The sequence below is a fragment of the Electrophorus electricus genome, chromosome 17 (assembly GCF_041902795.1).
Source record: "Electrophorus electricus isolate QZ-2024a chromosome 17, ASM4190279v1, whole genome shotgun sequence".
Classification (NCBI taxonomy): domain Eukaryota; kingdom Metazoa; phylum Chordata; class Actinopteri; order Gymnotiformes; family Gymnotidae; genus Electrophorus; species Electrophorus electricus.
In genome coordinates, this window is record NC_137513.1 from 2,788,142 (window position 1) to 2,928,512 (window position 140,371).

At 45.0% G+C, this 140,371-nt stretch overlaps 8 protein-coding genes across 32 annotated transcripts in view; 5 read left to right on the forward strand and 3 right to left on the reverse strand.

The window, feature by feature from the left end:
- Positions 1–6,982: 6,982 nt before the first annotated feature.
- Positions 6,983–22,177, reverse strand: drd2a (dopamine receptor D2a). 2 transcript variants are annotated; one of them, XM_035534241.2, is made up of 8 exons: positions 21,922–22,177; positions 17,944–18,254; positions 14,717–14,826; positions 12,880–13,016; positions 12,479–12,678; positions 11,477–11,560; positions 8,702–9,044; positions 6,983–8,303 (listed from the first exon to the last, which is right to left on the reverse strand). In XM_035534241.2, exons 2-8 carry the CDS (start codon positions 18,220–18,222, stop codon positions 8,116–8,118), a joined length of 1,341 nt encoding a protein of 446 aa, XP_035390134.2. In that variant the 5' UTR covers positions 18,223–18,254; positions 21,922–22,177; the 3' UTR covers positions 6,983–8,115. The 2 variants fall into 2 exon arrangements, with proteins under 2 accessions (XP_035390134.2, XP_081556563.1); XM_081700437.1 differs by having other exon boundaries at positions 17,944–22,177.
- A 15,055-nt stretch (positions 22,178–37,232) lies between these two features.
- On the reverse strand, positions 37,233–50,574 carry scn3b (sodium channel, voltage-gated, type III, beta). Of its 3 annotated transcripts, none has more exons than XM_027013657.3 (7): positions 50,193–50,574; positions 45,395–45,487; positions 43,850–44,013; positions 42,805–43,030; positions 40,320–40,458; positions 39,018–39,108; positions 37,233–38,336 (listed from the first exon to the last, which is right to left on the reverse strand). In XM_027013657.3, exons 2-6 carry the CDS (start codon positions 45,447–45,449, stop codon positions 39,045–39,047), a joined length of 648 nt encoding a protein of 215 aa, XP_026869458.1. In that variant the 5' UTR covers positions 45,450–45,487; positions 50,193–50,574; the 3' UTR covers positions 37,233–38,336; positions 39,018–39,044. The 3 variants fall into 3 exon arrangements, with proteins under 3 accessions (XP_026869458.1, XP_026869456.1, XP_035390268.1); XM_027013655.3 differs by lacking the exon at positions 50,193–50,574 and adding an exon at positions 45,880–46,996; XM_035534375.2 differs by lacking the exons at positions 39,018–39,108; positions 50,193–50,574 and adding an exon at positions 45,880–46,996.
- Positions 50,575–51,011: 437 nt separating this feature from the next.
- On the reverse strand, positions 51,012–85,724 carry LOC113579608 (uncharacterized). Of its 15 annotated transcripts, XM_081700523.1 has the most exons (100): positions 85,663–85,724; positions 85,421–85,526; positions 84,834–85,094; positions 84,648–84,749; positions 84,291–84,482; positions 83,199–83,309; positions 82,905–83,097; positions 82,664–82,800; positions 82,353–82,577; positions 82,107–82,248; positions 81,910–82,033; positions 81,515–81,706; positions 81,293–81,430; positions 80,976–81,158; positions 80,688–80,882; positions 80,432–80,580; positions 80,120–80,288; positions 79,877–80,011; positions 79,621–79,773; positions 79,327–79,528; positions 79,105–79,245; positions 78,482–78,667; positions 78,317–78,388; positions 78,043–78,169; positions 77,826–77,959; positions 77,271–77,474; positions 76,992–77,141; positions 76,703–76,882; positions 76,005–76,121; positions 75,774–75,923; positions 75,281–75,433; positions 74,960–75,175; positions 74,640–74,798; positions 74,233–74,377; positions 73,941–74,152; positions 73,527–73,745; positions 73,207–73,313; positions 72,847–73,000; positions 72,638–72,737; positions 72,346–72,512; positions 71,996–72,229; positions 71,629–71,816; positions 71,426–71,546; positions 71,189–71,339; positions 70,949–71,088; positions 70,705–70,854; positions 70,498–70,623; positions 70,003–70,158; positions 68,593–68,709; positions 68,351–68,512; positions 68,047–68,265; positions 67,786–67,953; positions 67,633–67,698; positions 67,126–67,341; positions 66,631–66,809; positions 66,445–66,547; positions 66,205–66,363; positions 65,939–66,101; positions 65,745–65,848; positions 65,472–65,651; positions 65,101–65,307; positions 64,794–64,973; positions 64,468–64,659; positions 64,222–64,371; positions 64,038–64,141; positions 63,388–63,590; positions 62,877–63,097; positions 62,497–62,643; positions 62,194–62,358; positions 61,948–62,099; positions 61,695–61,863; positions 61,500–61,608; positions 61,254–61,393; positions 60,965–61,090; positions 60,621–60,800; positions 60,112–60,336; positions 59,897–60,023; positions 59,568–59,767; positions 59,194–59,406; positions 58,929–59,074; positions 58,691–58,818; positions 58,449–58,605; positions 58,181–58,313; positions 55,914–56,069; positions 55,703–55,829; positions 55,380–55,585; positions 55,074–55,236; positions 54,906–54,973; positions 54,564–54,724; positions 54,386–54,476; positions 54,052–54,188; positions 53,865–53,931; positions 53,620–53,763; positions 53,034–53,357; positions 52,824–52,927; positions 52,637–52,743; positions 52,471–52,550; positions 52,324–52,358; positions 52,118–52,237; positions 51,012–51,866 (listed from the first exon to the last, which is right to left on the reverse strand). In XM_081700523.1, the coding sequence occupies exons 3-100, from the start codon at positions 85,069–85,071 to the stop codon at positions 51,654–51,656; spliced, it is 15,252 nt and encodes a 5,083-aa protein (XP_081556649.1). In that variant the 5' UTR covers positions 85,072–85,094; positions 85,421–85,526; positions 85,663–85,724; the 3' UTR covers positions 51,012–51,653. The 15 variants fall into 15 exon arrangements, 12 of the variants coding, with proteins under 12 accessions (XP_081556649.1, XP_081556641.1, XP_081556646.1 ...); XM_081700515.1 differs by having other exon boundaries at positions 73,207–73,310; positions 85,421–85,714; XM_081700520.1 differs by having other exon boundaries at positions 70,498–70,596; positions 85,421–85,714.
- LOC113579606 (uncharacterized) lies at positions 85,253–89,776 on the forward strand. Of its 4 annotated transcripts, XM_081700530.1 has the most exons (8): positions 87,373–87,662; positions 87,767–88,087; positions 88,190–88,231; positions 88,500–88,796; positions 88,877–89,012; positions 89,184–89,230; positions 89,427–89,539; positions 89,627–89,776. In XM_081700530.1, exons 1-8 carry the CDS (start codon positions 87,614–87,616, stop codon positions 89,774–89,776), a joined length of 1,155 nt encoding a protein of 384 aa, XP_081556656.1. In that variant the 5' UTR covers positions 87,373–87,613. The 4 variants fall into 4 exon arrangements, with proteins under 4 accessions (XP_081556658.1, XP_081556657.1, XP_081556655.1 ...); XM_081700532.1 differs by lacking the exon at positions 87,373–87,662 and adding an exon at positions 85,253–85,327 and having other exon boundaries at positions 89,427–89,776; XM_081700531.1 differs by lacking the exon at positions 87,373–87,662 and adding an exon at positions 86,074–86,213 and having other exon boundaries at positions 89,427–89,776.
- nrgnb (neurogranin (protein kinase C substrate, RC3) b) lies at positions 89,689–100,417 on the forward strand. Of its 5 annotated transcripts, XM_027013666.3 has the most exons (7): positions 90,057–90,158; positions 90,608–90,774; positions 91,454–91,524; positions 91,634–91,692; positions 92,153–93,704; positions 97,315–97,516; positions 99,534–100,417. In XM_027013666.3, exons 2-7 carry the CDS (start codon positions 90,621–90,623, stop codon positions 99,581–99,583), a joined length of 2,088 nt encoding a protein of 695 aa, XP_026869467.3. In that variant the 5' UTR covers positions 90,057–90,158; positions 90,608–90,620; the 3' UTR covers positions 99,584–100,417. The 5 variants fall into 5 exon arrangements, with proteins under 5 accessions (XP_081556652.1, XP_026869467.3, XP_035390267.2 ...); XM_081700526.1 differs by lacking the exons at positions 90,057–90,158; positions 97,315–97,516; positions 99,534–100,417 and adding exons at positions 89,689–89,820; positions 94,419–95,980; XM_035534374.2 differs by lacking the exon at positions 90,057–90,158 and having other exon boundaries at positions 97,315–97,467.
- A 3,319-nt stretch (positions 100,418–103,736) lies between these two features.
- hepacama (hepatic and glial cell adhesion molecule a) lies at positions 103,737–108,676 on the forward strand. The gene is made up of 7 exons (XM_035533919.2): positions 103,737–104,051; positions 105,334–105,672; positions 105,923–106,204; positions 106,819–106,912; positions 107,185–107,249; positions 107,410–107,486; positions 107,596–108,676. Exons 1-7 carry the CDS (start codon positions 103,964–103,966, stop codon positions 107,905–107,907), a joined length of 1,257 nt encoding a protein of 418 aa, XP_035389812.1. The 5' UTR covers positions 103,737–103,963; the 3' UTR covers positions 107,908–108,676.
- A 3,572-nt stretch (positions 108,677–112,248) lies between these two features.
- Positions 112,249–121,339, forward strand: pde9ac (phosphodiesterase 9ac). The gene is made up of 19 exons (XM_081700065.1): positions 112,249–112,493; positions 113,576–113,646; positions 113,751–113,828; positions 113,943–113,986; positions 114,123–114,177; positions 114,287–114,357; positions 114,468–114,556; positions 114,700–114,798; positions 114,895–114,969; positions 115,083–115,169; positions 116,268–116,372; positions 117,389–117,471; positions 117,556–117,712; positions 117,879–117,992; positions 118,137–118,241; positions 118,336–118,464; positions 118,724–118,819; positions 119,120–119,191; positions 120,575–121,339. The coding sequence occupies exons 1-18, from the start codon at positions 112,281–112,283 to the stop codon at positions 119,162–119,164; spliced, it is 1,716 nt and encodes a 571-aa protein (XP_081556191.1). The 5' UTR covers positions 112,249–112,280; the 3' UTR covers positions 119,165–119,191; positions 120,575–121,339.
- Positions 121,340–134,489: 13,150 nt separating this feature from the next.
- Positions 134,490–140,371, forward strand: part of oafa (OAF homolog a (Drosophila)) — a 12,509-nt gene continuing 6,627 nt past the window's right edge. The window contains exon 1 of the mRNA XM_035533923.2: positions 134,490–135,240. Within this exon, the coding sequence (XP_035389816.1) occupies positions 135,010–135,240 (231 nt within the window). The 5' untranslated portion in view covers positions 134,490–135,009. The remainder of the gene's footprint in view (positions 135,241–140,371) is intronic.

The following is a 140,371-nucleotide window of genomic DNA, read 5'->3' on the forward strand; positions in this document are numbered from 1 at the left end:
TTCCCCCATTCTTCCAAAGTTTGGGGCAGTGGGATGGTTGAAATGAAATTGATTCTCTTGCCTCCACTCCCTTTCTCCTAGATGAGATGCGTCCCTTGTTTTGATCACAGTTCTGTTGGGGTACATAATTGAGCTATAAACATCCTCGGTGTAATAAAAAGGAGTCAGCATCCTGGTATGCACTTGAAGAAACCTTGTGGTCTTCTGTCTGTCAACAGGAAAATGGCTCAGTAGCAGATTAGAACACCAGTTGTAACACACCTGGGATGCGAACGCAGTGTACCACACCTCAATCCAAGACGGGAAATAGGGACTTGTGGTAACTAAAGTCAGCTTCACCTGGCCTAGACTAGCAGGGCTAGGTCCAAGAGGAAAAGCCCCAAAGTGCCCAACTCTGGATGTGAACCTGGGTTAGGAGGGTTGGAAGACTAGTGTGCAGCTAAATGACCTTTCAGCCCATCACAAGGAAAAGGCTGGGTCTGGCACTTGTGAGAAGGCACAGAAAAACTACGGAGATAAATAAACTTGTGGGGGTTTTTTTGTTGTTTTTTTTCAAAAACATGCATACATTGACTTCTTTGTCATTTCTTTATCACACTTATGCTAAACACCGTAGAGAACTGAGAACAGGGGGCAACTTAGCATAAAGCTTGAGAAAAGATGATCAAAGGCTTTAAATAGGCCCCAGTCACAGGTGGGGCAAGCAAGTTTTGGTGCATGTAAGATACCCCAGAAGCTCTTTCTTTACACCTCATCACATTTGTTTAGTCCCCCATTCTTGGCAGGTACATCACCTTTAGAAAAAACACAGGAGCTGGTGAGGTCTTCCCATCCAGCCCTTAATGGATGTCAAGCCCCAAAAACTCATGGGGTCTGATCAGCCCCACTTCATTACACGCAGAGACCTTGTAAGACTTGATTTGCTGGGTTGGCTGGGTTCTAAAACAACAACTGTTTACAGAGCCTGCAAAAGCCAGAAGAAGCCAAATGACGGGTGGATACACTTTGAGGGAGCTTCTGGCCTCAAATGAATTTGAGCTGCACCTATGAGCCTGTAATGTCCCAAGTGTCCTAAGCCACTTACCCCAGGTGGCACAATCTGAAAATCTGAAGCCATTGTCTATGATACTCTAACCCTGGGGAATATGTGAATGATTCTCTAGGGTTCTTCTTGCCCTATACCTCTTGAGCTAAGATTCTCATTAGACACTTTTGGCGCAGTGTGCTTGGGATGACCCAAACCTCCCCTCAGACCGTCTGTAGTTGTGGCACAGTTGGGAGGCAGAGGTCTTATTTCATTGCTGAGAGCTTACCTGTCATCTGATATCGATCAGAATAAGTCTCAGAATAAGGCTATGGGGTCATGGTATACACTGAATGAGGACGTTTGATAAGGGCAGGTCTTCTTGTCCTTCATCTTGGCACAGGTAACTTCCTCCTATACTATTCCTCACCTGGAGCTCTGTGGGGTTTTAGTGGCAGCTCGATTAGCCAGAGTACTCTACATTTACATTTACAACATTTAGTAGATGCTCTTATCAAGAGGGACTTACAAAGTGTTGTGCCATCTGCTCATAGAATGTATCCTGGCCAGTACAGTAGGTTAGAGTCAAATTGAATTATTGTCATAGGATATGGCTAGATTCCATAGTCAATGCTGATATCTAGAATGAAATTCAAAATGAGAACAAGTATGATACCGAACTCAAAGCTCTGGCATCATGACGTGTAATGAAGTCAGTCTGAGAGATCATGCAGGGTGGTTGATGAATCATCTGGTGTTGGAACTCAGAGTTCTCACTCTGTTATGGAAAGCGCTTATAGATAAACTTAGAGATGGTATGTTTAGGACCAGGGTAAGTTTGTTCTGACATTAAAAGCAGTTTGTAGGTTGAATGTGCTAAAGTAAGGTATGTGTTCTCCCTTAGATACTGCAGGAGCCAAACATGCTGCTCAGCTCTGGGGTCTGGTGGCTGGTGTGTAGGAGGTGTTAATCAACCAGGTTCCAGAGCATAAATAGTATGCATTAACCAGGTGCCTGAGCATAAATAGAGTTAATTGACCAGGTGTGAGCATATATAGTGTTAATTGACCAGGTGTGAACATAAACAGTGTTAATTGACCAGGTGTGAGCATATACAGTGAAGGTAGCAGATGGATGAGGAAAATCTGACAGCAGACTATCTGCACTAATAGCAAACATGTGAACATTTTCCCACTATCAAAGCTATTTATGATGGTGAAAGCATGTGGATAATAGATAAAACTTTTTGTGCAGAATGATTGACTTCAATTGATACCAGCTCTTTGTACAGAGTGGCACAATGTCATTCGAGGCTAGTTACATCTGTAGTTACAGAGGCTAACTTTTTAGTCTGCAATACTTCACACCATCTTGGAAAAACTCCCATTGTATAATATTAGATGCAATATGTAAAATTGCATTTCGAAAGCTTTACAGACAGATTTATGATACATTATAAAATAGAAGCTTCACTGATGTGTGGACAAATGAATTGGTGGTGCTCTAACGATATTTGGAAGGTTTAAGGGAGAGAGATGGTGGAACAACTTAAAAAGAAAATTGCATTTCACAGTTTTCATTGATCTCTCACAAGAAGATATTGCTCTCACAAATCATCCCTTCTTAGACGAAGGACACAGCCAAGTCTGTATGAAGTCTAGTGTTTATAGACTTTCTAGTGTGTAGAAACCTGAGCCTGTATAATGTGAAACATCTGAGCCACACCACAATTAAGCAATAAGTGCCTCTATTAAACACTTAAGTTCCTCTTCTTATTGAGCCTTCTTTTTTAATCCAGTGTTGTGTGGAAATCTTCTTTTCACTTGGTAATAACAAGACAGCCTATAAATCGGTGGTTATTCTTGCTTTGTAGGGCACAAAGGTAGAGAGATGCTGTAAATCACTGCTATTTCCTTGAACGATTCACCAGCAGGCTAGACGACGTGCTTCTATTTGTAATGCATGACAGTAGTAGGTTTGCTAAATGAATAAATCCCTTGCAGTTGGGTAGGGCGGGCCATGGGGCACAGTCTGAAGGGGGGAGGAGTGGCCTTATTAACACATTAGGGAAACAAACACAACATCTGTCACAAGCTCAGCTGGTGCAGCCTAATTGCTTATATAGTTGGCCTTGAAGGGGGTTGAGCCTCAACAAACAACATGACTGCAGCCATCGCACTGTGGGAGCTCCTCCCGCTTCCTGCCTGTCACTCTACATTTCACTTCAAGCTGAGGCCCACCCCAGGGGCTCTGCCCCCTAATGTAAGAAGTCATACTGTTCTCTGCGGGGAACCAAACAGCCAAACCAATCTCCAATGCCCTCCCTCTCAAAGGCATGCTTAGCCTCACCTTGGTGCTTAGCCTCACCTTGGTGCTTAGCCTCACCTTGTAGCCTACCTACATGCACAAGCAAAATAATAACAATTTGGCAGCACGGTGGTGTCTCAGCACTAGGGTCTTGGGTTTGAGTCCCTACCTGGGAGTTTCCATGTTCTCCCTGAGTCTGTGTGGGTTTCCTCCCATAGTCCAAAAACATGGAAGTTAGTTTGATTGCATACTCTAAATTGTCCTGTATTAATGAATAATAATAATAATTGTTAGGAAGCGAGTGCCGTCTTCATGTAAAAAATGTCTTGAACGGCTAAGACAAACTGTATTTTTGTTTTCGATAACAGATTCCAGGACTGTCGCAGAGAAAATGTATTGTCTCAGAGTGACTATTTCAGTGATTCCTATCAGGATATGAGGACAGTTTAGCAAAAGTGTTCTCATGATAAATCAGCTACAGCAGCTCAGTGACAGGTTTTCTTTCAACTTTGAGGAGGACATCACTCACACCACCCAACCTCACACATTATATGAGTAGTGTGAGGGGGCATGACTCACACCACCCAACCTCACACATTATATGAGTAGTGTGAGGGGGCATCACTCACACCACCCAACCTCACACATTATATGAGTAGTGTGAGGGGGCATGACTCACACCACCCAACCTCACACATTATATGAGTAGTGTGAGGGGACATCACTCACACCACCCAACCTCACACATTATATGAGTAGTGTGAGGGGGCATCACTCACACCACCCAACCTCACACATTATATGAGTAGTGTGAGGGGGCATGACTCACACCACCCAACCTCACACATTATATGAGTAGTGTGAGGGGACATCACTCACACCACCCAACCTCACACATTATATGATTAGTGTGAGGGGACATCACTCACACCACCCAACCTCACACATTATATGAGTAGTGTGAGGGGACATCACTCACACCACCCAACCTCACACATTATATGAGTAGTGTGAGGGGGCATGACTCACACCACCCAACCTCACACATTATATGAGTAGTGTGAGGGGGCATCACTCACACCACCCAACCTCACACATTATATGAGTAGTGTGAGGGGGCATGACTCACACCACCCAACCTCACACATTATATGAGTAGTGTGAGGGGACATCACTCACACCACCCAACCTCACACATTATATGAGTAGTGTGAGGGGACATCACTCACACCACCCAACCTCACACATTATATGAGTAGTGTGAGGGGGCATGACTCACACCACCCAACCTCACACATTATATGAGTAGTGTGAGGGGACATCACTCACACCACCCAACCTCACACATTATATGATTAGTGTGAGGGGACATCACTCACACCACCCAACCTCACACATTATATGAGTAGTGTGAGGGGACATCACTCACACCACCCAACCTCACACATTATATGAGTAGTGTGAGGGGGCATCACTCACACCACCCAACCTCACACATTATATGAGTAGTGTGAGGGGGCATCACTCACACCACCCAACCTCACACATTATATGAGTAGTGTGAGGGGACATCACTCACACCACCCAACCTCACACATTATATGAGTAGTGTGAGGGGACATGACTCACACCACCCAACCTCACACATTATATGAGTAGTGTGAGGGGACATCACTCACACCACCCAACCGCACACATTATATGAGTAGTGTGAGGGGGCATGACTCACACCACCCAACCTCACACATTATATGAGTAGTGTGAGGGGACATCACTCACACCACCCAACCGCACACATTATATGAGTAGTGTGAGCGGACATCACTCACACCACCCAACCTCACACATTATATGAGTAGTGTGAGGGGGCATGACTCACACCACCCAACCTCACACATTATATGAGTAGTGTGAGGGGGCATCACTCGCACCACCCAACCTCACACATTATATGAGTAGTGTGAGGGGGCATCACTCGCACCACCCAACCTCACACATTATATGAGTAGTGTGAGGGGACATCACTCGCACCACCCAACCTCACACATTATATGAGTAGTGTGAGGGGACATCACACACCACCCAACCTCACACATTATATGAGTAGTGTGAGGGGACATGACTCACACCACCCAACCTCACACATTATATGAGTAGTGTGAGGGGACATCACTCACACCACCCAACCTCACACATTATATGAGTAGCGTGAGCAGGAATTAATAGGGAGGAACCATGTTACCCGTCTCCCCCCAGAACAACGGCTATGCAGAAATTTTGTCTCTGTCTCCTCATGTTCTCGACCTTTTGCTCCGACTGCTGCTGACGGAGATTGCTGGACATTGATGTTGCTGTGCACCTGTACTTGTCCATGACTCCAGTAGATTACAACTGTAGCTCCTCTTACTGCAGTTTTCTGCTTGACTGACTTCTTACAGTTGCTTTTAAACAGGAACTTTTAGAATTTGGAGTGCCGTAAATTAAATAGTGTCTCTTCATCTGGCGTTCATTTTTTTTTTTTTTTTTGCTGTCGAGTGTTTCAGTTGTGCAGGCAAAGCCACAATTTAGTCAGCAATATTTAAGACATCAGTTTATCAGTCTGACATGTCTCACTGTCAGGTAAGGGCAGTGTGTGGTGTTCTCCCCTTCACGCTAGACTGGCTGGACTCTGGTGAGGATATTTCGGTGGACCATGGCCTTGCACTACATACTCATTTATCTACATGCTAATTAGCTACATGCTAATTTATTATAATGAGCTGCTTCTCAGAATTAAAAAATTCTACTCAAACACAGCCCATGATGCGCCATGAATGTTGTAGTAGTAAAATAACATATTTCAGTTCATGAGAATCTTTCATCGTACCTTTCAGTCATTCAATGATAATGAAGTATGTAACAATGCCTCCCTTTTCAGAATCAAGTCTCCGTGTTGCAGTGCAGAGGTAAAATGCCTTTTGCACAAAACTTTCCTTCCTTCATGTGGAAGAACTGAATATTCCACCTACACATTGGACTAAAATCCAGATATTAACCAACCTGCCCAGGAGAAATCCTTCCTTTCACATGTCTATAGTAGTTGCCAAAAACCAGACCTGTTATGTGTAGAAACACACACATCTGAGCCTGAAACCCATACTTACTATGAGCTGGAAGAAAGATTCGGAGCATAACGCAACTGCAATTTTTATGACTGCAATAATACTGGCAATAACTCCTCAGAAAAGGAGAGAGCGTTGTAATAGTTTTTCAATGTGTGATGTGTGAGACATTATGGAACCTCGCTGCTGGCGATGTGTGTGTGTCAGGTGTTTATGGTGAAGCTGGCAGACCACGTCCCCTACCTGTGGCATCCTCCTATGAAGCCAGAGGGCCGCAGGGACACCAAGCCACTGTAAGCAGAGCCGCCTGTCTCTCCACGGAAGGTTGCCATGAGGGTTAATGATACTGGCCCATCCAAAGCACCAGATGCACATCAAGCTACTTCATGTAGCATCCGCCTTCGAACGCCAAACTGCCTCCCTCTGCTTCTTTATCTTCGCTATGCAGGTCTCAGCAAACCACAATGCTCCCAACAAACCTATATGGCTGGGTGCGACGGAATAGCTCATCCAAATGAACACTTGTTGTGAAAACTTTTAATTTCACCATTTTACCTTTTATTTCATCATTACATTTTGTTTTTATTTTCACTTTTTTTTAAAAGCTTCTGGCATAGTGCAACATGGAATGAACATATCATGCACTACACTGTAAAATAGGCTTATCACATTCAAAAGATATCACCAAAAGCATGGGCACATCGTGCAAATCATTACAAAACATGAACAGTTCATATGAGCAGTACTGGATGAATATTCACAGTCATTTGTCACAGTCATTTGACATGCTTTTGCTGCACTGAGTCATCAGTACCCACTAGGTCATCAGTACCCACTAGGTCATCAGTACCCACTGGGTCATCAGTACCCACTAGGTCATCAGTACCCACTGGGTCATCAGTACCCACTAGGTCATCAGTACCTACTGGGTCATCAGTACCCACTAGGTCATCAGTACCTACTGGGTCATCAGTACCCACTAGGTCATCAGTACCAACTCTTGCTGTGTTGGATGTGACTTTTGCAATGAATTATAAGGTCTCGAAAGTCTCAAATCTGTTTGGCTTCTTTGAGCTTACAGCAGCAGAACGTGTCTCTGTAGCGATGGTTGAACAGGAATGGTCAGTGCTACCATGTATACGAGGACCATGATATCCCTGCATTATTTCACTTTTTTAAAATACATGTTTAACTCTTGTGCATAATGCTTTTTTTATAGACCCATGTCATACTGTAGGTTTATGAAAAAAAGTTTTAAACTTGAGTAAATTTGCTTTTAAGGCAAAAATGTCTATCTTTACACAAGGCTGTACAAGATGTTTTTGTAACTTTTTTAAAACTTGCTACACTTATGACACTTATCACCAAGATGAAAACGGCTATATTATAATTTAAATGGATTTTATTTTTGCCTGATTGCTTAATTAAGAAGGAAAAGTAATACTGCTGAGCTTTTATTGAGAGACTAAAAGCAATCATTCAGTAATCAATTTGTTGTGCGATAAGACTGGAAAAATAGCCTGATGTTATAATACATACATCACTTTATGTACATTCATATAGTTCAGTGATCTTCTGCAGAAATCGACCAGAGCTGCAGTTCTGTTGTTTTTCTTCTGAGAGCTAGAAACACGCCTCTGGAACAGATGAGTTGCACTTCTTTCCTAATGTGAGTCTGCTCTTTCAGCAACGCAGGATCTTAATAAAAGCCTTGCGAAACTCGATGTTGAAGGTGGTATATATGATGGGGTTCACCGCACTGTTGACGTAGCCGAGCCAGGTGAAGGCCGTGTACAGCTCAACTGGGACGTGGCAGTAAGTGTTGACTATGTGGGTGATGAAGAACGGCAGCCAACATATGATAAATACACCTGAATGTGAGGAAAGAGAACACACCTGATGATGACGCTTTTGAACATAGTAATACTGGACAGACTGCGTCATTTGGCACTACAACAATTGTGTGTTTTCAGAGTCACTGATTCCATGTTGTTGTTTTTTTTAAATAATGTGACCTAATGGAAACACGTACAAAGAAAAGAAAATCAAACCCATTATAGAACCTTGTAGAACACCATAAATAATATTTATTGGAATGATGCTCAGCTAGACCAATAAAGTACTTTCTACCTTTAAGAAAGTGTCCAATCACTGTTCATAAGAGCATCATGATGTACTGTATCAAACACTGCCCTTAAATCTAAAAGTAATCGGTCCAATGATGGTTATGGAGATGTTATGGAGTTATGGAGATGGCAGTTTTGCTTACCGAGCACGATTGCCAGCATCTGCGTAGCTTTCTTCTCCTTCTGCTGAGAGATCTTGCGTTTATTGAGTGATTTCACAGACAACTGTGCTTTGCCACTTGGGGAGACCTGGGTTTCGAATGCTTTAGCCACCTTGGATGTGTGGAAAGTGCTGCCATTCCTGGCTAGTCTGAGCGAGGCCTCAGGACCAGGGAGCGGCACGTCCGGCTCGTGGTTCGAGTCGAGGGGCAGGCCGTGCTGGCTGCAGTCCGTCTGCTCCAGTGTGCTCTGGTTTGGTGGAGCCGGGTTCATAACTTCGTCTGCTTGGTCGACATCTCCATTGTTTGTCACCTCCTTTATGAAAGTCTGCAAACAAAAGCGGAAATCAGACTTCTGTTATTTGGCAAATACTCTAATGATGTACTAAAACATGCTTTTGATGGCAGCATAAAATTTAACAGTATATTTTCAATGACCTTAAATGATACAGTGATATTAGTTACATTTACATTTACATTTTTGGAATTTGGCAGATGTGCTTATCCAGACTGACTTACAAAAGTGCTTTGTCATTTACTCATAGAATACATCCTAGTACAGTACAGTAGGTTAGAGTCCAGATACCGTTGAACTAGAATACTGTTGAAACACAAGGCTCAATGCTGATGCCTAGAAGTACAAACCTGTATCAGCTTTATCTCAGACAATGATAAGTGCAATTATGAAAGGTTATCTACTGCTACAGGTTATCTGCAGCTACAGGTTATCTACTGCTACAGATTTTCTACATTATGAAAGGTTATATACAGCTGAAGCAACATTAATTCCTCTATCTAGCAGTATCCCAGTTCAGTGGTACCTGAACTCTAAAACATTGTACTGGCTAGGATATGAGTACATGACAAAACTCTTTTGTCAGTCTCTCTGCTAAACGCTCTCAGTGTAATGTAAATGTAAGCCACCACAACATCTGCAATGAATTCCATCAGTTACAACAAACTAATACGCTGCTTTACATACATTATCCAAAAGTTAACAGAAGCTCAGTCATATTGTTCCACTGAATAAGTAGCTGAACTGAGATCTGCTTGACTTTAATCACGTGTGTTATTTGCACAGGTTACTGTGTACTTGCTAAGCCTCAAACGGTGAGCTTCCATTTGGCATTTAGGTGTGCAGAAGCTGGGTAGTGAAAGATAAAGCAATGGTGCTGTTACCAGCTATCATCCTGAACTAATTAGCCACTTCTTATGTTTTCAGATAGTTAAACCAACAGCCCTTTACTGTGGCATAGTTGCAGACTTTAATAACAGAACAATGCTGCAGTTTGTGTCGGTTTGACTCTGTACTTCAGCACACTGGGTTTGAAACAAAACAGTGATTATGAAGATAAAGTGCAGGATGTCATACTTTATTCTTATGGTTTATTATTATTATTATTATTATTAGTAGTAGTAGTAGTAGTAGTAGTAGTATTTAATATTTGCATGTATAGTAGGTGAACCTTTTATCATGCATATTTCTGGGGAGCATAAACAAACAATTTGAACAATTTTGTTCCAGTTGTGTGTTGTTTTTAATCATTAGTTCATGAAAGTCATAAAAAAGGTTTTGAGTTGTTTTTTTGATGTGCATTTGCGTCTGGGGACTTCGGCTGTTGTCTGCTGTCATCAGAAACCACGGAAGACCACGTCATCAGAAACCATCAATACGATGGAAGCAGGCCATTATTAAACTGAAAAATCTGAATGCATCGATCAGAGTTGCAATCAAATACGTGTCAAATCCAACCGTTAAGAAGGGAGATGTTTAGCAATAGCAACCCAAACACTTAAGAAGACCACAGAGATGAATGTCTGAAGCAAACTCTCATTCATGTTGTTTAATAGATGAATAAATGTTTCAAAGACCTTAAAGAGAAGAATACGTCATGCTCAAGAACAGCAAAATCTTGTTAGTTTTCTCAGAAGTAGGTCCAGGCTGGTAGAGCTCTGGGACCATGTCTCATAGACAGATGAGACAAAGATTAAACCTTACATTACCCGAGTGATGGAATGAGCTTAACCATACCACGTCATCTGAGAAACACGGAGACAGAGGAATGCATGAGTGCCAGCAGATATATGCCTCGTTCGTCCTCACTGATGAGGTGAGCGGGGACAGCTACAGATCTGAAGTGTACGGACGCATCTCAATAGCCCATATTCAACTGAATGTCGCTAAACGTAAGCAGCACAATGACCTGAAACAAACTTCAAAAATGATTATTACACTTTTTAAGGTCAACAGACAGGGAATGTTCCTGACTACCCACGTCATTCTAAGGGGTTCCAGAAGCTGATTAGGTTAATCTGTTGAGTTACTGGACATTAATATACAAGGGCTGTGATTCATATAGCGTTCACCTAGTATAGAAGCAAATAGCATCAAATTAAAAGGTGATGTTTAGTTAAAATCCCATGGATTGAAGCACAAGGTAAAAAAAAAAGAAGTCAAAAGTAAATGTAGATATTGTTAGAGGCTTTTGTACGATTTCAATGCAGGATTTCACTGAAGGAACTCACCGTAGGATTTCACTGTATAATCAGAGATTAGCTTCTACCACACTGACCTACTGAAACAGTACACAGCTTCATTTAAATTAATGCCACTCTATGCAAGACATCTTTCTACAATGTTTCATAAGTCAACGACATAACTCCAGGCAGTAGAGAGTTTGACCTTATAGGTTCGTAAGGTAAGAAAGATCTCCTGGGAAGAGTTAAACATTTTTTTGAAGGGGGAGAAAAGGGACAGACCACATTTTTGTTATTAACCGGGTAGCTCCCACTGGACTGGACAATGAGAGTGCACAGCTTGACCTCATCAGGATGAGCGCCTTTCTGAAACAAGAAAGAGAAGCGTGCAGTCACTAGCTGTAGTGATGGTTTCAAAGAGAGCCTAATGTCAGTTCTACTCTTTCACACCTGCCCTCCCGCTGGAAACCCCTACAGCATCCCCTTTACAGTTCCGTTACCCTTTTATGTTTATTTAAAAATAATCGCTGACTGAAAGCAGTTAGCTCTAAGGGTGAAGCAACATTTCAAAGTGGGTACAGAGCGTTGATAGGCCAACAGCCTACTCCAAATATGCTATATTCTCATTTCAAATCTTTGTTAAAGACTATAGCATAAACAAAGATCTTAGTCTGAGCAAGCCTGACTGAATTAGCAAGGCATTTGGTTATTCAGTTCTTAAAGTCTTCTTGTAAAACACACATGGTCTTGAATCTCTGTACATGTACCCAGAGTATATACTTTCTCCTCAAGTGTAGCAGGCCCATCCTAATGCACAGGCATAATTCAGGCTGAAGGACTAACAAAGCAATAAAGTCTGGGGGGAAAAAGTCTGTTGAATTTTTTCCCAGGGACACATACATTCCTTAGAATGTGTCTGTGATTCTGCTTCCGATTCCAGTGATGTACAGATTAGGCACGTGTCAGGATCATGGAGTAGCCTATAAGATTCTTTCATTTCCTGTGAAGCATATATTGATGCCTCCAGGATCAATAAACAAAATGGCCATGTAGAAATGTAGTTTCAGCCAGACTCTTAGAGGTCACAAAAAGGTGCTATTTATGTCCTACGCAGAGAACAAATGCGTGCTGACCTTTAGACAGCAATTCCGATGAATAATTATGAAATGTGTCCCCTTTTAAAATAGAGGTCATTACTGCACTGGCATTTTGTCCAAGGTGCAAGGCAGCAGAAACAGGGTTTACCTGGGCAGGAGCTTTAGTGTACACCTAAAGGGGCGGTACCTTCAAGGTCGTGCCTGCCTCGGCTGAGGAACCCAGGCATGTGCGTTTGGTGCTGACGCGTTTCCGCCTCTTGCGCAGCACGACGTAGATCTGCACGTACACGAGCAGGGTGATGATGAAGGGCACGTAGAAGGACACGATGGAGGAGTAGACGACGAAGGCTGGGTTCGCAATCACGCACATGGTGTCGTCGCGGCTCTCTACGGGTCCCCGAACAGCACGGACATACGCGTCAGCGCTACACACCACTGGCTGTGACCACAGCCGCACATATCAGCATGGCATAGTTCTCCTCCACACGTGGTCAAGATTTCACCATCTTTTGCAATCTTCACACCTTACTCTGAGCAATGAGTAGTAGAACCAACACAAATCTTGGGGCTTTTTTTTGTTTGAATTACCTGTATTATTGAGACCAAACAGCAGGGGGCATGAAATGGCGAAAGACAGGATCCACACCACTGAGATCATGAGTGTGACTCGTCTCTTGGAGCTGTAGCGTGTATTGTACAGCATTGGCATGGCAACCGCTGTGTACCTAGAGGGGGATAGAGTGGATGATATCAACAGAGTGGGGTCTGATCCCCCTCGTCTAATGTGTGCTGCTGGAAACATAAGGAGGGTCCCCAGAAGACAAACAACAAATCCAGCATTGGTAACCCATCTGGCATTCTGAAAGTTTTCTTTACTTACAAGTGTCATCCTCCCATATCCCCCAAACTCCCTTTTGGTAAGACTTGTTTAGAAACAGGTATTTTAAAAAGATCATTCTAGTATATTTGGATACTGCAGGTAGAAAAGAATAGTTAATTTTGTAGCTATTAAAAAAAATGAACCCAATCAGATGGAACAGTATGCACACACGCACACACACACACACACAGAAAGAGACACACATATATATATATATATATATATATATATATATATATATATATATATATATATATATATATATATATATATATATGTATATATATATATATATATGTGTATATGTATATATATATATATATATATGTATATATATATATATATATATATATATGTATATATATATATATATATATATATATATATATATATATAGATAGATATAGAGAGAGAGAGAGAGAGAGAGAGAGAGAGAGAGAGAGAGAGAGAGAGAGAGAGAAAACTGCAGTAACTGGGATGTAGCTAGCTAGCTAATTATATGGATTTAATATAATTAGACAAGATATTCATGCAAATATGAATCTGTTTACTGCTAAAATGAAGGCCAAACCCAGTTGGGTTTGTGCCCACTCATTTGTGATAAAATATACAGCATATTAAATTTGTCACTGGTTATGAGCCTGCTGTGAGATGTAGTTCCATGGCAGCGAGTAAATCGGGGCAAAATGATCTGCACCACACCAAAGTGCACTACATCGAAGTGCACTACACCTCGGGTGTTGCCTCTGGTAGCTATGTTATGCAATTGTCTATGCATGTTTTAGTATATTTTATTTTATTCTTATTGATTGTTGTGACTTTAATTATCTCTGTTATTGATTTTATAGTCATTTATGTGTGTTCATTCTCTATGCTCCAAGCTCATGTCACACTATTCTCAGCAGGAGGGTTAAGTGGATTCTGATTTCTTTACATTTATGTTGACTACAATTTTGGAGACCATCCAATAAAATTTTGAAGTCAATCTTAAATATGTGCCATAGAGAAAAACATTATAAGCTGCAATGTATTCTGTGACATTTCATGCTATATTTTACGTTCCACAGAAAATCCAGTGGATTTCTCTTGAAATGTATTTAATAAATCCATTCAAAGTCACCTGGACAAGATGCTTGTCAGGCTACATTTAATACTGAATTGATAATGATGATGAGAGCAATTATCACAGAATTAGTAACCTCTCAATCATCATATAATTAATTACCTATGAACTATCACAATTACTAACCCATCAACTATCACACATTAACCCATCAATTATCACAATTACTAACCTATAAATTATCACAAAATTACTAACCCATCAATTATCACAATTACTAACCCATCAGATATCACAATAACTAAAATATCAATTATCACAATTATAAATCCATCCATTATTACAATTAATAACCTAACAATTATCACTGAATTACTAACCTATCAATTATTATAGAATTACTTATTTATTAATGATCACAATTACTAACCTATCAATTATTACATAATTACTTACCTATCAGTTATCACAGGATTACTCACCTGTCAATACTAATGGCACACAGATTAAGGATGCTTGCTGTGCACATCATCACATCAAGGGTGACAAAGATGTCACAGTGAATTGTGCTAAACCTCCATTCACCCACCACCTGGAGGGAACAAATGAGCACCGTAAGCTCTCTCTGAGCCGCAGGAGTGAGAATAATGTCCACATCCAAAGATTTCATTAAAAGTGCACATACATAATACACTTTTGTCAATTCATGTGCAGCCATTGGTATAAGTATGTGTGTGCGTGTATGTGTGTGTCTGTGTCTATCTGTGTCTGTGTCTATCTGTGTGTGTGTGTGTCTGTGTCTATCTGTGTCTGTGTCTATCTGTGTCTATGTGTGTGTCTGTGTCTATCTGTGTCTGTGTCTATCTGTGTCTGTGTGTGTGTCTATCTGTGTCTGTGTCTATCTGTGTCTATGTGTGTGTCTGTGTCTATCTGTGTCTGTGTGTGTGTGTCTGTGTCTATCTGTGTCTGTGTCTATCTGTGTCTGTGTGTGTCTGTGTCTATCTGTGTCTGTGTGTGTGTCTGTGTCTGTCTGTGTGTGTGTCTGTGTCTATCTGTGTCTGTGTGTGTGTCTGTGTCTATCTGTGTCTGTGTCTATCTGTGTCTGTGTGTGTGTCTGTGTCTATCTGTGTCTGTGTCTATCTGTGTCTGTGTGTGTCTGTGTCTATCTGTGTCTGTGTCTATCTGTGTCTATTTGTGTGTCTGTGCCTATCTGTGTCTGTGTCTATCTGTGTCTATGTGTGTGTCTGTGCCTATCTGTGTCTGTGTGTGTGTGTCTGTGCCTATCTGTGTCTGTGTCTATCTGTGTCTGTGTGTGTCTGTGTCTATCTGTGTCTGTGTGTGTGTCTGTGTCTGTCTGTGTGTGTGTCTGTGTCTATCTGTGTCTGTGTGTGTGTCTGTGTCTATCTGTGTCTGTGTCTATCTGTGTCTGTGTCTATCTGTGTCTGTGTGTGTGTCTGTGTCTATCTGTGTCTGTGTCTATCTGTGTCTGTGTGTGTGTCTGTGTCTGTCTGTGTGTGTGTCTGTGTCTATCTGTGTCTGTGTGTGTGTCTGTGTCTATCTGTGTCTGTGTCTATCTGTGTCTGTGTGTGTGTCTATCTGTGTCTGTGTCTATCTGTGTCTGTGTGTGTGTCTGTGTCTATCTGTGTCTGTGTCTATCTGTGTCTGTGTGTGTGTCTGTGTCTATCTGTGTCTGTGTGTGTGTCTGTGTCTATCTGTGTCTGTGTCTATCTGTGTCTGTGTCTGTGTGGGGATCTTTTGCTTCTGCTTTTGAGAATTGACTCTTTGCACTTGTTGCCCTATTGTCTGAAAACCCTGACAAACACTAAAGCCTGTATATTAAATTCTCTGCACGTATGTTTTCTATAACATGCAAATTCCTTTTTCGCATTATCACGTTTGAAAGCTGTCACTGATTCCCACCACAGCAAAAACGAAATTGAACAGGAACGAGGCGAGCAACTGGACGTGAGTGACCTCTGTGAATCCTCACTGAGCATGTGCAAGCCCCGCCTCCTCTGCTGCTGTTCGCCGTAAACCCGGCAGAGTTTAATCTAGCGCGGGTCAATCTAATCCCTGGTTTCCCTCTCCTGAGCAGTGTGGTTGTGCTCTCCCTGCAGCTGCTGATTAATAGGGGCCCCGCCCAGCTAGACGGGCCCCTACTCACACCCTCTGCAGTCTAGATCCCATTGATTAAAGGAATGTCTGACCCCCCTAATGAACTCGGATGTTGGTTGTTCGAGACCAGTTTATTAACAGCTTTTGTTTTTATTCCACCATAATGAGACCCATTGCTGGACTCACATGTTCATTCTCTGTTCATCATTAAAAAAAAGATTGAAACGCTAAAACAAATCAATCATCTTGCAGCCAGCGATTAAGAAGAAAAAGGCCTTTCTTGTAATTTTAATGAGCGAGGTGGGACTTTGGTACAGCACCAATCTCTGAGGCAGTGGAGATTTACTGGAGAGGCGCTATGATGAATTTGGCCCAATTCAATAATCACTCTCCAGTGTAATTTGGTCATTTTCATGCCATAATTGCGGAAATGCGTTTACATAAGACTAGATGAAGACGTCATGGTCTGACAGCACACATCTGCATCCTTGCCGAAAAGCATTTGAAACCATTTCAGCGTTGTCAAGCAGGATGTGCCCGGGACTTGGATTATGTTTTTGGTACTATTTAATTTTTTTTATGGCAGACTCTCAGTCCACCTTGCACCTAGAGAGAAGCGCAGCACTAATCCTCAGAGTTCCCGTCACAGAAACACACTTTTTGAAGATCAGTTTCCTCCCCTTGCACTGTCTGTCATGCAACGGCCAATAATACAGACCGTGCCATGCAATATACTGCCAAAACCAAACCATTTCCTTTCACTGCACAGTGCAAAGCAGATGCACTTATATCACAGGCCATACACGGGCCGTTGTACCGCTGTAAGGCGCCTTCACTATAAGCAGCTTTATTGCTCATTGTGGAATGCCGCTGTTTAATTTGAGTCATTTTTCAGCCCCTTTTCACAACGCCTCTCGTGCCATTCGTGGCTCTCGTGAGCAGAATGAACCATAAAATCTCATTTCTATTATGGCTTGGACTACTTACTGAAAACATAGTCACTCAATCTCTTCGATAAAACCACTTACAGCAGCGACAGCACACAGAAGTCATTAGGAATCTGCTGCCTTAAATGCCACGCAAAATGCAATTTTTCTACACCACTGTCAGGAAGGCGCTTTGATTCATTCACCCAGTTGAGGGATTTCAGTCACAGCAGACTTCAAGTTTAATTTAATTGATGGTTTTGGTGGTCTTGATGATATATGAGGGGATGCTTCAACTCGTGCTCAAGTTTACTGCCTGATGAAAACTGACATTTCTAAAGTTCAAATAAAATTCTGTGACTTATTCTATATATTAGTAAAAGTCAGAATTTAGCGCTGTACATTGATAATAAATCTCCTTACACAATATTTACTGAGGCTTTCCTCTTGACAGTGTTGTCATTTACAAAGTAACACCAACTTAAGGATTATGTAATACCATATATATATATATATATATATATATATATATATATATATATATATATAAAATCTATATTTTAACTATCTATATTAAAACGCTTCTTTTCTCACCAATGACAGATAATCAGTTAATTTGATATATAAGATAAAAACATATGTAGGGTAATGTGTGTGCTTCAGCCTACCTCTAGATACACCACCCACGGCATGACCAGTGAGGCTACCAGCAGGTCAGCTAGCGCCAGGCTGACGATCAGGTAGTTGGTGGTGGTCTGCAGAGCCTTCTCCCGGGACACAGCCATGCACACGAGCACGTTGCCAAAGACGATGACGAAGATGAGAAGCGTGAGCAGCATGGCGTAGTAATTATACTGGTGCCTCCCGGCCCCACGTGTACCGTTGGGGCTGAAGAAGCCAGTGTCGAGGAGGCTCTCGTTGTAAGCATGCTCTCTGAAGACTTCCATCAGCTACCAGGGGCCTCAGCCCAGATAAGGGCCTAGAGGAACAGGAGTAAGAAGCGCTTCCTGTGAGGGTACCAGTGAAGGTTCATGTGTGTACTCACACATGGCACTGTTGAGACTGCATCAACCACACACCTCTAGCCCCTTCTCCACCAAAGCAGGTATCTGGTAGCTATTACCTTCAGTTCCACTACAGACTACACGAATCCTTTCGCTTAGAACAATTTACGTATGTACTTGGTCCCCATCTTGTTCTCTGTAGTATCTAAGGCCTTCAGCTTTAGACTTAAGACCATTCCTTTAGCCTGTAGATACCTTTGGCTGTCTGGATGTCCTTCTTTACCTGTAGGAGATGCCTCTCCCATACTGTTCACATTGATCTCTTAAAGCCTGTTTAGACTGCGCCTGTGCTTTGGCAAACTGGAACAGAATCCTTCTCCCTGCCTACAGTGAACCATCTCATAGGACGGAAACAAAAACAAGACTCCCCCATACAGGCTATCAGCTCAGTAATGGGATGGTGCAGGGAGCAATCATGTGCAGGGAGAGACTGTGTGCAGGGAGAAACTGTGTGCAGGGAGAGACTGTGTGCAGGGAGAAACTGTGTGCAGGGAGAGACTGTGTGCAGGGAGAAACTGTGTGCAGGGAGAGACTGTGTGCAGGGAGAAACTGTGTGCAGGGAGAGACTGTGTGCAGGGAGAGACTGTGTGCAGGGAGCGATCGTGCGTAAGGAGAGATCCATGGAGCATCTCAGTATATTGCACGTTGCGTCTGTACACAGTTATTAAAGAATGAGCTGCAATTGTTATTCAGCACACACTTAAGGATACTGCACTCCAGCATGGAATGTCACATTTGGGAGCTCAGCATACATTAACCTCAAAATTAAAAATAGAGAAAGAATGAAATATTATCAGAGGCCATACAGTGTTATAAACTGCCACTGATTAAAGATGTTTAAAATGCTACAGTGCTGCTCTGTTTTGAACTGAGACTGTTAAACATTACAGAGGCACGTCAGCCTTTAATGTACATGTTATAAAAGCCACATCATGACACACTTTGCAAGCTTTTCCTGATTGCTTCAAATGCCAAACACATTGTCCAGTTCTTGCATGAAATTGCTTAGATTACCTTTATCATGCCCTAGGATATAATACCACAACAACTCCTTTGGTTATGCAAAATGAAACCTCCAAGTGAAATCATTCAAGTGGTAATTCTGTGTGGCAACCGACTCATGTGATTCACTCCTGACATTGAACTCAAAGTGATGTGTGAAAACCCAAATTAGAGTTGAGTCTTTTGAACCAGACTAAATAGAGTCAAAATCTCCGCTTATAGCCATAAGCGTCTCTCTGTCTCCTGTGAAAGACACATTTTAGTTGATGAACAGACTGTGTGCATTCATTTTTATAATACACTGATATTTCAGTGGACCCTTTCAGTGTATTCGTTGGGTTGACCCCTTCACCAGCACTGCAACCTGGGTAGTACCTGTACCGTAAGGGTTACCGCAAAAAATGAATCTCAGTGCTTTTGTTGAGATAAATTTTAAATCTAACATAATACCACAGGACTCTAGGCAATGTAACCTATCTGCCGTGAATTCATTAATTCAAACAACAAACTTGGATAGCTTTTTTTTATGATTACTCTCACTTAACTTTGCCAGCTAACATCTAACACTATCTTGATGAGCACCTCAAAAAAATGTATTCAAGATCTTCAAAGAGGTTTTTTCCTAACCCTAGACCTCTAAGACATTTCTACTGCCCCAGGAATGCATGATGTTGTCTTCAAGATAAACTATTGAACATTCCCATCATCTAGTGTATTCTTGGATCTTTCTGGCCCATTCACAAATGCTGCTACACTGTCATATAGGTCCATTAATGAGCAGATCTTTAAAAAAAACAACAACAGATATCCTTACAGAATTAAACCCCAGTGCTTATATCTGGTCTAACATTAGTTTCCACTGCTTCCAATTAGTGAACAGCAAATGCAGACACTCTTCTCAGAAGACAGCGATACCAACAAGGCCGCATCAGTGATAACACTGTCAGCATCGTTTGGCATCCTTTCCCTCAGTGGTCATGGTGATCTTGACAGTGTGGCACAGATGTGCCAGTGGTGTGCCTTAGCTTTTATAGCGAAGAAGGAAACAGCTGGGACGAGACATGAGCTCCTGTGCCTGCTCCAGAAAGGCACTCACTGGTCAAACCAGCTTGACCACTGGATGAACTTGAGATTTAAAAGGGCAAGACTGCTTTACTGATGTAAACTCCTATGAATTAATGATGGAAACCCCATCCAATGAAGCCCAAGATAATTGTAAGGCTAGGCTTTATAGGCTATTATACATTATTTATATTTAGAATAAGTATTTATTTATTTATTATAAAGATGAGCAATGCATGTTAAAATGCTAACTGTATAATTCTTAATATACTTGTCCTTTCATATTGGTAACACCAAATTCATATATGAACTTTATTTATGACCAGATATTAGCTTGGATCCTATTATAGATGAACGATGTGAAAACTGACAAGTAAATGATTAGAATTGCATGAGCTATCCGTAAGCTATCGGACTGTGCTGTGGTCACCTTTTATTCATGCAGTGGCCTTCAGAGAGCAAAATACAATTCAGAAATTAACATTTACATGCAGTTACAACATAATATGTCCACTGTCATGACTATATTTATCAAGCACTATTTTATCAATGTTTTTGCAGCACTTCATATGTTCCACCCTTGTGCACCATGTAACTCTCAGCAGAAACCTACACCAGTGTAGGAAAAGTATGTACATACATTGCCAGTTTAACCCTTTCAGGATCAGCCTTAGAGAATTAACATTAATAGCAGATTGAAAGAATGTTTTAGTATTATGCCACATACTGATGATTTTTAAATAATTAAAAACATTCACTCATCATATTTCAGTGAATTGCACAACTTTACGGGTTGTATATGCTACGTGTCCCGGTGGATAAGTCTGCTCAGTGGATCATACATACACAGAAATTATTTTTGGTTTTTATTAACTATGAACAGCATCTTCGAGGTTGTGTGATGAGCACAAGCGTGTTTACAACACAGAGGCTTCCCAATCCTTTAACAGAACTGTTTGTACACAGAAACATACAACTTGTTTAGTTAATACGTTAAAATAGTAAACACATGATCGTCGAAAATAGTCAGTGTTTAGATAAGAAGTACCGAAGAACTGGAAAGAAGAACTGAAAAATATAAATATGACACAACCTTCATAATTGCCCTACTCCACCTCTCTATACCTCTCCTTCAAACGCTCTTCTCGCTCTCGCTCTCTCTCTCTCTCTCTCTCTCACACACACACACACACACACACACACACACACACACACACACACACACACACACACACACACACTTCGTGCGCAGGAAAGTAACCGTCTGCATTTTGGTAACTTTGTTCGGTCATTGGCTCAGAGTGGAATCCTACAGCCAGTAACCGCGCTTAGATCCTACTCAGTAAACCAAAGGAGTTCAAAAGGACTCATATTCAGTAAATATCATTAAAATGGCAACAAAATATTTTATTTTAAAGTGATGATCGTGCCGGTGGTTCAGTAGCAGTACGACGTAACCCAGCATTAAACCAAGGTGCGCATTCACGCGTGGTACAGAGAGAGCGCAACTTCTCCTACCTTCACGGACTACGCGTCATTAACGGAGAAGACGTATCCAGTTACTTGTCTTTTACATCCAAGTTTTTCAAGCCAATGCGCCCGTCCATGAGGAAGACCTGAAATCCAGCGGGACCCTGCTCCACCAGCCAAAAAAACCCCAATACTTCTTCCAAACGAAAAAAACTCATCCAACGTGTCAACGTGTCGTTTCAGCGGCGTTCATGATCGTTCCAGCCGAAGCCCAATTCTGTGCACCACGCGCTAATTCCCGTGCCTCGCGCCTCGGCTGCTGAAAGCGCGTTTACGCACGCGGTCACCAGGCTGACGCTGCGCAAGGAGACGCAAGGCGGGGCTTCTGAAGGCACGCACTGGAAAATAGAAGCGTTACACGCTTCAAAGAAAGCAAGGGGTCTGGGAGTTCTAGCGTCCCGGGCTGGGATGCTCACACCGTGTTCGTTTTATTGCAGATCTCAAAATTGCATTGTTTCAGCTTCAGTGTCAAATTTCATACGAATATCCATTAGAAACCACAGTGGCAATAACTCGAACGTGTCCGCATTGAAGTACCAAAATTCCGGGTTTTTAATAAAGTTATTAATTACACGTCACGGACTTTCTACGGTAATGCCGGTAACGACAGCAGTGCGAGTGGGTTAACTTTGATGCGCATCTTTGAGAGGACTGGATCTGTAGGACTAGTGTCGGGGAAATACGAGCTCTGTGCTCGCTGCTGACAAGGCGCTCAGGTGGAGCAGGAAGCCGCAGTAGAGGAAGAACTGTGTCTCAGAGATCAAATCTTGGAACAAATCCTGCCAGTATCCGCGTGAACGCCATTGCTCTTCAACAAAACGGAAACCTTAAAAAGCTTCAAATCAAACTGCACAGATAAAAACAACTTTAATCCGCTTAGAATCAAACTGTACAGTTACAAACACAGAATGCTTTAGCAAAGTTTAAAAAATGCACCACTCATATTCTGTCAATGAAAAATGTTGGAGTTATCATTCTTTTGTCAAGGGCCAAATATAACATTTTCCGCTAATTTGTAGTAGAACCGCATATGACTGGAAATAAATAAGTATGCAAAAGACATACGTCTATATCATGGCATCGTACCAACAATGAACATTGTACAGACAATGAACAGTGTTTGCAATTTATTGCAAACGTGTCCCCAGTTCTGAAGCCACGCGGCACGCAGGCGGTTTGCTTCAGGTAGCGCAGCCTCCCTGAAAACCTTGAAGAGAAATTACAAACGACACTAATTTATTACTCCAGAGATGTCAGGATATTAAGATGATAAATAACATGTATAATACAAAACGATGAAAAATTTTACCAACTCACTTGGCCTCATGCAAAAACAATACATTCTTTGCAAAATCATGAACAATCAAACAAGTTGCCCAGGTGCGTTTTAAAGGCGTCATAAAGGCTATAATTAGTCTGCTGTTCTCCCAAGGGAACAAATTTTGCTTTTTGACAAAACATTGCATCATTTAATTTTTCTGAAAAATGTAGTTTTTATATATCAAATAAGCTTAAATGTAACCATGATCATATCACAGTGTTTGACTTTTTCTTTTTTTTTTCTTTCCTTTTTTAAATTTTTTTTTTACTATACTATTCAAATTGTAATACAAGAAGCTGATTTCCGGCAATACAGTCCATGACAACAGTAGCCAGGCGTCTGTCTCTGGTGTCTTACAGCATCATGCTGCACTGGGATGTCTGGAAGAGTGGGGCAAACCGTGAGGTTGCACAAGACCACATCGCTCAGTCTGCCAGCTGATCGTGATAAAGTAACCATGAATTATTGCATTGTTGCAGTAGTTTTTTGCGATGTTTATACTGCTAGTTACTGAATACTGCTAGTTACTGCTAGCCTCCGTTGCAATGCCTAATAGTGCTGCCATTCTCTTATCCTTCTCCATAAGGGAAGTCTTCCCCTTGACCCTTGACCCTCCCAACCCCCTCCCCATAGATTGTTTTCCTATCAGACCATATCTTTTGTTATAGCTGTGATAAAACAGACTTTAAATTATGGCATCAACAGCACAAGCCTTTTCCCAGTTCATTGGTTTCAGTAGGTTTAAATTTCTTAATTCCACTCTTAAAATTTGTTTTTGAAAACAGAACATCAATCTGTTTGCTTCTTTTTTTCATGGATGGCATTTCTGTGAACATCAGAGGGACGTATTTTTTGGCATAAGATAGGCTCATTCACAATTCTCATGGACATATGCTTTCCTAAACACACAAGAGGCCTTTGTCCATCATACGTGGTGCATGATTTACAACATAGACTGCTGACGGGGGCACACACACTATACAAATTAATCCTAACAATCAAAGCATGACAAAGATTGGAAAATATAAATGTCCTTGCAAAAGAGTTATTTCCCTCAAAATGCCAAAATAAGCAACCTTTTTAACAACTCTAAGAAGTATAACTTCCATTAATGTCACAAACACTTCTTTCTAACGACACAATTATAAGTCCCCTATCTATAACTCTGCTGCTAGGCTTTGGCATATGTCATATGAAAACGCCATTGGCACACTGCTACAACAAAGCTCTGGCACAGTGGCCTCTATTAACTCCCACTGATGAGAAAACTCACATTGCACAAACAAATCGCAGTCAGTTGCGAACACTGACCTTAATAACTGCCAGTATCCCTCTCCCTTTGAACGCTTATGAGCAGCTTATGAATGCTACCAAAGGTCTTCATTAATGGACACGCTGGGCTCACATAGCAAACTTGGCGGAAGAACAGATGAAAAAGTTTCCAGAAGGCAGAGGAGTGCAGGGTGTAAGGACCAGTAGAACAACAGAGCACAGTGACAGGCCAGGAGACACGACAAGGCAGAACTCTCAAAAAGATCTGATGAGCTCTGTTAGAACAAGAAGACTCAACCAACTGAGATCCTTCAGTGACACAGTATCAACTCAAATCTTATGGGACACAAAGATCAACCAAACAAGCATGCACAGATTTGTACTGACTGCAATAAACAGTTAATTGCATTTAGTCTCCACTTTGACCCTTTAACGTATCAAAGCTTTTCTTTTTTTTTTTTTTTTTTTTTTGTAATTCATTGATTATTACACTGTGACGGTATAAAATGATTCATTTGAACAAGTTTGGCTTTTTATCTTCACATCAAATAGGTGTGTTTTATTTCCAAAAAAGCATCTCCGTGTGTAGTGTAATAGAGGGAGATTAGGATGCAAGTTGGGAGTGAACACACGCTGTGAGTGTGAGATGTGAGAGTGTGAGAGTGTGAGTGTGAGACAAAACAGTGTGCTAAAGGTTGAAGGCTGACAACAGAGAGTAGAAAAACAGCACGTCTCACCTTTATAAAGGCACTTCATGAAGTTTCAGGTTGTCTGCACAAGGGCAGTTACTGCTGGCTTTGCCATGGTGACCGCCAGTTTGAATCGCAGTCAGCTGTTTAGATCAATTCCCAATTTTTCCAATATGGAAGTATTTAATTCAAAAGTCAATAACTGCCACCTGGCATTGGGGACATAATCAACAATGTAGAATTTATATGTGGATCTATGCAACATCCATCATTTAAAGAGAAAGATTGAGGAATAAACTCCAACTATCCTTAATTCATCTATTTATAATAGCAACAACAATGTACTACATGCAGTGTCATCCAATAATAATGACTGATATCATTTTGATATCATGGTTTCTATCTGTTTCATGGGCTCCATGGTCATATTGCATTGAACAAGGTCAGCTTTGATTTAGTAGAATCATATATACATGCTGGGAATTGGATATTTCATCAATTAATCATATAGACATTAACAGGGTCGAACTGCATTAATCAAAAGAGGTGATGGGGAGAAAGCAAATGCAAATTTTGATTTATACTTTGATAAATTACTTTTTTTTTGGTATTTTCCTAGTAATGGAACTGTAGGTTTTATATCTGTGATTGAACTAAAAGTGTACAATTTGGCAATGATCCAGGTCTGAGCAATGACCTCCATGTTAATATGGTGCACTATACCTGCACTTTGAACAGAAGCAGAAATTTATCTGAAACGTCACATTTTAATCCCCTGTGGCAGATATCTGAACTTTAAGAAGTGCGCAAATGGCCCATTGTTCCTAATGCAGCCTTCTCCTGTGCACTGCAGACTGAGACAGAGCCTCTGTACAGGCTCCATAGGTGATGCTCCATCACACAAAGGGGCTTCTTCCCGAATGCTGAGGTGAAGTGTGACATCTAGGGCTCCCTGCTCAGGCTGGTTAAGCCAAGCTGTGTGGGCTTGGCAGAAAGCTGCTCCTGCAGACCGACAGCAGTGTGCTGGTGGGAGATGTGATCACGGGACTTTGGCTTCTTTTTCTGACGTTGAGCTGCTCCAGCCAAATCTCACGAGGACCCCTCTCCGGATGTGGAATCAAGCGCAAGTAAATGAAGCTTGTGTAAACAGCGCTTGATCAGAATTCCTCCAGAGGAGAATTCTAACTTCCTGTGGAATAGTTCTTCCTCAAATTTCCTGCAGAGAAGAACGGTAACTTTTTCTGGACTAGTGTTTCCTGGGAATAATACTTCAGCTCTGTTGAATAGGGGTGTCCAGCTAGAGTACATGCTGCTTCAACACCAGCAGAGAAAGAATATTTTTCTCTAGCGAAAAACAGGTAAGGGAGATCTCTGTAGTGGGGGTATAGATGATCTCTGTAGTGGGGGTACAGGAGATCTCTGTAGTGGGGGTACGGGAGATCTCTGTAGAGGGGGTACGGGAGATCTCTAGAGATCTCTGCAGTGGGGGTACAGGAGATCTCTGTAGTGGGGGTATAGGAGATCTCTGTAGTGGGGTTACGGGAGATCTCTAGAGATCTCTGTAGTGGGGGTATAGGTGATCTCTGTAGTGGGGGTACGGGAGATCTGTGTAGTGGGGGTACGGGAGATCTGTGTAGTGGGGGTAAGGGAGATCTCTGTAGTGGGGGTATAGGAGATCTCTGTGGTGGGGATATGGGAGATCTCTATAGATCTCTGCAGTGGGGGTACGGGAGATCTCTGTAGTGGGGGTATGGGAGATCTCTGTAGTGGGGGTACGGGAGATCTCTGTAGTGGGGGTACAGGAGATCTCTGTAGTGGGGGTATAGGAGATCTCTGTGGTGGGGGTACGGGAGATCTGTGTAGTCGGGGTATGGAAGATCTGTGTAGTGGGGGTAAGGGAGATCTCTGTAGTGGGGGTATAGGAGATCTCTGTGGTAGGGGTATGGGAGATCTCTATAGATCTCTGCAGTGGGAGTACGGGAGATCTCTGTAGTGGGGGTATGGGAGATCTTTGTTAGTGGGGGTACGGGAGATCTCTGTAGTGGGGATATAGGAGATCTCTGTGGTGAGGGTATAGGAGATCTCTAGAGATCTCTGTAGTGGGGGTACGGGAGATCTTTGTAGTGGGGGTAAGGGAGATCTGTGTAGTGGGAGTAACGGACATTTCTGGATTACTTGTCATTGCCTGGGTGGTCAGAACATATAGGGAACACTCTAGAAGAACGCTCACTGATGCTTTCTTGCAAAATCATACAGCTGCCAAGGTGAGCTGAGGGTGAGTGATGAGAATGAACACCCAGCCTCATGTAAGTATTGAATATTCCCGCAACACCCCTCACTCTAACAACCCTGTGTCAGCAGGCACCAGAGCATTAAATGGTTTGGGTGTCCGTAGGGAACAACTGCAATATGTCAAGTCTTAAGTTTAAGTTAGAGTACAGCAAACCTTTTGAAAAAATTCCTCTTAGAAAAGAGCACAGTTAATGAATGGGAACTAATCTATTGATGGTAATTTAGAAGAATATCTCTGGCCTTCGGCAAATTGAAATTATGCAGAAACCAAAGTGTTTTGGTGAGAAGAGGTAGAGATGCAGGTGTATTAGACATACAGCATAGATCACCGAAGGAACAGCAGATGGAGATAAAGGACACCATTGTCCCCAGTACAGCGGTCATATCACACTAACCCCATTAACTGGGCATCTGCTGAAGTCTTCCATACTGGGAAGAGGTGTCGATGAATTGGCCATGAAGGTGATTCTCGATGTGCAGTGAACACAGCAATGAATGAAAAGCAAGAGAAACAGGTCAAAGGGTGTGTCAGGAAGAACTGAAGCAGTGAAGAGCCCCGTGCAGGACTGAGGGGTCAGAGGCAGAAACCAGAGCACTGCTCACCAGGCCTGGGCACAGGTACAGGAGCTCCAGTGGAATAGTTTAGTGGATCAGACACAAAAAAAGAGGAAGAAAGAAAAAAACAATCTATGGCTTAATAAAAGAGTGAAAGGCTCAGGTACAAATTCAGGTCTGTAGCCTAACAAAATGCCTTTTAAGTGTTATGATAAATGAAATTAAAATATTCACTCATAAAATTTAAGCATGTTTTACTTTTGTGAATAGATTAAATTTTATGGTCGCTGTTTTAAATAAACACAGATGAAACTTCAGGCTAAATATCTGCATATAATATTTGCATATATCTGCAGCAAAAGACTCTCAGGCCTGGTGAAAAGAAATATTTAAATCGGTTGCTGGGGTCAAAGGTGAACTGTCCGTCTGCCTTTCTGCTTGACCTCTGCACAACCCCACTTGACCTCTGCACAACCCTGCATGTGATGTACATGGAATTTTGTGCAAACCTGGAAATTCTAAGAACATTTGGTTCACCCTGCCACAGACCACATCAAATAGGTGCAGTGACAGACAGCATAAAACAAAGCAATATAGTAAATGAGAATTCAAAATGTCAAAATATTATGATGTCTGCCACTGGACTGTGGGTGGGTGACCAGTGGGAGAGCAGATTTTAATTACTTAAATTTGACATTTTAATATTGTTGTTGAATGGTGCATATGTCTTGGTTTAGGTGAATTGTTTTCTTAGTGGTTTAAGTAGTGTGTTAGAGATACATTCATGTGTGTCTGGTGTTCACCTCTGCTCCCCTACGTTTCTCATTAGACCAGTGCCATTCTGGGTCTGACTCTTGCCCAGTGGCCTTGCCATGGTGCTAAAGAGCTTGTTACTCCAGCAAAAATGTCTTTTGACTCTTCTTCAGAGTAAACACTGCAATATACCGTACAAAACCTAACAAGGAAATGTGCAGTACTACACAGTCTATAGTTTGTAATGTAGGTCTGTAAGGACCTACCTATAGGCCATGTAGGATATTTATATAGTACACCATCCCTGGTCTATACACTCATCACTCACATCATTAAAAACACTTTCCGGCCCCTATATTAAGTACGCATATCATTTATAAGTGCACATACTGAAGAATGCCGTGTGTTCTCCTCTGGTCAGTTTCCTACTGCAGTAGTGCTGTTGGACCTCCCTCAACAAAGCCGCAACACCCTCATCACAGAGGCACGGTTGTAGATGTTCAAGATGAGGATGTGTAACTAATAAGTGTGCATCCCTACAGTGTCAGTGTCACTGGGGTGAAAGAGGTCAGTCACATCAAAACATCAAAACGGCAGCGGTCCTGTCATCAGAAGCTGATCATTAATGAAGAGCTGTCTGACTGTGCATGGCAAGATATCGATTCTAACTGTACATCTCTGATAAGGAGAGGGGGGGGTCACACTGTCTTCGCCATGTCCACACTTTACTAATGAAGTGTAGATAGGGTGTGATTAAGGTCAGTTGGTTATGGTTTGGAAGGCTGTAGGGAGAGAAGCAGACTTGAGACCTAGGTCAGTGAATCCTATACCCCTGACAGACACCGCTGCTTACTGTCCGCCGTTTCGACCACTGACACTTCTTAAATACCAAAGTTAATGATTCAAATCTTGTCTGGGGGGTGCAAGTTTTATAGCATAATTCCCAGCCAAGTTAATTCTACAAGGTGTTTGCTATAATTAGGGGTTTTTGATCACAAGGGGATAGATTTAATATCGAAAGGAAGGAAAGGTCACATCTTCTTGCAGAATCCAGTTTTACAATACTGCAGTTACAGGAGGTCCATTCTATTAGAGGCATAACCCTTTCAGCAGAGTACAGCTGTGGTGAAATCTGGAAACCAAAGGCGCATTTATAACTTTGTGACTCTGATTTATGCAGGATTGCTCAGATAGCAGGAGTAGGGCAGGACTGCTCTGCACTGTAGCATACATAAAAGGATTTTAATGAATAAGGAGAATTCGTTTTTCACCATTTTTCAGCAGCTAAAGAGGTTTACTTTTGTCTGATTGTGTAACAAATTCCCTTTGGAACAAGCGTGAGGCAGAATGCATGTGCAGGGCCGGTTTATTAACAAGGGAAACACAATCACAAAGGGCAAAATGAACAGGGGTGAGGGGAAGATGACGAGGTAGAACAACGCATGAGCTAGACGAACGAAAAGCACGGGTAACGACAATGCAGCGAGCGGAACTGAAACAGACCAGACCAGACCAGACCAGACTAGACTAGACTAGACTAGACCAGACCAGACTAGACTTACCAAATAACCGACAAAGTAGAAGACAAATTACAGGGCTTAAATAACCAAGACAATCAGGTACAGAACAGACTCAGGTGAACATGGGAACAGGGAGAACCAAAACACGGACTGGAATGAAGGAACAGATGAGGGGTGGCGAAACACGAAACTAAGGAGCGAAGCCAGGAAGTGCAGGAAAACAGATGACAGGGAAACCATGACAACAGGAACACCAGGATGGCAGCCACTCCTGACAGATTGAGACAAATGGCACCTGCTGAGCCATTAGTTTTCAGAATTCAAAAATGACTAGTGAAGGAAAACAGAAGAAATTAATTTACTTAAAATAGGAAAACCAGCCAAAAGATGATGAACACTTTGCTGTGTCACATTATGTGCTTGAGATCCATGCAGACAATTTCCAGAGTTGGGTTTATTATGTTAATCTGCTTTGTTATGACCATTTATTCAAGTTTTGCATCCTTCAGCAGGTCACTAATTGCCTATTTGTGTTGAGTGGGGGATCCCGGAGTTGTTTGTTGCAAACGTGTGCAGTGACCTTCAATATTGAAGTGACCTTCAATAAACATGGCCTGTTTTATTGCAGTCTTCGTTAAAGCTGGCATAACCGTTGACAAAGATTAAGGAAATAAAGCAAAGTAAATGCCATTATTAAGCAAATAACACAACTAGCCCAAGGATGCCAACAACTGCAAGGTCAAACACTGCATGCTCCCAGTCAGCTGTGACCTCTGACCCTTCCTCCTCCTATGTAAGGACCTTTAACCTGCAGTGAGCACACACTCACAAAACAAAAACACCAAAGGAAACAAAAACAAATCAGTGATCAAATAAATGCCTCTTACATGCTTAGTTTACTTTGCTGTTTTTTTGGTGCTGAATCCCAATTTATTCTGATCCCAACTTTTAAACAGTGGCGTAAGCAGCTTTGCTAAAACCCTTCAGCTGAAACACTCCATTATAAAAGAGGCACAACATTAAACTTAGTGGAGCAAGTGAGATGAGGAAGCTTAGACCGGGGGAGACTTGCATTCTGTGTTACTACGGTGACTGATGGAACACACACAATAATAATAATCACACTGACAAGGTCAAGTGTTGAAACAGAAAATATGCAAGTATAATTAGGCCACGAATTTCACAAAATGTGTTTAAAAATGCATAAATTATCTCTTTGTCAGAAAAAAAAAAAAAAAAAAAAAAGGTTCCACATTTGGCAACACATTTTCCAAATAGCTATTACTGTGCTTGGGTCTGTAAATTAGACCAAGGTTTCTAAAATAATTTTATGCTGGACTCCCAAGAACAGCCAGCACTAACCAGGAGTTAGTTTGGTCATAATGAATAAATTGTTTTCATGCTCTGAAATCTGGAACCAAGAGACCAGATGAGCAAATCGACTTATACTGGGCCATAGCTCAGTGTCTGATAACAGGAACCCAAGACAGCACGGGCATGCGAGCACTGTCAATGTAGATAGAAACTTCCCATCTGTTGTGCCAGAATCATCTTTATCCCCATACAAAGCTAGAACACATCTACAGGTCCAAACATATATCAGAACTACTCAGTTCCTGCCACTCTCTGAACCCTCCCCGGTCCTCGAAAGGTGACGGTGAAGTGACTTGGTGACCGTGTTCGGATGAGGGATACAGCAAACCTGACCGGGGGTTGGTGGGGGTGGGGGGTGATCTGTGATGTATGAGTCTGGGCTGGAGTCCACATGCACCACTAAATTTGGGCCTGTTGCTTCCAGTTTCTGCAGTGTGAGGTAAGCTGCATGGTGCACCCAGGGAGGGGTTGGGGATGGGAGTGGATCCAAGGAGCCTGCACAGCCCTGCAGAGAGCAGACATGCCCTGCTGGTTTTGCTGGGAGGGATCGCAGTTGGACTTCCTGGAACAAATACTTTCTTCATGAAACGTCTGTCTTAAAGCGTAAGAAAGCCAGCGGTAATAACCCCGACTCCGGGTTCGAGAGGTTTGTTTTTTCTTCTTTCGCCCCCAGTATCATTCAGCCATCACACATGATGGATGACCGCTTGGATGACTATAAGTGTGGGGAGCCACAACCAAAGGCAGTGGTTACACATGCCAGTCACGTTCTGAGCGGCTGGACGGAATTCACACGTTTCACGCGGTTTATATGTTGTTTGACAGATGCGCTACTTAGATACTAATAGAGAAATATTAGCCTCACTAGTGAGACCAGTGTGTCTTCACAAAGCTCCAGGCTTGTCTCAGACCTGTCTCAGTGCAGTGGAATGTTTTGAAGCTTGTGTGCTGGTGTGCCACATTTTAACATCCCTGGTTTATGGACTGCAGCAAAACGCAACGGCTGCTAGAGGTGCATGGTCAATATGCCATGTGCCAAGCAGCAATGTTACTGTTAATGTCACAACAGGCACGAAGAAAGCCTGCGCACACGCTACCATTTTATTACAGCGGGTACACAAGCCCCCCATTCCCATTCGCGCTCATGTGCTCATATCTATAATCTCATTCATCTGTATTTAAAGTCTAGGCTTAAACAAAAAGCGCATTACCTCGCCGCGCCTGCAGCAGCCCGGTAATGAGCGCCGCGCGGGGGGAGCCTGCCATTGTGAGTGTAATGAACACCTGGTCATCCGCGCGGTGACACGGCGGTGCCTGCGCGGGCTCTTACGCGTTATTGGAGGAATAATGAAGCTTAAGTGATCGCAGACCAAAAACCATCGCGTCATTAAGGCTACTTTACGTCCCAGCACCGACAAACCGCTTCTTTCATAGTACAAAAAACGCCGTTTTTCTCCGAGATGCACTGGAGGAAACGTGTGAAAAACTTTTAAAATCTTTAGCGCTATAATGGCACTATTTCATTAGCCGACATAATTAAAAAATAAAAGTAAAGATACCAAGACACGTGTTTGCGCAACGCAATTAAATCCCATAGCTCAGTTTGGGCCATTTGCCAGCCAGTCTTGAACTCCCAGCAAAAAGAGGTTCACTGCAGGAGTGATCACAATTACGATCTCAAGATAAATACACCTCAGCATAGCACTTGGTGGCGTAGATTAGACAGAATTATTTCTAGCGGACCAATTAATACCAAGAATAAAAGAGATTAAAACTCCAGGCAGTCTGTCCTTTGTGCTTAGACAAATTGCACAGCTCCACTATCCACACGATGATGTTTTTTTCCCTATGCATGGCCTTGACTTCACCTTTGCCCAATGTCAGTATAAGTCCTTTGTGCTAAAACATTATTTTATTTTCTTCTTCATTTAAGTGAAAATAGTCTTACGTCTCAATAGTTAACAAACCTTGCTCACTCTGACTTCTCATGTTAATAAAGGTTTTGCTACAGAAGAACCACAAGATCATAACCATCAGATTTAAAACCCTGATGCTCGCCTGCAAAGCCAAAAGCGGACCAGCCGCTCCGTATATGATGACGGTGGTCAAAGCCCGATCGTACGTCGTGTACCCCGAAACTCTTCTGTCATGGCCCCTAGATGGGGTAACGGACTTCCACTGGCTGTCCGGACAGCAAAATCTCCTGTAGTCTTCAATCGCAGACTAAAGACTTATGTATGTGTGGAATATTTAAAATGACCATTGATCGTGCACCCATGAAAGCCATATTAGTGTTGGGTAACTGAAACTCATGTATAGTTTGATATTGCTTGTTATTGCACTTATCATTCTCTGAGATAGAGCTTATACAGTGATCCCTGTATTTCTACAGTATTCTAGATCATTGGTATATTGAACTCTAACCTGCTGTACTGTACTAGGATGTGTTCTATGAGGAAATGACGAAGTACTTTTGTAAGTCGCTCTGGATAAGCGCGTCTGCTAAATGCCGTAAATGTGAATGTTTAAATTAGAGTTCCTCGTAAGTGTTGTTCAAACTCTGTACCAGTAGTTCCTCTTTTTCTAATAGCGTACCCCCCCAGCCCAGCCAGAAACGAGCTGTTTAAAACCACCAGCTAGAAAAACCTGAATCAAACCTTAACTCAAGTTTCCAGCTAACACAGCCTCGTAGAGCTCTGGCTCTAAGCACAGGGGACACACAGCAATCCTCGGTGACTGCCACGCCGGTGCAGTTACGTGCCTTTCTGAGTGTAGTTGGACTACTGTTAATGTCAGATAAGGGAAGATTCTCAGTCAGCACAGCACGCTAAAGAGGGAAGCTGATTTTATATTTAATAACTCCTATCGGCCCGAACCACTACACACCGTTTGAGCTGCGCTGTTTTTCACAAGATGGAGCTGATAGTGCGTTGAACACCTGGCTTCTGGGAAATACGCGTTCTCTCTCTCTCTCTCTCTCTCTCGCATGGACAATCTAATGCCTTCTTTAGGGCAAAACTTAAGAGTTGCGACAAATTAAATTACGGATGCTTGAAGTTTTTATTAAGATGCTTTGTTAAAGGTTTAGTCGTACAGGGGTATTAAAGTGTAATTCTGCTGTGGGCCCAGCCGAGCTTCATTTAGTCTCTCGCGCATGAGCGCGCGACTGTGTGCCTGCGCGTGGACTGTCGGCAGATATCAGCACCGCAGATAAAATAATGGAGCTGTTCATTTATCTCGCCCTCATTGTTTAGCCAACGATATGCGAGCACGCTGAGTTGGTGTACGCGTTATATCAGCCTTGCAGGGAATGAACGCATGCACCATGAAGGATGTGCAGAAGCTGCCCTCAATCAGACAGCGCATCTCTGATCATGCACACTGGCCAGCGTGTACTGCAGGACAAAGGCGCTAACGCTGTAACTAATTAAGTGAAAAGCACTACATAAGTCGAATTTCTTCTTCTTCTTCTTCTTCTTCTTCTTCTTCTTCTTAAACACTGTAAATGCAATCACGGGAGGCTCAAAACAGGACAAAGACCACTCCCCGAGGTTAAATCATGTGCTCCCCACAGCCGCTGTGTATTAGAAATCACTGGCCTAACCGTGAGCTGGTTGACTGATCACACATCTCATGGGCCTTATAGCTGGGCACAGAACTGCTGCTAAATTATCGAAGTATGCAAAGGTGGAATGGAATTATATTCATTCTGTCTCTGTATAAGAGGATTTCATGAAAAAAAAAAGTGATGAGAACGTATGCACATGTCGATAGTGCCTCTGTTTGCAAGACAATACTGCCATCCAGTGGTCAATGGGGGAACAGTTTCATAGTACAGGACAATGTTGGTACAAGGGTCTCTGGCATGACTGCTTTCTACAGGAAACTAGATACCATAAGTAATTGCAAGCTGACCGATTTTGCCCATATTTAGGGTCCAAGCTATTTAGTGCTTTTAGTGCTTGGAATCCTTTTCTTTAAGTTTATCTTCTTGTTATTGTTTTTCTCCCTTAAAATGAATCGTGCAGGCCAAACCTATAGACAAACTTGGCCAATAGGTAGTAGTCCCTCCTGCTACTCAGGTGGCGCTACAGCGCATTCAAACGCCTTCCAATCCATAGCCCTACACCGTATGTTATGCAGATGAAATTCTATTTTTCCCCCGTCATTACGGGGAAAGACACAGCGTTTTCACAAAACATTCACAAATGTGAGTGTAACCAGACACAGCTGTAACTTTTACTGGAAGTTAATTCCATACATTAACATTAGTTCTATGGCATCCAAAACGTGCGGTGTGGTGCAATTTTAGACCATCATGAAAAACTCAGTCACCAGCTTTTCACATGATATGTAAACTGTTTTGTCTACATTTTAAAACCTTTAATGACTGGATGGAAGGAATGGAATATACAAGTCTCTACGTGTGTATGTCTATGTCTATACATTTTTAACTTAGCAAGCTCCTCAATCAAATTTCCAGTTCATAAAAACACTTTATTTCATTGTCACCTGACCTCAACCACCCTTTTCACAGGATGTTAATGAAATAGTGGACAAAGTCACAATGTCATGTGTGCATGGTGGGTGCTAGACAGTGCAAGACCATTCTAGCCTGAACAGAGATCACAGGATAATAAAGCACTCCGCTTTGGGCAGATCAGTTCTGTTTAAAGAAACTAGGATTAAATGATTATAACCAAACTCCTATTCCAAGTTGTGGTATATTGAGTGAGCTCATCAGTCAGGCTGCTCACTAACCCCTAAGAAGAATTTTAATGAACTTATTCTCTTGAACTTATTAGACTGTACTACCTTCTGACATGCTATGAGGGCGTCACTTAGCATGCTACATAATTTACCATCTTTGAGAGATTTGGACTAGCTAAATGGCAGATTTTTTTCTAGACCTGTGCAATGAAGTTTTAATGATGTGGAATCTCTTTGGTCTTAAAAATCAAGACTTAATCCCATCTGTTCACCATCTTAATCTCATGTGTTTCAGAAAACAGGAAGTGGAATCAGGTGAAACCAGACACAGTAAGTGTCAGAGCAGACAGACAGGAAGCCCAAGGACTTTTAGAATGCATTTAATTTCCTTAATAGTAGATGACAAGCTTAACAAACAAACAAACACACAGACACACTCACACACACACACACACACACACACACACACAATATATATATATATATATATATATATATATATATATATATATATATATATATATATATGGCTATTTTTGGCAGTTACATTTGTCCCAATATATTGGCAGCATCTTATAAAACAATGCAAAAGGCAACTGTTCCAAAGAGGAAAAAAGTACAAATAATAGCAGAGTTATTTTACACTGTCACAAACTGTAAAAGTAGATACCGACTGTAGGTAAACTAATGGCAGCAGTGCATTCAACAGTCATCTGACTTGATCAACCCCAGCACACAATGGTGTTGCCACTGACGACAGTGAAAACCTTACGCAGATTAAGTTATAGCATGTGAGTCTTGTAAAAAAAAAAAAAAAAAAAAAAAAAAAAAAAAAAAAAAAAAAAGTCTATCTGAGACCAAATCCACATGTAAAAAGAACTGGATATAGGTGTAGAACTTGTAGATGTAGGCATAGCATAGTGCACAACTTATCCAACAGTCTGTAAGGTTAGCACTGAGTACAGAGGAGAGTATTCCATAGTCATCACAGAGTATTACTGAGCAGTCATTAATAACAGTGCATCATCACGGAGCATTATTGAGCAGTTATCAGTAACGATGCGTCATCACAGAGCATTATTGATCTATCAATCACAATAAGTGATATCAATATGATTACAGTGCATGTTAGAACTCCTGTTACATAAGATTGAATGGAACTACAACTACATATCCTTGGGGTGGCTTCTCTTAATATTTAGCCCACATACCTTCAAATGTTCAGGTTAAAATGGCTGAGCGACACGTCAGTTAAAAAAGCATATTAACATGACTGACATATAAGGTAACCATGGGTCTTTCACACACGAAACCACAGAGACCACAAACACACTACAGCAGATTACTCAACTCACTCTCAGAGACTCCGTCTGGTTAAGGTAGCCGGGCTGGATATGGACTCTCAACGCTGGGATGTACCAGCATTCCTTTATTTCATATATAAAATAGTGGATGAAAAGATGCCAGATTGTGTTTTTAAAAAATGATTTTTTTTTTTTATCAAAATAGTAAGAACATAGTGTACCAAAGGCCCAGAGGTCTGTCAAAGGGCACGATGGGCGTCAAACTTAGGCAAAGCAGTCTGCCTTCCTGGAAACAGGCAGTGTGGTAGCTTTTCCTTTCTGATTGCTGTTCTGAATGTTGTATTTCTTCTAAGGCAATAATTGAAAAAACACAAACATGACCTCGTCTTCATTTTAGGGTTAAAGGTGTGTAAAGCTTCTCTGAGAGAAAGAGAAATATAGAAAGAGAAGGGGTGGTTTATTAATCAGGAGGGAGTTTGCCTTCACACCACGTGACCGAGATGACAGGACTTTGTTTTGGCAGGTTTCCTGTTATCTCAGTGCATCTGTCAGGCTGGGCAGGATCAGGTCTCGCCTGCTTTTCAAGCCAATCACCAGAAGGAGTCATCAGTACCTGAAATAGAAAACACCGTCATTCAAAATCCCCTGCTCACACACAGTTAACTGGCTGCATCTCAGATATGCCACCACTAACTGGACTGAAGAAAAGACAGCCCTGCCTGCTATAACATCGTCTTCCCCTCCCCTACCGAGTTTACTGCATTTTCCATAAATCAACAGGGCAATTTGGAAATGGTCCATTCTGAGCATGTTTCTAGAATGTCGTAACCAGCTACAGATCGGTTTAACGGAGCACAGACCACAACACGCTCAGAAATGGCATTAAAGCAGAGCTCCAGACCTCTGAGCACCACAAACGGTCTTTCAGTAGGAATCTCTGTCAAACGTCCTACTGGCTGTTCCCACCCAGCACACAATTACCACACCACCGTGGCCTCTGGAACAACAACAGACCAGAGTTTCTGCAATGAACTAATATTCTGCTAGACTTCCCCTCTGCATCTGACTGCCCTCGGGGATAGCTTGTGTTAGTAAAAAGGCAGCGTTCACTGTTAGAACACGTGGTTGGAATGAGCAGGCATGAGGGGGATAGGAACAGATTTCAGGTCGTCAGCTCATGAGAACAAAGGTGCAGAGGAGAGGAACAGAGATAGGGAGGTGTGGTGGTTAGCCAAACACGATGAGAGGCCAGGGGTTAGGAGACATGACCGAGCGGTAGGTAAATTGAAAATACCGTATCGTGTGTGAGAGACAACCACTTTTATTCCATTACTGCAGGAGCCGGAGTCTCTTTATTCTCCGACGGAATGGCTAGGTAGTCTGTCCTGTAGACACATGGGTACAGAGAAAAAGGGAGACTAAGACTAGGTGGGGTCCTTATACAGGGCTCCGGTCAGGGCAAAATAACGACCCCCCAGCACTGCGTCATGGTGGATGATAATGAGCCCCACAGGCGCCTCATACCATGAGCGCTAGTGTCAAGCAAAATAAAGCAATCAAAGAAAACGATCATAGAAACACAGGGCTGAACAAAAACATCAAACAATGGCTGCGACCTGTCGAAAAGGTTACAGTTAAAAAAAAAAAAAAAGGTACACAATGTTCTGATATTGTGTCAAGGTTGAGAGAGGATGAATTTCACTACAGAATTTGATTAGCACACATCAGCCTGGAGGGGCTGGGGTGTAGGGTTTCATGTCTGATCTAAGTGACTGATATGATTAAGGTTCACTAATACAGCTGGAGCGCTATGGACAGATGCATTATTGTTGGACATCTGTGTGTGTGTGTGTATGTGTGTGTGTGTGTGTGTGTGTGTGTGCGCGCACGCGCTCACGTACATGCATTTGTGCATGTCTACATGAATTGGTAGTGTAGTGCTCTGTCGTGCAACAGCTCACTGACTTATTCAGATTTTTGAACTAACCCAGACTCATTCATTCATTCAGACTCACTGACTGATTAACAATTCATCAATACTGGTTGAACGTTCCAAAGATCTGACACCATCTATGTTTGTTTAGATTGCCAACTAGACTTTCATTAATCGTGCAACCAAACTTATGTTCTGGATGCTGTGTGTGCTAATTATGAGTTTTAACAATATGACTGCCTCAACATGGTAACTGAGTCAGTGTATACTGACTCTAAAGTCCTTTCTAATACTGTTGGCTGCTTTAAAAAAAAAAAGGACTACAAAGAGATGTTTATTGCATGTACTTGAAACTTCTCTTCCTATGGGCAAGATGTAGTGTGAACTTTTGATAACACAAACAGTGTAAAATTTATCACCCATGTCTCTGCAGTATTATCCTGCCATTTCACTCTGATTATAATTTTGTAACCTACCTGAACTCATGTACCCCTATTCTAATTACTGAGCTTAGATGCATTTTGTTATATGGGAGAGGAGTTCCTGACCTCATGTGTGAGGTGGACACTCACTCACTGTCCTGGGTTTGCCCGTCTGATCTATGTGAGATGGACACTCACTCACTGTCCTGGGTTTGCTCGTCTGATCTGTGTGGACACTCACGCACTGTCCTGGGTTTGCTCGTCTGATTTGGAGATCTTCCTATAGCAGTAGATCATTTCCACCAGCAGCCAGAAGGTGAGGAACACCAACAGCACGTACATCATGATCTCCGAGTACCATGCTGTGGAGTCAGTACTCGCTGACATACACACACACACATCACACACGACATGCGATACATTAGACTTTAGATATAGGTAAAAACACACTGTCACATATAGTGCTAAATATGTTCTATGGCTCTGAAATGCATTATGTTTTAAAGCTACAGGCAACAGATATGTCAGGTACACTGTGATTTTAAAGCTACAGGCAACAGATACGTCAGGTACACTGTGATTTTAAAGCTACAGGCAACAGATACGTCAGGTACACTGTGATTTTAAAGCTACAGGCAACAGATACGTCAGGTACACTGTGATTTTAAAGCTACAGGCAACAGATACGTCAGGTACACTGTGATTTTAAAGCTACAGGCAACAGATACGTCAGGTACACTGTGATTTTAAAGCTACAGGCAACAGATACGTCAGGTACACTGTGATTTTAAAGCTACAGGCAACAGATATGTCAGGTACACTGTGATTTTTTTCTGGGCATTTGCTAACAGAAAATCAGTGTGCTGTTCTGTGTTACTAGAAGGCCACCAGCACCTACATGTGCAGTATGTAACACTACATCCTATACACACGGCCTTGTCCTGCACTACATTACTGTTTCAGTGGCTCTAGGCGTTCTGTTATCTGAACACAAACCAGCAGGAACAGGTCCGTTAATCAAACAGGTCAAACTACCAGACCCCTGTAAAATGTTGAATTTTAGATGTAAAATTAAAACAAAATTTTAGATGGCTTGAAAAACCCAATGCCTTGAGTCATCTGATCAGAGTTTAATTTATATATGTAACTAATTATTTTAAGATATAAAATAATTATATCTTCAGTCATACAAATGACTGAAAGCAACTGGTTCAATCACAAACTGGTTTAATCACAAACTGATCTTCTCAAAGTGGCAATTTTTTTTTGGTGAGCTAAGACAACAATTAAATAAAGTATATGTTTTAAGATAATTAAATAAAGTATGTTTTAATATCATTGAATACAACAGTACCCATGTGACATTGTGAAACTAGACTGCTTGCCAATTTGAATTTTGACATTTAGATATTACATGACCAAAAAAAATCAGAGCAGAATGTTTTAATGAATTAACATGCATGATGGACAGCCTAACAGACCCTGAGAAATATATCACTGTAAACTGTTCACTGTCAACTGACATTTTTATTAAAAGTAATGAAATAATAACCAATATTTACAGGGCAGTAAGCAGTGCTAAGATGCTTGCAAGCATGAAATCTTTTTCAACAGTATGTTTGAATGTTTTGAAACAGTCTTGTATGTTTGAAAGTTTTTTGTGTGACACACACAAACACACACGCACGCACGCACAAAGATACACACATATAGTATTGAGATGAAACAAATCATCACAGTATGAGCAAACAGTGCGTAGGTGAGTGGTGAGCAGAACACAGCACAGAGCTTATAAGCCTTCACATTCATCAGTGCTACAGCCGTTCTGTCTACGTATGTTTTATGTGTGCAGTTATACCTCTCATGCTGGAAGATGGAGAGAAGCTGAGAATTGCTGTTTTAATGGCAAATCACAAGTAGTACAGTGCATGTGAAAAAGTTTTAAAAGGGTCTATATAATTGAGTTCATACTGGTTGCAGAAATACTGGTCAATTGATACTACCTTTTCATTTTAATATATTTGCCTTTTTTCAGGTTTAGGTATTATGGCCATACCAGCTATTGCACTGCACTCAACAGCATTACAAGCAAATGGCATGAAATGGAAAAGCCGTGTTCTACTCTTTGTGGCTGCTAATTAAATTATAGTTCCCAAACACCTAAATCCACAACTTAAATACCACTCAGTCTATTTCTATCTGTGCATCAAATAGGCCGTGGTAGAGACACAGATAGAGATAATCCATTGCGGTAGCATGAGTAAGTACAAACAAATATACATTCAGTAAAGTATATTCGATATTTGTGCATTCAGCAATTCCAATGCAGGCATCCATAGAATAGCATACAAGCCAGAATCTGTACTTTACCCCTTAAAACAGACACAGTAGTAACAGGATGGCTAGATAAAATTCATCGTACGCAGAAGGCATAGATAGTGATAAAAACAGAACAAAGCACACTATTACTCGAGCAACACAGACAATTTAAAGAGACAGAAGGGGCCGAGAGAAGCGTATTTACGGAAACGTCTAAGAGTGTGGTGACACGTAGACTTATCTAAGGTTAGAGATTAGGTCATCGAACACATCCATTAAAGATGAGACCAAAGCAGAGCAGTACACAACCAGAGAGTCTATGGGAACAGTGGGGGCGGGGTCAAATTTGGTCCGGGGCGGTCAGTGAGGGCGGGGTCAAATACAATCAGGGGGTGTGTCCTCCTTACCTTTCTCCTTCACCACCAGCTTGATCTCGACACGCTTCTCCATGGACGGTGTGTAGAGGTTAAAGGAGAACTGGCGGTGGACCACGCACTCGTACCGGCCGCTATCATTGAGCCTGATTTTGATGATGCTGATGGAGACGTCCTGCAGGTCCTTGCTGCCGTTCCACTGTAGCCGCCCCTTCCAGGGACCCTCGAGGTCCCGCGGTCTGCCATCGTACAGGAATATCTAATGCGCAGAGAGGAGGCATGCAGGTCAGGAGTGCACACCGATGGGTTCCATTACCCTCATGAACTCCAGGCTCAGTATTCAATTTTATCCATTAATCTTAAGGCATATTAATTCAATAACTAATATGAATTATTTAAGAGCTACGTCACAGAAACTAATTTGAAAGATATGTAGCTCTGAGGGAGACAAATATAGATAAGTATAGAACAACCAGTTTGTTACACAACTGCTACACAAACCTATAGCACATAGTAGTAAGGCACCGAATGTAGCTTTTGCTAGCAGGCTAGAAACAATGAAGCAAGAAAGGATCCTGATTTAAGACCATCAAATAAATTGGACCAACTGTTACTTAAAAAAACAAAAATCAAAACACAAGTCCATCTGGATGACAAGTCAGCCAGTGCAGCGATAAGCTGCTCCTGTTCCACACAGCAAAGACTACTAGGTGTTGATGTTTCAGTGTTACCTGTTCAGGAGATTTGCAGGCAAAACTGCAAAAATCAAGAGTCAAGCAATCAACAGTCAAATGATTCCAATGACAGTCCAGGATAGACATCAAATGTTTCAAGGTAATTTCTTACTTTTCGTACTCCACAATGACAATGAGTGACTATATTGAAGAGTGTGAGCTCCTACTAAAAACATTTAGTTTTGTCAAATATCGATTTATACCTTATTGTTTAGGGAACTGTAATGAAGTTTTCTATTTCAAATACTTATGGAAACACATTTTAAATAATACAATTGTTTCCAGCATGCAAAACACACAGTGTGTTAAAGGCGACAGCTTGCGGAGGTGCGTAGCGAGCTTACAGACTGCCGGTCATCGTCCGGGCCTGTGTAGTACCAGTTCACCCTGGTCTCAGCGCTGATTTCCTCCCGCTTCATACAGGAGACACAGGTCAGTTTCATCGGTCTTCCCAGCACCGCCTCTGTGTCTGAGACGGCGTCCACACACACTGGCCTGCATTCTCGCACTGCGCACAACGCAGAGGGGAACCACACACACACACATGCACACAGAGCGAGAGAGAGCGAGAGAGAGAGAAATGTACATGTTTACTGTTGGAACACATGTGTGGCACAAAGGCTAACCTTGTACCTTTACTTTAGAATGTTTATGCAAAAATTCCTAAATAATTTAATGAGAATGGTTCATTAAATCCCTCTCAGACAAACGGATTAACTAGTGCTACTGATAGCCACATCCTTTAAGAACACAGCATGTAATGTATGTAGCCTTAAGAATATTAAATGCTATTGGACATTTGCTTTTTTACTGTTAGCAGACTGGGAACCCTGTGACGGCTGATGCGCTGTCAGTCATCTGGTCCGTTGGCTGAGATCGCACCATGCGCCTAAGTGCCCAAGAGGCAGAGCTGGCACACATTCGCATCTTCCCTCTGCCAACACTTAGCCTCAATCCACTCATCCGCTAAGGAGGTCAATTAAATGGGAGGCAGGCTTCTGCCAAGGGAGATGAGGAGCATGACGGACATGATTTGCCGTCATGAGTGGGGATTCCAGAAAGAGTCAAACGTATTTGTGCTCATCAGCCTGCTCTCACACAGCCTGACTTAAGTCCAGATGGATAAGCACTTCACATAACACCGGGCACCGTAGCCTCTGTACTCCAATGAAAAAGGCCTAATTGTGTAATGCAGTGATGCTGTATTAACAAACATGGTGTGCGAGCCACAGCCATGACTGTAAAAGCAGCTTCAGCCATTGTTTGAAATGGAGGCTGTCTTACGTAATCCGCAGCCCCGAGCCGACACCATCAACATTCATCACACCTGCTTGTTTTTAACAGGCAGACAGGCAAGTGGGAGAACTGAACCTAACTGGCACACAGAACCACTCGACAAATTTGATTTTGACACATCATTTTGCCATCAGCAGGCCAGTTTCTGTGTGAACACAGAGGTAAAATGGCTTGTCCAGTCTAGGGTTACTTATTAATGTGCTGTCCTACTGCATGGACACTGTGGCATGCTGTACATACTAGCTGAGCCTTTCATGTGCACCAAATATGGTTTATCACTAGACATGTCTCATATGTTTAATTAAAGTGTTTTGTTCACTGGTAATGTAGAAACCTAAGCTACCTAATACTGTAAATCAAATCATTACCGTTCACACCTGCGTTTAAATAAGATACTTTTTAGAATACTTGTCCACAATTAAAATATTCCACAGTAGACTATTTTATTTTATTTTATTTTATTTTATTTTATTTTATTTTATTTATTTTAGAATTCAGTTAAAAGCATTTTTGCAAAGTACTAATTGTTTTATATTGTATCGTGTTTAAAGTGCTAATTTGTAGCCTACTTCACAAAGACTCAGACGACTTACCAGCAAATATCAGTAGTGAAAGGAAATGCAACAGAACCCTCGTTTGAGTTATCATGCTTCGAACAAGAGGGCGGCGTCTTGGGTTGCGTCTCCCTGTTTACAACGAAAGAAACACAGTTCGTGGTAAAAGTGTCATGCGAAACCTGTAATATAAAGCAACCAGCGGGTTGTGGCCCTGAGCGCTGAAGTTCTCCCGGTTTTAAGTGAAGTCATCAGTCACATTTCGCCCGCAGCCCTACGCGACTTCAGAACCATGGACAGCAACTAGCCAGCCTTAAAAATCGACTATTCATTCCGGAAAAAAACAAAAAAAAACGTTTTCATACAGCAACAAGACACGTAAATCATCAGGTTACACTGAAACATTCAACATGTTTTCGTCAGTGAGATGTAGAAAAGTTAAAGCGCAGGTCTTACTAAGATAGTAAAAAAAAACAGTTCAGGAAATGCAAGTTTTTAAGAGGAAGTTTGAGATTTGATCCTACCGTGACAGACAGACTACATCTAGAAAAACGAGAATGAGCGCTGTATTTCCCTGGAAGGTTTCTTCATGGTAGCGATACTTGTTAATCGGAGCAACGCGGGTTTTCCGCCAACAAAACGACCTGTGGATTCCAACAAAGAAAAAAATTCTACAAGGAAATTTCCCTCAGAAACATAGATATATAATGCATCCACACTGAGATGGTTTACATATAATCACTGACAGCCAATGAATGACATTGCTTTCCCGTCGGTGCGAATAGTAAGGATGCCCTGGAAGCACCGTCTTTCTTTCTGGCTTTTCACTCGCTGTCCAGTTACCCTGCTCATGAATTTCCTCTCAAATGCGCATGCGCCAACGAACTAACCCAATTCTGCACGTAGACAAAGGTGATAGCGCACAATAAATGAAAATGCAGAGTCTCGGTGAGAGGGAGGTTTTAACAACGCATCTGTATCTAGGAACTGATATGAATCCTGACATAAACAATGAGATTTCTGGATTTTGGCTCTTGTTCAATTTTTCCAAATATTTTTGGATGACCGTCTTTTCTTGGAAGGAGATTTCTCTTTGCCATTTATTGATCGTTCGCGATGACGGACCATGCTAGATGTGTTAGACCATAAACGTCAAACGTTACACGTCTGACCACAGACTAGGGATGAAAATATGAACATGTATTCCTCGTCTCTCATCTTACGTCTTCAGTAGCATCCCCCATGCGCCGATGGACAATGCGAAGTCGCTCCTGATTAATAACGGAACGCTTTCAAACGTCTGTCAGCTCTAAAAGCAGGAACTGATTGTTCCAGCGTTCAAACCCACACAGTCCACCCTCTTAACCTGCGAGTGCGAGGAGAAGCAGCTCTACTGCAATTACAGTAATTATTATGAGTCACACCGAACAGAGTCTTGAATCGGAACCCAGACACAGTGAGTTTGGAGGATATGGACAATCGACAAATTGGGGCATATGCTCCAAATCTTTCAATAAAATGTCTTATTTTCTGTGTCTCAGGATGTCACACATGACCATTTCGCATACATACTAACACCCATGAAAATATTTACACAGTAACAGGGCTCCTAGAAATGTATAGTAGTCTTCATGTTCAGTTCTTTATAGATTAAACAGATTTGTCTTTATTTGCAAAGGCAGCTGACCTGACATTTACATTTACATTTACATTTACGGCATTTAGCAGACACTCTTATCCAGAGCGACTTACAAAAGTGCTTTGTCATTTATTCATAGAATACATCCTAGTACAGTACAGTAGGTTAGAATTAAACATACCAATGAAATAGAATACTGTAGAATACAGTGCAGAATACATAAGGTCTATCTTAAACAATGATAAGTGCTATAAACAATCAGTTCTAGAGTTTGTTAAGCAACATAAACAATGCCCTACAATAAGTATTAAATTAGTCAGTCAATATGGGAGCAGGGTCAGTTGTCTGATGAGGACACTAAAATAGCCACGAGATTTGTATTGTGAATGTCTAGTCCTTAATTGTCCTGAATCTCACCAAGATATTGATGCACAGGGAACCAAGAGGAGCCTTTTCCCTTTTATCCAAAGAACAACAGCAATCGTGTGCTTCTGAGAGAGCGGATCAATGGCAGTTGGCTGAAACTCAGACTAAAAATGGCAGGCCTGTTGGTTGCCATATCCACGAGATAGAGAAACCATGGCAACAGTGATGCAGAATGACAGGCTGCACTGAACAGCAGGATAGTGCCCTCGCCCAGGAGGGGATCAGGGAGCTGTACTCCTCTACTGGTGATCTCTACACATCTCTACACACAGCACACACAGCAGTCCACTGTCCATAGCAAACTAACCTTTTGCTCCTCACTGCAATTGGTCCCAACCCAAGGTTTAAAAAAAAAAACATAAAGCAAATATTTATTTTCTACAATGGTCAGGAAATATAAATGATTACCACTGCATATTAACAGCTCAGGTTACATTTATATTTATTATACCACCCCACTAAAATATAAAATAGATTATGGTGTACATTTGTAGATTGCATTTGTAGCTATTGTAAGACCAAAACAGTGCCATTTGTTCCTCACCATATAGTGAGTCAGGCATGTGGAGAGGATTTCCCTTAGGTGGGGTCGTGAACCCTTGGGAGAGCTTGGCTCGGCTGTGCGTTTCTGCCATCTGGGTGGGAGCAGAGAGTTCTCCCAAATAACCCAGGGCTACTCGTGTGCACGTAATGCATGTGATTTATTCATGCACTTCAGCGTCTTTGCTCCAAAATAGCCATACTTGCAGAAAGGTGTGCATAATTTGTATCCCAAAGAGTTGATATGTCTAAACCCTGAATGCAAGCTTCATGCTAAATTATCCACTTTGATTAACAATGCTCTTGTCTCTCCAGCACACAGGAGTCAGGTGATGGTAACCAACGCAGCACGCTGCTCCACCGCACCTCCCTGGATCAGTCACACTTTTGTCTTTGACTTATGAAAGGCTTGCTGGACTGGTACCTCAAGCAGACTACAAATGCTTATTACCATGCTGCACGGAGGTAAGTACTGCATATTTTAACTGTGGGTGTATTGTATTTTACAATAATGGTGAAGAACTTTTAATGTGCATATACAGTATTCTCCTGTAATCTACAGATGTGTAACACAATGGCCCTTTTAGACTGTATTCAAGTGAAGTGTGGCTGAAAGCATGAAGTTTTGATGTTTCTTCACCCTGTGTGTCCTCATAGACCTGCCATTTGTACCTCACGTTTGTGTAGGCATTTCAGATTTATGAGACTGACGTTTCCTTTCCTGCTGTTTAATGTCGGCAGCTGAGGCAGACCTGATGGATATGAATGGCATGCCACAGGTCAGGAGTGTCTGGTGATGCCCTCAGCCCAAGAGAAGAGTGCGTTCTCACCAGCGTCAGTCGTGAGGAAGTAGAAAAGCTTCCCAAGCACACATGACCAAGCGGTTTTGGGATGTTCTGGCCTTTGTGAATAAGGTAGATGAGGTTAACATTTTGTTTGGCTCTCTCTGCAAGGAGCAGTGATCAGGTCCGGCCAGTGTTGTTCTCCCTGCATAACGAATATGACCTGCACCAGCTGTTGAGCCTGGGTAGGACATGCCCGCTTTACAGACAAACAATACTGCTCCATTACGTAGCTGCCTGCCCTGACCACGATCTTCACCTGTAGCTTAAACTGTGAGGTGAAGAAAGCAAGAACAAACCATGACTCTGCCAAAGCCTGCAGCGGGTTGACCTCCTCACCTTCCATTTCAGGTATGAGCAGGGAGCTTCTCAGTTTAACGCTTAGAACTCCAGATGTTCCAGGACAATGTGCTACCGCCATTACTTTTAGCTAGCATTCTTATCCACTGTGATCGCAAACGCATGTTCCTCTGTTTCAGGCAAGCTAAAGACATCCAAACAAATACATTTCACAAGCACGTCAACTTCTAATATGCACTGAATAACAATAGATTTTATATCACAGCACTCTAGAACATAAAATTGATATAATTTCCATCATATTCTTTAATACGATTGTTGTTTATACAAATTGCAAACAAAAACAGCAAAAAACAGGACTGTGATGCTTTTTTCATCTATACTTCAAATAGGCATTTGGTTTAGGAGAGTGTAAACAACATGTGAAAAGAAAAAACTCAAATAAAAGAACAGATTTTAAGATGTCTATATGATCATTGATCATGAATTACTTACTGCAGCTGCCATGATTGTCTGTTTGCGTGGTAAATTAAAAAAAAAAGATTTTTATTGAACAGTAGTAGTATTTCAAATATCAGAACAGATGAAACTGCATAAATCCAACAGTTATCCAGTGGAACAGATTGCTTTGTCATGTATTCTGCAAGTTGTGTGGTATCTCCGTTATTCCGTACATACACAGAAGGATTATGATCCTGGGCTATTGCTCTTTTCCTCGTCCTCTGCAGCTTGGCAGCTGACCAGCACAAACTACCATCCAGTATTGAGTTACTCTCCAACATTATGTGTTTAATCAACAGACTCAAGGAAGAAACTCTGCTCCTAAAACAGGAAAGAATGAGCAGAACCCTACACGTATCTGGCAGTAACCCCCCTGGGATATACCCCACATACAACACATGTACTGAGACTGTTGTTCTGTGTATGTATTTGTACTGTTTATGAGATATGAGATGCACCTCCAAAGAAAGTTTGCTTGTATGTAGTACTACACTTACTGGGAGATCTTTCCAGACTTCCACTAGGTAAACCAATGCAGTTAAGTAAACATTCACTTTATGCAGTATGAATAATAAATTTAAACACTTACTAGAGTAGGGTTCCTTAATGGAAAGACTATTCCTTCTACAAAGGTCCCATAGCACCAACAAACCACTGACTGCTGCAGCAAACAGAAGTCGCCTGTGTGCTGCACCAGATCGAATTGTTTATGCAGTTTAAGCGTTGAACTCTCAGCTGTTCGTAAGGGAGAGAACCAGGACAGAAATAGCTATGACAACAGGGAGCACAGCCCCCTCAGCAGAAACACAGAATGCCAACCTGTAAACGCCTCAGTCTCCAAATGCCTCGTTAAACCGACAGCGAGGGCAAAAAGGCACAACGTCATGTGTGACATTCACGATAGCAGATGAAAGCTATGTTAAGTGGCTAGTTGGCCAGGCGCAGCACGCGCGATCGTTTTTACCGTTAATCTAATTGATAAGGGGCAAGATGGAAACCTAATCAGTCCACTGGCGACGCGGGTGGAGGGCGGGAGCTCCGGGGGGGAGGGGGGGGCGGTTACTCCAGCTAACAGTTCCCAATAGGCCGACTCTCTTTTGAGCGAATACTTTGGAAGTAGTCACCAATTAACAGGGCGCAATGCTGGGAAGGAGGCCACAGGTTTAGTGATGTGCGCGATCTGTTGAAGAGACATGTGGGTATAGATGGTAACCCTTAAAAGAAATAAATGGAGCATTGTGATAAAGGCTGGTTTTAGCATTTATCCCCCAAAGCCAGACAGAACTGGCGGGTCTTTTAAGACAGAGTTCATTAAAATAGTGGTTGATGATGTTGCTTGATTGGTTAACTGTCACCCTTAGGGAACCGGTTGAAAAATGAAGGCAATTTATATTGCAAAAACACAAAGTAAGCTTTTATCATCTTTATATCGGAGTGAACGGGCTTCCATTTCTATTAGGAAATAAAAAGAACCACCAATCATGAAAGACAAATTTAACTAAAGTATATGTATAATTAAAATAGAGAAACTTGTTAATTTCTTTGTAAGATTAATCAACAATATTTCAGCATAGTTGATACATGAACATAAGAGACACAAAATTGTAAATACAAAACTACATCGTTTACAAGTCCAGAAACTGTCAATAAATTAGGGGACATGGCCATAGTTTAGGAAACACTAAAGCAAAAGGTTTAATTGTCTTAAATTAAAAATGGTATTTACTTTATACTCAGATCATTATGATCAGTTGTTTTGATATTTCAGGATGGGTCAAAGGGTAAAAAGTAATATTTGTAAGCATTTTATTTTTTTCTTTAGGAGACCAGCTGAGGCCACCCTGTCTTTTCCCTCTGCACAGCTTGCAGGTGCTTACAGTGTTGTTTCCTCCTGGACCCTGGTCATCTGGGGGACTACTCAGTGCCTGGACCCTGGTCATCTGGGGGACTGCTCAGTGCCTGGACCCTGGACATCTGGGGGACTGCTCAGTGCCTGGACCCTGGACATCTCGGGGACTGCTCAGTGCCTGGACCCTGGACATCTGGGGGACTACTCAGTGCCTGGACCCTGGACATCTGCGCCACTGTTTAGCTGTGGGCTGGGAGACTGGCTGACTGGATGTGCTTGCTCTGTAGTTTGGGAGGGGCTGTCACCCTGACGCTCAGCTCTACGGACAGGGCTGAATTTAGACAGCCTCTCTCTCATCTCCTTCAGCTTCTGCTCGACTGTGTGCTGTTGAAGTTTCAACATCGACGCCTGCTCCTGGAGGGTAGAGAGACAGAGAGAGAGAGAACAAGACCAAGCATGAAATCAAGTGCCAAATGAGCAGACAGGGAGTAGCTCAAAAATCATGAAAGCCCCACAGATATCACAGCCCCAAAATAAACCCATGAGCAAAGATGCCCCGCCCCCCCAACTCCCCAAAAAAACAACTAAGAGAAGGAGCAGCCACACAGGTGCATAGCTTACACTGCACTCAAGGCTGAGGCCAAGCGAGACCAGGTGTCAGTTACCTGTAGGGCTTTGTTGAGATGTAATTGGCTCTCTTCCGTGTGCACTGTACCAGAAAGGCGTGAGCTGAGCTGTTGGTAAACTTCATTAAGGCGCTCTAGTTCCTGCTCCGCACAAAGTACCTGATAGAAACACATCAACCCATGCTCTCAGCCGTCTGGACACATCATTATAAAAGCAATCTGCATGTGCATGGCGTCCAACTCACCTGCACGGGCATTTTAAGACCCGTCTGTCCAGGACCTGAGATAAAGATAAAAGTAGTGTTTCCTAAACTTAAACCACCTTTTAGGGTTTTTTTTTATTTTAGCATTCATGATGAGATTATCCCTCCTGCTCTCTGCTGCTCTCTTACTGTGTGTGGATCTCTTGGGCGGAGGTGGTTTCAACTCCAACAGGAGCTGCTCCAGTTTGAAGTACTTGTAGTCCTGCAAGCTGTTATCAGTGGGAAGGATTAGGGTATGGCCACACTGAATACTCATGTAACTGTAGTGGATATGTAAGTAGGGGGGAGAACACACCGTTCTGCCAGCAGAGCCGGAGAAAACTGGGTTTCTGTAGGAACCTGAATGCTGAGGAAGTCCTCCACTAATGTTCCAAAGGCGACCTGGGAACTCTCCTCGTCCAACTGAAAAAACATGTGTGTCATAACATGTATTTCTGCAGGTATCTCAGGTGAGTTTACCTGGCGCACAGGTATGTTCTGACCTCGTCTTTCAATCGCTCCGGCGCGAAGGAGACATGGAATAGCTGTGTGCTGAGGGCAGATATAGCCAGATGGAGAGCCCTACTGACGTCTTTTGGAGCAGAGCCTGGAAGGGTTAAAAAAAAACCTAGGTATTGAGTGAACTGATCAAAACCTAATCAATCAGTTTATTCATGGAAATAAACTAGAGGTTGTTTAGGGAGGACTAATACCTGAACTAATGTAGGCCATGGAGTGTAAGAGTACAGAGACAAACTCCCCGGCATTTTGGAGCTTGCTCTCGAGGACATACAGGATCTGGTTGGGCGTGTCGTAGTAGACGTTACCATGGCAGCAGGCACATGGGAAGCATGCGCGTGTGAGCGGTAGAGCCCTGGCTGGCAGCAGCATGATGGTGGGGAAGGAGCACTCGCTGCTCAGAAGCCTCGCAACCTGGCAACCAAACAGGAAGACCGCAAAGCACCGTGGGGGGAGGTTGTCAAGGGCAACAGGGATCAGGTGCGCTGGCTGACCATCTGCTGCGTCATTGGGTATTACTGGTGAGGGAAGCAAGCAGACATGAATCACAAAGATTAACATTCACCATAGCATCTGAATCTGGAATTATTCATGTGATTTAATCTGGAATAAAAGATGGACGAATGCAAATTACTGGACTCTTTCCAAATGAACTCTGAATGCATTTATCTATCTATCACTCTACAATATATAAGTAGGCTGCCGTAATTATACGGATATCTGATGCTGCTTTTCCAACACCATTTGCTTCCTCTGAAGAGGCTAAACTGAATGCCATACTCAGCTCTTGCTCTGCTCTGGGCGTGTGGCCGAGTGCCTGTAGCCTCTGCTGGATGTCCTGGAGGGTCCTGGTGAGGGGGGTCAACGCCACCAACTTGCCCAGATCTTCCTCACTCACATAGGCTGCGGTGCTCGACTGGCCTGCTGACAGAATGTGATGTGCGAACGCATCTGTGATGAGCACGTGGGGATGTCCAATGAGGTGCGTGTGTGGACGGGATCTCTGGGCTATCATTTTCACCTACTTGGATCACTGGAAGTCACCTCTGTGTCAGGCCTGATTTTCATTTTGCTCATGTCAGCCGAGGAAATCTATAGAAGATCATAGACCCATGGCTTTATATAAACACTGTTTCAGAAACTGAAGAGTACAAGATGGTTTGGCATTGGACGCAGGTAACTGCGTGGTCCCAGGTGGGCCGGATGGATGACCTGGGTGTAGCTGGTGTGGCGCTCACTCTCTGCAGTGTCTCTGTGCCTGCTGGCTGCTGTGTTTTCTCTATTCAAACCGCACAACACTGCCTCTAAAGATCTGATGACAGCTTCTGTCAAGCCTAGCCATGGCTCCACTGTTCGTAAAGCCACACACACACACACACAGGCACATACGCACACGCACATACACACGCACGCACGCATGCACGCACGCACGCACGCACACACACACACACACACACACACACACACACACACACACACGTCAGTACCCAAAGTCCAACAGCAGCAGTCAGTCCAGTAGTTCACATATTTATCTCGACCACCGTACCACGGATCAATTCTTTCTTGGCTTGTGTATCATTCTCCATCATCTTCTTCCATTCGATAGCCTTTGAGGGTTCCATGTTCTCCAAGATGTCCTGAAGGAGCCCAAGTCCATTAAAAAGCAATCCCGCTAATACCACGACTAAGACCTCAGAGGTGCCCTGCCTAGTCCTGTCGCTCACCTGCAGGGCGTCAGTCTGCTGGCAGATGTTCCTGTAGAACTCCTGTGTGTCTTTGCGGTGCTTGGCAAGCTGTGATGCTATGTGCAGGTTCTGGTCCTCCAGTTTATCATACAGCGTTTTCACGTTGAACTCCTCCAGCTCCATTAGTGTCTTCTTACATCCTATTGGAGAGAACACGTTGCAAAGAACACATTTCATTTCATCAACGCATTGCGTTTCATTGTGTTGCGTTTCATCAATGCGCTCTCAACCTGCACACACAGCTTCCCTGGCATTTGGACAGAATCAGTTAGAGCACTGTTCCAATGCATATCAAGTGTTGGTGAAATGGTGGTTGGTCACCTGTGCATACAGCAGCTTCCTCTGCTTCTGCACCCTCACCTGCCCCCCGGAGTCCTGCCGGTCCACTGCTGTCCACATTGCAGTGCAAAAAAACCAAAAATAAAACCACAGACCGTTCAGAGTCATGTGACTTATTTTGACCCACCGTTGCCCCAGCTGTGTACTCACGGCTCTCCGCTGTAAATGTACTCGGCAGGAACACTAGGTTGTCCCAGGCTGCGCCATTTGGGCTTGGGTCTTCCATGAGCAATGAGACTTGTTCGGTTAGACCCCAGCAGTAGGGCAGACACGGTTGTCACGACTACAAGCACCAGCAACAGAATCAAGATCCCTGCAGATAACCACCCAGCCAAGTCAGGCCTGCAGTATATCCACTATTTTCAGTTAGCACATTCTGAAAACAGGTCCTCGGCTGCTGAGTCCACCATTGGAGTGTTGTGGTAGTGGAGTCAGCTGGCTGGAGCGAACATGTACCTGTGATAGTGACCCAGTCAGGCAGGAGGTTGAGGCGCTGCTTCCTGATGACCCCGTGGCGCACCAGCTGGGCCGGAGAGGCAGGCTGGAAGGTGGCACGGTCGCACTCCGTGCCTACGTCTCTCACCACCACGACCAGGCTCCAGTCTGGCACCGCGTTGTCCGTAAACACATACTGCCCGGGCTCAGAGAACACATGCGCGAACCTGGGCAGAAGGCAGAGACAGCGTAGACACATCTGCACCCAAATCGCTTCAGAGCAGCGTGTTAGCTCTTCTGCATAAGTCACGTTCGACAACTTTTGTAGATGTCGGCAAGCACACCTGGTGGAGTTGATGCGGGAATGTCTGATGAGGCGCGACAAACGTCGGAAAGAGCCAAAGTCCCAGGCCGGGTTACTGCTGAATAAATGATCCTTCTGATAGACTGGGAAGTGGCTGAGCAGGCGGTCTAGATCATGAGAAACATTAAACACAATACACATATTCTTGTCTGGGTATTTAAGAGAGACATCGCTGGTGCAAATATGCTTACCAGTGAAGTTGATAGTTATCTGGAAGATGAGCATGTCGGAGGGAGACAGGCAGGCTATGGGGTTGCGGATGCGAGATAGGGGCCTGGACATCAGGAACTCTTCCTCAATGGGGTGCCTTCTCTCTCTATGATTTCCATCCAGAATTTCAAATGGTTCTTAATAGAAAAATTAATGACTATTGAAACGCAACGATTTGTACTAAAGCATCCATTACAGGGTTTTTTGAGTACTAATACACATCTCTTGAAATGATGCTCCATTTCCCAAAACTATACACACATGTGCATAACACAGTAATCTTCACAAATTTCAAACTTCCATGTCAAAGCAAATCTCTCCAGTTAAAATGATGTAAGTGTATATCTAAACCAAACTTTGCCTTCAGACATCACACAAAAGCATCAAATACACGTACAAAATAATCATTACCCACCGGAGAGATTGATTCAGAACACTACCGCAAAAACCTGTTACTGCGACGAGTGATGGCACTTGTGCTTTTCCTCTATATATCATGAAAACAATATTAAGATTCAACAGATTTTCATTTTTTTAAAAATTCCTCAGTGTACTACACTCAAATAAGATGGAAACTGAGTGAAAAAGTAAATGTACTATAAAAATATGCAACTGTTAAAGGACATAGAATAAAGTAAAATAATATATTAAATATATGCTAATGACAAAAAAGAAACAGCTTATACATAAAGAATGAAAATCACATTTATTCTGCCAGGGCATGCCACCTCTGGGCCGGGTCAGGCCAGAGATTCTCATCATCATCATCTTCAACATCATCTTCATCCTCATCATCATCACAAGCAACCCCCCCCCCAATTGCCAGGAGTAGATGAGCATGGATGTAGGGGTCTCGTTTGCAGACCTTCCACCGTCATGATTCTGAATCAGTTCATGAACCAGTCTGCAACTAGAGCAACACCATGGAATCTACACTGCGAAAGAACTCAAATGCAGTACAGTAAATGAGCACTCGTTACTGTAGTACACAAAAGCAGACCATTGCATAGTGTACAGTACATATTGCCGTAATACATAAAGGTACTCAAATACTTGAGTTTTTACAGTATGAAAAACCATACTTACACATACTATATAGTATAGTATAATGTAGTATAGTATTTGTATAGTATAATATAGTATAGTATATTAGTATAGTATAATATAGTATAGTACTAGTATAGTACTGTTATTATATAGTATAGTCTTAGTATAGTATAATATAGTATAGTCTTAGTATAGTATAGTATAGTCTTAGTATAGTATAGTATAGTATAGTATAGTATAGTATAGTATAGTATAGTATAGTACTGTAGTACTGTTATAGTCCTCAATAACACTCCTTTCTATCTCATTCAAGCAAATGTACTGTTGGCTATGACCATACTGACAATTTTCCATCTCTCACTTTTCTGAAAATAGCTTTCTTCTGCCTCCATTAGGTCATCTCTCAGCTCTGTAAAAATAGAAGTCCTGATAGGATCACAGAAAACCATCCATTTTGCAAATTTGGAGCATACAGCAATTCCAAAGGAGAATAAGTAACTCTTTACTGTAACTGGAGCAATACAGCAGTGTAATAGAAGCCCACAGTAACTCCTCACTGTAACTGCGACATGCATTTCAGACAGCATACAGTACTACAGAGTGCCGTGTAAACGACCTACCCATTCCTCTATAGGTCGGCTTACAAAGGCTGCGCTCTGTGTCCCGCATTGTCTCATCAGAAAATATCTGTCCCCATGGTCTTTGTCTTCTTCTTCCTCTTTCAGCACGTTTGTGGATCCATTGTTCCAAAACTAGGGAACTGACCGATGGTGTTCTTATATATCTAACCTGAGGCTCTGATTGGTGTGTAGACAATCCGGACTCTGAGTGTTTCCACCTGGGGAGCTGTGCGTTGACTGGGTTCGAGCTGTGATGATCTGAGTTGATAACACTGAATGCCAGTGCTTTCTAAATGAACACATGGTACAGCCAGTGATATATGAAGGGAATTGTGTGCAGTTTTTCACGGAAAGATCAACAAATCTGAATCGTGTGAAAATACAGTGTTTCCAGTTTTGGGAAATGGGTCTGTCTTTCCATAGATGGCATCATAGTTTGGGATGTTTAGTTATTAAGAGTGTGTAAGTGACCAATTAAAAACTGTTAAATAGTTGCTAAATATTAGTATTTAGTACATGCTAGATACTAACACTAAACACTAAATACATGAACTAAACTATGAGAGATCTGCTGAAGGTACCTGACAAAAAGGTGTCAATCAGTGCAATGTCCTTTAAAATCCAACCAAACAGTCCTTCTGTGGAGAACTGGACAAAGTGGAGGTTTCCGATGTTGCTGACGTGAGCGTCAGGCCCCAGCACATGCAGCAGCTTCTGAAGAGATATGCAAGGTCACAAGACCAAGAATGATTTTAGCAATCAATACAAGATGCATCCATCCATCAAGTCTAGAAACCCCCCACCACACCCCACCCCACCCCACCCCACCCCACCCCACCCCACACACACAGTGCTCACTCTGCTCCAGGTCCTGCTTTCATCAATTTCTTTAATCCTAAGCAGCAGTTGTCCATCTGAAGACAGTCGGACAGACAGCAGCGGCAGTGTAGACATACACAAGGCATCGCACAGCTCCTCTGCTGACACATACACCTCACAGTGACAGCTGCAGAAAGGACGACATTCAGGTCTCCGTCCCGTTCACATGCACTGGAAACCATCACCTCATAATGCAATGGCAGTAAACTCACACGCCCAAGCCTACGTCCAAACTCCCACCCTGAGGTCCACAGGTAATGTTACAGGAGTATTGAGAGGGGGAAACACACTCTTGGGAGGAAGCCAGTCTCACTTGTCCAGCTCCACAGCGTTTATTCACCTTTAGGGAATTCACATCTTCATTGGACTTTACATTAGCATCGATACACATTTACTTTAGGAAGCAGAGGACTCGTATGTACAGAGTCCGAGTGAGCGCCTGTCTCTGACCTCGGGCTGGCAGTCCAGGTCGCTGTCAGCGCTGGAACTCTTGAAGTCCAGTTCGTCATAGAAGACATAGCCAGCTTTGCACAGACAGGAACCGTCAGACCGTTGAAATGCCCGGTGTTTGCCCATGCACGTGCACGAGGCTGCCCCTGGAGAGAGGACAGAGAAACCCCACATTATGGCATCAGTGCAGGCATTCAGCATAGCAAAGTTTAAGCTAAAAAGGTCCATGGTATGTGGTTGACACATGCTGTGGTTGCTCAGAGACCTCGGCCTGACGTGGAGGAGCTCCCACAAGGGAAGCAGGCTCTCTGGCCGTGCAGGTGGTTGAATGTGCCTGGAGGGCACTGGTGGCACTCCTCAAGGAGCTCTGCATTGGTGCGGTTCCCGTAGGTGCCTGGAGGGCATGGGACAGGGCTGGAAGACCCCAGTGGGCAAATGTGCCCCACTGGACATGACTGACCACTAAAGTGGTCTGCACCTGAGGAGCAGTTCATTTTAACCACAATTATTGTTGTACCCGTAGACCAAATAGGACCAAAAAATAATGTCACATAATACTGTGACAATCATGTTCCACAGCTGTCAACCATGGCTCATGTGTGTGGCTCCCACTACAGATGCCCATGTGAGGAGCCTAACCTGGAGGGCAGTGGTAGCCTGGTGGGCAGGTGAAGCAGTGCAAGTGAGGCGAGTGGCTTGGCCGATAGGTCCCTGCCTTACACAGGATGCAGGCAGTGTTGTGAGAAACCCTCGGGCCACTGGTGTTCAAGGGCATGAACCCACCATCACAGGAGAGCGTTGTAGAGCTGTTGGCTGGGCAGTAATGTGGGTATGTGCAACTGGCGAGAGAACCATCGCTACATCAACCATTAACAGTTTTGTTTTGTTTATTTTGTTTGCATTAATTTTTGTATTAGTCATTATTACTGAAAATGTAAATACATCAGGAGAGATTAAATTTGGCATACACTTGCTGGGGTGTATTGTAGGTGCGTGAGCCTTCAGGGCAGTAGTAGCCAGCAGGGCATGGTGTAGGTTCCCCAGTTTGTGGTCTGCAGAATGAACCTGCTCTGCACAAGGTCTCCACCGCTGATCCTGTTAAGTTCATTAGTACAAATGATCCCAGGTTTTCAGCCACACTCTGAAACCTGGTCAATAAGAAAGAAAGCAAGCGTGAACCTACCTGTGGGGCACTGGTACGATGCTCTGCATGGAATACCTGCAGTGTTAGGCTGGCCTGTAAGGCGAGGGTCAGGGCAGAAGGTACCAGCTGCACAGGGCTCACACTGGCTGGCAGAAGCTGCCCCTGGTAGTGCGCTCATGGTGCCTGCAGGGCAGGGGACTGGCAGGCCTGTCCCACTGCACCAGTAACCAGAGGGGCAGGGAAAACTGGAGAAATCAGTGAGACCTGGAAAAAATGTCTTTTATTACAAAAAGGACACAAAGGGACCTGACCCAAAAACTGACCTAGATCATTCTAATTTATAATTTATAATTATAATTTATAATTTCTAAGAATAACCTAGATCTTTTATTCATTTATAATGTTTCTAAGATCTAAGCACTGACCTCAAGGATCAATACATCAAAACGTCTTCTATCTGACTGAACATGATCTACTATACAGCCACTATTATTCTTGCACAGTTTAAAAATGTAATGCACCTAAATGCAGCTATGTGGGTGTCTGACCTGTAGCATTGCAGAAAGTTCCGGGGGGGCACGTGACACAGTGCCCTTTACTCCCGGCCCCAGCGGTGGGACGGTAGGTGAACTGGGGACACTCCTTTGGACCAGGCCTACCCTTAGACTCATAATCAATTATGCCATCACAGTAATGACCCTCCGGACACATGTAGAGCACAGGATCACCTACATGGAGGATTGAGGTACAGATTTCCTTACCACTGCATACTAGAGTGTGGAATCAACGCTGTGGAGTTTTAGAATCCGCTCATAAAGTGGTCTTCGTAGGTAGAATCTGAAAGATCGGTTTAGTAGACAACACATCATTTGCAGGACTGGGTTTGTCTTACCCTCTTTGCACCAGTGTCTTGATGGGCAGGGAAGGCAATCATTTATGCTCCTTCCTCCCACAGTTTCTTTTAAAGTATTAGCAGGGCAGGCTTGAGGTCGTTCTGAGCCCTCTGGACAATAGAACCCTGCCGACACAGAAAGTCACACCTTCGCGTTCTGTGACGCAAGAGCCTGTGAATCTCACCCTGTCTCAGAATGAACCTGTACTACTCTGTGTGGTCGTATCACTGTGTATTGGGTCATATCCAGCAAATAGTCTAATTTAGGACAGTGTCCTCAGTGACCTACCAGCAGGACAGGGCCCAGCACACTGTAGGCGCCACTCACACTGGCTTCTGTTGTGCAGGACGGTGCCCTGCGGGGACAACTCAGAACTTCCAGACACACACCAATAGCCAGCGGCGCACGGCCCTTGGATCCGACCGCCCCTATGACCCAAGGAGATGGCTCGTGTATTTTTTTTTTTTGAGTATTCTTCCACAAAACGGCAAATGACCCTGCAGGCAGAGAGCGCAGCTTTGTGGATGCAGTTACCTGCAGAACCTTCCTGAGGGGCAGGGCAGGCACTCTCTCTCATCCTGCAGACCTCCTATATTGGGAGGAGTATAAGTGCCATTGGGGCAGAGCCGTGGCACCATAGTAGCTGCATATACAAAATCAAAGAAGCGTGCACATATTTACAGCTGTGTGTATGGACAACATTGATATCAGTATTTGCTATGTAAATACCTGCTGGGCAGTAGGAGTGAGGGGGGCATGGTAAAGGGTCTCCCAATACTACTTCTTCACAGTAGAAGCCTGGGCGGCATGGTATGCAGCTGTCTGAGCCTGGATTGGGCTGATACTGTCCCATGGGACAGGGCAAGGCCAGGGCAGAGCCCGAGGGACAGTAGTGGCCCTGAGAGAGGACAGTCTGTCAGTCAACAGCCTGTTAGGCTCTGATTACCTTAAGAGAGGCAGGCTATGTGAAGATGGGGCTGACCTTAGGACAGAGGAAAGGGTGAGGTGTGGTGGAGGAGAAACCTGCAGGGCAGTAGAAGCCCGCAGCACAGGGACCACTGGGAGAATCTAGGCCCTCGCTGGCACAGTAATACCCAGAAGGACAGGGCAGGCAGCTCTCTATGGAAGACCCACCTGTGGAGTTCATGAGTGCATGGTTGCTATGGCTCGCACTATACTGTGATAGCCACAGTGCCTAGTTATGACTAGTTTACTAGTGCTTACTCACCAGTGAGATTACGAACGCTGCCTGCTGGGCAGGGCAGTGGTGAGAGGGTGCCTGAGGGGCAGAAGTGGCCCTGTGGGCAGGGGCCATTCCTCAGGACATTGGATGTGTTCAGTGGGGCTGGATGTGAAGAGCCACTCTGGCAAAAATATCCTTCCTGGCATGGACCTATAACACACGAATAAGTTAAATAAGTCAGATGACTTAAACAAATGAGACAAATGACCATTGATTATTTGGATCCATACAGAGCTAATAACAGAGAATATTGTGAGAAACACTATTACTCCTCTGGTGACATCAGACCTTGTGGCTGAGAGGCGCCAGGGAGGCCACAGTAGAGACCAGCTGGGCAGGCCACGCAGGCATCCTCAGACTGAGCCCTGCTGACCAGACCAAGAGTTCCCGCTGGGCATTGCAGGCCTGTGGCACTACCAGCAGGACAGAAATGACCTGATGCAAGCAACATGGAAATAAGTGTTACATCGAGTATCGAACGCACTATGTCACGCTTGTATAAAAATGTGATTATCACCAAATCAATCACCAGACACAGGATTGGATTGTAAAGGCTGGAATATTGATTATCTCTGTGAGGCTATAAAAGCATACAATGGCCATATTCCAGACAACAACTATACACATCACATCTTACATGATACAGGACTAAAGAGAGACCAACACACCTTTAGGGCATGGGGAAGGCTCCTGAGTGGCTGAAGAGGGACACATAGTGCCAGCTGGGCAAGGGAGACAGTGGGCTGCCCCGGGGGCACTGCTATAGGTGCCAGGCTGACAAGGCACTTCCGCAGAGGTACCAATGGAGCAACCATACCCACTAGGACAAAGGTATCCCTCTAGACCATCTACCGGACGAGCACTGCGACTGCCGCCCAGACACACATACCTAAGCAAGAGCACCAAATGCATCAGTCATGAAGATACAGGTCTTTCTCCCTTTTCTATACTGCTGCCTAGCCACCATTTTTATGCTGTCAACTACATACAGATAGGGTTTCAGTTTGCAGCCTGAGCAAAAGGGTTTTGTGCAAAAGATAAATGATGGTTGGGGGACAGAAGTGTATCCACTAAAGTCCATTAGTAGCCTACGAGTGCATACAGAACACCAAACTCAAATGGATGTGGGTGTGTTTAAGTCAGGCGTTCGCATATAGCTCCTGGAATAGACGGGATTACCCAGCATCACAGAGCACAGCGTCGGAGGGTCGGACCATCGCAGGCTGCTCACAGAAGTGGCCCGGTGGGCATGGCTGGCACTGCTCCACTCTGCTTAAGCCTGGGGTGCTGGAGAATGTGCCAGCAGGGCACGGGAAAGGGTAACCAGTGCCAACTGGGCAGTAGTGTCCAGGAGGGCACACGTTATTACTAACAGATTCCATCTGCAAAGCACAAAAGCATTGGGGCAAGTGAGATTAAAACCAAATTAAAGTTGCTCATCTGAGGTTTTGTCCATCAAGGGGCAGAAAAGGTGCTGCAGAGCTCCAAGAATGCCTGGGATTTAAGGACAGCAGAATCAGTGTGAGACTGCATATTAAAAGTGTGTTCCTTTGCACCTCTTTCAGAAAAGACTTTAGAATAGAATAATTGGTCTTCAGGCTGGAGTTTCTCCTGTTCTTACGCTACTAAATGTAGTGAGGGGTACTGAGGGGTTAAATCAGTTGTGTCTGAGCAAGGAAATCACCAACCTATGCTGGACAAGCAGTGCTTTTGTAGATACTCGTATAGTTTTAGCTACAGCTGCTTTCTAGCACCATCTCCTGGACAAAGCCTATATTAGACAACTATAAGGTCAATTTCAATGTGCATGCGACTGATGTTCAAAATACTGTTTGTCCTGTGGCATTGGGGCTAATGGCTCCAGGGGGGCAGTGGTATCCATCCTGGCAGTGCCCAGTAGGCTCGGAAAGCCCAGGAGAAGCACAGAACATGCCTACATATATAGAGAGCATCATTAGTTCACTTATCTATAACATCACTTTTATTAGATAATTGTGGTAGTAACAGTGTAACCTGAAGGGCATGGTAAGCAGTCCTCTTCACTAGAGGCTCCAGGCAGAGGACGCACTGTCCCTTGTGGGCATGGGAACTCTGTGCCAATCACTGTGCCTAAGGGGCAGTAAAACCCCTGGGGGCACGCAGCAGGTTCCACCACCCCTTCGCCTAAATTTTAAAGGTGCAGATTTAAAGCCGATATCTAAAGAAGGCTTTAATATAAAGGTGCCTCCAGGAGACAGCCCTATGGTAACAGTAACCCACCCTGACAATAGTAGCCTGCTGGGCATGGTTCACAGTTATCTCTGACACTGTTCCCCATCACTGAGCTGAATGTCCCTGCCCCACAGGCAATGGGTCTGTCTGTGCCTGTTGGGCAAAAGAATCCTGCTGGACAGAGTGTCTGGTCTGGGCTGCTAGATCCCCAATTACAGTAGTAGCCTGGAGAGCAGTCACCTGTAAACACACCAAATAAATAACTTTAAGCTTCAATCACTCCCTTTACTGCTTATTGCTAGTGAAACAGACAGCTATAGATTATTCATGCAAAACACAGTGAAGTGTGATGCTTTGGGATAACTTATTTGTACCAGTTTTGACTCCCAGCTGGCAGTATGCCCCCGGTGGACAAAGAGTGCCTGTGTCGTTGTCATTGGGGTTAGGAACTGTGGCACGCACAAAACAGAGGAATCCGGAGGCACAGCGCCCAGAAGGCTGGACCAGTCCGTGTGAAGCACAGAAATAGCCCAACGGACATACGAGGCACTCATCTAACCCCAAAGACCAAACAAAGACAATAAAGCCACTGTGTGAGTAATGAATATGGAATTCATAGCTATCAAATGTTAAACGTTTCATTCAGTTGATTTCTAGTACTATAAATACTACAAGTATCACCTGCTGTTGAAAGGCCTTGAGTATTACTATATGTGCCTTTGGGGCAAGGAACAGGCCTGCCTGACAGTGTGTCATTTGGACAATAATAACCCTCTGGACAGATTAGTGGAGCACTGCTCCCATCAGACCGTTGGGTGGAGGAGGGGCAGTGGAAGCCGGGAGGACAGGGTTTACACTCCTTTTGCCCTTTCTGATCCTGAAACAGTCCTGTAAAAGGAACACAAACACTCACAAAGCTGAAACTGTCCCCAAGACACCCTGTACTATGAAATGACTGCAGAATCAAGTGTGTGTGCGGCCTCCTATAATCCAAATTCAGACTTCAGATTGAGGGCAGAAGTCCAGAATGTAGAGTGGAAATGAAGCATTACCTTCAGGGCAAGGCATACAATCCCCTGTGCCCTTTCCACCTCTCTCAGGCCGATGAGTGCCTGCAGGGCAAGAGGTGGGCACAGTGCTGCCATTGCCACAGTAATGCCCTGGAGGGCACAGATCCCCAAACGCCGCAGACACAGGGGCTGCAGTGGGAGATCCCTCAGTGCAGTAATAGCCTGAAGAAGTAAACAAGATTTATTTACAGACCGCAGCATAAAAGAGATGGGAACAATGCAAACGTTTCGCATGTTTGGTTTCTGATTAGTGACCTGGCAGGCAGGGACCACTAAGTGTAGACAAGCCTGGTTCCGAACAAAAGAAGCCAGGGGAGCAGCTCTGGCACTGCCCTGCATCTTTCAATCCAGGCTGCACACTGCAGAGGGAATCAGACATTTCCCGTGACATTTTCAGTGCCTTTGGGGCAGGGCTTTGTAGTAAAGCTTTCATCATATTCACTCAGTACCTGAATGTGCCTTTGGGGCAGAGTGTTGGAGTAAGGCTCCCAGAGAGACAGTACGAGCCTGGTGGGCACTGCGAGCCTGTCACATTGTCTGTAGGGGATGGTAGTGAAGCCGCACCAAAGCACAGGAAGCCAGCAGTGCAGGGGCCAGTGGGGGAGGTACTTCCTGCATCCAAACATAAATGAGTCATGGCCACAGAGGGGGACCTAGGACTGGCTTTATGAGCCGGCTTGTGGAGGAGAGCCATTGTTCAGGCTCTATTCAGTACCTGCACCTGCACAGTATGTGCCTGGGTCACATGGGGTGCATTCAGATGCTTCAGTCATGCCAGACCTGTTTCCATAGGTCCCTGCAGGACATGGCTTCTGATTGGCTGTTCCCGCTGGACAATAGAATCCAGGTTCACATGGGGCTGGATGAGTCATACCTCGGGTGAACGAACATTCCCGCTCATGAACCGTGATCAAACAAATCAGCCAACTTCTTCTGTTAAAGTGTTGCTGCTTACCTTCCTCAGGGCAGGAGAAGCCAGCAAGGCATACCTCACATTCGTGCTGGCCCTCACAAGGCTGGTAGCTACCCACAGGACATGCTCGACCTCTCACACTTCCCTACAAAGTCATTTCCTGATGTTAATAAATGCAGTGGAAAAGGTGGCACGTCTGGATATGCCTGGCGTGGGAAATGTTCTTACCTCTTCACAGTAGTGACCTACTCTGCATTTATGCTCTAAAGGCTGAGAGGAATTCTGCCCTCCAGGACAATAATAGCCCTTCGAGCACAGACCACTGGGTTCTGTTAGGCCTCTCTGGTCACAGAAATATCCGGATGGGCATACAGAGCAGTGTTCTATGCTGCCTCCCCCAGCAGTACCTAAGAGCAGACCAGACTTATTTGGCAGTCCAGATCCTAAACGGGTCTGTCCTATTGCGCAAGACCACTGCTACCTCCGAGTCAGGTTTTTAACTGATCAATAAAAAGCATTCAATTAACTTCAATTAACTGTCAGGGAACATCGTTAAAAATTATGAGCTCTTAGCATCCTAAGAGCTCATAATTTTTAACGATGTTCCCTGACAGTTAATTGAGGTGAATTGAGTTCAAAGTTTATAAGAATTAATTCAGAATACCCATGAAACATTAATACCCATTAAAAAAACAGCATTATTTCTGATCAGTGTTTTCTTACTCTTCAGTGTGCCTAGTTGGCAGGGCAGGGGCAAAGTCGTCCCTCTGGGGCAATAGTGTCCAACAGGACAGAGTGTAGTAAAAGGACTCCAGGAACCTTTAGGGCAGTAAAAGCCAGCAGGACATAGGGCTGCAGGAGTTTGGAGGCCAGTCTGATTGCAGTGAGAGCCTGCATCACATAGCTGGGGCAGCGATGACCCCACGGGGCAGTAGAACCCTGCACAGGGTCACCACATTTCACACTCTGTACTTTACAATATTTGATCAAAAATAAAACCATAACAAAATTTCATTAGTAAGATTAAAGGGAAGAATGTCGGCTTTGATATGAGAGTATTTAAATTCTTACTGAATTAACCACATGTGAATCAAAGTTATTTTTATACATTTAAGTAATCTGTAGTATATGACTAAAGGCAAAGCACCTACAACGTTTACTTGAAATTATTAACAGTGGTATGATCACAGATATAAGAGAGCAAAATACATATAACAAGCCCCTGCTGACCTGTGGGACAGATGTCTCCTCTAAAGCCTGCGCACATCACTCGCCTACCGCAGTCTGCGTTGCTGCCTGTGGAACGAACCAAACACCTGTACAAGAAATGCCTCACATTAACTGTTTAATTCACATACATGCTTCCAGCATCGCGGGGTAGACCTGGGGTGGGAGCAGGACGTGCGGGACAGTATGCCGAGTGGCCGGGCTCTGGAATGAGGTCACAGAACTCTGGAATGGCGTCACGGAAGCACACACGCTGAGAAGGTTTGGCGTGCGGAGCTGCAGTTTCTGAGCCTCCTGTACAGTAGTGACCGGCGGTGCAAAACCCTGCAACCAATAACTTACAACATAACTTACATTCACATTTAAAAAAATGCTTTGGTCCTCATTAATTCCTTTGGTACACTGTGTTTGATCTACCTGATGGCTGAGAGGAGCCAAGTGTGGGGCAGTACCTGCCTGGAAGGCAGGGCAAGCACAGAGCAATAGAAGAAGCTCCTTTATCTGGAAGAAAGTGCCCAACAGGACAGGGCAAAGGAGCACTGCTACTCTCAGGACAGTAGTGCCCTGATGGGCAGATGTCTCCATACACCTGAGAGACTGGGGATGGCTCTGTGGCTCCGGACAAACAGAAATGCCCTTCAGAGAGGGAGGGAAGGAGGGAGCAGATCAGATGGGCACAGGCTCTCGCACAAGAGAAAAACCAACACTATTAGACACTGACCAGCAATACATGGCCCTGAGGGGCTGGTGAGTGCACTAGCGTTACAGTAAAATCCTGGAGCGCAGGGAGTGCAGTCCTGTTTAGCCAGCAACCCTGCCACCTGACTCAGTGTGCCTGCTGGGCAGGGCATGGGAGTGGATGCCCCGTCTGGACAGTAAAAGCCTGGGTCAGGAGAGAATGAGAACTTACAACCTGCACTGTCATTATTTGTGCCTGATGTAATTCTGTTGTACTGCTCTCACCTGGGGGGCATGTCTGGCAGGATGGCTGAGCGGGTCGAGACTGGTAGGTGCCAGAGGGACAGACGGAGGGCTCAGCACTGCCATATGGGCACGAATGACCAGGTGGGCATTGCTGACCTGACCAGACAGGCAAAACAGCTAATATACTAATCATTTATAAAGAGCCATAACAGCCCATAGCATAATACATGTCATATGTATAACACAGAAAGCAGCACTGATGCAGTGTGTTGACTTGCTAGCATGTAAAAACTAATGATTTACTAATGAGAGAGTGGGTAGTTAGAGTGTGTGGTAAAAGTGTGTAGTAAGAGTGTGTGGTAAGAGTGTGTAGTGAGAGTGTATAGTAAAAGTGTGTAGTGAGTGTGTATAGTGAGTGTGTAGTGATAGTGTGTAGTAAAAGTGTGTGGTAAGAGTGTATAGTGAGAGTGTGCAGTTAGAGCGTGTAGTGAGAGTGTGTAGTAAAAGTATTTACTGAGTGTGTAGTGAGTGTGTATAGTGAATGTGTGGTGAGAGTATGTAGTGATAGTGTGTAGTAAAAGTCTGTGGTAAGAGTGTGTAGTAAGAGTGTGTGGGATGAGTGTGTGCTAAAAGTGTGTGGTAAGAGTGTGTAGTGAGAGTGTGTAGTAAAAGTGTGTAGTGAGTGTGTGTAGTGAGTGTGTAGTGAGAGTGTGCGGTAAGAGTACGTAGTAAGAGTGTGGTAAGAGTGTGTAGTGAGAGTGTGTGGAACGAGTGTGTGGTAAGTGTGTAGTGAGAGTGTGTAGTAAAAGTATGTGGTAAGAGTGTGTAGTCAAAGTGTGTAGTGAGAGTGTGTGGGACGAGTGTGTAGTGAGAGTGTGTAGTAAAAGTGTGTGGTAAGTGTGTAGTGAGTGTGTAGTGAGAGTGTGTAGTGAGAGCGTATGGTAAGAGTGTGTAATAAGAGTGTGTAGTGAGTGTGTAGTGAGAGTGTGTGGTAAGAGTGTGTGGTGAGAGTGTGTAGTAAACGTGTGTGGTAGTGAGAGTGTGTGGTAAGAGTGTGTAGTGGGAGTGTGTAGTAAAAGTGTGTGGTAAGTGTGTAGTGAGTGTGTAGTGAGAGTGTGTAGTGAGAGCGTGTGGTAAGAGTGTGTAATAAGAGTGTGTAGTGAGTGTGTAGTGAGAGTGTGTGGTAAAAGTCTGTGGTGAGAGTGTGTAGTAAAAGTGTGTGGTAGTGAGAGTGTGTAGTGAGAGCGTGTGGTAAGAGTGTGTAGTGAGAGTGTGTAGTGAGAGTGTGTGGGACGAGTGTGTGGTGAGAGTGTGTAGTAAAAGTGTGTGGTAGTGAGAGTGTGCAGTGAGAGTGTGTGGTAAGAGTGTGTAGTGAGAGTGTGTTATTATCCTCCATCCTCTGAGGAACATGAAGGATATTCAGCGCCTGGCTGTCTTTATGAGGCCTACCAGGCTGACGTCCAGTCACAGAGCCTACAGGGCAGAACCAACCCTCAGGGCAGCCCAACTCAACGGAGCTCTGGCCCCAGTCGGGACAATAAAACCCAGGTGCACAGGGCACGCAGTCAAGCTCAGAGACAGAACCACGTTGGCCCACGTATGTTCCTTTGGGGAAACAAATACACCAATTTGTGTCTAAAATCCTAATAATGTGTCTCCTATAACTTTGGCACCAATTAGCATCATAGCTAGAATCAGAGTAGCGTGTGATGACATGCCTAAGTTCTCTTCTGCTTGTAAAACTGCTTTTATTGGTTTCTAAAGGTTTAATTGAAAGAAGGAAACATGCGCTGTTTCATGTGTTGGTTCAGCTGCTGTTAGTTCCCATCATTTGCTCTTTGTGTTTGGTTCTGGGCTAATCTGTGTGAGTTTCCTCTGATATCACATTAGAATGCCAGATTTACTTTCCTAGTGTGCACTGTCTGCTTAGGTTCAGAGCTCTACCTGGTGGGCAGGGCAGAGGCTGGGAGCTTCCTGAGGGGCAATAATGCCCTGCAGTACAGACATCACCGGTGAGGTGAACCTCAGCGAAGCCCTGGTGTTCTGCATCGGACACATTCACATTGCACTCTGAAACAAAGGAAGTGCACTGCTAATAGGGTCATTTCCCACACACCCGGTTTGACTTAACGTGTGACCACTGCTCATTACCACTGCTCGTGTTACGGTGAGGCGTGGGGGAGGCTGAACTTAGAACACAGTAATATCCTGGACGGCACGGGCCAGATGGCGCACTTAGTCCGTAGTCTCCACAGTACTGCCCCGGTGAACACGACTGACACTCTGTTAGAGATACTGCCCCTATTGGAATGTACATCACAACACTGAGTACACAAACTGCAAGGTCTGTTCAGTTTGCTGAGTAATTGTTTAGTTACGTAAAATGGGACGAGACCTTCTAGGGAGCTGAATGTGCCTGGTGGGCAGGGCTGCATGTGGCTGGTGCCTGAAGGGCAATAGAAGCCTGCTGTGCATTTTCTTCCCGTGATGTCTCCAGGTGGCTGTGAGACGGAGGAGCCTCGCATACACGCATACCTAACGGAAACCGGAAGGAGAGATTGTGTGTTAGGTTTGGAAAAAGATCGGCTCAGTAGAACTGTGTGGTAAGGTGAGGTCCTTGGCAGGGGTTCCTCACCCTGGAGAGCAGTCTCCAGAAGGGCTGGCCAGGCCAGGAGAGCCACAGTACTGCCCAGCAGGACAGGGAGTACACTGCTCCATACTCGACAGGCCTATCTCAGCAGCGTAAGTACCAGCTGGACAGGGGAACTCCTCCCCAAATTGTGTACCTGTGAAAGATTGCAGAGCTTTACAGAGGGAAAGGCTCTTATTCAAATACTAATGCGCACTGTAGTGTGATTCCAGATGTCTCTACCTGCCGGGCAGTAGTGCCCCAGAGGACATGGGGCAGGTGTACTGCACCCTCCCATAGTCCCTGTACCAGGATGAAATGAGCCTGCGCAGAAAAAGCCAGGCAGGCAGAGCACACACTCTGCCTGTAGGACCCGATCAGTGTAAAGCTGTTTTAACTGGATAGGGCAGTTTCAGACAAAGATAAGATCTTAGCTCTTATCGGACCTGTCCATGTAGGCTCTGATAGGTCCCTGGTGCACAGGCCATCTGGGCAGGACTGCGTGCAGGGCACCTATGGCCAGGTGAGCAGACATAGTCAGCAGGCTGGCTGGAGTTCTGGCCTTGTGGGCAGTAGTACCCAGCATGGCAGACATGAGAGGGAGCGGAGAGCCCCCTGTTGGAACAAGCAAATCCTACAAGACAGAAGAATTCCACTGATAAAAAAAAAAAACTAGTGCATGTGTTTTTTTTTAAAGTAGATAGCTGTGAAGGTCACCTGTGCGCACTAATCATTGTATGAAAATTGCAGAAACACTATGGCATTTTTTTTTCCTCTTTTTGTATTGCCATGTATTGATCTGAATTCTCTCACCAGCAGGACAGGGCACGCAGGAAGAGAGCTCAGTACTCTTGTTTCTGGTACTGTAGTGACCTAGTGGACATGGCTGTGGAGAGGAGGAGCCTGAGAGGCAGTAATACCCAGGAGGACACTGGTCACCAGTCACGCCGTCTTCCGGTATTGGGGACACTGCCCCTGAGAGACAGAAGTGTCCTGCGGCACACGGTCCAGACGGGGTGCCCTGACCAGACGCCTCACAGAAGAACCCTGCAATTGAGCAGATGCTGATTGGCAAAGTATGAATGAAGCAGCCCTACAGGGACATACTGCAGCTCAGTTTAAATGCAGGCTGCCATGCCTTTAAGGCCATGTCGCTTGTGTACCTGGAGGGCAGAGTGTGCAGTCGTCCGGACTGCCCTTTCTTTTATATGGATTAATAGTCCCTGGAGGACAGGGATGCTGATCTTCCAGAGAGCTGCCTGGGGGGCAGTAATGACCTACTGGGCATTCGCTACCTTCGACTGCAGAGCCATTAGCAGGGCAGAAGAAACTACACAGAACAAAAGGAGGAATAAAGCTCAGTTATGATATGGCTCCATTTCAAAATGTGCTGTGATTATTTCACCACAACTGCCTAGTCATGGAGTGTGTGTATGTGTGTGTATGTGTGCGTACCCCTGAGGACAGAGACTGCATCTGGCCTGGCCCTCACTGTTGCTAACAGATCCTGGTGGACAGGTCTGTGGAGCGCTGGATCCTCTGGGACAAAAATAACCTGCACGGGACGATGGTGGGGGTCGGGAGGGGTGTGCAGGAAAAGGAGGTGAGGTTGAGGCTGAGGCAGACAGGTTTAACTCACCCTCGGTCGAGTGTGCCTGAGCTACCCGTGGGACACGGTCCTCCTCGGCTGTCTCGGTTCAAAGCGTTTGGGAGCGAAGCTCCTTGTTTGCAGTAGAAGCCTTCCCAGCATTCCCCCGTGGGAGAGGTCAGCCCGGTGGCGTTACAGTACCGGCCAGGCAAGCAGGGCACGCACTCGTCCTGAAGGAGGGATCGATCCTGTTAGTGGATTCTATGCCGTGGGACCTAGTATAGAGCTACATTACCAGTGGAGTCGCTATCAAGCTATAGCAATATGTCTGAGTCATGACTCATGGCTCACTTTACACAAAACTCACGCAAATCCCTGAGAGGTCTGTTAATGTAAAGAAGAAGACACTGGGTTCAGGAGCATGGAGCTGGCATACCTGTGACGTTAGTCTGGTCCTGTTGCTAAAAGTCCCCTCTGGACAAGCCTGTGGGTCAGCGGTTCCCTGTGGGCAATAATAACCCACAGGACAGGGTCCGCCTTCTCCTGAGAAAAGAAAACACTCTTATTTCTGGAGAAATATGAAAAAATATATAACGATCATCTTGTAAATCATCTTGTGTTTTATTCTAAAAAAAGTCCAATAAAGTTCATTTAAATCATGATCACAGAGATGGACATGGACACAGTTATGAGCATCGTCATGGAGATGGTCCGGGGCACGGTCACGGGGACGAGCCATTTTGTTTAACAGTCTACCTGCAGACCATGTGGAGGGCTTGGGTGAGATGTTTCCTCGAGAGCAGTGATAGCCTGCAGAGCAGTGACCGGAGACAGAGGTGGCGTTCTGGTGAGCGCAGTAGTGTCCACCATTACACTCCCTGCACTGGGAACGTGCCCTCAGGCCTGGGTCAGGACTGTACGTCCCCGGTGGACAAGGCACCCAGTCATAACCTGTGCCCTCCATACAGTAAAAACCTACAGGTAAACCATTATTTTACACTGGATCAGAACAATACTGAATAAAATGTGTGTCTTATTGTCTCCACAGTGTGGCACTGTTTACATTAGAATGGCATTCTGGCTCAGTTATGCAATGTTTGAACATATAATGTGCAGGTGTTACTAGATGTGCAGCATGAGGACTGTGAGAGATGAGTGCATGGACCTAACCTTGTGGACATGGTAACTGAGCCCCGTCCACACAGTACCAGCCAGCAGTACAGGGCCAGCACTGAGAGGCCTGTGTGGCAGTCATAAAAGTCCCCGGATCACACGGCATAGGTCGAGTGGTTCCACGAGGACAGTAATGACCCTCTGGGCACACGTTTCCTGAGGTCCCGTCAGTAGGTGTGGGAATCTTTGCTTTCTCAACACAATAAAACCTTTCAGAAAGAAACAATTTTATTTAGGTGTCGACAGCCTTAGTTAAAGTGGGAAGGAGTGGGTTTAGTGTTGCACACACCCTTCTGAGCAGAGCCCAGAGGGCACCATGAGGCCAGCGGTGGCACAGTAGAACCCTCCTGGGCACAGCTGGCACTCATCCTCACTCTTCATCCCAGTGGTGTCAGACCAGGTGCCAGCAGGACAGGGCACTGGACTGCTGGTGCCTGCAATGTGAAACACCTCCATATTCTAAGACTAGAAATAATGTAACATGATTTGTATATTCAATCCATCAGTAGTATGGTTGGTGCACACAATAATAAATGAGCAATTATACCAATTAATCATTTACCAATTAATATCTTATCAAATGTGCTAAAAGGATACACATTTATCATCATATACGTCCTTTTTGGTGCAGGCGTTTTATGACTGCATGATGTATATGACTCTCGTGGACTGTGATGGATGAGACTTGGGTAGTACCTTTAGGGCAGTAGTGTCCAACCGGACAAAGTGAACCTATGGAAGCAGCTGATGGGCTGGCGGTGTGGGAGCTCTCCCTGATGGGCAGTATAGAAAGCCTCCCTGACGGGCTGGCAGTGTGGGAGCCCTCCCTACACCAGTATCCAGAGAAGCACAGTCCTACAATCAACAGTGATTTTTGAGTCATACTATGACCAACATAGAGATGGTAAAAAAAAGCGGCACAGACCGTCCTTTTGACACATTTCGATAGTAGCGCAAATGGAACAGCAAAAGAATACGGAAAGATGTCAAAAAAAATATGTCCCATAAAGTTTTACCTGCAGGCTCTGCTAGGCCCAAAGTAGGGCAGAAGTGTCCTGACGGACACAGGAGACAGCCAGTTAGGCTGGCCATGCCCTCCCTCGGGTTGTAGGTACCCACAGGACAAGGGAACTGAGTGGCATAGCTTGTTCCTTTAGGGCAGTAATGTCCCTTAATACAAGGCTGGGGGAGTGACACATTAGCCGCTGTGACGTTCTCATCACAGTAAAAACCTGAAGACGACAGTGACCAAAAAAAAGCAAGATTTAAAAACCCCAATGCGGCACCAACTCTTGTACGCATTGCGGCTCAAGTCGTTGTTGAAAATGACGCCTTGCCCTCTCCGCAGATTATGCAGTTGGCTTGCTTCCACTGGTCCTGGTAGGTCCCAGAGGGGCACAGAACTGGGGCGGAGCTTCCTGAGGGGCAGCGGTGACCCATCGGACAAGGCAGAGCTAGGTCAGCAGTCTGACCGGGCAGACACCAGTAACCTGTCACCCAGTTAACGAGAATAGTGATGTAACCTCACCAACATGACAGGTAGGACTGTGAGGGAAATACAACCTGGCTGAGTATGTCCCATATTTGTAAAGGAGACTGCATGCAGTTGAAAGAGAGAAATCCTGTCTTAAACTCGAATAACGATTCTGGTGTTAGTCCAGAAGTCATTATTTAAGTGAAATTCCATTATGTGCTTACAGAGAAATGAATTTCTTAGCTGCATGGGCATTAGCACTCGAAAATTCAACACATTCTTTCTATAACAGTAACTCTTTCTGCAGCACAATCAGCCTTGGTAATAATGACTGGGTAGCAGACTAGGACACTCACCCTGACTACAGCGTGCAGTGGGAGCCGTCAGGCCTCTGGACCTGCAGTAGTGACCAGCCGTGCAGGGCTGGCACTCGGCCTGGCGCTTCAGGCCAGCCGCCGGGGAGAAGGTCCCCGCTGGGCACGGCTCAGGCTCACTGGTGCCCTCAGCTGGTTAACGGGAACAGGACCATGAGCAAAGTGTGCCGTGCTGTCAGCGTGCAGAAAGACAGGCGACTGAGCAGTACGTACGGCAGTAGAAGCCCGGAGGACAGACGTCACCAGTAACGCCATCTGTTGGTTTGGGCTCAGTTGCCTCCCCGATGCAGTAATACCCAGAAGAGCAAGGGCCACTCATTAAAGCCAGACCTGTCAGAGAAAGCCAGGGCATGCGTTTAGTTATTCCTAACTAAATATGTGCCACAGGGCAACAGAATTATTTTTTCACCTTCCCCCTATTTCCTAATATCCACTTTTTTCGGTGTCGCTGTTGACATGAGTCATGACCTGAGAGGAAGGGCACGAACACGAAGCTGCCTACCGGACCATGAGAATCTTTTTGCTCTGCCACCTATGTCATCCCTGGCCACCTCAGTTTTCTTGGAAAGGACAGGCAGCCGCTTTGTGCGGATGAGGAGATGCCCGGGACTCATTTGGTATCAGACGAGCGACAAGAAGCATACCATCTTTGCCATGACCTTAGAGAGGGCAGCTAATTGTGCTGCGGTGAAGCGCAGCACATGCAGATATGAGTGGCGGTGCTGGGATTCAAAATCAGGTCTCAGTGAATCAAACTACGCTGGAGCTTCTCAGCAAGAGAACCAAACTCTGCTGAAACTGTCTCAGCTGGCTGAGCTGCTTCAAACATGCTGACTCACACGTTCTATAAATACGTTCACTTTCAGTAATGTGTCCACACTTTGCAATTAGAATGGATAAGTGTAATGTACCGGTGGCATTGCAGAAAGCTCCAGGCGGGCAAGACACAGGCTCGGAACTGCCTGTCGGGCAGTAGTAGCCTGCCTGACATCTTCCCCCGGTGGAGGTGGCTGGACACAGGCAGTTGGCGTTGGTGTAGTTGTCCAGATCAAAGGGCTGAGGGCTCCAGGCAGCAGACACACAGAACCAGCCTGGAAGAGAGAAATAAAGTCGAAGAGATCTCAGCATAAAGTGTCTTATCTGATATAATCTGAAAGAACCGATTCTTGACCCTTATAAGATTTAAATTCAGCAACTAACCAGCTTTACATTTCCCTGACACAGATGTCAGCCTTTCCCTTTCACAGTAGTGGCCTGGGGGGCAGGGCAGACAGCTGTCCAGGCTCTGGGTCATAGGCTCAGGGTTATAGTAGCCTCTTGGGCATGGGAACTGGGTGGCATGCTTCGTGCCTATAGAAAGTTTTCAATGCATGATGTCACTCAGCACAGCTGAAATATACACTTTCTTTTAATGTACTTCACCTAGGTGCACAGCCAGATGCCACTAAACATAACATGCCTCTGGGGTCTGTGTTATACCGTTGGGGCAGTAGAAGCCAGGCGGACACGGGAACTGGGTGTAGCTGCTGGTGTTCTCTGGGCAGTAGTATCCCGCGTGGCAAGGGCTACACCTAAACTGGCCTGTAAGGTTGGTGTAGCTGCCTGCTGGGCAGGGCAGGGGCATAGCACTGCTTACTGGGCAGAAGTGAGCTCGAGGACAGAGTCCACCATCTGTGCCAGAACCTGCACATACGTACTGATGTTACCTTCACAAATCATGTTCTTACACATTACACGTGCCATGAACTGCAGTAGCATTAGGCATGCAAGTTTATTTACATAATGCATTTCACACACAAAGCAAGTCAAGGTGCTTTACAAATAAGAAAAGGTATAAAAGACCATTTTTAATAGAAAGGATTATTTAAAAATGTAATGAAAATATTGTAGTAATGAAATTAATTAAAAAGATAAGAACAATGGAATACAATTATTATCATTATCATGATAATGATGGCAAGATCCCACCACATATTCAACAATATACCAGGAAACACCTAATATAACTGCCACACTGATTGAGAGGGCTCATACCGGTGGGGGAGGTAGCTCCACTGGGGCAGTAGAATCCCTCCTGACAGGGTCCAGAAGGCCTGCTCAGGCCTACGGAGCCACAGAACTGCCCCGCGGGGCACAAACTGCAATCTGAGCTCTGTCTCGTGTACAGGCTAGGACCAGACAGGCAGTTAGTTACCCCCCCGCCACACACACTTTCACTGACTGTACTGAGGGTTTGTCAGATGAGTGTTACCTGCTTGAGAAGGTCCCAAGGGGGCAGGGCAGGGGTAGACTACTGCCCTCAGGGCAGTAATGGCCTACAGGGCATGCCCCCCCCACCCCAGTGCTGAAGTTCCCATCAGGGTTCCTGAAATTTATGCCTGCAAGGGTAAAGATCATGCCTGAAGTGTTAAGAAGCACATCACTTCCTTCCCATAGCACAGTCAAGGCAGCGACTCCAACCACATGGATGTTGTGCAAAAGAAAAAAAATTTGACAAACTGACAGATGAAACTGGCTTGGCATACCTGCTAGACAAAAATACCCCGACTGGCAGGGACCAGATGGTTCCACCAGTCCCCAGTCCTCACAGTACTTTCCTTAAAACGATAGGCGGGTGTGATAAATACAATGCCCGGCGAACGTTATTAACACTGCCATGTACGCGAGTAAAGCAGGAGCACTGTTCTCACCAGCTGAGCACAGTGAACATTGCTCTACTTGGCTCTGCCCTGCTTTGGAGTTGTATGTGCCTGGAGGGCAGGGGAGGACATCCTCCACTGTGCCCCCCAGACAGTAATGTCCCTCTGGACACAGCTGGACCTCCTCTCCTTCCGGGCAGAGCCATCCAGGAGGGCAGTTGCTGCACTTTGTAGCACCTGCGCATATAGCGTGTCACTTTCAACAACAACAACAACAACAAAGATAACAGGATAAGTAGATTACTATTAAACAACAAAAACAATCATTCATTACTTTTTTTTTATTATTACTGAAGGCACAAAACAATGAAATGGAAACATTCACAGAATAACAGTATAATAGCACGGAGAGAACACCAGACATGCATGTGAACTTAACAACTTTGTGTCTATTATCTGCCTGTATTTGGAGTGCCTCTAGAGCCTTTTGAGGAAGTGCAGCAGATGAGATAAGCAAGAATCTTTGAAGACGTCATGAATGGAACAAAGTACAAGAATGTGGCGTTATTTCCACCGTAAATGGCACAACAACTACTATTAGTCGCCTATTTTAATGATCTTGACACAGAGGAAGTTAGCGATGAGCGTTAAACTTAAATGAGAGTGATGTGTACCTGTAGTGTTGGAGTAAGTGCCATCAGGGCAGTGTTGGGGTGAAGTGCATCCTTGGGGGCAGTAATATCCTGCTGGGCACCTGTTTCCTGTAACTCCATCTTCAGGCATGGAGGTCTTAGAACCACCACTACAGTAAAACCCTGCCCAGATCAGAGCAGAGCACTAATTATGTAGTTATTTGCTTAGTCAGTTGCAAAAAGATGTGCTTTAGCCTACAGCACCTGCACTGCATATTCCTGTGGGCTGAGAGAGACCAGTGCTGTTGCAGTAGAATCCTGCCGGGCAGAGCCAGCAGTACGACATGTTCTGAGCACCCACCACATTGCCCCAGGTGCCAGGGGGGCAGGGGTACTGACGCGAGTGCTTGGTGCCTTTGGGGCAGTAATAACCCGCAGGACAAACGTCTCCGAACCTGAAGTTCACCTGGAGAAATGCACACTGGGGTTGAGCTAATGAAGCAGTGGAGTTCGTTATGGAGTGCATTTGGCAGTTCACACTGTGTGGCACGTTGGTACCGGAGTTGCGGTGTTGGCTCCGCCGCTACAGTAGAATCCGGGCTCACAGGGTCCCTGAGGGGCAGAGAGGCCAGGAATGTGGCAGTACTGCCCGGCGTCACAGGGGCCACAGTGCTGCACCTTCTCTGCTCCTGGATTTGCCCCGTAGGTTCCCTTTTGTAGGGGGAAAATGAATGTACACCAGTGCAGGCCAAACATGGAGTGATCTTAAGTGAGGTACATCTTTTTTTAACAAAAACACTGATTGAATACTGACAGGGGGACAGGGATGCGCATTTGAAGACCCAACTGGGCAGTAATGTCCTACTGGGCATAGAGGCTGCTGGGACAGGCCTGTCAGGTTGCACAGTCGACCCGGCTGGCACTCAAGGCATGAACTTTGGCCTTTTCCCTAATACAAGGTCAAATGAAACAAAGACAAAGAAACGTAAACGTCGTAATATAAGATAACAAAAAGGACCTAATTTTTAAATTTTAATTATGCAAGAATTTGACTCACTGGTTGGAAAGTGCCCAAAGGGCAGGGCATGGCTGTTGCTGCTCCCTCTGGAGAGTAGTGACCTTTATCAGTTTGATACTGAATAGAAGTTGTAGAAGCGCCAGTGCAATAGTAGCCCGCAGAGCACAGTCCAGTCGGAGAGGTCAAGTTTGACCCTAAACAGTAATAACTGACAAAACAAAGTGGCCAGTGCACTTCAGGGGTCATAGGTCAACGTGCCAGTATACGTCATGAATAAAGTGAGCTGTAATTAGTGATACAAGTCACAGTGACAACGCAGTGAATGGAAGTAGTGAGCTCATTGCGTTGTACCCTGCAGGACATCGGATGCACTGTTTCTCGTGTGTCAGGCCTGTGCTGTTGCTGAAGGTTCCTGATGGGCAGGGCTGTGGGTGTGCAGAGCCTGGTGGGCAAAAACTGCCTGGAGGGCACAGGCCTCCGGTGTGCCCATCAAGAGGTGTCTGTGTTGGGATAAAATGCAAGTTCTATATCTACTGAAAAGGCCTGTCACACAAATGCTTATCATTACATTATTTCTTAAAAAATAAATAAATTCTGTTTTTATTACAGCACTAGTAGATCCTTGTCTGCAGTAGAATCCTCTCTGACAAACCCCTGAAGATTCTTTTCTGCCCACTCCAGTGCAGTACTTGCCCCCGCCACAAGGGGTACATTCTGAGGCCTCATGCAAAGCTGGCCGAGAGCTATAGGTGCCCTCCTCACACGGCACTGGGGAAGAGCTCCCCTCCACACAGAAAAAGCCCTGACAAAAAGCACAGCAAGACAGCCAGACATGTCTTCGTCCCAACACATTAGTCACATTTGCTCTGTAAACAGTACCTTTAATTCCTTTTACCTCTGGGCAGACCGAAGGCGTGCGTGTTGCCACACCGGCGCAGTAATGTCCGGCTGGACATTTCTCACAAGCGCCTCCGCTGTGCCCGTGGGACTCGTTTCTGAAGAATCCTGACTCACATGGGAACGAGAGAGGATGACCAGTGCCCAGAGGACAGTAATAGCCATCAGGACAGCCCCCAGTCTGAGAGCAAGATGATTTAACGTTACCATGATCCATTAGCAGTTCAACGTTAGCAGTTCCTAACACTAGTCCTCAAGAAGAGAGCTGTGTGAGTGTGGATGAAGAGTTCAGAGGAAGAGCCCAGCTTCACGTACTGGTTGGGTTATGGGCTGTTCCTGAGGCTGCGGTGAGAAGCAGTACCTCCCCACTGGACACATGGTGCAGTCTGAGGGTTGGCGTAGCCCGGGCTGGTCACTGTATGTGCCATTGGGGCATGCTATGGGATTGGGGTTCTACAACAGACAAAGATAGACTGCAGTGACTTATTTTTGATGGTTGAATGGGTGAAATAAGACTTCACTTGGGACATCGCTTACAATACCACCCCCAGGGCAGTAGAAACCTATAGGGCAGAGAATGGCCGAGCGCTGGGGCTCCCGGTCCAAGCCTTTAGAGCAGAGGAAGCCTGGTGGGCAGACCATCACCCTGCGCATGGCCTCCTCACTGGTGGTTTCATCACTGCAGTAGTGACCTGGGAGGCACGGCAGACATTCCTCTGAGCCCTCGTCCTGTGGAGAGTTGGAGGGAATGTAATACACTGAGAATGGTGACCATGTTCTGTAGAATTGTACAGCAATATGCAACTGTAGGTATGTAACCGTGTGCAGTATGTAGCATGTCAAATGTATGTATGCAGGCTACATGCACCATATCTGCCCAGGTTTAGATAATGCATGTCATATTTCTCATCTCCAGCAGATGGCGTGCTTACAGAGTAACTGCCAGTCCCACACACTCTGGGGTTGACCGTGGCTGCGTGGGGGCAGGAATAGCCAGCTGGACATACAAAGCAATCCTCCAGTCGCTGGCCTCCTTTCATCTGGCGAAACGTTGCCCTGGACGCAGAGGGACAGTGAAGTCTGGGACCTCTCAGTCGTAACCCATAGGGACAGGGAGGCGTACACTTACGGTGGGCAGGCTGTAGGCTTGGAGGTGCCTTCCTTACAGTAATATCCTTCAGGGCATACTATGCAGTTTTCCTTTCCTCCATTGCCCATCTTTGTGCTGTAGGTGCCCCGAGGGCAGGGGAACTGTGTTCCGTACAGAGTGCCTGGAACACAGAAAGCAGAGAAGTGCATGACACTGTTTCAGTATGGCTGGGATATTTATGTAGAGTTCTCGTTGCATGATTTAGTGCAGTATTCCAGAAACTACCTTCAGGGCAGTAGTGCCCCGAGGTGCACCTTCCAGATGGAGTGCCGACACCTGGCAGGCAGTACCATCCTCGCGGGCAGGGCCGACACTCATTCTCCGACTCCAGCCCACTGCGCTCACTCCAGGTGCCTGCCGGGCACTTATGCTGGGTGGGAAACATCGTTCCAGCTGGGCAGAAATGCCCGGGGAAGCATGAGAGTGGGGGCCTCTGTATGCCACCAGTGCCTGTGAGGAGCAGAGGAACCTTGTTTAGAGGCTGTGGCGCCTCATGCCCTGCAGCGAATACACCGGCACAGAGAGCAGACTGGCACCTCGCAGGCAGGCATAGCGGGCCGGGCACCTATGGCACTGGGAGCGGTCCGTCAGGTCTGTCTGATTGCTCAGGGTTCCGGGTGGGCACGCGTTGGCAGGGTCATTTGGTCGCGCAGTGCCAGGCGGGCATACAAATCTGAAATGTGAGAAGTGTCATTGAGCAACAAGAAAATGTCTGCTCGTCATAGTCTAAACGTCTCTGTGAGCCAAGTTCTGGATGTGTGGTAATGCGGGGTTTACCCCGGCATGCAGTCAACGTCAGGTGACTTCAATGCCACCTGTGTACAGGCCTTGCCCGGGTAGCATGGCCTGCAGTCTGCCAGTGCATCCTGCCCCTCTAATGGGTTAAATGTGCCTGGCTGGCAGGGCAAGGGGTCACTTGTGCCCTCTGGGCAGTAGAAACCTCCCGGGCACTTCAGACAGTCCTTCACACCTGAGGAGTTTATAAAATAAATCACAATTAATGTGGGTGGAAAGAAGGATTGATGGAATAGCACATCATCAGAAAATACAAAGAATTAAAAAAGCTCCTACTTAGAGCTCCTTGATGAGGCGTGAAGGTGCCTCGTGGGCACCGAACCTCTACAACAGTGCCTGCTGGGCAGTATCTCCCTCGGGCACAGAGCAAGCCAGGGCCTGCAGAGCCTTACACAGCCAACAAGGACAGACAGGTCAAATAAGGTGGACACCTAGGGAAATGGGACATACTTTTAAAGCACACAAAACTAACTCAGAGAAAACCATCTGACTCCAGGCCAGCCGAGTCCAAAAGAAACGCAGGAGAAAGATTAAATAACGAAAGAAAAGTGACAGTTGAAACAGAAGCAGCAACACAGAAACACAAAGGGGAAGTTTTCCATTCGATACAGCACCTCTGATCCGTATCACACACACACACGTTCTCTCTCTCTCTCTCTCTCTCTCTCTCTCTCTCTCTCTCTCTCTCTCTCTCTCTCTCCTCTGCACAAAACAGGTGAGGAAACAGTTGAGGGCAGGAAACAAGCACTCCTACAAATATAGTTCATGCCATTCTAGTTTAATATGCATGGCACATATAGAAAGGTATCCTTCAATGTATTTAACAGACAAAAGCTACACACGCACACAGCTGCAAACACACACACTCTGTTTCTATAATAAATATAGTTTTCATAATAAATACTTCAACATGGATGCTGAGCAAACTTATACATATTAAACATGGTAAAACAAAACCCGAGTGTGTATATGTACATATGTAGTGTGCATGTCTGAGTTCACTCGAGTGTGTATGTGTGTATGTGAGTTCGCTAGAGTGTGTATATGTGTGTGTGCGAGTGTACTAGAGTGTGTATGTATATGTGTGTGAGTGTACTAGTGTGTGTATGTGTACGTGTGAGTTCACTTGAGCGTCTATGTGTACGTGCGCAGGGTTCCAGTGTGTGTGTGTGTGTGTGTGTGTAGACACACACACACACACACACATCTGAGTTCATGTGAGTGTGTGTGTGGTGCATTGGCATGTGTGAGTGTACTAGAGTGTGCGTGTGTACATTTGAGTTCACTCGAGTGTGAGTGCGTGTGTGGCGCATTTGCATTTCTTTGCGTACATGTGGCATTCTAGTGCGTGTGCGAGCGCGAGGTCACCTGCAGGACAGTAGCGACCCTCTGCACACCTGTTGCAGGCGGCTCTGCTTGTTTGACCCAGCTGTCCTCCTGCTGTACCAGCCGGGCATGGTGACCCGTGTGGCACAGCAGTGCCCTCCTCACAATAATAGCCTTGTGGGCATAGAAACTGAGACCCAGGCCTCCGGGAAGTGCCCTCCAGGCAGTAAAACCCTGGAAAGAATCGCGCTCGTTTACCCAACGTCACTTTTAACAGCATCTCACTTCACATCTATACTTTAAGATATTATGAGCAGATGATCAAAGAAGAGTGTTGGACGGAAATGACTGCATGGTGGTCCTGTCGTGTTGTGGATGGCTGTCCTCCACGCTGCTCACCTGCGGGACACATGACGCAGTCTCTCTCTCGCTGGAGTCCCTCTTTAGGCCCGTATCTTCCAGCGGGGCACTGCATGGCAACACCTCCCACACAGTAATGTCCTAACAGCACACGCTCAGTTACAGGCCAAGGCGCTCGACATGACACATACCACACACTCTACAAACGCGACGACAGAAACCCACCAAGAGGACATGGATGGCAGCCAGGACCTACTCCATCTCGATGTGTGCCAGGGGGACAGGAGACGGGTGTCTTGGTCCCGGAGCGCAGCTGCACCTCGGCTCTGACCCTGGGCTGACCACCTGCCCGACCTGCCCCTATTGCCCCTCCACATGCCACACTGCCCTCGCAGCTCTTACATGAGCTTTGTCCTTCTTTATCAGTGTACTGCCCCACGCCACATGCCACTGGCTGGGACATGCCCCTGTAGGGGCAATAAGTGCCTGCAGAGACAGAAATAGGCCAAACATCTCAATCACTCACACAGCACTGAACATGAGCCAGCACCCCAGTCACTCACCAGTACAGGATTTGGAAATTACATCCTCATCAACAGTGTCTGTTACCAGTGTCTGTCTTAACAAAAGAGAGCGAGCTGAAGCTCAATGGTGAAAGAAGATTCTAGATTGGGTGAAACCAGGTGAAAGGAGGTGATCAGATAGACCAAAGTGATCAGGTACACAGTGTTCTCTACTGACTGAATCCAGGTGAAAGGAGGTGATCAGATGGACCTAAATTAATGATAAAGCAAAAGATCTTTCCATTTTACCTGCTGGGCACAGCTCGCACTGGGCGCTGCACAGGGTGGAGAAGTAGCCTTGGGGGCATTGGATGCACTCGCTTCGGTTTAGGCTGGGCTCCTCTCCAGGGCGGCACTGAAAGAGCGCCCGCGCGAGATGATGGGGGAAAGAGAAATGAGAAGCCATTACTGCCTAGAAAAGCAACGCAGGGTGCTGACAGTCCCGTAAAGGCTGAGCACTTCAGGGTCATCGTGGACTGCTGTGGGCCTACCTTCTTTTGAAATCCGTCCACGCACACAAAACCGAACGGGCAGGGCAGGCACTGGGTGTGCCCCTCAGGCGAGTACTGTCCATTCCTACATGCTGTTAGTGCCACTGCCTCACAAGAGAAACCAGCAGGGCAGAACCGGCAATCCACACCATCATCTGTACTGATCAACCCTGGAGGGCAGGGCTGGAACACACCAGCAGTGTTTCAGACACGTAATGCCTATATTTAATTGCTTGCGTTTATGGTGGGATAGGTCCAGATCCAGACAATATTATAGTTTTATTAGTAATGTGTTAGTGTTTTATGCAATGCAATTTTACAGTGGTACCAGACAGTCCCGAACGCTGCTTCTCGCAGGGTGAAGATTATATGTTCCGGATGGGCATTTTCTGGGCGCAGATACATTGCCAAAGCAGCTGACAGAAGACAAGCAAAAATGTCTCAACCGAACTCTGGGTAGTGACATGATGCCTTCACTTCACACGCAGAAAATGACAGCGTTACACTTACTACTGTCCTGCAGGGCATTCAAGACAAAGCCCTGACGAAAGGTAGGACCCCGCAGGACACACTGTGACTCGACTCAGGTTGCAATGGCTCATACACTCAAAACCATCGGCGCTGGTGACTACTCCTGCACCAGACAAAACAACACACTATAGCTACTGAGAGCCTGCATGCCAGATATTACACAGCGCTTCTCACAAACGACCCCACGCCCCGCTCCTGGTGCCTACCTGAGGAGAAGGCACTGGGTGTCTTCAGGTGTTCACCCCATGCCTGACAGCAGGAAAAAAGGAGACTAAACCATCGGTACATGGCGGACCACATTCACTCATCCCGTTCACCACTCTCCACCGTCCGAGCATGCCCTACCATATGAACCTGGATGCACATGCGCTTTATTGGACAACATGCAGGTTTCAATAATTGAAAGTGAAATGCGAAGCGTGTAACGTGATGCCAGCAGCAGGCTATCGGATGCCTGCTGGGCTGAGTGCTGGGCTATGCCACATCTAGAGCTGCATGATACAGCGTACACTCTCTTTGCGCGTACTGTTTTTACATCCCTGTGGATCCGCACAAACGCACCGGTCACGGTCAGGCCACTACGCATTCCCCAGTGCAAGACAAAGTCCTTGCATGTGTAAAATACTTCTGATTATAAGAAAATCATAGCACAAGGATATCATAAGAGAAAAGAACACTAAAAACTCCATCTGAATCTACTACGCCCAGAAAACACAGAGGGGAATAGAAGCGGTGGTAAGTGAAATGACAGTGAGAAGCTCTTTCTTCTCCTTTGTGGTACCGTTGAGGTGGGAGGTTTCCTGCCTGTTTCTCAACCACAAGCAGATGCCTCTGCAGGTTACTGTGCAGCTTGGCTCATGTGCTCTTGTGCAATCTGCACCAGCCCAAGTTTCCACTGCAATGATCTCATGTACTACAACAGTCAGCCAATTAATTAATCAAAAAGCAGAAGAAGACACTTTGATTCATTACTGCGGATCTTAAGAGCAAAAGGATAACGGAATACTCTCAATAGGAGTGCTTGGGCAAGACTGGATAAGAGTGTCTGCCAAGTGCGTAAAATGGAGATTCTGTACAAATGGACAAACAGTTCTACCATGCAATATGTTGTGCATAGTAATATAGAGGCATATACATACATGTCTATATACATTTGTATATTTAATGTTAAATAAGCAATATCACAATATCTGTCATCTTATTACTCATTTCATATGTGTTGCACTTTAATGCACTGGCACATTTTTTTTTTGTTTCCTGGACGTACATGCTTCAGAGACACTGTTGAACCCCCTAAGGAGGAGCTTTCTTTATTTTCACTCTCAATGAGGCTTTCTTACATTCCCACACCACTTTTACGAGTGGTCGTGAACTTCTCCACAGGCAGAAACAAAAAAACCCGTCGTGTGAGCACCAGAGCATGTTGTCTTTTACTTATATGACTCTGCTGCTTCTGTTTGGAACTGAAGGTCATTCTCTCTGATCCTGGCTGCCCTCACAGAGAGCGCCGTTACTGAGGTATTCAAACACAGCTTCTTTATGTAGTGCCAACTCATGTTTTGGCTCTTCTCAGATGCTGGGAGCAGGAAGGCTGTGGAAACATCTGCGGTGATTCCAGCAAGGCTAAGGGAACCTCTAACTGTGGACTGCACATTCAACTGCTCCTCTGGTTTCATCCACGGTTTGTGGACGTGGGAAGACACGCCAGCTTGCACTACCTGCAACTGGGAGACGCAGCACGGTACAATGAGCAAAGGCATGTGCACGGTGAGCTTGTTTACTCCAAATCTCACCATGGAGCAGACCGTCTACAACTACTCATGTGTCTCCATCATGAGTGATCACCAAGACCTCCCTCGTAAGATGGAGAGGCTGGTATCACTGCAAATTGAAGGTAGGAATCACAAAGCATATTTATTAAAGGACTGCTTATATTGGTGAACAAATCTGACAGATGAGGTCCTTCGGAACCCATTCATGGTCCTTTTTTTGGTAGATAAGACCACGGCAACAGTCAGCCTTCATGAAGCACCGGTAGGTGAGTGAAATAAGCACAGTCTCCAATACTGTAATACTGTTAAAACTGCCATTCAGCAGGGCACATTCACCAGGTTTGACCAGGTACACAGTTCAGTCAACTTTCTCAATATTAAACAGGTCTTAAAATAAAGAAGCAAGTGATATTTAATTTAGTTTCATTCAAATGAAGGGTCCACAATCTGACCTGAAAAGTCAACAAGCGCTTGTTGAAAACTCAATAAGCTGCACTGCTCCATGGTACGTTAAAACGCTTCCGTTCGTTTCAGCTTTGACTATGAAAGTGGAGGTTTACAGGAACGAGGACAATTACTCGGTTGACAGATCTGAATCAGGCTCCCTCAGAGTACCAGTGGGAACACAGCTACAACTCAAATGTCTTTCCAACGACAAGCGTTGCGCGGGCCAGTGGATGCGGGACCACAGCGTTCTTCCAAACCCAAACCCTGGACCGTTGCTGCGGTGGGCTAAGATCACCAAGGCGGACGGAGGAAGCTACAACTGCCATGCGAATCCGCTCTGTGCGGGCCAGGGGATCACTGTCACGTTAGAGGTCATTAAAGATGGTGAGCTCATATTATACGTGAATGAAAATGAAGACATAGCCATATTATACGGACTCTGACGACCCGATCTTTTCTAACAGATGATTCTGGGTGGGTCAGAATCGTAGCAGCTATCGTACTGTCCGCAGCGGTTGTGCTAATGCTTAAACTGATATTCCTATGCTACAAAAAGAGCCGCAGGTTGGAAGAATCGGAGCCTGCAGTGATCTATGAAAAGTAAGGCCTTTTTACATGTTAACACGTGTGTGTGTGTGTGTGTGTGTGTGTGTGTGTGTGTGTGTGTGTGTGTGTGTGTGTGTGTGTGTGTGTGTGTAAATATACGTATATCTTGGTATGCTTGGAATGTTATAGCAACTGTTAATAAAAACAATCTTATAATTTTTCAAGCACAAGACCCAAAAATGAATGCGCAGCCCTCAAACCTCTCGCACAGGGTTGGTTCTATTGTTGTTGTTTTTTTATTGTTCAGTAAAAGTGTTGCTATTGATTTAAGAAATGTATTTCCCATGAAATAAACGCTACAAATAAACACTTATTAAGTTGAAGCTCACGTCACTCCAAAGCTATTTTGTAACAACATCTATTGCAAAAACACCGATGACCAAAATGCATTTTGCTGCTTTGTATCAGAGTGCCAGAGTGATCACGAAGTCCCTTATGCCGACATTGTAATCTCGGTGAGAGGGTCCAGCATTCCAGAATTTACGGGAGTCCAAAACCAAACCCCACGGGATCCCAGACTTGTAAGTAAAGATCAGACCACGTCTGATGCTCCACGGGTGTGGGTTAGCTTCAGAAGTCAAAAAGAACTGTGCCGCTCCTGTGTGCAGAGATGGAGGGACGATGCAGCGTCAGGAATCCAGCTGCATGCTTGTCGCTCCGCGGACAGGCTCCATGTCCACCCTAAGGAGGTCTCCAGAAAGTTGAGCACTGCCTCAGAGTACGCCGTCATCACCTACTCAGCGGAGGCGATTGGCTAGTTTATATACATGAGCAACTTTAATGGAAAAGGAGTGGGGAAATCGTAAGAACTGCATGTCAGGTTTTTACTATTAATGATGAAAAGTTTTAATGGAAATAATATCTGTAATATTTTAGTGGAATTAATTTTTAAAAATAATTTTCTTTTTTCACTATGTTGAGTTTTTTACTACTTTTCTCCTGGGTGAGTGAAGTTATAAAGTTATACAGTTCGTTTGTGATTAAATTGCCTGACTACTTACAGTAGCTGTGTCGTGCGTTCTTTACATATGACGATTACACTCTTTTTGGCTCCCTCGGTTCTCCGTAGTTTGTAAGTTTATGACTCGGTTGCATAGCAACGCTTGACAACAACCTGAAGTTTCTTTCCAGGACGAAACGGTAAGGGGAGGGCAAACCTCAAAGGGTTAAAGTAAACTTCTTTCGGGGGCGGTTTCTGATATTACTAGGCAGGTTTAGAAATAGACTGTAAAACTAGCCTGTTTATGGCTTTTTGGGCAAACCATCCGTGACAGCAACATAACCTAGTTAAGATAAGGTAGCTAACATGGGCAGGCAGCTGAACCTTACTGCGCTTAGGGTAGATACTCTAGCCTAGCCTAGTTAGCTGGCAATTCATCAATAATCCAAGGGTGCATCTTATAAATAAGCCTTAACCTACTATTTAGGCTGCTGTCGGTATTGGGTATTTTACCAGACTAACCACCGAGCTTCCCTGGGCTATCTTACTAACTGCCTAACTATATCACTGCACACAAGTGAGCGAGCTTGCTGACATTGCCTGTCCGTATCCATTATAACCTATTTTCCTAAAATGTGGCAAATGTTAGAAGCAATCGGGACATGTCTGTGGCTTTCTCGAACACCACCCTCCGAGTTCCGCCTGGGTTTGGGGACGTGGTGGAGGCGCTCGCCCGGGAGGTGCTGCGGGACCAACCCGACGACATCCCCGCCTTCGCGGCCAGGCACTTCGCAGCGCTTCTCAAAGAAAGAGAGGGTAGTTGCATTATTAGTTTACATGACATTTATGGCATTTAGCTCAGGCTTTTATCCAAAGCGACTTACAGTTATAACTGAGTACAACTTGAGTAATTGAGGGTCAGGGGCCCAACAGTGGCAACTTGGCAGTGTTCCAACTTGAACGAGCAACCTTCTGATTACAAGACTATTACCTTAACCACTGAGACACCAATGCCCATAGTTGTCACTCCATTATTTTTAGTCTACATATGATCAGTAAATAGTAGCTACAGGCTACAGCTGTACCACCAACAATCACAACCGTTAACTAGAGCAGAGTCAAAGCTGACCAGAGCACAACAGTGAAGAAATGTCCCCCCAAATGATATTGACCATCAGCATTAAGTGGTGTCCTGTAACTTTAAAGTACGATATTACAAACCCAATTACTGCATTACTGCAGAATCAGCCACGCAGCTCCATCCTTTAGTAAACCACTGTATTACTGACCCTGATGAAAGGATTAGTAAACAAAGATAACTATAAAATTTGAGAAAATGACATTTTGTAAAAGTCTATGGCAATAGTGAGCTTACTTCTAAGTTCATTTCTTCTTTATGACTGTTTAAACCATTCGATTGATTTTGGTTTAAACACGTCCTTTTGGTGTACATGGTTTTCTTTTAATGCATTTTGCTTCACTTTCTTTTCAACAGAAAGTGGCCTAGATGCAGCTGAGTGGGGCACTTGTACAGAAGACAGGTTCCACAATAATCACGCTTTCGAGGTGACTTGAGTCAGTCCGTAGCGGAAATAAACATTTTCTGGAGAAGAAAATTTGTTCATCTCACAACTAATCTATCTTGATCACTGGTTGTTTGTTTTACCTCAAACAGGACACAGCAAACCAAGGAAACTCTAGCTCAGCCAAAGCAGCTGGGAGCCCTGTGAGCGAGTGAGTCTGATTTCTTCCTGAGAATGTTTCAGATGAGAGAGACAGCACCCGTCTGTTATCCAGTTCACTTGATTAAAAAGGCAGAGGGGAAGAAGATAGGAAATAAAAACATAGGAGATAAAATTCTGGACTTCACACGCTTGATTGTTTGTTGCTCTGGTTCTGGGTGATATTCCCTGTGTTTCATGGCTTTTATTTTAAATATAGTGGTGGTGTTTTTTTTCATTATGGGAAAATAGAGCACAGCTGCTCAGCTTGTCTTGCCAAGATAGATCTGTCACAAGACAGAGAAGCTGTTCCAGAGGACCAAGTATAGTGCAAAACAGAGATGTCCATCTGCAGTACAGGATCAGACATTTATTATCACTATGAAGACTGTTTTGGCTCCTGCTTCAGTTTAGCCTACAGATCATCCCTAATTGCCATTTAATGCTCCTTGTGTGTAATTGTCAATTTTCAGAGCAAAAGCCGATCAGGCCAAATCTTTCAAACATAATGGGGGTCAAATCAACCAGCCGGCTCCAGCCTCTCCCTCCCCTGAAGACCTCGATGCTACTAAAGACAGCAAGGAGCTGGAAGCACAGCGAAGCAATGAGTTTAAGAGCATACGAGATGAGGAATCGGGTGAGGCTGATCCTGAACCCTCCGCTGATATTTCCTACAGTGGAATGGCAGACGTTGACATATGTGCTGAGGGGCTGAAAGGTATAGAAGAGATCAAAGAGCAAATGGCAGGGAACACAGACCAAACTGGAGGTGTCAGTGAAGAAAATGAAACACCTGAAAAAGATGTCTGTGCCACTGAGCTGGAGCCCACACACCTATCTTCACATCTTGATGTTGCAGATGTAGAGAGCTGTGCTAAAGAAGAGCATTATACCTGGCACGAAGAGGAGCCTGCATGTGAACATGCTGAGGACAACAGAAACTTGATTGATGTGGCTCGTGCTGGCGTGTTAGACAGCCCAAAGTTTTTCCTAGTGGGAGAACTGCCTGAACCTCATGAGGTTCGGGGTAGCCATGATGAATTCACTCTGTCTGGCTCCCAGTACCCAGCACATCCTAAGCAGGACGCTGATGGAGAAGTAAGTGACATGTCCGCCAGTGAAAAACCAGTCACCCCTCCAGCTGAACCGGAGGACGAGGATGAAATTGATTACACTTACACGCATGCTGAGAACACTGTTTCTGAAATGCCTGATGATTTGTTTGAGGAAGGTGGACCAGAAGATAGCCATGATGAGCAGTTCACTTTACAGGAAGCAGAAGGAGGTATTGATGAAACGTTTGATGAGACAAGCACAGAGAGAGTAGTCCTGGGACCTGAAAACCAGGAGTCGCATGAGGCTTTGCCAGAAACCGAAACCATGAGTGAGACGTTGTCGACTATGGGAAAGCTCAGTCTAGAAGACGGTTGGGATAATGGCAGTGCTGAACGTGAGAACATTGTAAATATAGCATCTGAACTTCAGGGGGAAGAGCACAGTGACTGGGATTGCATCAGTGGTGGTGAAATTATTCATGACAGAATTATGAGCCCTGAGCATCAGCAAATTAGCTCTGAGAGAGATGCACAAGTTGATGAGAAAAGCGATAACGAAGAGGCTGAGCCTAGAGACCTGGACACAGACATTTTTGACACTCGCCTAGGTGCCCCTGTAGAGGAACTGGGAGGGTGCATACAGGAAAGCACTGAAGACAGGGAAGAAGGAGACGCAAGAGTATCACAGCAGGTTGAGATTGAAGAGGATGGACCTGAGGATGGAGAAGATTTGGGCATGAATGAGGCTGAGATGAGGAATGGAGACCATTTGTCTGATGGCAAGTTGGCTGCTCAGGCTGGAGCTGGGCCTTTGTCTCATGAAGCTGCCGATGACACAGACACTGAAGAAGACAAGGCAGTTACAGATCCAGACGAACAGTCTGAAAAGCAAAAGACCACCAACCAAAAGCTTCTACACGAAAGTGAGAATGAGCAGAGGGACAATCCAGAAAAGAAGACTGACCTACAGGTGAGAAGTCATTTTTTTATTGTAACATAGCCTTTTCAAGATAAACTGTCATACTATCAGAATTTGAAATATCAGTTTTGGTAAATGGAAATTGTTCTGCTGTACGAGGCCTCTTATCCTGGATTTAACCGTTCCCATTTTTGTTCCAAGTTAATTTGTAAAAATAAAAACTTCAAGGACGTGTCTGATGAACAGTGAGACATAGTGGCTCTGTTCTGGCCTCTGGAGAAAGGTGATTGAAGATACCTCTGGAATAGTTCAGCTTCTGGGTAACAGACTGTATCGTTCAGATGCACAGCTCCAATCTACATTAACGTTACTTTGTTCTCAATACGGATACGATTTGCAGTGAATAGCCCCATCCCAAAGATTTCAGATGGAAAAATGAAGGGGTGTCTGATAGTGGGACCAAAATGTCAGATGAATTTCTCAAAAGAAGTTTGGGAGGAAAAAGATTTATTAGTGTGTTTCCATGGAAACAGAGTACCAACCATTTTCGTTTCCTTTCTTGATATGTTCAATTTGATTTTACCATAAATACCTCAGTTCTCATAAAAAAAAGTAAACAGTAAAAGAGTACTTGACAGATGAGCATCCAGTTCTGGAGAGGATAATTTGATCTGTGTAATTTTGTTTCTCCTCTCTCTCTCTCTCTCTCTCTCTCTCTCTCTCTCTCTCTCTCTCTCGCTCTCTCTCTCTCTCTCTGTCATGTAGGCCATCTAACCTGACCTATATCATGTCCAATGACTTTTACATTTTAGGAAAAGCAGAGAAGGATGTAGTTGCTATTTTCAGGAGTAAGATTTATGACATTCATCAATCCCTCAAATGGTTGTAATGTAATCTTGTCTTTTTATATATTCTGATTTATTACATGAGATTCATTTTATTTAATTGTTCTGCATATTGGAGAAGGTAAACATACACATTACAGGAAAACATATTACAGTTATTTATTTTCTTACCCCCACATCTTTAGCTTGTTTGGAGTGCTAGTTTTGGGGGCAAGCTTTATAGTCCTTCACAATAGGTTCAAAAGGATTTGGCTGCCTATTAACACAATGCAGTAGCGTCAGAGAGTTTGACACATGGAGGGTGAGTCTGAGAGTTAGACACTGAGCTTTTGGGGGCATTGTGCACTCTTAGGTTTTGCAATAAATGTAATATGGATCACTATATAAAAAACCCTGTCCCACTCTACCTGTGGGTGGTCATATATTTTTCCTCACACTCCATAGTTCCACCAGAGGCCTGGGTGTTTTGCAGTATTTGCTGTTCCTGGAATTGCATTCTACTGGAATGAGATTAATGTTGTCATTCCTGGGATCTGTTGGAGCCACTCCCATTTCTCTGTTTCTCTGTCAGGCCCCAGTAATTTCCCAACTTTTCATGTTCCTTCCTTTGGGTGTTTCTTTCACTTGGGACTATTATATATGCTGTTTTCTGCATCTTGTCTCTTAACCCAGTTTGGTTGGTTCACCACCACTTCTCCATCTGTCTGGGTCTGGAGGTCCCGCAGGACCTCAGCCTTGCTGTTCTCTACCACTCTCAGTGGTTCCTTCCATTTGGACCTGGGGGGGGTCCAGCTCATATGTTGTTGTTTCTCTCAGTGAATTCTCTACCTGCTACACCTTGCATTTTGCATGTTTGCTGTAAGTGTTAATGTGCGCATATGTATTATGCAAGTGCGTTTGCATATAATAATATTAATATATATACTTTGCTTGCACAGCTGATGAAGGACATCACTACAATTTTAAAAATCTCTACACCTTTTACTACAGTACTATGCAGTTACTCACCTAGAATATTTGTGTATATATTGTGTGTACACACACACACACACACACACACACACAAAAGCGCGCGCGCACATACACACGCACACATACACACAATCGTTCTTCCTCTTGGTTACTCAGAAGCACTTTGCTTGCACAGCTGATGAAAAAAACGGCCTGTGTCTTTGACCATGTGTACTCCACTACAGTTTATATATATATGTGTGTGTGTGTGTGTGTGTGTGTGTGTGTGTGTGTGTGTGTGTGTGTGTGTGTGTGTGTGTGTGTGTGTGGTATTTGTTGCATTACTGAAAATCCTATATATCAAGACTAGTATTTCAGGGTGATATTGTAAATTGTAGTAGGCTTAGTCATTTGTGATGGATAAAGATCTCTTAGGTTCCAGAGATACGCTCCTGGTGCTCTCCCTCTCTCTCTCTCTCTCTCTCTCTCTCTCTCTCTCTCTCTCTCTCTCTCTCTCTCTCTCTCTCTCTCTCTCCGTCACTCCCTTTCCTTCCCTCCCGCCTTCAGACTAAGAGCAGTAGGGATAGCTGGAAGACAGCCGTGTTTGCTCGAGGTTTATGATTTCTTGCAGTTAGCACGTTCCAAGAAGGCGTGCATCACCGTCCGTCCTAGCGCACCATGGATTGCCGTGTCGTAAGTATTGCCTCCGTTTCCTGACCTCCTGTGCAGAGCAATACGATGCTGGGCACCTAAGAAAGAGTTCTAAACGTACACGCCTTCCCTTTACGTCTGCTAACGTTGGGCGGAATTTTACCGCAACTTTATTAAGTTTTGTTTGAACGTGCTTGAATGCGGTGCTTAGTTAAAGCTCGGGCACAACTTATTTACTCGTAAATGTAAAGGGATTTTTAGGAGTCCGCGTGCGCGCGCGTTTGGAACGCGTTAGTGGCATGGCTAAAGGTAGCTGCGCGTCCTCGCCACGCCTTGGTGATTACTGTTTGCCATCTTACCATAGTGGACCCTGATCTAAAGTGCTTGTGCCCTGTTTTCTTTGAAAAGTGCAAATAAATTTTACCTACCGAAACACGCTCGACCTGCTCGACATGCGCAACCAGGACACATCAAGCAGACTTGCGCACCTGGGATAGAAATTGATTCGATCTTTGGGTGCGTTGATTCAATGTCACTAGATTCAACTTAAACCAACACACGCCTTAGATTAAGATTATACAACTGCCAGTACAATGTGGGAATGGTTATTAAAGGACTGCAACATGTCCAACACCTCTGCCTTTGGTCACGACATGAGAACGTGTCAGAATGTTCTGGGTAGGTTCTTAGTTCAGCGGGCGGTCACCCTCCTACTCGGAGACATTTACAGTGACATGTACCCTACACTCGTCACCCTCACATGGACTCTGTTTCAGCCCTGCCAGCCTTTACGCATGCTGCAGGAGAGGAAAGGTTCACGTAATCTGAGCATCGTAAATAGCCAGTGTGACAGGGTCCGTTCCCACAACCCCCAGCTTCAACACTCGGACGGCTGGGGATCCTCCTCTTCTGAGAATAAGAAGGTCTGCTTTTTAGGTTCAAAAGAGTTTTTTGTTTTTTTTAATGAAGTCCATTGAAGTCCTGTTTCTGTAAATGATCCCCTAGTTTCACATCCTGGTTTCACATCCACAAGGATTCACTTCAGGATAATGAGACTTAAGTTGGTTAGAGAACAGCCCAAACCCATCTCATTGGTTTATGAGGACAGCTCCCCCGGAGATGCTCAGGAACACTTCCAAAGCAAGGGAAGGCAGAAAAACAGATGGACGTCTGTGCATCACTGAAATGGTGATATCAGATGTCTTGGTGAACAGGAGGAGTCCAACCAGCCACAGGAGGAGGAGGACATCATGGACATCCCACTGGACGACCCAGAAGCCAACAAGGCGGCGGCCAAGATCCAGGCGGGCTTCCGTGGCCACATGACCCGGAAGAAGTTGAAGCCGGGCGACAAGCCTGGTGAGGAGGTGAGCAGCAGCGGCGGTGAGGCCCTCAACGGCAGCCAGGGCAACACAGGTCAGTGCCTCGGCAACAAAGGTCATTGCCTTGGCAGCACAGGTTAGTGCCTTGGCAACGCAGGTCAGTGCCTTGGCAACACATGTCAGGGCCTCAGGGCAATACAGGTCAGAGCCTCAGAGCCAGCATGAGACCTTTCAGAGGTACCGTCCCACTACCCTTCTTCATTCAGTCCCACAGTAAGATTTTACGCCCAAGATTTGACCTGAAGATCCTGTATTACATTTCAAAGAACTTGTTCTTCAAGTTTAAACTTCTGAACATGCGTTGAACTTGTGTTCTGAGAGGCTAAAATAAGAAACTGAGACATCCACACTTGAATGAGGCATACTAACTCTGAGTAATTTCACCAATTACCAATCACCACTGAGAATTAAGGAAACCATATATTTTTAAAAATGGTTTAAGATAAAAATCCATCAGGCATCTTTAATAAGATGTTTTGGCATAAATTATGGCCAGACATGCTTGAGGGCACTTTCCGCTGCTCTAACTCGAAATGTTGCAGTAATTATTAATGAACACACAAACGATTTGCGATGGCCATTAAAATGAAGAGCGCTTGCAACAAGTCTTACTGCCTTCCGCAGGCTACAAGTGAGGAGAAAGTTAACATAGGGACAGAGGGGATCCTCCCATCTACAGGACACCAAGCTTCTCAGGTTTAGCAGAGACAAATCTCTCAAATGTAATTGCCATCGTGGGTGGCTGAAACCTCCCCAGCTCTTCCAGAGCTGAATCTGAAAACACCTCAAACACATTTGTTCTCAAACACATTAGGTTTTCTTGTTCAAAGTCTTTTTTTGTGATACGTGTGTTATACGTGGAGTCACACGGTTTTACAGATAAGTAGGGACCTGTTTCATCAGCTCAGCTTCCATGCAAATTAATTCCAAACACTCGGTCCTCAACAGGGAAACAGATATTCCACTTTGCTGCAGCAGCAAATCCAGCACAGGGGAAAAACATGACATCAGTGTAGCATAAGCATTGTGTCCCTGTTATGAGATCTATTCCATATAACTTACGTACTGGTGTCCTTTCACGAAACCAGAGAAGAAAGTGAAGAAACCTGGTCATTTCCTGGGGAAAGTGGGGCAGGCAATGAGATTGAGTGTGTCCTTGCAGCTGCTCAAACCGTCAGGCCTAGATTTGTCACCTTCAGCCACTCCGGCTCACACTACCCCAACGCTGAAGAGGTCCGGGGAATTTTAGGCCTTTTTTTTTTTTTTTGTCGAGAAACATCAACCCAGTTCTTGGTCGCTAAGCATTTTTATGTATGGAGCTGTTATTTTTATCTCTAGGTGCGTCTGCACCACGGAGCTGAGGGTGAGAAAATGGGCTGTTTGGGGAGGCTTGGGCTAGATGGAGGGGAGGAGGAAGCTAGAGCTAAATGGCCTAGAAACGATGATCACATCTGGAGGTGATCCGGACGACCATGGTTCACAACCAAGCCGTATGAAAGCATTACATTTTGAATAACTTGTTTCGGACGTAATGTTTCGATTGTTAACGCGTGTTCCAGGCCAGTCAATGATCGATTAGATGTCATTCAATAAAGCGGCATTGACAATGGAGATCATAGTGAAACAAAAAGATATTAATTACATGTAGCATTGCGAATTTGTTCATCCTGACCTACTTGTAATAGCATGCATTATACTGGACATACTCAGTTACATAGTTAAGAATAATACTGTTACAAAATAATAGTTACAAAATAAAAGCAATAATGTTTACCTTATAGGTGAAGATTCCAGGGTTGTTAAAAAGGTTTTATTGTTGCTGGCACTGAAAGAGCAGCCGTTACATTTCTGAAAGCTGTAGCCATAGACCGTGAATTCTGGGCCAAATATAACCTGATATTCAGGCTTCAAAAGAAATACTTCTAAAAATGATTATTTTTGTTGTTATAATTGTTGTTGTTGGTGTTGGTGTTGTTGTTGTGACCCTTGGCCTGCAGTGCCATTGGCAGAGGACACTAAAGCTATAAAACGTCTGTGTGCTTGGACAACAGGGGGATCAGACGGAGTAGACACAGAAGACACATCAGTGCCGGAGCAGTGAGGATCCAGCGCTGTGGACAGCAGGACAGTGGCCCTGGTCCAGGATACATCCCTCTCTTTCTTATTTTCTCTCTTTTGTTTTGTATAGAAAAGTGGTAGTCATAGGCTAAACACTTTATCTGCCATATGGGCTCTCTCTCTCTCCCTCTCTCTCTCTCTCTCACACACACACACACACACACACACACACAGACACACAATCTTTTCTGCTTATCAGTCTGGGGTTGTAATTGCCCAAACCAGCATGCATTTGTATTTCACAGGCATGCATTATGTCCTATTCCAAATGTTGGTGTGAAAGTGAGAAGGAATGCCCTTGCAGTTTGGCTACACACTGCTCCAATCAGTTATTTAAGTAACTTTAGACTTGAAATTATGCATTATGATTGTCTTTTGTATTTGATATTTGCTCGAACGATTGCTTCAATATCGTAGTCATATAGGATGCTTAAATCCTTAGGGGGTTTTGGGGGGTTTTGTGCCTGTGTTTAGAAAACATTCTAAAGGCTGTGTAATTTATTGAAAGATATAATGTATTTATTGGTATAATTAATCTGTTTTAACTTGTTATTTGTTTGCTTTGCACCCTTTAATCTTTTTTTTCTCAGTCTGTAGCTTCAGACAAAGAAACCAGAGCTTCCGAACCTGCATTTAGCATGGCTGGGTTTCCTTCCTTCCTTCTTTTGAAATCATCACAGTTACTGTATTTTGAAGAACATAAGAACTGATTTGACTAGGAACTGTAAGTTTGCAAGATTTTAAAGATTGTATTGCATGTACATGGAGTAGCGACGCACTGTATCACCAGTAAACCCAATAAAGGCTCTGAAATGTATTTTTGTGCTGTTCGCGGAGATCATTAGTCTTTAGATGTCTGCCGCAGCTAGGGCAGCTTGTTGGGTGTGGGTCCCCACGCATTTCTCCCCACGGTCCCACTCAGGGATCTCACTAGGGACACCCAGCTGGAAACTCAGGTAATGAGCCAGGCTGATCATTTATAATGGTCAAACGAAGCCTTGACATCACACATCACGTCCTGCTCTGGGTGGATTTAGTCTAGTTGGGTGAACTTGACTTTGTGGTTATGAATGCCAGTTGTCCTTTTTTCCTCTGTCTTGTTATTTTTTTGTATTTAAATGTAGCGTGTTGAAATATAGTTCATTGTGACAACCCAAGGAGTCCATTTCTTAACTATATACTACTAATGGCACACATGGGTTCATGAATGAAGTGCGCCGTGCGGATCTCAATTACACAAAGGCACAGGGCAGGAGGTCGAGCACGTCTCTGCAGGCTGCCTGTACGTTATGCTTCTCAGGAATAGAGCTCCGCAACACGCCGTAGTTCATCAGTCTGGAGAGCAACGCTGCTCTCGATCGTGTCTGAATCACGCTGCACGAACTCATCTGCAACTATCAAGGCGACCATCCTCCGTTTGATGACCACTGGATACAGACGAGCGCGAGCAGAGCGAGTCGCTCGACAGCCCAGAAATAACCCGAGCTCGCACCCTGAAATAACCGCAGAGAAGCGCACAGCGTGTCATCTTTGTCATGCATGCTTGGCTTTTCTCCCCCAAGATAGTGATCCGAGCAGTGGCGCGAGCTCCCCGCCCACGCGTCCTCCCACGGGCGCGCGCCGACTCCTGTCACCGGCTCCAGGAGTTAGAGGCTGCAGCGCGGGGTTTTGCAGGTTGCCAATGGCAACCCAAGGCGCCGCAAGAGACCTCTCTGAAGCTGTTCCCTGCAGACTGCGCTTGACAGCTGTGTGCGGCATGTCCCACGCGGCCCACAAATATAAGGTAGGCTATTCCTGAGGCCAAGACAATAATGCAAGATAGGGTAATGTAAAATATTGTGTAGTCCTTCAGGTAGAGACGTAATCAAGTTAACTTTCTTAAAATGGCTTAACGTTACACACTGGTTTTGTAGGAGGCATTTCACGGGATGACATCATTTTCGTAATTCTACAGTCTTCTGCCCTCTAGTGGCCATCGCGGCGTCCTACAGATCAGATACACCAGATGAGAACTTATTCCGGCATATCCGATTAGATGAAACATGGGTCTGATTTGTCGAATACTTTTTTTTTTTTCAAAAAAGAAACGGCGTGTATGTTGCTATAGAGATATAACAAATTATATCAGTGAATAATTCAAATAACATTTATTTCTCTCAGTCAATTTCTGTCTAAATAATATCTTAATGGTCATAGGTTCTGCCTAAATAATATCTTAATGGTCATAGGTTCTGCCTAAATAATACCTTAATGGTCATAGGTTCTGCCTAAATAATACCTTAATGGTCATAGGTTCTGCCTAAATAATATCTTAATGGTCATAGGTTCTGCCTAAATAATACCTTAATGGTCATAGGTTCTGCCTAAATAATACCTTAATGGTCATAGGTTCTGCCTAAATAATATCTTAATGGTCATAGGTTCTGCCTAAATAATACCTTAATGGTCATAGGTTCTGCCTAAATAATATCTTAATGGTCATAGGTTCTGCCTAAATAATACCTTAATGGTCATAGGTTCTGCCTAAATAATATCTTAATGGTCATAGGTTCTGCCTAAATAATACCTTAATGGTCATAGGTTCTGCCTAAATAATACCTTAATGGTCATAGGTTCTGCCTAAATAATATCTTAATGGTCATAGGTTCTGCCTAAATAATACCTTAATGGTCATAGGTTCTATGTCTGAGCACACTAGCTTGCTCCGTGCACCTTTCGTCTTCACATTTTGTTGACCTTCTTCACTGGTATTTCAGTCACATGATTAAGAGCTTTACAGGGTGGGGGTGGGCTGTCTTTTATCCTGAGTGCCGGACAGCAGGAGGTGGCCGTCGCTTTGATCAGCTGAAACTGTAGCATGTAGTGTGAAATGTCTGCTTGTCTGATGCTTTTCCAGCGAATGTTTTCTTTCTAAAACACATACACCTGCTGGTCGCTAAGTGTCCTGCATTTCAGTATTTATATTTAACAACAAACATCAGACTCGTCAGAACAACAATTACAGCACAGTGACGTCAGCTTTCAGACAGTTGTGATGGTGCAAGTGTTAGTCACATGTCATGTCATGGAGGAAAAATGGGAAAATTATGCAACTTGCTTCCAGTTAAGCAGTAATGAAATGTAGCTTGCACTGTGAATACAGAATACAGCACACCATGCAAAACAGCAGCCATCTTTTTACATCTCCTACCAAAATCTTTCTAAAATTTCATATAAAATTATGAAGGCATGAAATAAACTTTAAACTCTTTCTCCTTTCGTAACCAATCAACATTTTCAGCCCCTCCCCCTTTTCACCTCCTCCTCCAGGTCTTCCCCGTTTTCTTTCCATTCCACCACTGCATCTCTTCAGCGCCTTTGTGGAGGTTTGGAGGGGGGCAGATGTGAGGTTTGTTAGCAGGCAAGCAAACCATGTCCTCTGTACCATTTAAAGAAGCTTGTTGGGGGTGGGGGTGGGTTGGTGTCTGGGTGGCAGAGTTTGGAGGGGGGGTGTTTTTCAGGAACAGCAGGTCTATTCATTGTAGGCTCTGAGGACTTCACATATGAGCCCAACGACTCTACAGTTGACTTTCTTTTATGTTGAGTAAGGGGGTCAGAGTTCCTGGCTTTCAGCCTCTTATTAGGCTGTACATCAGAGTCCCATGGCATTTATTTTCTCGTTCCTGTGTACTTGACGTGATACGAGAGTATTTATTTCAGTAGTATGTGTTGAGTTTAGGATGACGGGTAGCTGCTGTGTAAACCCACATGTGACAACCTTCTCTCAGGCAGTGAAAACAGTGTAATGGTACTTGGCATTAGAGAGCAAATGCAGTCTCACACTGGCTCATCCTGTCTCAGCCTAGTGACTAGAGTAACAAACACACACACACATACACACACACATCGTTGTATTGCTGTTATTGTGTGGTATAGTCATTGCATTGTTGATTTTACTGCAGTTGTAATAGTAATAGTATTTTTGTATTTTACCTCATGTGGACTGAGCACATTATCAAAATGTTCATGCATCAGGGAACTTCAGTCCCAAAAAAGAGCTAAATACAAACACACACACACACACACACCACACACACACACACCACACACACACACACACACACACACACACACACACACAGACACACACACCACACACACACACACACACACACACACACACCACACACACACACACCACACACACACACACACACACACACACACACACACACACAAAGCTGTTCAGGCAGGGGTCCTGAGAGAAAGATTCACGACAGACAGACTCCGCTCGGGCAGGAAGCTTTGTGTGTCTCGCAGGACGTGCCTGGTGTGGCCAAATCATGCTGTGTGTGTGGGGGAGAGCCGCGGTGCTGTTCCCAAGATGAAGGCGGAGAGGCAGCCTTCCTCCAAACAGCCAGCCACTTCTGCACTTTCCCAAAAAGTTTGCCTTCTTGTCTTTCTCGTGGCAGGTAAGTCGGGAGCAGCAAAACCTTCTCTATTATATGAGGAAGTGAAAGGCAGAAGTTTAGCAAGGAAAAGTTAGAAAATGCAAAAGAGTGCGACGTCTTACGTTTTCTGTGTGATGCCACTTAGAGCACTGCAAGGATCACTGCTGTGCTTTTGTATGGTTGTGATGTAGCATGAAGAATGATTTAATTTACAGATTAAAGAACTATTTTGAACCAAGTGTTGAATTTTGTATATATGTCTCCTGATGTTAGCTAAATTAAAAATATTTAAACATGAAAACATTTCTTATTTTAAATTAGGATTTATTACAAAAATGTTTCCTGTGGCTGTCTGTGATTGGGGTGAAACACTTGAAACAAAACAATCTGAGACTTTAACATATTATGTGAAATGTGATGAATTTATTTTTCAGAGTTGTCGTGTATTTTTTCTAGAAAGGCATGCAGTGAAGGGGTTAAGCTGTGTTCAGTGTACAGAGAGTGTGTGAGGATAGTGTGGAGGGGTGACGTGTTCAGCGTACAGAGAGTGCGTGAGGATGGTGTGAAGGGGTTAAGCTGTGTTCAGCGTACAGAGAGTGTGTGAGGATGTGTGGAAGGGTGACACTGTGTTCAGCGTACAGAGAGTGTGTGAGGATGGTGTGGTTGCTGCCCTGTGGGGAAGGTGGATGGAGATATTAAGGACAGGAGGCCTGTTTGGATAGGAGGACACGTAACTGCCGAATTCTGCCTGCAACCACTACTGTTGTGTCACTGTGCTGGGCTTTGATTAGCACAATCACTGTGCCCTACTGTCTACCATCGGCCAATAACAGCAGAGCATGGCTGTCTCCCAGCTGTCCCTTACTGGATGAGGGAAGGTTCACAATCCTGGTCTTTGTTAGCTCATCTTGGCAGGCAGTGAACATGGAGGACTGTTACCAGGGCGATGGAAACATGCCATGCTGAGTTGCTTTGCACAGCCTGGGTTTGGCAGCGTGGATCCAGAAGGGTTTGGCGTAATGGTATAGCAGTTCTGTGAGGCTGTAGAGGGTTGAGAGAACACTGTAGGCTAACACTCACTTTTTTCCAGCACTCTGTTAAGCAAAGTCTTGTTATTGTCTTGTTTTGTCCTGTTTGACGCCTGATCAGGCATAGACGGAAGAGTGAAGTAATTTGGCATCACGCGTGCCTCACAAAGTTGGTTAGAGAATCTGTCCACTATGCCCACACGTCCATGTCTTCCACAAGAAAGACTGGCATCATGACTTAGGATCTGCGTTTCTCTGTGTGTTCTCCCCCGGAGCTGCCAGCTCAGTGAACATCACCAGCCCGTGGCCCGTGGTCCGAGGGACGCTCGGCGGATCCGCACTGCTCTCCGTCCGTTACTCGAGCTCCAGCTCTGACCGGCCTGTCATCAAGTGGCAGCTGAAGCGGTACAAGCCCGTCACCGTGGTGCAGTCCATCGGCACGGATGTCATCGGCAACCTGCGGCCCGAGTACTGGGGCCGCGTGCACCTGTTCGAGAACGGCTCACTCCTGCTCAGGTACCTACGCCTGTCTGACGAGGGCGCCTACGAGGTGGAGATCTCCATCACAGATGACACCTTCACCGGCGAGAAGCTTGTCAACCTCACTGTAGATGGTAAGTGGGTGGTGGGGGCAGGAAAAGGGGGCATTTCCTGTCAGGCTCTGTCTAGTGCATCTTCAGTTAAAACCTCCTGACATTTTAGCTCAGAAAATGTTGCTCTTAAAGAACCAAATTCTGAAACAGCAGGACAATTAGTTGGTGTATAGTTGTATTTGATTTGTAAGTATGCCAGATATGTTTGAGCGTAGAGAACACACTCCACAAGCTCATTCCTCACAGCAGCCCATGGCTCTGATCTTCCCAGTGCCTGTGTCCAAGCCACTGGTGCAACTGGAGGCATCCTCCGTGCTGGAGCTCACCGAGCTGGTCACGCTCAACTGCACCCACGACAGCGGCAGCAAGCCCGTCTACGGATGGCTGAAGGGTGGGAAGCCGCTGATCAATGACTCCCGCCTGCTTCTCTCCCATGATCAGAAAGTCCTGACCATCGCTCGCGTCCTGCTGTCAGACGATGATGTCTACAGCTGCACGGTGGAGAACCCTATCAGCAACATGAAGAGCCTTCCCATCAGGCTCAACGTTTACAGTAGGTGCAGTGACTCTACCTGACTGTCAGGCTCAGTGTCTACAGTAGGTGCAGTGACTCTACCTGCCCATCAGGCTGTGTTTGCAATCAGTACAGTGATTCTACCTGCCCACCAGGCTCACTGTATACTTTACATTACATTCTAAGTTTTAAGCCCACAAAACTCAGGGTTGATGTGCCCCAGAACTGGAAACTGGGTTTCCAAAGGGGCTGGTTAAAAAAGCAAGGAGACAAGCTCTTCCCCAGTAGATCTGCTAATACGTTCCTCTTCCTTGTCCTTCATCAGTCCCCTGCAGTTTGGACTGAACACTGTGTCCACTAAAAAGCAGCCCCAGTCATGCCTCATTTTGGGAAACCTGGCAACCAAAACTCCAATAGGGCCCACCCGCCTGTTTGGCTTCTCCAAGCTGGCGTCTGAAGAGCTCTAACACATTTTCACAGTAACTGTAAACGTTTGGGGGGGTTGTTTTATTGAAGCGATATCATTTGTCAGCAGTGTTGAACATATCTAAAAAGAGACGGTTGTGCCGTGGTGCGTGTCTTCGGGACTAGAGACAGGTGCCATGACAACGCTGCCCCCTCCCCCACACACTTTTCTTTTTGTCTTTCTGCAGGGCGGAGCTCTCTCTATATCATCCTTTCCACCGGTGGCATTTTCTTGCTCATCACCCTGGTGACCGTGTGTGCGTGCTGGAAGCCCTCCAAAACGTAACCTTCCTGATCTCCTGTTCACACTTCTTCTGTGGATCCTGAAGCATATATTCTAACAGCCTGGCTCACGTTGCTGTGGTTACAGTCAGGCTGGTGTTTCACTGTCAAGAGCTGACCCTTATACAACAGAACACATGCAGGGAAATCTTAGCAAGTCTGTGTTGTTTTACTGTGAACATTCAGCAAAGTGACCCAGCAGTTTGGCCAATTTGCTAATTCGATTATTTCACATGTTAACACCATGTTCATTTGTTAATCCAATTGTGCAGAAACAAGCAACAGCCACTCAGACAGAGCAGGCGAAACACAGCACTGAGCAATGGAGACCATGAAGGTAACACCACTTAAAAATCTTTCAGGAAGGATTACCTGTTTCAGAGGAACATGCATTCTATAAATGCCGCCATCATGCTCTGCTGATGATACAGTGGAATAGCTATAAAATAGTATTTCTTTTCTAAAATGCTAACAATAAATATATCCATATTTTGTAGTTGCAGTTGATATTGTTCCTGGAAGAAATTACCATAATCGCAAAAACCCAGGTGGTTTGTATGTGTTGAAAGAATCGGTAAGAGAAAGTTCTTTAGAATCACTCATGTCTCATAAATCTTAAAGATACAAACGTAAATGACTTCAAGTTGGTTGAACTTGTTCTGTTATTTCTTATATGTGCGTAGGACTTCCCTGAAGGAGAGGACGACACGCCGTGTAACTATATCCACACTCTGGATCCCCAGCGTCCACCTCACTATCCCAGCACCTTCTCCCTCCCAGCCAGCTCTCTGGACTCTTACGTCCATTCTGGAAGAAGATATCCATGCACTACTGTCCGTTCCCTACCTACAAGCCCTCATTCACCAAGCCCAACCCCACCCTCATCCTCTCCATCACACCTACGAAGCTTGACACGCAAGCCCCGCCTCCCAGCCCTTTCACACACAGAAGAACTGCCTGTTGCACAAGACGCCAGCATTCATAGTCACATCTAAACACAGTGCAAGGGGACAGAGAGAGAGAGAGAGAGAGAGAGAGAGAGAGAGAGAGAGAGAGAGAATGCACGTTCATCCAAGTAAATATGGCAATGTAATCAATAGTCATGGTATGAATAGAAAATAGAGATTACTTACAGGAACAGGCAAAATACCGGAAACACCAGATGATGGCGCAATAGTGCTAAAGAGACTTAAACTGTGTCTTCTCAATTTTAGTACTTATGACAATTTGTTCAAAAAAATCTAATTTTTCAACGTGTAAACAGTAAAACTACTTCAATTATGACCAGAGATATTCCATCCTCCATCTCTGAGGATCAAAACTTTGTGTAATGAAAGCTGGAAACCACTTTATCAAATCCAGCAACAATCAGTGATAATGAGTAAAAATGGAGGAAGAAGAAGTCCAACAGGATGTCTAGTCCGAAGTGGCTCTGAATGTGGATTATGTGTTTACACCTGTATAGTCCACATATATTGTGTGAATGATGTACACTCAAGTTCATGTTTAACATATTTATAACATATAAATATAACCAATATAATAGTTATAACCATATACCTGTTTGCCAGGATACCATTAGATTACATGTGATACCAGGATGGGGTCTTGTGTATGTATATGTTTGTGTAAATATGTTGAATATCTGTCCATATTACTGTGACCTTTTCATATATTATTCACAGTAACCATATGAGTGCCTTAAATTTTCAACTATATTTGTAAAGATAGAATACGAACAATAAAAAAAAAAAATTAATTTAATCAGGGACCTGCAGTTCTTTAAGCGTTAGTGCTCTGAGATATAATCAGGGTGTGTGTGTGAGGGTTAGTGTCAGTATGTGTGGGGAGAGAGAGTTAGTGTCAAACAGTGTGTGTGTGAGTGTTAGTGTCAAACAGTGTGTGTGTGAGTGTTAGTGTCAAACAGTGTGTGAGAGGGTTAGTGTCAAACAGTGTGTGTGTGAGTGTTAGTGTCAAACAGTGTATGTGAGTGTTAGTGTCAAATAGTGTGTGAGTGTTAGTGTCAAATAGTGTGTGGGGCGGGAGTGTTAGTATCAAACAGTGGTAATAAAGAGGAAGGGTTAGTGACACACTTAAACTGAATAATGAAATCTGGGAAATATATAAAACAATTTTTTGTGTTATTTTCAGAAACTAACACTGAAGTAGTACTGACATTGTTAATCTCACACTGCCTTGCACAAGTATGGTGCTCGAATCTTCCTGCGCTATACATTTTGTTTTGTTACTCAAACATACTTTTGCCAGCTTATCAGCTAAACAGCATTTTAAGAGTTTAAAATGGTTAAACAATTGCATTCAGCTGCACTCTTAAGTTGGAATGAAAATGCAGCCTTCGCTATGCACGAAGGCCATTAACTCTTCATTACCACTAGAGGTCGCTGTCTTTACTCCTCATTACCACTAGAGGCCGCTGTCTTTACCCCACATAACCGCTAGAGGTCACCCTCATTTTAGCAAAGCATTCTGCTCTGTCAGCTGCAGCCAAATTGAATTGTGTGTTTTCTCAGTCCTGGTCCTAAAGTGACAGAAGATTGCTGGTTCAAGCACCACCAACGCCAAGTTGCCACTGTTGGGCCCCTGAGTAAGACTCTTAACCCTCAATTGCTCAAGTTGTGTTCAGTCATAATTCTAAGTTGCTTTGGATAAATGTAAATGTCAATTAAAACTAATTAAATGAGGTTGAGCAAAAGCAGAAATAGGAGAAAGTCCTGCATACACAAAAAGCATACTGTGCTTAAATAAAATGAAAAGTGAGTAAAAGTAAAACCTACATTTACAATATAACCTGATCTATAAGGTAAAGTGTTAACTCAAGTTTTTAATTATTGGTAGTTACTCTCTCAGTTCATTCAGACCTAAAATATTCAGATTTTATGAATTCACCAAATAAACTATTGTTAGATACAAGTAGTTAGTGGAGTTGAAAGCAGATTTTTTTTAAATTGTAGCAAAAGATCAAAATCAAAGACTAAAGATTTTTAGTGTAGTTATGACACTTTTATTTTAGCGTATTAATGATATTAAGCCTTTATTGTTGTAACTCACCTACATCTGACTATGATGTGTCCCAGAACACTCAAAATCATCATTCACAGATAAGGTATACAGTGTTCAGAGTCATCATTCACAGATAAGGTATACAGTGTTCAGAGTCATCATTCATAGATAAGGTATACAGTGTTCAGAGTCATCATTCACAGATAAGGTATACAGTGTTCAGAGTCATCATTCATAGTTAAGGTATACAGTGTTCAGAGTCATCATTCACAGATAAGGTATACAGTGTTCAGAGTCATCATTCATAGATAAGGTATACAGTGTTCAGAGTCATCATTCACAGATAAGGTATACAGTGTTCAGAGTCATCATTCACAGATAAGGTATACAGTGTTCAGAGTCATCATTCATAGTTAAGGTATACAGTGTTCAGAGTCATCATTCATAGATAAGGTATACAGTGTTCAGAGTCATCATTCATAGATAAGGTATACAGTGTTCAGAGTCATCATTCATAGTTAAGGTATACAGTGTTCAGAGTCATCATTCATAGATAAGGTATACAGTGTTCAGAGTCATCATTCATAGTTAAGGTATACAGTGTTCAGAGTCATCATTCACAGATAAGGTATACAGTGTTCAGAGTCATCTTCTCAGGTCTCTGCCCATGTGTAGTTGCTATAAAACTCCAGTCCCCCATCCAATACCAATACACAGCAACTAACAACTTTATTAGGCAAATGGTTTGTGGGGAGACTACAGATTTTATCCTCAAAGCCATGACTTGCGTTATTGGCCAAGGTCTGATTTGTCAGTCCTATCCAGGCAGGGGTCTTGGTTCACCAGTAGTAAGCCCCTCGGTACCAGGCCTACAGTTTCTTTCTATGTTCCAGGTGTGGTGTAGGCTCTGTGAATGGAGGCGCCTGCTCCCTCAGGGAAGTGGCTCGTTGGATGAGGGATTGGGAGGCAGGCTCACGCTTGCCTGTGGCATTAATGATCAGAGCCCATGTTCACGAGGACTCCATAATGACCTTGCATCCCTGGGAGGTAATGTGGGGAGGAAGAGAGTGTGAGTGTGGTTTCTAGCTTTGGGGAGCCTGTCTGAATAATTCTGCTAGGAAATGGGTTTAAAGAGTAGGTTTCCATACAAGGCTGCAGTGGTTGCAATGAACATACCTGGTCCCCTTGATCCAGTGAGCACAGCTGGTCCTCTTCTTAACCCAGTGAGATCCAATGGGCACAGCTGTTGTTTGGTGTCTGGGAAATTGGGTAGGAGATGAGCAATACCAGTCTAATTCATTTCACCCTGTTGTACATACACACGTTAAACAATGCAGAACTCTGTGTGTTGAAACTAATATGAAAATAAATCTAACATACAGTGCATGACTCTATTTATTAAGCTGTGAACCAGTGGAATGGCATGTCTGTAAGAGAGAACTCATTATGCTAGGAATGTTTTCCCTGTGTGATTTTATTTCACCCTTGTCCAGACCTGCTCTCACACATGTCTGTGGGTTTTTTAAGTATATGAATGATTATATTTTAAAAAGGAGATTTTTTTAATTAAAGTACCATCTTAATTTCATCTGAGCCTCCCTGATTAAATAATGCTGTCAATATATTCAAACTAAACCAAAATGCCCAGCACAAAGAAACTTGAATCAGGTGACATCGTTCCTGATTCCACGTATAAAAATTGACCGCATTCACAACTGAAGACATCCATGAAGGACTGAGCAACCTGCTTTCTCACCGTGGTAACCATCACCTGGCAACTGTGGAGCATAATAACTGTATTCAATAACACTCCAGCATCCTCCAATACCAGAAGGTTCCCCATTTCACTTGCCCTGTTTGACTGCCTTCACAGCACCCAGGAAGCCGAGCCGACAGGGGAGCAGCACAGCAAACACACCTCTGGTAAGGGCGTAAGAATAGTCCCTCAACATCCTACTCCAAATTAGCACGGAGATGACCCTGTCTAGTCATACAGACGTGTGCATCTTTATTTGGGACAGTTTTGGTTTTTGCATGAATTAGGTGATTTGGGGTGTGAATTATTTTCTGGATAATGGATTTAATTGGGCGGCAACAAGACAAAGGAACTGATTTGTACTGATTTAATTTAAATAGAAATATTTTAATGAATAATTTTAATAATATTGTTTGAAATGACCATATTTATCTTTCCTTCTGCATGAATTTACGGTAATGATATCGCAGGTATTTCAGACCAACTCACCCTCCTCAGAAGGATTTAATCTGTACATTTCCATATCAGATTGGATGCAGTGACTGTTGTATGAGAGCGAGTGACTGATCTTATTGGTCTGCTCATCTAGTCATGTGCAGATGTTCTGTGTGGGGCTTTCTCATCTTCTCGGAGGGTCTGACCCCATGTCAGTTTGCCTTGGGTCAGGCTGTCTCCACAGGGGCAGAGAGGCTCTCAGGGTTCGTAGCGTCAGCTCACCAATTCAGCAACGCTGACATGGGCTCCAGCTCTTCATCCTATGCCCCCAGAACCATCTACCTGGATGTGGAAGGCAAAGTACAGAAGGTGGGCAGGGCACCCCTCCATGTGTTCTCTTACCCCTCTATGTGTTCTCTCACCCCTCTCTCTGTTCTCTTACCCCTCTATGTGTTCTCTCACCCCTCCATCTGTTCTCTTACCCCTCTATGCATTCTTTCTCCCTTCCATGTTCTCTCTTACACTACCTACTCTATTGTGGCTTCAAGAATGATTTGTGAGATGTTTTGTATGATCTAATAATCTAATAATGGTGCGTAAACAGCCATCTCATCCATTTCTAACTGTGGCTGTGAATCAGCACTGTCATGTTCAGCGTAATCTAAAATAATCCTAGATTATCCATAATGGATAAAAACATAGGCCTGACTCAAGCTTTCAGCATGATGGAGCCTGGAGGTATTTTTCCAGGGAGCTGAACCTGAGATGATATAACCAAAGTGGAGCGTGGAAGATACAGTATGACCTGTGTTGGTGTGTGTGCAGCTTTCCCGGGTCTGAGTCCATCTAACTCTGTTGTGTCGGGCCATGACCTACACTCAGCCTGCAGGACACGTTACGAGGAGACTATAACATATTTAATAATGGAACGCACTGTATGACCTCTGTTAGGCCCACCGAAAAACAGCAGTGTAATAGTGTTGATTTCTATCACACAATTCACCAAGCAGACAGAACACAGTTACATCAGGGCACTCAAGAGCAGCCCAGGAACAGGAATGGGCTGAGATTAATAATAACACCTGAGACGGCCTGTGTCACAGGTGCCACTGCCATAGTACACCATGGCAACACCTGCCACTAGCGTGCTCACATTAGACCTCCAGTATCAGCACCTCCTACTTTGTGTGTCCCTGAGGACTGAACCGAGGGTCACATGACTGCCACGAAGGGAGGGGTCCACTTACACGTCCACAGGACTCTGCACAGAGCTCTCATTCTCCCTGGCACACAGTGACTGTGGGAAATGTCAGCAAAATATTCCACAAAACAGCTGTGGATACATGAGCTTACAGAAATGCATACAGGTTCTCTTGTAGTGACCCCATATATAGTGACTAATGAAAATGAAAATGAGGTGCTGAATTATTGCTTTTTGTCATTATCTGTAGGTCCTGTTCAGTCGTCACTGTAGCCCATGTGACATTAAAGAATTGCTGTGTTCCTCATCCAACATCCCCAGGTCAGCCAGCTGTATTATTACATAACTACCTGTTGTAATTTTAAGGCACAAGTCTGTAAATCTCTGCTCACTAAATCTCTGAAAGGTCCCGTGTCTCTCCACAGAAACACAGCTATAATGCTGATGGACCCTGAGGGGTCTCTGCTGTCTATAGATCCTACCATGCCTACAAACTCTGCCAGGTTAACCAGATCACCAGATAACTACATCACACTGTCACTATACCATCCCTTCTTTTACTTTTGGATTGTGAAACTGAGTTGGTAATATTCTTTCACGTCCTTCCCCCTGTGCAGTTCACTGTACAAAGTCATCCCGGTGTCCGACAGACAGCTGGGAGGTATCAGCCCTCAGTTATGCTCAGTTATTGTGATTCTCTTTACCGATGACATTTATAGCTCTGCTTGGCTGTTCCCTCACACATTTGTATTCAGAGGCCTTGCTGTGATTTACAGCCTGTTTGCTTCCCTCCACAGAGAAGGAAGACATGTTCCAGAACGTGATATCACAGGTGGCAGAGCAGTTCAGCAGGTGCCAGACGTGTTTGCTTTCCCAGCGACAGGAAGTCGCTTCTCTCGCCACTCACACGCTGCCTCCACGGCCTCCGCTGCCTGCCTGAAATCACTCTTTTACTCTCCAGGGCCTTCAAGATTGACGAACTGAAAACGGAAGTAGCAAACAGGCTGGCTACACTGGAGAAGAGAGTGGAGCGTATGTATTCTGGGCGTAGCTCATGTTTAACTCTGCTTACTGTGAGTATGTGATTTCTGGTGATAGTTATTGTGATGTCAAGCAAGTTGTGATGCCAGGATTCTTCGCAGTAGAAGGTGTGAAGGTTGTGGAGATTGAGAAGTGTAAGAACGACATGAAGAAGCTAAGAGATGAAATGACGTCTAGGGGAGGAAGGCAAGTAAATAAAGTAGACCATAAGAACTACTGGAATTCATTCAAACCAAGCCAGACGCGACAGACAGATTATCTGGGGTGATTTTCACCAGTCCACTGGGGATCCTTCGAGATTCAGTTGAAATCTACTTTATCTCAGTGACTAAGCTCGTCTTCCTTTTTAGAGTGAATTGCCCATGTAAGTACAACTTCTCGGATGATGGAAAGAAATTAACCCCTAGGCGTGACGTGCCTGACTATCCAAAGGTGCTTTAACTCTCAGCAACATGTTTCGAATGAATTACATTCAGCCTAAGGGAAGAAAGAAAATACGTCTTCACACCCATTTTTCCATGTCCTCAGTACACACTGTCTCAGGAGACGATTGAAGCTCTGAAGAAACCGACCTTTGATGTCTGGCACTGGGAGCACAACGAAGTGAGTTGGCCTCAGTGGAACGTAAATATTTAGACGTGTGATGAGTCCTGGCATACGACGCGCTGCGTGTGGCGTTGGCATGCCGTGGTGTGATTTCGCCATGTGTGTTTCAGATGCTGAGCTGTCTGGAGTACATGTACCATGACCTAGGCCTGGTGAAGGAGTTCACCATTAATCCCATCACTCTCAAACGCTGGCTGGTAAGACTGTGGGCACAGCGCCAGCACAGAAGTAAGACATGAGACCACAGCGCAGGCACATGTGGGCGGAGCAGGAGTGTCGTTCGGTATTTTCATGACCCGCGGCAGAGGCACTAATCCGAGGCAATTACAAAAAGAGGTTGGGTCACATGATCACCAGGTGTGGTTAAGCTTGCCACATATAATATCCAAGCCAAAATATATGTCACTGATGATGATATATATGGCACTGATGATAATAGATATGGCACTGATGATGATATATATGGCACTGATGATGATGATGATTATTATTGCTGTTCACTATGATGAGCATAAAATCAATATTTACATAATTTGGATATTACTTATTTAATTTATTTTTATTATATAATTTTCCATGCATGATTCAAATTTCATAATCACAACAGAATTGTTTTTCCTCATGAGAAAAATAAATAAATTAGCTGTATTTAGTTAGTAATTGGGGAATAAATATTTTAGTGATCTTCGTGGTCAAAACCCCGTTGTGGGAAAGTGGACGTGTCTTTATGTGTCTGTCTGATATGAGGAAAATAACGGGTTACATGTGCGTTTGCGATGAAAGCAGGTCAGGGTAGCTGGAAGCGCAAGCGCTGTTTTAAGATAAAAAGGGTTCAAAACCAGACTTTGTCCCGGCGGCTTTTAACTGTGGTGCCCCCAGGTGCGATGCGGCTTTCACGGTTTTATGCCACGCACTGTTGCTGAGTACCTTGAAAGAGTGCCTTATGTCACCCACTGCTGACCATTTAAGATTGGGGATGCCTTCGGTCTACTAACCTAAAATAGAGGAAAATTTAGTTTTGGCTGTTTTCGAACCGGTCGAGCTGCAGATCATATCTGATTGTAAAAAAGTCCATTTAGTTTTCCAGACTACTGACCATCCTTCAGTGTATGTTTGCCAAACTCTCGCTGTCTAATGCTTTAATGTCCCAACACCGACACGCAATTAGAACCGCGTGATTTTAATTTGAATTTGAATTTGAAGTTTTTGTTTTTTGGCTTGTGTTTGGGCTTATGGCTTAAATGTGTGGGTGTTGTACAAACATCATTCTGATTTCATCATTCATTTCTTTCCAGCTTGCCATTCAGGAGAATTACCGTAGCAACCCCTTCCATAACTTCCGCCATTGCTTCTGTGTTAGTCAGATGATGTATGGCATGATCCACCTGTGCAACCTTCAGGTGAGAAACTCACCTACAGAAGCTCTGATAGAGCTCACTGAAGCACTGATAGATCTGACCTACAGAAGCTCTGATAGATCTTACCTATAGAAGCTCAGATATATCTCACCTACAGAAGCTCTGATAGATCTTACCTACATAAACTCAGATAGATCTCACTTACAAAAGCTCAGAAAGATCTCACCTAGAGAAGCTCAGATAGATCTCACCTATAGAACATCTGATAGATCTCACCTACAGAATCTCTGATAGAGCTCACTGAAGCTCTGATAGATCTCACCTACAGAAGTTCAGATAGATCTGACCTTCAGAAGCTCTGATAGAACTCACCTGCAGTATCTCAGATAGATCTCACCTACAGAAGCTCTGATAGATATCACTGAAGCTCTGCTAGATGTCACCTACAAAAGCTCAGATAGATCTCACCTACAGAAGCTCTGATAGAGCTTACCTAAAGAAGCTCTGATAGAACACACCTACAGAAGCTCAGATAGATCTCACTGAAGCTCTGATAGAACTCACCTACAGAAGCTCAGATAGATCTCACTGAAGCTCAGATAGATCTCACCTACAGAAGCTCTGATATAACTCACCTACAGAAGCTCAGATAGATCTCTGAGCTCTGACAGATCTCAGTGAAGCTCTGATAGATCTCACCTACAGAAGCTCAGATAGACATCACTGAAGCTCAGATGCTCTGATAGAACTCACCTACAGAAGCTCTGATAGATCTCACTGAAGCTCAGATAGATCTCACCTACAGAATCCCAGATAGAACTCATTGAAGCTCATATAGAAGACTTATGGAAGCTCAGCTAGTTCTAACAGAGCTTCTGCGAGTGAGTTCCGTGAGTAAGATCACTTATGGAACCTCACTTACAGAATAGAGCTCACAGAGGTTCTGGTAGAGGTCACAGGAGCTCTGATAGCTGCATGTGAGTTAAACACATGGTCCCAGCATGTGCATTTGTGTGTATGTGTGTTTGTGTGCATGCATGGGTGGCATTGGTCCACAGGACAAGCTCACACTGACAGATCTGGGCATGTTAATGACAGCTGCAATATGCCACGACCTGGATCACCCTGGATACAACAACACGTACGAGTCCAGCTGCTGTTGCAAATGTAACCTGTTACTGTACGCTGCATGTTTGTTAATTAAACTCTGATTTTTTCCTTAAAGGTATCAGATAAATGCCCGCACAGAACTAGCGGTGCGCTACAATGACATCTCTCCTTTGGAGAACCACCACTGTGCCGTTGCCTTCCAGATCCTCGCGCTGCCCGAGTGCAATATCTTTGCCAATGTGGACGCTGAGGCCTTTAAACAAATACGGCAGGCCAGTCCACACATGCAGTCTTTGCATTTTGAGCTTGGAATTAGTTCACACGGGCCCACACTGAAATAGCTCTGAGTCCAACACTGAGACATTGCTTTGTTAGAGGAGATCAGAGGTGGACAATACTACAGAACTGAATTATACATGCTTAACTTCCCATCTGCAGGCAATCATTACGCTGATTCTGGCTACAGATATGGCCCGCCACAGAGAGATCCTGAACTCCTTCAAGCACAGAGTTGACAACTTTGACTTCACCAACGAGGAGCATGTGACTTGTGTACGTACACTGTGTCACGCAGTCATGTGGCTCAGGAAACAGAGCAGTCTTCTGCCTGCTTTATTGCAGTGGAGCTGGTGTGCCATGAAGACTTAGTCTGAAAGCTCTCTTTGTGTCTCTGTTGATGTGTGTGTGTGTGTGCAGCTGAAGATGGTCCTGATTAAGTGCTGTGACATTTCCAACGAAGTCCGACCCACAGAAGTGGCCGAGCCGTGGGTGGACTGCCTGTTGGAGGAATACTTCATGCAGGTTAGCATTTCCCATTCTCTGGTGCTCCCCTCACTCTGGGCTCCTAGGCTGAGCTAGTGCAGTGGGTGTCAGGGGCATGTGTGTTTCTGCTCAGAGTGACCGAGAGAAGTCAGAGGGTCTGCCCGTCGCTCCCTTTATGGACAGAGACAAAGTGACCAAGCCCACTGCCCAGATTGGCTTCATCAAGTTCGTCCTTATCCCCATGTTTGAAACGGTCATGAAGGTAAGGACCATGGCCTTGCAGAGGGCTGTTAACGCCATGCCAGCTGTGGCACAACAAACCGGAGAGTGGGAAAGACGATGATCTGTCATGTTTGGCAGTCAAATTAAATGCCAGCATAATACATAATCCTTTGCATGCGTGTGAGAGTATATGCTACATTAAATGCATAAAGTTAAGTACGTAACATTGAAAAGTCTCCTTTAACCATGCATATGTCGTGTGTGTGTGTGTGTGTGTGTGTGTATGTGTGTGTGTCCAGCTCTTCCCACAGATTGAGGAGATCGTGGTTCAGCCCCTGCGGGACTCGAGAGACCACTATGAAGAGCTGAAGCAGATCGATGAGGCCATGTCTGAGGTGCACCCTCCTCTGATGCTTCATCCGGCCTTAGCGTGGGAATAGTATCATCATGATGGACTAAGTTCTGCCTGACCTCAAAATGACTCTCCACACACTGAGAAAGAATTCAGCAAATACCGAACAAATACTGACAGTTTTCTGGGCTATCATGTACTCATGCAATCATGTATCATGAGTACTTAGAAGTCCTTGAATACATGACAGATTTAGGATTTAGGATTTAGGATTTAGGACCCTGTTGCCTCTCCTTCACATTGTGCTAACATAAACACTTGTCTTTTGTTTAATGAGGCACAGAAGAAAAAAACAGAAAATATGTCATTAGGAAGGAAGAAGGAATGAGTTTTGCGGTGAGCCAAATGCTACCATGTAAGTGGAGACTGCAGCGGGCTATGAGCCTTCTTCTCCCTCTCCATCTCATCTCCATCTCATCTCATCTCCATCTCCCTCTCCATCCCATCTCATCTCCATCTCGATCTCCATCTCCATCTCATCTCATCTCCATCTTCATCTCCATCTCCATCTCATCTCCATCTGCCTCTCCATCTCATCTCCATCTCCATCTACCTCTCTATTTCCATCTCATTTCCATCTCCCTCTCCATCTCCATCTCATCTCCATCTTCCTCTACCTCTCCATCTCCATCTCATCTCCATTTCATCTCCATCTCCCTCTCCATCTCCCTCTCGTCTTCATCTCCCTCTCCCTCTCCATCTCTTCTCCATCTCATCTCCATCTCCATCTCATCTCCATCTCATCTCCATCTCCCTCTCCATCTTGTCTCCATCTCCCTCTCCATCTCATATCCATCTCCCTCTCTAGCTGAGCTCTTCCACAGTGAGAGCAGAGATAATGAATGCTGTGATTACTGCAGACTGACTGCTTAGTCTCACTTTATCACAGCAAGCCTCAGAAACCTCTGCTGTCACAGTGACTTATATCGGTGACTTATATCCACGATGACTTATATCCACGACTTTCCTGAATGTCCTGAATTATCATATGTTACAATAAAATTCACTTTATACATTTTTTCAAAAATACAATGTTATACATTCTGGATGTTTCGACCTTTTTATTGCCAGATAGACGACTTGACGGACGCACTAAAGGCAACCAAAAAAAGTTAAGTGAAAAAGCAAAAAGCAAGCAGTCAAAATGACATTCATGGAATTGATCGGGAATGTTGTGGATCGGTCTCCTCTGTCCATCTGTTCACTTGTGTGCTTTTTCAAGTTTGGTTTATTTGTCACATACATAGTCATACACAGTATAACCTGCAGTGAAATCATTTGAGAGTGCTCTGTCCAAACTGAGGGAAAAAAACAGGGGTACATAAGGAAATATCTATCTATCTATCTATCTATCTATCTATCTATCTATCTATCTATCTATCTATCTATCTATCTATCTATCTATCTATCTATCTACCTATACACACACAAAAATATATATAACAATGTATGTACAATATATGTATATGTTTATATACACAATGTACAATGTATATATGGATATGTGGATGTATGTATGTACACAATGTACAGTACCATCTTACAAATTTACATATTTACAGTCAAATTTACATATTTCCTCTGTGTACTGTGAACTAGCGAGGTGAGCTTCCGGCTACAGCTTCGCTAATGGGTGAAGGGTCACTGTGAGTGCCTCCCTCCTCATGGGACTGGCTTTTCAGAGCAAAAAAACTGTGAAGGTTGTTTCACTGATTGCAGCCTCTCGCTTTCTGGACAGTTCCTACAGTGTCACTGGAACTCCTGCCTGAATTGATGCTGAGGAGGTCTGGAGTCCTGCTGGAGTGAACCCCCCCCGGTCCTCCGCAGGGCCGAGGTGCTGTTCACGATCACCACCTGGTCTGCAGAATCCACAGAAGCATGAGAACTGCTCAGACCTTTGGAACTGGGACAAGGATCCTCCACATGGCTGAATGCCGATACTCAGTCAATCAGCCCGATGGTCTCTTTGCATCACTGGTTGGTGAGGTTTGTTCAGACACTCTGGGCATACATACACCTGCAGAGGTTTTTCTCATCTTCTCTTTTTCTGTGATGTCTTCAGCTTTTAGCAGCGCAGTATTGCATGTTGGAATGTGTTAGTTCTTATAAATAATCTGTATTATGGACTATGGAGCCATTGCAGATTAATGTTACCACTGAGTCCAGATCCGATACATCTTGATATACACCTTTTGAGCAATAACTGAATACTGAATTTCAGTAAGCTTGTGGATTCCCACTCCTGTTCCTCTAACTATGGAGACTGCTGGCAAATGTGTCTGGATTCATGTACTTATTTCCTTCTATATTAGTTTATCATAAATAGACGAGTAAGCCAGTAAGGAATCAACACAAGGTGTTTAGGGAAAACTACAGAAGTGTGAAATGTGTGGCGTATATTTGAATATTCATGAATTTGAAAACTTGCATGCTTTCATATCTTCCTTTACATTATTCACTGTTTTTTTTTTTAAGATATTCCTCAGGGTAGCACAATAAAGTCCTGATAATAAACTCTTCCTTTCGGACTGTCGGGTTGTGACCTCATTTGAATGGTGCGTGAGCTCATCTGGACTGTGACCTCATTTGGATGGAGTGTGAGCTCAGCGTGTCACTGCTCCGCGTCTTGGCGATGCTCTTTATGAATGTCTTTGCAATGAGTGCATAATCTCCCACAACACTACCCACTACAGAGAACAACAAACAAGTTGAATTAAGCTGTCCTATTTTTGTTCCTGTGGTATAATTACGATCTACCACAGTCCTGGCGTTTAGTGGCATGTAAGATAATAGCTCCACCAGAAGCACTGTTCATATGACAGATAATAAGCGCTTGAGAAGAGGAGGCGGTTAAGACATGATGCAACCCCACTGCTTTTTGCCTTTTTCGTGGCACAGGCTGCAAAAATGATATCACATAAAGTCAATATAATGCAGACAAGCTGTACAGAAGCACACTGACGTGCTCGTATCACAAATAATACGTGCTTATCTGTAAGATTGATGAGACTGACAACTGACTGAACACTTGATCAAACAAATGATTACATATAAATATGTCCACTTATAAGTTTTAACTAAAATGAACTAGACTTATTAACTGTTATTCTGTATTTCCACAGGGTGGCAATATTTCTCCAGTGGCATTTTCAAACACATACCTGGTCGCATCCAGTTTAAAGCTCTCGATTATACACGAAACATATAGTGAACTTCATTTATGCAATTTCTATTCTATTTTTTAACACCTATTTAAGAACATCGCCAACATCTTAACACTGCCATATCCTGCTCTTTCACCATTCTCGGACCTTTGCCAGCAGGAAGAACCAACATAACTGTCCACGAAGCACCGATGCATCCCAGACTAATTACCGCACTTGCGGTAACAAAAAAGGTGCAATTAGCCTGAGCGTTTCTCCCAGTAACCTTAGTGGCTGTCTGGGAACTGGGCCCCCATGGTAATCTGACTCTGCTAAACTACCCTTGTCCCTTATCGCAGTTTATCTGACCAGCACCTTACTTTAAACCACATTTGCCATGGAGAGTGTGCAGGAGATAAGCTCGCTGGAATGTTAATCATAACAGATTAGATCTGTCTTGTGTCACTGCAGTTGCTGTAGTGCAAACAGTAGAGTCATATTAAGCCTTGGACTGGAGCCATCTGAAAAAAAAAAATCACTTCCTTCCCCGCTGTTATTCGTATTAGTTGCAAAACCCATCTATTTAATTGGGGGCTTTTCCATTAATGCAGAATCTTTAAACATAGATTTTCTAAATTGCCGGGTAACCAAGATGAGCGTGTTGTCCAGACCGCAGTGACAAATGGTGTGTGTAGTGTAGCGCTCATAAACATCAAAGCAGTCTCCAATCCCTGGCTTGTTTCCTGTTCTGATATTGTCATTGTTTTCACACTGAGAACCTCCTCACTTGGCTTCTCCGCGGAGTGTTTTCTTAGCTCATACCAGAGCCGGGGTCAGTGTGTGGGCCGAACCAGGTTGCTCCTTCAGGGACATCTCCTTTAAAGAGCTCTCTCTCGTTTCCTATTTCGGATCGTCTCAAAGATACGTCCTTCCTTACTTGACTTCTTATTTTCACTTCATGGGGTGCATGACACATTAAGAATTACTCGGTGTCGTTATTTTTTTAGCCCGGTAATGACTGCTCCTGTCTGTGGAGTTCTGTTGGGTGGGTGCGCAGTAGAAGAGGTCCTCAACATTTAGACTTCATTTAGACATCCGGAACATCCTCAAGCATTCTGTGCTTCTCTCCTCTCCACAACGGCTGTCCTGCTCTGTGGTGACACCCGTAGAGGGCAAATAAGTGCACAAAGTCTCCTCTTCCCAGGAGGATCAAAGCAGAGTTTGGGGGGCATTCATCAGTTACTGTTGCCTCTTTATAAGAGTGCAGCATCAAGCTTCTTTGTTCATAAAACCACAGGACCACGCACTGCAGGACCACGCACTGAAGGACCATGCACTTCCCAGACAAGGCGATGAAACAGATTACCAGTAGCAGACATTGGATCAATTGCAGCCTGAGCACCGCCACATTGCTCAGGTCGGCCACAGCTCATGAACACGACAGCAGATGAACCTCCAGACAAGCTAGAAACTGCATCCAGACAGCATGCGCTCATACATGTCTTACCACAGAGGCTAGGTCTACACGCGTGCTTTTCCAGCAGAGACTAGCTTTAACTGTGTGCACTTCCAGCAAACGCTTCCCACACACTAGCCCTGCATGTCTGTGTCCTGATTTAGGAGAGCAAAGATAATATTCTGCTCATACAAATCTCCAGGGATCTGTCTTCTCTCATCCCTTCCCATTCGATCCTCACAATTTTATAGGATGTCATATGATGTCATTTGAAGTCACTTCAGTGAGTGTAAAATATTTGGAACAGCTGTGTCGTGTTAGCCGCATTTCATTAATTTTCACAAGTGAATCTTTTTTTCCTGAACCACTGCCTCTCATATTCTTCAAAGCACTCTACCGGTTTCCATGATTTAGAGTGTTTTAACAAAAGCCATACCCTGTGAGGTTTGTTTCTCATTTAATTTTAAGGAAAAACATCAAATTTTATTGCAACCCAGAAGACTTTAAAAAAAATTTTTTTTTTCTAAAAGCAGGTCACCATAATCATTTCAATTAGTGATTTTAATATGAAGTAGTAAGACTTTTACAGCTCCGTATAATCCCACATGGAAACACCAGGTTGTATAAAAGACCTGAGTCCTGTGTTCGCATCTCCCTTGTGCTTGTCTTTTGTTTTTTGGCAGAAGATCAGCTGCACTGTATCCGCTGGGCCTGTCCCAATCTGAAGCTCCCTTTCTCCCTGAGAGGACCTTAGTTAATGGGGAAAGCATGCTCCCAATCCCAGATCAGACAAAGGAAATCTTCCATTGCCTGCAGCCAATCTGCACTCATCCAAGCGTGCCAGTGACCCCCTGTGTCTAGCCGGACACGTAAACCTCCATTTTACTACAGTTTATTTTGCCTGAGTCTTTTCTTTGTTTTTTAGCTACTCCTTAAAAAAGTGTCGGAAGAAATACAGACTCAAACAAAGGGTCATGTGGGGTGTAATTATGCGCACGCTGAGAGAACACATACATAAGGAGCGCCTCGCGTCTGTTTTGGAAAACGCTCAGTTCGCCCCGTGCTGATTGTGTTTGGGATTGCCATTTCCTTCCTTGCACACCAGCAGCAGACGACCACGGCTCACGCATCCCCAGAGCACGTCGGCTTACCCAGCAGCACCTGGTCGTTTGCGGACACGCTCCTGGCGAGACAGCGAGCCGCGGGCACGGCACTCGGAATGTTTCCGTACGGGTGGAAAAAGCAAATTGATGGCTTCAGCGCGAGAGCTGCACTGTGGCCAGAGCAGCGGAGAGCGCTCGTTCAGCTCAGCCGGAAGCTCGTTATCCGAACTCTCCTGTCAGTGGACATAATCGTTCTGGGACAGATGGATCCAGCACCCTCCAGATGTGCACACACAACGTCCTGGAATGACTTGGCTGGAGTTCTGTAATTACGGAAAGGCCCAGTCTCGTGCATGGCACTGTAAAACCAGACCAGGAGGAAGGACGTTAGGCTCTGAGTGCTTTGACCTTGTGTAATGGAGACATCAATGATACGTCTGTCAGTGGTGTGTAAACGTGAATCTTCTTTCATCCTTCATTTAAGGCCTGGCATGTGAGGTCCTCGTTGGGGGCTAAGCAACTTTCTAGCGTAGGCCCAAACATGTTTGTTTATTTTTGTAATATAAAATGTCTTCTTTTCTTCCCTCAAAATGGCAATTTCCATGGAGAAAGAATTTGTGAGCCTGTCTGGAGAAACTTTCAGCATCTCCAAGCAACAGAAGAGTCTAATTAACACGGCAACCTCGGCAACCTCTCTGACGGCTCCTCTTCAAACACACACTCTGCAGTGTAAACCCGGCTTTGTTGGAACAGTCCCATCTGGAAGTCACTCGCCGAAGTCGGTGGGTAAACATACGCCAGGGAAAGAAAAAAGGAGACTAAATGTTTTTAAGGCCCGTTTGTTCCAACACCAGCGCTCGCCAACTCCTGCGAGACATTCTGTGTCCATGTTCATGCTTTGTGAGAAGTTGGTGTAGTGGTTTGCTGCTCCACTCCGAAAGCATGCAGGATCTGATGCGTTTGTTACGGTTAGATGCCACGGGGAATGTGATGTATTGTGCATGTGCAGAACAGATGTGCTCGCAGTGGAGCAGGTCGAGATGGAAGTGACATTCAATTGACATTCAACACCCCTCGCTGCTTCCCCCTCCAACATCCTTCTCGACCCCCCCAAACAAGCCAAACCGTTACCGTGGGCCTAATTCTCCTTTTAGGAGGCACCACGATGAATTCTTCTGGACAGCACCGTGTGTCCTGTGCTCTGCTGTTCAAGCTGCCTGGAGTCCTGCGCTCCGTTTGGGCCTGGGCTCCTCGGAGCGAAGTGTAAGTGGACACTCCTTCCCCCACACTGGGGCCTGAGGGGCCGGTCCATGGTGAAGCTCCAGTCCCAGACATTCTCACTCACATCTGAAAGGAATTTTTAGATAAATGTGGCACTCCTACTCTTGGTTCCCATGTTCTTCTTCTTTTTCCTCCCTTCCCCTTTTTCCATTTCTCTGGTAGAGAGATTAACGCTCTGAGCATGTAACGTGGAGGAGGAAGTCTCAAACTTTAAACATATTTCCACTTCACTGTGTAGAGAATCGACTTCCTGGTTTCAACCAGTTCCTCACACAGTTATTTGGCATCTGAGTCAGTGGGAAGTTGGCCAAGACGTCCCAGAGGAGCAGACTCAACAACACGCAGCCATAGATTTGGCGCAGAACTGACACATCCTCCAGTACCAGGCTGGGCCACTGCACACCACAGGCTGAGGATCCCTTGCTCCAGTGTGTCATACCTCCAGTGCAAATGCTTGTAGGACGAGTTTGCCTAGAATTTATTTCAGGCAAAAGAATGATGTGACATGTAAGGGAGAACCTGTTAACGTAATGACCAGTCCTCCTGGGGAATGGAGATGACGTACCTATTTAGTTTCATTCTCTCTTTCTTTCACTTCATGACATCTTATGCAATTTAGGCCTTTTTTTCAGTCTCACTCAACCGCTACAGAAGACCTTTATGGCAGAACTCCTCACTTCACGGGGACCTTTCCACATATTCTTTCGGCAGAGGAATGTTGCATTGACACCATTCGGCCACAGCTGCAGGGAGAACAAGCAGCGCTGGCCGAGACGGAAGGGAGATGAGACAGGACCCTGGACGTTTCCCTGAATAAACGAAACCTTCTGCCCCAAATAAACCGCTTCACTGTCACCTCTAATGAACCTCGTAACAGGATGTTCTGCTTTCATGTTGTTTGCAAAAAATATTGCTTTACTCAAACGCTCCAGAGAGTGCCATTTAAGTGCAATTATCTGAAAGTGGAAGCACTTGCACTGGTAATTGTGCTGCGATTACAGCGCAGCTAACAGAAGACTTAAAAAAGCTTTGATTGATTGTCACCGATTCATGTTTCAGTCTCTGCAAGCCTTTAGATTCAAATACTCTGAATAGGGCTCCTGACACACAAGGGTGTCTGATTATAAAGGAACAGAAGCAGTTACAGGACTCGCCTGTTATGGGACTCACCAGTGACAGGACTCGCCTGTGCAGGTCCTGCACGGTACATTTACCCCATTGCAGTACCATGAGAGAACACACCATTTATCTACTCACTTCACGCATGCCCTACCAGGAAACAGTGTCATAAACAGCACACCCGCATACACAACTATGAGCTTCATTTTTTATACTTGTGCGTTTCTGAAACTCATCTAGGAGAAAAAATCTTCAAAAATGACTGGTTACTGCTACAATTAAACAATTGTAAAGATTTGGCAAAATATCATAAGGTCACTGAAAAAATTATTCATAGGTATTATTATAGTTACATTATACAACATCTATCTGAAATTTTGCCTGAGTTTCTGTCTAAGTGTTCTGTTCACATACCTAAGCCCTGTTGAATAACATCTAACTGAAGCCCTACTGAAGACTGTGAATATTAAAACAAGAATTTGCTAAAGGTGTTGTGTACACGATAATTATCATAGTCATTCTAAAGATTTAAGGAATCAATATTGACAGAAACACTGTCAACTAGAGAACCAGGAGATGTCATCTTTCCCCTATAGTGGAGATGAAACTGAAATGATAATCGCCTGAAGTTGACCTATAGGCGCACCTGGCGGTCGCTAAGCAGCGCTCTTGCTGTGCACCTGAAGTTGACCTATAGGCGCACCTGTTGGTCGCTAAGCAGCGCTCCTGCTGTGCACCTGAAGTTGACCTATAGGTGCACCTGGCGGTCGCTAAGCAGCGCTCCTGCTGTGCACCTGAAGCTGACCTATAGGTGCACCTGGCGGTCGCTAAGCAGCGCTCCTGCTGTGCACCTGAAGCTGACCTATAGGTGCACCTGTTGGTCGCTAAGCAGCGCTCCTGCTGTGCACCTGAAGCTGACCTATAGGTGCACCTGGCGGTCGCCAAGCAGCGCTCTTGCTGTGCACCTGAAGCTGACCTATAGGTGCACCTGGCGGTCGCTAAGCAACGCTCCTGCTGTGCACCTGAAGCTGACCTATAGGTGCACCTGGCGGTCGCTAAGCAGCGCTCCTGCTGTGCACCTGAAGTTGACCTATAGGTGCACCTGGCGATCGCCAAGCAGCGCTCCTGCTGTGCACCTGAAGCTGACCTATAGGTGCACCTGGCGGTCGCTAAGCAGCACTCCTGCTGTGCACCTGAAGCTGACCTATAGGTGCACCTGGCGGTCGCTAAGCAGCGCTCCTGCTGTGCACCTGAAGCTGACCTATAGGTGCACCTGGCGATCGCCAAGCAGCGCTCCTGCTGTGCACCTGAAGCTGACCTATAGGTGCACCTGGCGGTCGCCAAGCAACGCTCCTGCTGTGCACCTGAAGCTGACCTATAGGTGCACCTGGCGGTCGCTAAGCAGCGCTCTTGCTGTGCACCTGAAGTTGACCTATAGGTGCACCTGGCGGTCGCTAAGCAGCGCTCTTGCTGTGCACCTGAAGTTGACCTATAGGCGCACCTGGCGGTCGCTAAGCAGCGCTCCTGCTGTGCACCTGAAGTTGACCTATAGGCGCACCTGGCGGTCGCTAAGCAGCGCTCTTGCTGTGCACCTGAAGTTGACCTATAGGCGCACCTGGCGATCGCCAAGCAGCGCTCTTGCTGTGCACCTGAAGTTGACCTATAGGCGCACCTGGCGATCGCCAAGCAGCGCTCTTGCTGTGCACCTGAAGTTGACCTATAGGTGCACCTGGCGATCGCCAAGCAGCGCTCTTGCTGTGCACCTGAAGTTGACCTATAGGTGCACCTGGCGGTCGCTAAGCAGCGCTCTTGCTGTGCACCTGAAGTTGACCTATAGGTGCACCTGGCGGTCGCTAAGCAGCGCTCTTGCTGTGCACCTGAAGTTGACCTATAGGTGCACCTGGCGATCGCCAAGCAGCGCTCTTGCTGTGCACCTGAAGTTGACCTATAGGTGCACCTGGCGATCGCCAAGCAGCGCTCTTGCTGTGCACCTGAAGTTGACCTATAGGTGCACCTGGCGGTCGCCAAGCAGCGCTCTTGCTGTGCACCTGAAGCTGACCTATAGGTGCACCTGGCGGTCGCTAAGCAGCGCTCTTGCTGTGCACCTGAAGCTGACCTATAGGTGCACCTGGCGGTCGCCAAGCAGCGCTCCTGCTGTGCACCTGAAGCTGACCTATAGGTGCACCTGGCGGTCGCCAAGCAGCGCTCCTGCTGTGCACCTGAAGCTGACCTATAGGTGCACCTGGCGGTCGCTAAGCAGCGCTCCTGCTGTGCACCTGAAGCTGACCTATAGGTGCACCTGGCGATCGCCAAGCAGCGCTCTTGCTGTGCACCTGAAGTTGACCTATAGGTGCACCTGGCGATCGCCAAGCAGCGCTCTTGCTGTGCACCTGAAGCTGACCTATAGGTGCACCTGGCGGTCGCCAAGCAGCGCTCTTGCTGTGCACCTGAAGTTGACCTATAGGTGCACCTGGCGATCGCCAAGCAGCGCTCTTGCTGTGCACCTGAAGCTGACCTATAGGTGCACCTGGCGGTCGCTAAGCAGCGCTCCTGCTGTGCACCTGAAGCTGACCTATAGGTGCACCTGGCGGTCGCTAAGCAGCGCTCCTGCTGTGCACCTGAAGCTGACCTATAGGTGCACCTGGCGGTCGCCAAGCAGCGCTCCTGCTGTGCACCTGAAGCTGACCTATAGGTGCACCTGGCGGTCGCCAAGCAACGCTCCTGCTGTGCACCTGAAGCTGACCTATAGGTGCACCTGGCGGTCGCTAAGCAGCGCTCTTGCTGTGCACCTGAAGTTGACCTATAGGTGCACCTGGCGGTCGCTAAGCAGCGCTCTTGCTGTGCACCTGAAGTTGACCTATAGGCGCACCTGGCGGTCGCTAAGCAGCGCTCCTGCTGTGCACCTGAAGTTGACCTATAGGCGCACCTGGCGGTCGCTAAGCAGCGCTCTTGCTGTGCACCTGAAGTTGACCTATAGGCGCACCTGGCGATCGCCAAGCAGCGCTCTTGCTGTGCACCTGAAGTTGACCTATAGGCGCACCTGGCGGTCGCTAAGCAACGCTCCTGCTGTGCACCTGAAGCTGACCTATAGGTGCACCTGGCGGTCGCTAAGCAACGCTCCTGCTGTGCACCTGAAGCTGACCTATAGGTGCACCTGGCGGTCGCTAAGCAGCGCTCCTGCTGTGCACCTGAAGTTGACCTATAGGTGCACCTGGCGATCGCCAAGCAGCGCACCTGAAGCTGACCTATAGGTGCACCTGGCGGTCGCTAAGCAGCGCTCTTGCTGTGCACCTGAAGTTGACCTATAGGTGCACCTGGCGATCGCCAAGCAGCGCTCTTGCTGTGCACCTGAAGCTGACCTATAGGTGCACCTGGCGGTCGCCAAGCAGCGCTCTTGCTGTGCACCTGAAGTTGACCTATAGGTGCACCTGGCGATCGCCAAGCAGCGCTCTTGCTGTGCACCTGAAGCTGACCTATAGGTGCACCTGGCGGTCGCTAAGCAGCGCTCCTGCTGTGCACCTGAAGCTGACCTATAGGTGCACCTGGCGGTCGCCAAGCAGCGCTCCTGCTGTGCACCTGAAGTTGACCTATAGGTGCACCTGGCGGTCGCTAAGCAGCGCTCCTGCTGTGCACCTGAAGCTCACCTATAGGTGCACCTGGCGGTCGCTAAGCAGCGCTCCTGCTGTGCACCTGAAGTTGACCTATAGGTGCACCTGGCGGTCGCTAAGCAGCGCTCCTGCTGTGCACCTGAAGCTGACCTATAGGCGCACCTGGCGGTCGCTAAGCAGCGCTCCTGCTGTGCACCTGAAGCTCACCTATAGGTGCACCTGGCGGTCGCTAAGCAGCGCTCCTGCTGTGCACCTGAAGTTGACCTATAGGTGCACCTGGCGGTCGCTAAGCAGCGCTCCTGCTGTGCACCTGAAGCTGACCTATAGGTGCACCTGGCGGTCGCTAAGCAGCGCACCTGAAGTTGACCTATAGGTGCACCTGGCGGTCGCTAAGCAGCGCTCTTGCTGTGCACCTGAAGTTGACCTATAGGTGCACCTGGCGGTCGCTAAGCAGCGCTCCTGCTGTGCACCTGAAGCTGACCTATAGGCGCACCTGGCGGTCGCTAAGCAGCGCTCCTGCTGTGCACCTGAAGCTGACCTATAGGTGCACCTGGCGGTCGCTAAGCAGCGCTCCTGCTGTGCACCTGAAGCTGACCTATAGGTGCACCTGGCGGTCGCTAAGCAGCGCTCCTGCTGTGCACCTGAAGCTCACCTATAGGTGCACCTGGCGGTCGCTAAGCAGCGCTCCTGCTGTGCACCTGAAGCTCACCTATAGGTGCACCTGGCGGTCGCTAAGCAGCGCTCCTGCTGTGCACCTGAAGCTCACCTATAGGTGCACCTGGCGGTCGCTAAGCAGCGCTCCTGCTGTGCACCTGAAGCTCACCTATAGGTGCACCTGGCGGTCGCTAAGCAGCGCTCCTGCTGTGCACCTGAAGTTGACCTATAGGTGCACCTGGCGGTCGCTAAGCAGCGCTCCTGCTGTGCACCTGAAGCTGACCTATAGGTGCACCTGGCGGTCGCTAAGCAGCGCTCCTGCTGTGCACCTGAAGCTCACCTATAGGCGCACCTGGCGGTCGCTAAGCAGCGCTCCTGCTGTGCACCTGAAGCTCACCTATAGGTGCACCTGGCGGTCGCTAAGCAGCGCTCCTGCTGTGCACCTGAAGCTCACCTATAGGCGCACCTGGCGGTCGCTAAGCAGCGCTCCTGCTGTGCACCTGAAGCTCACCTATAGGCGCACCTGGCGGTCGCTAAGCAGCGCTCCTGCTGTGCACCTGCACTGGCTGTTCCACTTTCCTTTTTCTTTTTTGCAGTGCCTGTACACAGAGCCTGAATGTCGTCTCCACGGAAACACGCTTAGGGTATGCTCTCAGATAAAGGCATGGTGTAAATGAGAGTTACAGCCTTTATCTTGTGCTCTGGTTCAACACTGGGGACACACCGTGAATGGGAACGCAGCATTGTTACCATGCCATTAACACAATATGCAAACTCGCTGAAACATATGGCAGCAGAATAACATAAAGACACCCCCTCGCCACCCCCAAAATGCTTTTTCAATATATTGCATTAGGAGACAAAGAAATCTAAATAAATGCACCAAAACTAAAGAAGATATTGATTTGGTTGTGCCCATCCAGCCATCCCGGTAGAGGGACGAGTGTGGAGAAAAAGGGATAAGTGTGAAGACAGGAGGCAGAGGAGGGGTGAATGTGAAGACAGGGGGATGAGTGTAGAGACAGAGGGATGAGTGTGGTTTAGGCATTTTGTCGCTCTAGAAAGCAGAGAGTAACTGACAACAACCCAGCTGATCGACTGGCTGACAAGTGTATTCTGCTTGTGTAAGTGTGCAAGTGGAGTGTGTGTGTGATTTGAATGGCTAGTTAATCATGAACCTTTTTGTATACACTGTAAATAACTTGACCAAAGGAAGGAAAGTGGTACTTCTGACTGATGTGTGCAGTGCATTGAGTGACTGTAGGAATCACAAGCTCTTTTGTAAATAGTGGCATATTCAATGGACTAAACGTAATATTGAATATATTTGTCATGTTAAGCATTTGGTTGCAAATTCACTGACAGACATCACCAGACACCTTTCTCTCGTGAGGTTCTACCAGACCTGTAATGCTGTCTGCTTTTCAGTTGTGATGACAGACGAAAACTGATTTTGCCTTCAGTAAGTGAAACACAAGCTCATTACAGTTCTGTGTGGGTTATTGACCTCACCTGTCCAAAACAATCCACTTGTTTGCTCCAAAAACCTTCATAAATATCTAAGCATTTGTGTTTCAGTGTGAGATGCTTCAGTAGCCTTCAGAATCCATACGGATGCTCCTTCATAAGCCTGGTCCACTGGCAGCCATATGGGACCAAGACCAGTGAGCTCTCAGGTGAACTGCTCTGCTTTTCATCAGCATTGGTCACATCGCAGAGCCCATCACTCTGTTATACGTTATATTACTACTATTTTCCTAGAGGACTTCAAAGTGACCTTTCTGTCTATTAGCTGTTACCACCTGATAACATCTTCTGGTAAGCATACTTAGGTCAGACTGGTGTAGTACAATTTGACACATCTGTGCCTACATCATAGATAGTGTTTTCTACATCTTTGGTTTTTCATGACTGAAAGTATTCTTATTATCCTCCACTCTGGACTTCTGTGGCCTGCCAAGTTTCCAGTAATAAGCTCACCAGTGCGACACTGTACCAAACAACTGATCTTCAAACAGCTAAGGACAGTTTTCGAGACCCAGATTAAACCTTAGTGTAGGCATACAGAATTCCCAGAGGTGAGTTCTGATCAGTGTTTTAATCCAAAACTAACCCGTGTCCACGGACAGGCAATGACACTTTCTGTGGTTGTCATTTTATAAGACAACAGTAACGGATTCTAGACGCAAAAGCCAAGTAACAGACTTCACTGTGGCCCTTTTGTTAACTCTCCTGATAACATTCTGCACTTTACCCCCCAGAGTCTTTCATTTGCAATGGGCTTGAACACAGAGCCAAAATGGCAACAACAAAAAAAGCCCCAATTCATTACACACTTCACTTGACTAAGACTACACAGTCTAGGCTTTGTCTGTTTACCTGGTTAATAGCAATTCCATACAAAATCAAACTGGTTTCAGCATCATGCCAACCTCATCCAGGAGAGCTGGTCCAGGAACTGCATGCAGTAGAGGTCAAAGAAGAGTCTAACAACTGTCTTAAACAGATGGTTTCCCAAATGGAAAGGAATCCAAATACTTATAAGCAATACTGCTTGGTTACAGAAAGCAGAATTGTGGGTAAAATGACCTAGTTGAGTCTGGAAATACAGATCACAACTTTTGGGAAATATGTTTGGGTCTCCACTTAACCAAAGCAGCCTCGTTTATCTGACCTCGTGCCATCCTGCGAATCGTCTGCACCGGCTAGCACGGCGGGTTAAAGGCTGCTCACGCCGAGACCCTCCGTTGGCTCCCGCCTGCAGCCGCGCGCTCCCCCTCCATCCCCTGCTGTGCAGACAGCTGTCCTACCTGGGCCACCCAGGCAGAAGCACATCATCTTCAATGTTTAATGTGCTACTTTGATCACCATAAACATGTCCAAATGTTGTTCTTGGTGTGTCCGCTTAGGGATTTAATAAAGGAAAATGAAGTAGTCTATGTTAAGACAATTTAATTTACGGTTACATCTGTAGAATTGGTACATCATTTATATAGGCTGTAACAACCACTTTTCCTTTATAGGTTCACAATCGAAACACGTTGGCCATGTTTTGACACCGAACAATTCGCCAAATTAAGAAGACTAAAGGTATCCATGCAACAGAAAATAAATTAAAAATTAATATTTTACTGTCTTCTCAGTCGTTCTGTTGTTTCTTAGGGATATACATTTCCAGTAATATTAGAGAGATTCTTTCGCCCGTTATTAAATGATTTCTGACCTGCTGTTAACGCAGGGGCTTTAGGCGGAGTGTGCGCCTTTAAGAGTTTACTGCGCTCTCAAACTTTGGAGGCCGTCGGACTTCGGAGTTGCACTTTGGATTGTGGAGGAAGTGACGGACCTTCGGTAGTGTACAAGAGAAGAGTGAGCCGAAAATCAGAAACTTACTGAGAAGTCAGAGTGAGGTCTTGAATGGGAGTGTGCCTGCCCCGTACTGCGAAGCTCCGCGGGCTCACAAATCAACATTAAGTGTTGCGTCTCTCGAGGAGTGAAAAACCGAGACTGATCCGAGTGACGTGGTGCGCGTAGGTCATCATTTACCAAAACTTTCAAGACTTTGTTTTATGCTTCTTTTTTAACTTTGTTGTTTTGTTTTTTTCCTTTTTCCTTTTTTTACATTTTGCCGCAAGAATATGTATGAAGGTCTTATGAAATCTGACCAGCTGTGAGACAGTTGCGATAGCAGCGTCTGTCGGAATTGGTGAAATGAGACAAATAATAGCACCGTTTCAGTTGGGGACGAGAGTGCGTCTCAGTGTCGTGGCCGAGTCCTCGCTTTGAGTCCTCGTGTCTTTGGAGGAGCAGGTATGTTTGCCAGGTGCCTTCTGACGCTGTCGGGACGACTCGCGCTGCTCCTCTGCGCGCTCGCGCTGTCACCGACCCCCGGATTTAGTTCGGAATTAAAGGTGCGGGTCCGTTTAGCTGATGGCCAGGTCACCGAGGAGCTGCTGCAAGCCGACAGTCAGAGAGATTCCGTTACGCTGGAGTTTAAACAAGCAGATGGCACGCTCATCACCTTTGTCGCTGACTTTAAGCAGGTAAGAACAGAAAACAAAAGCGCGGTAAACGTGGGACTTTCTGGGTTGTTTCAGATAATCAGAAACTGCCAATATGAGGATCAGACCACGATCTCAAATGCAAATGGAACCACAGACCTTTTTTTAACCATCAAACCCACAGAACCTCTGCGTGCATGGAGAATGTGTGGAAAGGCGCTCCACTGTGGAGTGCAGACCTATCTAGTGCAACCTTGAACTGTCTAGCTTTCTGTCCACTCGGCCCTTAATTGCTTCCTGACAGCATCATACAAACTCAAACTTGCACCCACTGGCATGGTAGTCTCACAATGCTTTGTGTTATGATGAAGGAGCTCACGCTAAGGGCAGATTTGCAAAACTGTCATTGTATTACCACCTCGTTCATGAGTCGGTAGACTCAGCCAGCTCCTTTAGGACGCGTGCATTGGTGCCGTCGGAGCCAGGGCCGTGACTGCACGCGGTGGGGCTCCTTTTTATCAGCACCGCGCGGAGGCCGTTCCCGTTCCACGCGCATGTGTTTCTCATCTGCGTAATCTCGAGGATTTATGGAAAGCTGAATCAGTTACGACTTTGAGCGGCGCTGCTAGAGTTAGTGCACGCTGATCTGTGAGTGGTTTTGCGCTGACGCCGAAAGAGACACTTTCATACTGACGCGTCTGACCGCGTAGAGGGATATGTCTGCGTAGGGCTCAGGTCATTGGCTTTCACACACTTTCTCTTGAACGGTTCTCTTGAAAGTTTGCTGTTTACAGTCAGCTAAGGTTTGGCCCCGTCCTCATTTTCGAGAAGAAGTCCTTTCACTCTCCTGGACTACAGTATTTCATGCCATCTGTAGTTATTCTGTCACCTCATGAGATAAAATGAATTCAGTGACTGGACACTGCTGTAGAGTAGGACCTCTAAAATTGTTGTAGTCCACTAGATGTGGCTAGCACAAGTATCGTCACCTCAGGACTTTGTCCGTTGGACAGTGATTATTAGCCAATGAGTACAAATATTGGAGACGAGGTCTTGAATTCTGAATCGGGAATCCAAAATCCATTCCTGGATTTTGTAGTCACTGGTAGTTTGTCATGGAGCACAGGTATTGCAGTCGGGCCCTGCACGTTGATTTAAGATCTGGCGATCTGGCATGCACAAACATAAGCCTCCTTCATGGTCGCCTTCACAAGGAAGCGTGCATCTCAGAGCCTTGCACTGAGAGCTACAGTGATTTACATACGCACTAATATGCTTGTAGTGCATTCAGTGCCGTTTACACCTGCTGAAATTAACAGGATAATTACAGTATGATCTTGTGTTAAAAGCATGCAACCTTAATTTGATTTCCCACTCACTAAGGGCTTACTGTGACTTTAGCTGTGAATGATTTAGGAGGTACGTGAGGTCACTGCCAGTAATTGGTCTGTATCAGCAAACACTGTTCCTCTGTGTGGAAACTGGGACCTGTGAAAAACAAAAGAGAGGTGTCTCTGGGAAACAGAGCAGTGAGTGCACGCAGGCCGAGGAATGTTCCTGCTACTATAAAGACTGGAGAGTGAAAACATTTGCATTGCCTTAAATCACCTGTATATCCCTCTCTTTAGCTGTATATCCAGTATCTCTCACTAGACGTACAGTCTATATCTACTATACTATATCGTGTGTGTGTGTGTGTGTGTGTGTATATATCTCCTCCCTCTCTTTCACTAGCTGTATAGTGTATATCTTCTCTCTCTCTCTCTCTCTCTCTCTCTCTCTCTCTCCCCTCAAGCTGTGTAATATCTGTGCTTCAAAGACAAGGCAGTTATGACAAAGCCCACACAGTAAGCAATGATGAATGCGAATGGATTCCTGCTTGCCCTGAGGCTGCTGTGTAAGGAGGCGAGTGCCGAGGTCCGCCTTTGGGGCTTTTCCCCCTGCGATATGCCTGACCCTCTGTGCTGTTACCCCTCACTCCACCTCTGACTGCAGACTCGCGCATCATCTCCCACAGCAACCAGCCAAGGAGCCGGACGCGGAACTCTGTAGCTATGAATTTAACATTGGGTTGTTTTGTTTATCTTGTGAACTGCTGAGCGTTATGTAGGTTTGTTTTTTTTCTGCTTTGTTGATCTCCAGTCTTTGCTGAGTCCTGCTGGGTGACTTGACTCATATCCAGCACTTCCCCTTGGAAAAGCTGCCAGTTCAACTGTACGTTCAACACATGGCATGGCTTTCCTACTGTTTCATTGTTGATAGTGTAACGGGTGTTTTTTTAATCTTTTAAATGCCCTCAAGGCTTAACTTCATGGGCTCCCTGCCCAAGTGTCTTGTTTGTAAATAGCAAGGTTGGAAAACACGTAACGGTCCCGGTCCCATTGACCGGTGTGAACCCCCTCAACCCTCCCCCCCATCACTCCCTTTTGCACAAACATGTTTGTGTGAGTGGTTTATGTTCCCTGTCTGGAGCGGAGCTCCTCTGCCTGCTGGCGTGTCACCTGCAGGAACATGTTCTGGCTTTGGGCGTTGGTGTCACCTTTTCTGAGTGGAGAAGGTGTAGTCTGGAGATGCCACCCAGTGTGCTTGCGATCTTAGGTAGGCGTGTGGTTTTGCGTAACGTCCTGCCGCCGCCGAGGACATGCGACCTGCCAGTCGCTCTCCTCTCCGTCCTGCGCAGGCCACACGGGTGCCACATCTGGAAAATCATGCCATCCCTGCCCTACTGGTTTTTAATGGTGCCCTGTATTGAAATGATACCGTGGAGCAGATGTTGCAATGTTTGCAGTAACCTTTGTTTGCCGTGCAGAATGCATGCTAAGAGCAGCCCAGCCTGTATCTGTGGACTCTTCCTCTGTGTCTGTCTGTGGACTTTCTCTCTCTCGGTCTGTGCACTCTTTGCTAGCCAGTGTGGTGATGAATTTTTCAGTTGTGTTCACTGCAGGCACTCCCCCATCAGACAGCCTGGCTTCTGGGCTGCAGGGTGATGTCTTTATTCCAGCCAGAGCGAAGCAGATGTTGGCCTTCTGAAGGCTGCAGGCTGTGGAGAAGGCAGGATGAGGAATGCTGACCGAGCTGAGCAAACGTCTTCAGCAGTTCTGTGACTTTAGAACCCATTTTACCTGGGGGTGCTGTGCACTTACACTGGAGCAGTTGGTCAGGAGGTCCGTGTTGTTCCTGATTTCAAGTTTATGTTGCGTTTCATAACTGTTAAAAACTGTTCATAACTGTCTAAAAAGGCTGTTGCCTTTTTCTTGCATTTCATTTTCAGAGCAAAATGCCCTCAGCTGTCACAAGGGAGTGATGAAATATCTGACTCCTGACACTTCACTGCAAAATGTTTTTTTTCCGTCTTTGTAAACAACCTTTCTGGTCAATGGCACTGAATTGTCAGACCTGTTCTAAGAAGCAACACCATTGTAGAAATTAAGTTTACTTTCCACATGGCTAGCAAGAAGAGTGAGTTTAAAGGTGAAAATATTAAAAGACTATGAATGCATATATTCCCCTGTGCTCACACCCAGGGGAGGGGGGTGGCCTATCCAACACAAAGCCTGAACAAATCCCTACAGTTAGCCACAAGCTGCACAGTTACACAAATAGGTGTGCACTCAACTACCAGTACTACAGCAACCAAAACCTTTTATGATGAGTCAGAGTTTTCAAACTTTGAGTTCCCACGCCTTTTCCTACCTGTCGTGCAGCCTGTCAAGTTTAGTGAGACTTCTGGCATCCTTTGTTTTCTGCAGTCCATTTCAAACCTGCCTTGTGTTAAGGTGTTGTGGTACGAAGCAATTCTGTCACGTGAATATCAGTAAAAACACCGCGATGCTTTGATTTCACGTTCCAGGGTAAGAGATGGGTAGAACTGAACAGTGCCAGTAGCTTCTGTGTGGCTCGGTTTACGGCGGGATACTTCTCTATAGGAACGAGCTCTCTCACCTGGAGCACGCCACATCTCTCGTCTTCAAAACATTGTCAAATCCGTTTGAAAAGTAGCTTAATCTGTCACCAGGAGTTTCAGACAATCTGAATCAGCAGCAAAAGGGTTAAGAAGGAATGTAATTTGTGGTATTTACAGTTGTAGATTTTGGAGTCTGTCCTCAAAGCTGTGTTATAGATTTACAGATGTGTTTAATACCATGAGGTTCTCACTTTTAGGTCTTCAGCTGCCCGGCCACTTGTGTTTTGATGTGGAGGAAAATGTCTCAGTTCTTCCTTTTTAAGATGAGTCCTGCTTGGGTCTGTTGACGAATGCAAATACTACGTGCACTAGATCAGGTAGCTTCTATAACTTCTCCTGGAGATTGTGGTTGAGTCTAGGCAGTGTCCAGCAGAAAAGCCAGATCTAAAATCCACAGGGTCTGAGAGATCTGGACAGTTGCGCTTTTCTTCCAGGAGTAACTTCTCTTCAAAGGTTAAAAAAAAACCCAAGATATCACTTTACGTCTTGAAAGCCACTTCTCCAACCCTAACCTTGAACACTGCAGTGAGCTATCCACCTCACCTAACCCTCTACACTGCAGTGAGCTATCCACCTCACCTAACCTTGAACACTGCAGTGAGCTATCCACCTCACCTAACCCTCTACACTGCAGTGAGCTATCCACCTCACCTAACCCTCTACACTGCAGTGAGCTGGCCGGTCACTGGAGAGGCCTTCAGGGTCTGCAGTGAGATTTCTGAACTGTCTGTGATTTAAGGGTATGAATGTGAGGCAAAATTGACAATTTCCAGCCCAGGTTTCATGACATGGTCTAAGTTTAGCGTTTCTAATGTCCAAAATTCTGGGAAGCAATTGTCAGATTTCCACATCTCGACCATGCTGTTCACAGATCCCCTCATGGACCGTGCTCCTTCTCGGACTCTGGCTGTGTGACTGGATAGTGGCATATTTGCCTTTTACAATATTAAAGCACAATAGAGTATGATGATTAGTAGCTCTTTCTTTTATTGTAGTATTCTGATACCGACCATACAAAAATGACCAACTGTATACATCGCAAGACTCGTCCAGTGCAATGCTGAAATTCTGGCATTTCTCAAGATCAGAGGACAACTGTCTCAGTTGCACTCTTTGTCTGATGTTCTGTGTTCAGCAGTATGTTCCGTCACTGGTGGTCTGATACCAGTCGTTCCAAATGTTCATGTTCTGGAGACAAGATTGCAGTGG

What these genes read in the sequence shown, in the direction of transcription:
- drd2a (XM_035534241.2), bottom strand. Translation starts at nt 18,222, where the DNA reads ATGGAAGTCTTCAGAGAGCATGCTTACAACGAGAGCCTCCTCGACACT. An exon ending in GTTTGGTCTCAATAATACAG is followed by an intron (nt 12,679 to 12,879) that starts GTAATTCAAACA and finishes GGGGACCCGTAG; the next exon opens with AGAGCCGCGACGACACCATG. An exon ending in GATGCTGGCAATCGTGCTCG is followed by an intron (nt 8,304 to 8,701) that starts GTAAGCAAAACT and finishes CCTCACATTCAG; the next exon opens with GTGTATTTATCATATGTTGG.
- scn3b (XM_027013657.3), bottom strand. Translation starts at nt 45,449, where the DNA reads ATGATAACTCAAACGAGGGTTCTGTTGCATTTCCTTTCACTACTGATA. An exon ending in CGGACGATGACCGGCAGTCT is followed by an intron (nt 43,031 to 43,849) that starts GTAAGCTCGCTA and finishes TCTGCGCATTAG; the next exon opens with ATATTCCTGTACGATGGCAG. An exon ending in GAGCAAACCCAGGACAGTGC is followed by an intron (nt 39,109 to 40,319) that starts GTGAGTGTCCAC and finishes ATGTGTCTACAG; the next exon opens with GACAGACTACCTAGCCATTC.
- hepacama (XM_035533919.2), top strand. Translation starts at nt 103,964, where the DNA reads ATGAAGGCGGAGAGGCAGCCTTCCTCCAAACAGCCAGCCACTTCTGCA. An exon ending in TGTCAACCTCACTGTAGATG is followed by an intron (nt 105,673 to 105,922) that starts GTAAGTGGGTGG and finishes TGATCTTCCCAG; the next exon opens with TGCCTGTGTCCAAGCCACTG. An exon ending in TGCTGGAAGCCCTCCAAAAC is followed by an intron (nt 106,913 to 107,184) that starts GTAACCTTCCTG and finishes CCAATTGTGCAG; the next exon opens with AAACAAGCAACAGCCACTCA.
- LOC113579608 (XM_081700514.1), bottom strand. Translation starts at nt 85,577, where the DNA reads ATGGCTTCTCATTTCTCTTTCCCCCATCATCTCGCGCGGGCGCTCTTT. An exon ending in GTGGGACTGGCAGTTACTCT is followed by an intron (nt 81,707 to 81,909) that starts GTAAGCACGCCA and finishes AACTCTCCACAG; the next exon opens with GACGAGGGCTCAGAGGAATG. An exon ending in TGCATCCGATGTCCTGCAGG is followed by an intron (nt 80,289 to 80,431) that starts GTACAACGCAAT and finishes TTGTTTTGTCAG; the next exon opens with TTATTACTGTTTAGGGTCAA.
- LOC113579606 (XM_081700529.1), top strand. Translation starts at nt 87,614, where the DNA reads ATGTTGTCTTTTACTTATATGACTCTGCTGCTTCTGTTTGGAACTGAA. An exon ending in GCTTCTGTTTGGAACTGAAG is followed by an intron (nt 87,663 to 87,766) that starts GTCATTCTCTCT and finishes GGCTCTTCTCAG; the next exon opens with ATGCTGGGAGCAGGAAGGCT. An exon ending in GGTATCACTGCAAATTGAAG is followed by an intron (nt 88,088 to 88,189) that starts GTAGGAATCACA and finishes TTTTTTTGGTAG; the next exon opens with ATAAGACCACGGCAACAGTC.
- pde9ac (XM_081700065.1), top strand. Translation starts at nt 112,281, where the DNA reads ATGTGCAGATGTTCTGTGTGGGGCTTTCTCATCTTCTCGGAGGGTCTG. An exon ending in ATGCCTACAAACTCTGCCAG is followed by an intron (nt 113,829 to 113,942) that starts GTTAACCAGATC and finishes CCCCCTGTGCAG; the next exon opens with TTCACTGTACAAAGTCATCC. An exon ending in TCGATGAGGCCATGTCTGAG is followed by an intron (nt 118,820 to 119,119) that starts GTGCACCCTCCT and finishes AATGAGGCACAG; the next exon opens with AAGAAAAAAACAGAAAATAT.
- nrgnb (XM_027013666.3), top strand. Translation starts at nt 90,621, where the DNA reads ATGTCTGTGGCTTTCTCGAACACCACCCTCCGAGTTCCGCCTGGGTTT. An exon ending in GCTTCTCAAAGAAAGAGAGG is followed by an intron (nt 90,775 to 91,453) that starts GTAGTTGCATTA and finishes TCTTTTCAACAG; the next exon opens with AAAGTGGCCTAGATGCAGCT. An exon ending in AAAAGAAGACTGACCTACAG is followed by an intron (nt 93,705 to 97,314) that starts GTGAGAAGTCAT and finishes CTTGGTGAACAG; the next exon opens with GAGGAGTCCAACCAGCCACA.